The sequence below is a fragment of the Dendrobates tinctorius genome, unplaced genomic scaffold (genome assembly GCF_039654945.1).
Source record: "Dendrobates tinctorius isolate UK_male_01 unplaced genomic scaffold, ASM3965494v1 ptg000099l, whole genome shotgun sequence".
Taxonomy (NCBI): Eukaryota; Metazoa; Chordata; class Amphibia; order Anura; family Dendrobatidae; genus Dendrobates; species Dendrobates tinctorius.
The window spans coordinates 9,557,505-9,692,023 of record NW_027361767.1 but is presented as its reverse complement, the minus strand read 5'-3'; the positions used below and the strand labels follow the sequence as shown (position 1 = coordinate 9,692,023).

Below are 134,519 nucleotides of genomic sequence, written 5' to 3'. Positions count from 1 at the left end.
CATAATTTCTTTAGACCTTTTAGGTGATGACCTCACCTATTTTACATAACATTACCATTTATTAAAAGCTTACGCCCGAACAGGGACTTGAACCCTGGACCCTCAGATTAAAAGTCTGATGCTCTACCGACATCCGGGCTCTCTACATTGATAATCTCGCTGGGTACCGTAATTCTTCCATCCCGTTACTAAATTTTGTTGCCCCTTTTTGGACTTGCTCTAGTTCCACAAAAATCATAATTTCCAGGCTTGAATTGGGCAGGTTAATCTTTGCGAAGGACATGTGAATCAAGCCACATACAAGGTTATCCTGGAAAAATAGTTGATTCCTTCTGCTCAGGAAACGTTCCCCAACTCTGAGGACTGGCTTTTCCAGCAGAACAATGCACCATGCCACACGGCTAGGTAAACCAACGTGTGGATGAAGGAACACTAGCTCAAATCGCTGTCATGGCCAGCCCAATCTCCAAACCTGAACCCCATTGAAAACCTCTTGAATGTGAGGAAGATGGATAGTCACAAGCCATCAAACAAAGAAGAACTGCTTAAATTTTTGTACCAGGAGTGGCATAATGTCACCCAAAAGCAGTGTGAAAGACTGGTGGAAAGCATGCCAAGACACATGAAAGCTGTGATTAAAAATCATGGTTATTCCACAAAATATTGATTTCTGAACTCTTCCTGAGATAAAACATTAGTATTGTTGTTTCTTAATAATTATGAACTTGTTTTCGTAGCATTATTTGAGGTCTGCAAGCACTGCATTTTTTTTGCTATTTTGACCATTTTTCATTTTCTGAAAATAAGTACAAAATTTAGTGCTTGGAAATTCGAAGACATGTTGTCAGTAGTTTATAGAATATAAGAGCAATTTACATTTTACTCAAAAATATACCTATAAAGAGAAAATTAAGACAAACTGAAGATTTTGCAGTGGTCTCTTAATTTTTGCCAGAGCTGTAGTTAGCAAGGCCGAAAAAAGACATTTGTCCGTCCAGTTCAGCCTATATTCCGTCTAAAGTGACCGTCACCTTCCTTGGTATAAACAGATCCTCGGAGAGATATTTGTATTGTCCCCTTATATACTTATACATGGTTATGAGATCACCCCTCAGTTTCTAGACTAAATAACACACACAGATCATAATTTCTTTAGACCTTTTAGGTGATGACCTCACCTATTTTACATAACATTACCATTTATTAAAAGCTTACGCCCGAACAGGGACTTGAACCCTGGACCCTCAGATTAAAAGTCTGATGCTCTACCGACATCCGGGCTCTCTACATTGATAATCTCGCTGGGTACCGTAATTCTTCCATCCCGTTACTAAATTTTGTTGCCCCTTTTTGGACTTGCTCTAGTTCCACAAAAATCATAATTTCCAGGCTTGAATTGGGCAGGTTAATCTTTGCGAAGGACATGTGAATCAAGCCACATACAAGGTTATCCTGGAAAAATAGTTGATTCCTTCTGCTCAGGAAACGTTCCCCAACTCTGAGGACTGGCTTTTCCAGCAGAACAATGCACCATGCCACACGGCTAGGTAAACCAACGTGTGGATGAAGGAACACTAGCTCAAATCGCTGTCATGGCCAGCCCAATCTCCAAACCTGAACCCCATTGAAAACCTCTTGAATGTGAGGAAGATGGATAGTCACAAGCCATCAAACAAAGAAGAACTGCTTAAATTTTTGTACCAGGAGTGGCATAATGTCACCCAAAAGCAGTGTGAAAGACTGGTGGAAAGCATGCCAAGACACATGAAAGCTGTGATTAAAAATCATGGTTATTCCACAAAATATTGATTTCTGAACTCTTCCTGAGATAAAACATTAGTATTGTTGTTTCTTAATAATTATGAACTTGTTTTCGTAGCATTATTTGAGGTCTGCAAGCACTGCATTTTTTTTGCTATTTTGACCATTTTTCATTTTCTGAAAATAAGTACAAAATTTAGTGCTTGGAAATTCGAAGACATGTTGTCAGTAGTTTATAGAATATAAGAGCAATTTACATTTTACTCAAAAATATACCTATAAAGAGAAAATTAAGACAAACTGAAGATTTTGCAGTGGTCTCTTAATTTTTGCCAGAGCTGTAGTTAGCAAGGCCGAAAAAAGACATTTGTCCGTCCAGTTCAGCCTATATTCCGTCTAAAGTGACCGTCACCTTCCTTGGTATAAACAGATCCTCGGAGAGATATTTGTATTGTCCCCTTATATACTTATACATGGTTATGAGATCACCCCTCAGTTTCTAGACTAAATAACACACACAGATCATAATTTCTTTAGACCTTTTAGGTGATGACCTCACCTATTTTACATAACATTACCATTTATTAAAAGCTTACGCCCGAACAGGGACTTGAACCCTGGACCCTCAGATTAAAAGTCTGATGCTCTACCGACTGAGCTATCCGGACTCTCTACATTGATAATCTCGCTGGGTACCATAATTCTTTCATCCCGTTACTAAATTTTGTTGCCCCTTTTTGGACTTGCTCTAGTTCCACAAAAATCATAATTTCCAGGCTTGAATTGGGCAGGTTAATCTTTGCGAAGGACATGTGAATCAAGCCACATACAAGGTTATCCTGGAAAAATAGTTGATTCCTTCTGCTCAGGCAACGTTCCCCAACTCTGAGGACTGGCTTTTCCAGCAGAACAATGCACCATGCCACACGGCTAGGTAAACCAACGTGTGGATGAAGGAACACTAGCTCAAATCGCTGTCATGGCCAGCCCAATCTCCAAACCTGAACCCCATTGAAAACCTCTTGAATGTGAGGAAGATGGATAGTCACAAGCCATCAAACAAAGAAGAACTGCTTAAATTTTTGTACCAGGAGTGGCATAATGTCACCCAAAAGCAGTGTGAAAGACTGGTGGAAAGCATGCCAAGACACATGAAAGCTGTGATTAAAAATCATGGTTATTCCACAAAATATTGATTTCTGAACTCTTCCTGAGATAAAACATTAGTATTGTTGTTTCTAAATAATTATGAACTTGTTTTCGTAGCATTATTTGAGGTCTGCAAGCACTGCATTTTTTTTGCTATTTTGACCATTTTTCATTTTCTGAAAATAAGTACAAAATTTAGTGCTTGGAAATTCGAAGACATGTTGTCAGTAGTTTATAGAATATAAGAGCAATTTACATTTTACTCAAAAATATACCTATAAAGAGAAAATTAAGACAAACTGAAGATTTTGCAGTGGTCTCTTAATTTTTGCCAGAGCTGTAGTTAGCAAGGCCGAAAAAAGACATTTGTCCGTCCAGTTCAGCCTATATTCCGTCAGAAGAAATCCCCAGATCTACGTCCTTCTAAAGTGACCGTCACCTTCCTTGGTATAAACAGATCCTCGGAGAGATATTTGTATTGTCCCCTTATATACTTATACATGGTTATGAGATCACCCCTCAGTTTCTAGACTAAATAATACTTTTTTGCTAAACTCTCTGGGTATTGTAGTTGTTGCCCTTCTTTGTACTCGCTCTAGTTCCACACAGATCATAATTTCTTTAGACCTTTTGATGCTCTACCGACTGAGCTATCCGGGCTCTCTACATTGATAATCTCGCTGGGTACCGTAATTCTTCCATCCCGTTACTAAATTTTGTTGCCCCTTTTTGGACTTGCTCTAGTTCCACAAAAATCATAATTTCCAGGCTTGAATTGGGCAGGTTAATCTTTGCGAAGGACATGTGAATCAAGCCACATACAAGGTTATCCTGGAAAAATAGTTGATTCCTTCTGCTCAGGAAACGTTCCCCAACTCTGAGGACTGGCTTTTCCAGCAGAACAATGCACCATGCCACACGGCTAGGTAAACCAACGTGTGGATGAAGGAACACTAGCTCAAATCGCTGTCATGGCCAGCCCAATCTCCAAACCTGAACCCCATTGAAAACCTCTTGAATGTGAGGAAGATGGATAGTCACAAGCCATCAAACAAAGAAGAACTGCTTAAATTTTTGTACCAGGAGTGGCATAATGTCACCCAAAAGCAGTGTGAAAGACTGGTGGAAAGCATGCCAAGACACATGAAAGCTGTGATTAAAAATCATGGTTATTCCACAAAATATTGATTTCTGAACTCTTCCTGAGATAAAACATTAGTATTGTTGTTTCTAAATAATTATGAACTTGTTTTCGTAGCATTATTTGAGGTCTGCAAGCACTGCATTTTTTTTGCTATTTTGACCATTTTTCATTTTCTGAAAATAAGTACAAAATTTAGTGCTTGGAAATTCGAAGACATGTTGTCAGTAGTTTATAGAATATAAGAGCAATTTACATTTTACTCAAAAATATACCTATAAAGAGAAAATTAAGACAAACTGAAGATTTTGCAGTGGTCTCTTAATTTTTGCCAGAGCTGTAGTTAGCAAGGCCGAAAAAAGACATTTGTCCGTCCAGTTCAGCCTATATTCCGTCAGAAGAAATCCCCAGATCTACGTCCTTCTAAAGTGACCGTCACCTTCCTTGGTATAAACAGATCCTCGGAGAGATATTTGTATTGTCCCCTTATATACTTATACATGGTTATGAGATCACCCCTCAGTTTCTAGACTAAATAATACTTTTTTGCTAAACTCTCTGGGTATTGTAGTTGTTGCCCTTCATTGTACTCGCTCTAGTTCCACACAGATCATAATTTCTTTAGACCTTTTGATGCTCTACCGACTGAGCTATCCGGGCTCTCTACATTGATAATCTCGCTGGGTACCGTAATTCTTCCATCCCGTTACTAAATTTTGTTGCCCCTTTTTGGACTTGCTCTAGTTCCACAAAAATCATAATTTCCAGGCTTGAATTGGGCAGGTTAATCTTTGCGAAGGACATGTGAATCAAGCCACATACAAGGTTATCCTGGAAAAATAGTTGATTCCTTCTGCTCAGGAAACGTTCCCCAACTCTGAGGACTGGCTTTTCCAGCAGAACAATGCACCATGCCACACGGCTAGGTAAACCAACGTGTGGATGAAGGAACACTAGCTCAAATCGCTGTCATGGCCAGCCCAATCTCCAAACCTGAACCCCATTGAAAACCTCTTGAATGTGAGGAAGATGGATAGTCACAAGCCATCAAACAAAGAAGAACTGCTTAAATTTTTGTACCAGGAGTGGCATAATGTCACCCAAAAGCAGTGTGAAAGACTGGTGGAAAGCATGCCAAGACACATGAAAGCTGTGATTAAAAATCATGGTTATTCCACAAAATATTGATTTCTGAACTCTTCCTGAGATAAAACATTAGTATTGTTGTTTCTTAATAATTATGAACTTGTTTTCGTAGCATTATTTGAGGTCTGCAAGCACTGCATTTTTTTTGCTATTTTGACCATTTTTCATTTTCTGAAAATAAGTACAAAATTTAGTGCTTGGAAATTCGAAGACATGTTGTCAGTAGTTTATAGAATATAAGAGCAATTTACATTTTACTCAAAAATATACCTATAAAGAGAAAATTAAGACAAACTGAAGATTTTGCAGTGGTCTCTTAATTTTTGCCAGAGCTGTAGTTAGCAAGGCCGAAAAAAGACATTTGTCCGTCCAGTTCAGCCTATATTCCGTCAGAAGAAATCCCCAGATCTACGTCCTTCTAAAGTGACCGTCACCTTCCTTGGTATAAACAGATCCTCGGAGAGATATTTGTATTGTCCCCTTATATACTTATACATGGTTATGAGATCACCCCTCAGTTTCTAGACTAAATAATACACACAGATCATAATTTCTTTAGACCTTTTAGGTGATGACCTCACCTATTTTACATAACATTACCATTTACCCTGGACCCTGGACCCTCAGATTAAAAGTCTGATGCTCTACCGACTGAGCTATCCGGACTCTCTACATTGATAATCTCGCTGGGTACCGTAATTCTTCCATCCCGTTACTAAATTTTGTTGCCCCTTTTTGGACTTGCTCTAGTTCCACAAAAATCATAATTTCCAGGCTTGAATTGGGCAGGTTAATCTTTGCGAAGGACATGTGAATCAAGCCACATACAAGGTTATCCTGGAAAAATAGTTGATTCCTTCTGCTCAGGAAACGTTCCCCAACTCTGAGGACTGGCTTTTCCAGCAGAACAATGCACCATGCCACACGGCTAGGTAAACCAACGTGTGGATGAAGGAACACTAGCTCAAATCGCTGTCATGGCCAGCCCAATCTCCAAACCTGAACCCCATTGAAAACCTCTTGAATGTGAGGAAGATGGATAGTCACAAGCCATCAAACAAAGAAGAACTGCTTAAATTTTTGTACCAGGAGTGGCATAATGTCACCCAAAAGCAGTGTGAAAGACTGGTGGAAAGCATGCCAAGACACATGAAAGCTGTGATTAAAAATCATGGTTATTCCACAAAATATTGATTTCTGAACTCTTCCTGAGATAAAACATTAGTATTGTTGTTTCTTAATAATTATGAACTTGTTTTCGTAGCATTATTTGAGGTCTGCAAGCACTGCATTTTTTTTGCTATTTTGACCATTTTTCATTTTCTGAAAATAAGTACAAAATTTAGTGCTTGGAAATTCGAAGACATGTTGTCAGTAGTTTATAGAATATAAGAGCAATTTACATTTTACTCAAAAATATACCTATAAAGAGAAAATTAAGACAAACTGAAGATTTTGCAGTGGTCTCTTAATTTTTGCCAGAGCTGTAGTTAGCAAGGCCGAAAAAAGACATTTGTCCGTCCAGTTCAGCCTATATTCCGTCAGAAGAAATCCCCAGATCTACGTCCTTCTAAAGTGACCGTCACCTTCCTTGGTATAAACAGATCCTCGGAGAGATATTTGTATTGTCCCCTTATATACTTATACATGGTTATGAGATCACCCCTCAGTTTCTAGACTAAATAATACTTTTTTGCTAAACTCTCTGGGTATTGTAGTTGTTGCCCTTCTTTGTACTCGCTCTAGTTCCACACAGATCATAATTTCTTTAGACCTTTTGATGCTCTACCGACTGAGCTATCCGGGCTCTCTACATTGATAATCTCGCTGGGTACCGTAATTCTTCCATCCCGTTACTAAATTTTGTTGCCCCTTTTTGGACTTGCTCTAGTTCCACAAAAATCATAATTTCCAGGCTTGAATTGGGCAGGTTAATCTTTGCGAAGGACATGTGAATCAAGCCACATACAAGGTTATCCTGGAAAAATAGTTGATTCCTTCTGCTCAGGCAACGTTCCCCAACTCTGAGGACTGGCTTTTCCAGCAGAACAATGCACCATGCCACACGGCTAGGTAAACCAACGTGTGGATGAAGGAACACTAGCTCAAATCGCTGTCATGGCCAGCCCAATCTCCAAACCTGAACCCCATTGAAAACCTCTTGAATGTGAGGAAGATGGATAGTCACAAGCCATCAAACAAAGAAGAACTGCTTAAATTTTTGTACCAGGAGTGGCATAATGTCACCCAAAAGCAGTGTGAAAGACTGGTGGAAAGCATGCCAAGACACATGAAAGCTGTGATTAAAAATCATGGTTATTCCACAAAATATTGATTTCTGAACTCTTCCTGAGATAAAACATTAGTATTGTTGTTTCTTAATTATTATGAACTTGTTTTCGTAGCATTATTTGAGGTCTGCAAGCACTGCATTTTTTTTGCTATTTTGACCATTTTTCATTTTCTGAAAATAAGTACAAAATTTAGTGCTTGGAAATTCGAAGACATGTTGTCAGTAGTTTATAGAATATAAGAGAAATTTACATTTTACTCAAAAATATACCTATAAAGAGAAAATTAAGACAAACTGAAGATTTTGCAGTGGTCTCTTAATTTTTGCCAGAGCTGTAGTTAGCAAGGCCGAAAAAAGACATTTGTCCGTCCAGTTCAGCCTATATTCCGTCAGAAGAAATCCCCAGATCTACGTCCTTCTAAAGTGACCGTCACCTTCCTTGGTATAAACAGATCCTCGAAGAGATATTTGTATTGTCCCCTTATATACTTATACATGGTTATGAGATCACCCCTCAGTTTCTAGACTAAATAATACTTTTTTGCTAAACTCTCTGGGTATTGTAGTTGTTGCCCTTCTTTGTACTCGCTCTAGTTCCACACAGATCATAATTTCTTTAGACCTTTTGATGCTCTACCGACTGAGCTATCCGGGCTCTCTACATTGATAATCTCGCTGGGTACCGTAATTCTTCCATCCCGTTACTAAATTTTGTTGCCCCTTTTTGGACTTGCTCTAGTTCCACAAAAATCATAATTTCCAGGCTTGAATTGGGCAGGTTAATCTTTGTGAAGGACATGTGAATCAAGCCACATACAAGGTTATCCTGGAAAAATAGTTGATTCCTTCTGCTCAGGCAACGTTCCCCAACTCTGAGGACTGGCTTTTCCAGCAGAACAATGCACCATGCCACACGGCTAGGTAAACCAACGTGTGGATGAAGGAACACTAGCTCAAATCGCTGTCATGGCCAGCCCAATCTCCAAACCTGAACCCCATTGAAAACCTCTTGAATGTGAGGAAGATGGATAGTCACAAGCCATCAAACAAAGAAGAACTGCTTAAATTTTTGTACCAGGAGTGGCATAATGTCACCCAAAAGCAGTGTGAAAGACTGGTGGAAAGCATGCCAAGACACATGAAAGCTGTGATTAAAAATCATGGTTATTCCACAAAATATTGATTTCTGAACTCTTCCTGAGATAAAACATTAGTATTGTTGTTTCTAAATAATTATGAACTTGTTTTCGTAGCATTATTTGAGGTCTGCAAGCACTGCATTTTTTTTGCTATTTTGACCATTTTTCATTTTCTGAAAATAAGTACAAAATTTAGTGCTTGGAAATTCGAAGACATGTTGTCAGTAGTTTATAGAATATAAGAGCAATTTACATTTTACTCAAAAATATACCTATAAAGAGAAAATTAAGACAAACTGAAGATTTTGCAGTGGTCTCTTAATTTTTGCCAGAGCTGTAGTTAACAAGGCCGAAAAAAGACATTTGTCCGTCCAGTTTAGCCTATATTCCGTCAGAAGAAATCCCCAGATCTACGGCCTTCTAAAGTGACCGTCACCTTCCTTGGTATAAACAGATCCTCGGAGAGATATTTGTATTGTCCCCTTATATACTTATACATGGTTATGAGATCACCCCTCAGTTTCTAGACTAAATAATACTTTTTTGCTAAACTCTCTGGGTATTGTAGTTGTTGCCCTTCTTTGTACTCGCTCTAGTTCCACACAGATCATAATTTCTTTAGACCTTTTGATGCTCTACCGACTGAGCTATCCGGGCTCTCTACATTGATAATCTCGCTGGGTACCGTAATTCTTCCATCCCGTTACTAAATTTTGTTGCCCCTTTTTGGACTTGCTCTAGTTCCACAAAAATCATAATTTCCAGGCTTGAATTGGGCAGGTTAATCTTTGCGAAGGACATGTGAATCAAGCCACATACAAGGTTATCCTGGAAAAATAGTTGATTCCTTCTGCTCAGGCAACGTTCCCCAACTCTGAGGACTGGCTTTTCCAGCAGAACAATGCACCATGCCACACGGCTAGGTAAACCAACGTGTGGATGAAGGAACACTAGCTCAAATCGCTGTCATGGCCAGCCCAATCTCCAAACCTGAACCCCATTGAAAACCTCTTGAATGTGAGGAAGATGGATAGTCACAAGCCATCAAACAAAGAAGAACTGCTTAAATTTTTGTACCAGGAGTGGCATAATGTCACCCAAAAGCAGTGTGAAAGACTGGTGGAAAGCATGCCAAGACACATGAAAGCTGTGATTAAAAATCATGGTTATTCCACAAAATATTGATTTCTGAACTCTTCCTGAGATAAAACATTAGTATTGTTGTTTCTTAATTATTATGAACTTGTTTTCGTAGCATTATTTGAGGTCTGCAAGCACTGCATTTTTTTTGCTATTTTGACCATTTTTCATTTTCTGAAAATAAGTACAAAATTTAGTGCTTGGAAATTCGAAGACATGTTGTCAGTAGTTTATAGAATATAAGAGAAATTTACATTTTACTCAAAAATATACCTATAAAGAGAAAATTAAGACAAACTGAAGATTTTGCAGTGGTCTCTTAATTTTTGCCAGAGCTGTAGTTAGCAAGGCCGAAAAAAGACATTTGTCCGTCCAGTTCAGCCTATATTCCGTCAGAAGAAATCCCCAGATCTACGTCCTTCTAAAGTGACCGTCACCTTCCTTGGTATAAACAGATCCTCGGAGAGATATTTGTATTGTCCCCTTATATACTTATACATGGTTATGAGATCACCCCTCAGTTTCTAGACTAAATACTACTTTTTTGCTAAACTCTCTCGGTATTGTAGTTGTTGCCCTTCTTTGTACTCGCTCTAGTTCCACACAGATCATAATTTCTTTAGACCTTTTGATGCTCTACCGACTGAGCTATCCGGGCTCTCTACATTGATAATCTCGCTGGGTACCGTAATTCTTCCATCCCGTTACTAAATTTTGTTGCCCCTTTTTGGACTTGCTCTAGTTCCACAAAAATCATAATTTCCAGGCTTGAATTGGGCAGGTTAATCTTTGCGAAGGACATGTGAATCAAGCCACATACAAGGTTATCCTGGAAAAATAGTTGATTCCTTCTGCTCAGGCAACGTTCCCCAACTCTGAGGACTGGCTTTTCCAGCAGAACAATGCACCATGCCACACGGCTAGGTAAACCAACGTGTGGATGAAGGAACACTAGCTCAAATCGCTGTCATGGCCAGCCCAATCTCCAAACCTGAACCCCATTGAAAACCTCTTGAATGTGAGGAAGATGGATAGTCACAAGCCATCAAACAAAGAAGAACTGCTTAAATTTTTGTACCAGGAGTGGCATAATGTCACCCAAAAGCAGTGTGAAAGACTGGTGGAAAGCATGCCAAGACACATGAAAGCTGTGATTAAAAATCATGGTTATTCCACAAAATATTGATTTCTGAACTCTTCCTGAGATAAAACATTAGTATTGTTGTTTCTAAATAATTATGAACTTGTTTTCGTAGCATTATTTGAGGTCTGCAAGCACTGCATTTTTTTTGCTATTTTGACCATTTTTCATTTTCTGAAAATAAGTACAAAATTTAGTGCTTGGAAATTCGAAGACATGTTGTCAGTAGTTTATAGAATATAAGAGCAATTTACATTTTACTCAAAAATATACCTATAAAGAGAAAATTAAGACAAACTGAAGATTTTGCAGTGGTCTCTTAATTTTTGCCAGAGCTGTAGTTAGCAAGGCCGAAAAAAGACATTTGTCCGTCCAGTTCAGCCTATATTCCGTCAGAAGAAATCCCCAGATCTACGTCCTTCTAAAGTGACCGTCACCTTCCTTGGTATAAACAGATCCTCGGAGAGATATTTGTATTGTCCCCTTATATACTTATACATGGTTATGAGATCACCACTCAGTTTCTAGACTAAATAATACTTTTTTGCTAAACTCTCTGGGTATTGTAGTTGTTGCCCTTCTTTGTACTCGCTCTAGTTCCACACAGATCATAATTTCTTTAGACCTTTTGATGCTCTACCGACTGAGCTATCCGGGCTCTCTACATTGATAATCTCGCTGGGTACCGTAATTGTTCCATCCCGTTACTAAATTTTGTTGCCCCTTTTTGGACTTGCTCTAGTTCCACAAAAATCATAATTTCCAGGCTTGAATTGGGCAGGTTAATCTTTGCGAAGGACATGTGAATCAAGCCACATACAAGGTTATCCTGGAAAAATAGTTGATTCCTTCTGCTCAGGCAACGTTCCCCAACTCTGAGGACTGGCTTTTCCAGCAGAACAATGCACCATGCCACACGGCTAGGTAAACCAACGTGTGGATGAAGGAACACTAGCTCAAATCGCTGTCATGGCCAGCCCAATCTCCAAACCTGAACCCCATTGAAAACCTCTTGAATGTGAGGAAGATGGATAGTCACAAGCCATCAAACAAAGAAGAACTGCTTAAATTTTTGTACCAGGAGTGGCATAATGTCACCCAAAAGCAGTGTGAAAGACTGGTGGAAAGCATGCCAAGACACATGAAAGCTGTGATTAAAAATCATGGTTATTCCACAAAATATTGATTTCTGAACTCTTCCTGAGATAAAACATTAGTATTGTTGTTTCTTAATAATTATGAACTTGTTTTCGTAGCATTATTTGAGGTCTGCAAGCACTGCATTTTTTTTGCTATTTTGACCATTTTTCATTTTCTGAAAATAAGTACAAAATTTAGTGCTTGGAAATTCGAAGACATGTTGTCAGTAGTTTATAGAATATAAGAGCAATTTACATTTTACTCAAAAATATACCTATAAAGAGAAAATTAAGACAAACTGAAGATTTTGCAGTGGTCTCTTAATTTTTGCCAGAGCTGTAGTTAGCAAGGCCGAAAAAAAACATTTGTCCGTCCAGTTCAGCCTATATTCCGTCAGAAGAAATCCCCAGATCTACGTCCTTCTAAAGTGACCGTCACCTTCCTTGGTATAAACAGATCCTCGGAGAGATATTTGTATTGTCCCCTTATATACTTATACATGGTTATGAGATCACCCCTCAGTTTCTAGACTAAATAATACTTTTTTGCTAAACTCTCTGGGTATTGTAGTTGTTGCCCTTCTTTGTACTCGCTCTAGTTCCACACAGATCATAATTTCTTTAGACCTTTTAGGTGATGACCTCACCTATTTTACATAACATTACCATTTATTAAAAGCTTACGCCCGAACAGGGACTTGAACCCTGGACCCTCAGATTAAAAGTCTGATGCTCTACCGACATCCGGGCTCTCTACATTGATAATCTCGCTGGGTACCGTAATTCTTCCATCCCGTTACTAAATTTTGTTGCCCCTTTTTGGACTTGCTCTAGTTCCACAAAAATCATAATTTCCAGGCTTGAATTGGGCAGGTTAATCTTTGCGAAGGACATGTGAATCAAGCCACATACAAGGTTATCCTGGAAAAATAGTTGATTCCTTCTGCTCAGGAAACGTTCCCCAACTCTGAGGACTGGCTTTTCCAGCAGAACAATGCACCATGCCACACGGCTAGGTAAACCAACGTGTGGATGAAGGAACACTAGCTCAAATCGCTGTCATGGCCAGCCCAATCTCCAAACCTGAACCCCATTGAAAACCTCTTGAATGTGAGGAAGATGGATAGTCACAAGCCATCAAACAAAGAAGAACTGCTTAAATTTTTGTACCAGGAGTGGCATAATGTCACCCAAAAGCAGTGTGAAAGACTGGTGGAAAGCATGCCAAGACACATGAAAGCTGTGATTAAAAATCATGGTTATTCCACAAAATATTGATTTCTGAACTCTTCCTGAGATAAAACATTAGTATTGTTGTTTCTTAATAATTATGAACTTGTTTTCGTAGCATTATTTGAGGTCTGCAAGCACTGCATTTTTTTTGCTATTTTGACCATTTTTCATTTTCTGAAAATAAGTACAAAATTTAGTGCTTGGAAATTCGAAGACATGTTGTCAGTAGTTTATAGAATATAAGAGCAATTTACATTTTACTCAAAAATATACCTATAAAGAGAAAATTAAGACAAACTGAAGATTTTGCAGTGGTCTCTTAATTTTTGCCAGAGCTGTAGTTAGCAAGGCCGAAAAAAGACATTTGTCCGTCCAGTTCAGCCTATATTCCGTCAGAAGAAATCCCCAGATCTACGTCCTTCTAAAGTGACCGTCACCTTCCTTGGTATAAACAGATCCTCGGAGAGATATTTGTATTGTCCCCTTATATACTTATACATGGTTATGAGATCACCCCTCAGTTTCTAGACTAAATAATACTTTTTTGCTAAACTCTCTGGGTATTGTAGTTGTTGCCCTTCTTTGTACTCGCTCTAGTTCCACACAGATCATAATTTATTTAGACCTTTTAGGTGATGACCTCACCTATTTTACATAACATTACCATTTATTAAAAGCTTACGCCCGAACAGGGACTTGAACCCTGGACCCTCAGATTAAAAGTCTGATGCTCTACCGACATCCGGGCTCTCTACATTGATAATCTCGCTGGGTACCGTAATTCTTCCATCCCATTACTAAATTTTGTTGCCCCTTTTTGGACTTGCTCTAGTTCCACAAAAATCATAATTTCCAGGCTTGAATTGGGCAGGTTAATCTTTGCGAAGGACATGTGAATCAAGCCACATACAAGGTTATCCTGGAAAAATAGTTGATTCCTTCTGCTCAGGAAACGTTCCCCAACTCTGAGGACTGGCTTTTCCAGCAGAACAATGCACCATGCCACACGGCTAGGTAAACCAACGTGTGGATGAAGGAACACTAGCTCAAATCGCTGTCATGGCCAGCCCAATCTCCAAACCTGAACCCCATTGCAAACCTCTTGAATGTGAGGAAGATGGATAGTCACAAGCCATCAAACAAAGAAGAACTGCTTAAATTTTTGTACCAGGAGTGGCATAATGTCACCCAAAAGCAGTGTGAAAGACTGGTGGAAAGCATGCCAAGACACATGAAAGCTGTGATTAAAAATCATGGTTATTCCACAAAATATTGATTTCTGAACTCTTCCTGAGATAAAACATTAGTATTGTTGTTTCTTAATAATTATGAACTTGTTTTTGTAGCATTATTTGAGGTCTGCAAGCACTGCATTTTTTTTGCTATTTTGACCATTTTTCATTTTCTGAAAATAAGTACAAAATTTAGTGCTTGGAAATTCGAAGACATGTTGTCAGTAGTTTATAGAATATAAGAGCAATTTACATTTTACTCAAAAATATACCTATAAAGAGAAAATTAAGACAAACTGAAGATTTTGCAGTGGTCTCTTAATTTTTGCCAGAGCTGTAGTTAGCAAGGCCGAAAAAAGACATTTGTCCGTCCAGTTCAGCCTATATTCTGTCAGAAGAAATCCCCAGATCTACGTCCTTCTAAAGTGACCGTCACCTTCCTTGGTATAAACAGATCCTCGGAGAGATATTTGTATTGTCCCCTTATATACTTATACATGGTTATGAGATCACCCCTCAGTTTCTAGACTAAATAATACTTCTTTGCTAAACTCTCTGGGTACTCGCTCTAGTTCCACACAGATCATAATTTCTTTAGACCTTTTAGGTGATGACCTCACCTATTTTACATAACATTACCATTTATTAAAAGCTTACGCCCGAACAGGGACTTGAACCCTGGACCCTCAGATTAAAAGTCTGATGCTCTACCGACATCCGGGCTCTCTACATTGATAATCTCGCTGGGTACCGTAATTCTTCCATCCCGTTACTAAATTTTGTTGCCCCTTTTTGGACTTGCTCTAGTTCCACAAAAATCATAATTTCCAGGCTTGAATTGGGCAGGTTAATCTTTGCGAAGGACATGTGAATCAAGCCACATACAAGGTTATCCTGGAAAAATAGTTGATTCCTTCTGCTCAGGAAACGTTCCCCAACTCTGAGGACTGGCTTTTCCAGCAGAACAATGCACCATGCCACACGGCTAGGTAAACCAACGTGTGGATGAAGGAACACTAGCTCAAATCGCTGTCATGGCCAGCCCAATCTCCAAACCTGAACCCCATTGAAAACCTCTTGAATGTGAGGAAGATGGATAGTCACAAGCCATCAAACAAAGAAGAACTGCTTAAATTTTTGTACCAGGAGTGGCATAATCTCACCCAAAAGCAGTGTGAAAGACTGGTGGAAAGCATGCCAAGACACATGAAAGCTGTGATTAAAAATCATGGTTATTCCACAAAATATTGATTTCTGAACTCTTCCTGAGATAAAACATTAGTATTGTTGTTTCTTAATAATTATGAACTTGTTTTCGTAGCATTATTTGAGGTCTGCAAGCACTGCATTTTTTTTGCTATTTTGACCATTTTTCATTTTCTGAAAATAAGTACAAAATTTAGTGCTTGGAAATTCGAAGACATGTTGTCAGTAGTTTATAGAATATAAGAGCAATTTACATTTTACTCAAAAATATACCTATAAAGAGAAAATTAAGACAAACTGAAGATTTTGCAGTGGTCTCTTAATTTTTGCCAGAGCTGTAGTTAGCAAGGCCGAAAAAAGACATTTGTCCGTCCAGTTCAGCCTATATTCCGTCAGAAGAAATCCCCAGATCTACGTCCTTCTAAAGTGACCGTCACCTTCCTTGGTATAAACAGATCCTCGGAGAGATATTTGTATTGTCCCCTTATATACTTATACATGGTTATGAGATCACCCCTCAGTTTCTAGACTAAATAATACTTTTTTGCTAAACTCTCTGGGTATTGTAGTTGTTGCCCTTCTTTGTACTCGCTCTAGTTCCACACAGATCATAATTTCTTTAGACCTTTTGATGCTCTACCGACTGAGCTATCCGGGCTCTCTACATTGATAATCTCGCTGGGTACCGTAATTCTTCCATCCCGTTACTAAATTTTGTTGCCCCTTTTTGGACTTGCTCTAGTTCCACAAAAATCATAATTTCCAGGCTTGAATTGGGCAGGTTAATCTTTGCGAAGGACATGTGAATCAAGCCACATACAAGGTTATCCTGGAAAAATAGTTGATTCCTTCTGCTCAGGCAACGTTCCCCAACTCTGAGGACTGGCTTTTCCAGCAGAACAATGCACCATGCCACACGGCTAGGTAAACCAACGTGTGGATGAAGGAACACTAGCTCAAATCGCTGTCATGGCCAGCCCAATCTCCAAACCTGAACCCCATTGAAAACCTCTTGAATGTGAGGAAGATGGATAGTCACAAGCCATCAAACAAAGAAGAACTGCTTAAATTTTTGTACCAGGAGTGGCATAATGTCACCCAAAAGCAGTGTGAAAGACTGGTGGAAAGCATGCCAAGACACATGAAAGCTGTGATTAAAAATCATGGTTATTCCACAAAATATTGATTTCTGAACTCTTCCTGAGATAAAACATTAGTATTGTTGTTTCTTAATTATTATGAACTTGTTTTCGTAGCATTATTTGAGGTCTGCAAGCACTGCATTTTTTTTGCTATTTTGACCATTTTTCATTTTCTGAAAATAAGTACAAAATTTAGTGCTTGGAAATTCGAAGACATGTTGTCAGTAGTTTACAGAATATAAGAGAAATTTACATTTTACTCAAAAATATACCTATAAAGAGAAAATTAAGACAAACTGAAGATTTTGCAGTGGTCTCTTAATTTTTGCCAGAGCTGTAGTTAGCAAGGCCGAAAAAAGACATTTGTCCGTCCAGTTCAGCCTATATTCCGTCAGAAGAAATCCCCAGATCTACGTCCTTCTAAAGTGACCGTCACCTTCCTTGGTATAAACAGATCCTCGAAGAGATATTTGTATTGTCCCCTTATATACTTATACATGGTTATGAGATCACCCCTCAGTTTCTAGACTAAATAATACTTTTTTGCTAAACTCTCTGGGTATTGTAGTTGTTGCCCTTCTTTGTACTCGCTCTAGTTCCACACAGATCATAATTTCTTTAGACCTTTTGATGCTCTACCGACTGAGCTATCCGGGCTCTCTACATTGATAATCTCGCTGGGTACCGTAATTCTTCCATCCCGTTACTAAATTTTGTTGCCCCTTTTTGGACTTGCTCTAGTTCCACAAAAATCATAATTTCCAGGCTTGAATTGGGCAGGTTAATCTTTGTGAAGGACATGTGAATCAAGCCACATACAAGGTTATCCTGGAAAAATAGTTGATTCCTTCTGCTCAGGCAACGTTCCCCAACTCTGAGGACTGGCTTTTCCAGCAGAACAATGCACCATGCCACACGGCTAGGTAAACCAACGTGTGGATGAAGGAACACTAGCTCAAATCGCTGTCATGGCCAGCCCAATCTCCAAACCTGAACCCCATTGAAAACCTCTTGAATGTGAGGAAGATGGATAGTCACAAGCCATCAAACAAAGAAGAACTGCTTAAATTTTTGTACCAGGAGTGGCATAATGTCACCCAAAAGCAGTGTGAAAGACTGGTGGAAAGCATGCCAAGACACATGAAAGCTGTGATTAAAAATCATGGTTATTCCACAAAATATTGATTTCTGAACTCTTCCTGAGATAAAACATTAGTATTGTTGTTTCTAAATAATTATGAACTTGTTTTCGTAGCATTATTTGAGGTCTGCAAGCACTGCATTTTTTTTGCTATTTTGACCATTTTTCATTTTCTGAAAATAAGTACAAAATTTAGTGCTTGGAAATTCGAAGACATGTTGTCAGTAGTTTATAGAATATAAGAGCAATTTACATTTTACTCAAAAATATACCTATAAAGAGAAAATTAAGACAAACTGAAGATTTTGCAGTGGTCTCTTAATTTTTGCCAGAGCTGTAGTTAACAAGGCCGAAAAAAGACATTTGTCCGTCCAGTTTAGCCTATATTCCGTCAGAAGAAATCCCCAGATCTACGGCCTTCTAAAGTGACCGTCACCTTCCTTGGTATAAACAGATCCTCGGAGAGATATTTGTATTGTCCCCTTATATACTTATACATGGTTATGAGATCACCCCTCAGTTTCTAGACTAAATAATACTTTTTTGCTAAACTCTCTGGGTATTGTAGTTGTTGCCCTTCTTTGTACTCGCTCTAGTTCCACACAGATCATAATTTCTTTAGACCTTTTGATGCTCTACCGACTGAGCTATCCGGGCTCTCTACATTGATAATCTCGCTGGGTACCGTAATTCTTCCATCCCGTTACTAAATTTTGTTGCCCCTTTTTGGACTTGCTCTAGTTCCACAAAAATCATAATTTCCAGGCTTGAATTGGGCAGGTTAATCTTTGCGAAGGACATGTGAATCAAGCCACATACAAGGTTATCCTGGAAAAATAGTTGATTCCTTCTGCTCAGGCAACGTTCCCCAACTCTGAGGACTGGCTTTTCCAGCAGAACAATGCACCATGCCACACGGCTAGGTAAACCAACGTGTGGATGAAGGAACACTAGCTCAAATCGCTGTCATGGCCAGCCCAATCTCCAAACCTGAACCCCATTGAAAACCTCTTGAATGTGAGGAAGATGGATAGTCACAAGCCATCAAACAAAGAAGAACTGCTTAAATTTTTGTACCAGGAGTGGCATAATGTCACCCAAAAGCAGTGTGAAAGACTGGTGGAAAGCATGCCAAGACACATGAAAGCTGTGATTAAAAATCATGGTTATTCCACAAAATATTGATTTCTGAACTCTTCCTGAGATAAAACATTAGTATTGTTGTTTCTTAATTATTATGAACTTGTTTTCGTAGCATTATTTGAGGTCTGCAAGCACTGCATTTTTTTTGCTATTTTGACCATTTTTCATTTTCTGAAAATAAGTACAAAATTTAGTGCTTGGAAATTCGAAGACATGTTGTCAGTAGTTTATAGAATATAAGAGAAATTTACATTTTACTCAAAAATATACCTATAAAGAGAAAATTAAGACAAACTGAAGATTTTGCAGTGGTCTCTTAATTTTTGCCAGAGCTGTAGTTAGCAAGGCCGAAAAAAGACATTTGTCCGTCCAGTTCAGCCTATATTCCGTCAGAAGAAATCCCCAGATCTACGTCCTTCTAAAGTGACCGTCACCTTCCTTGGTATAAACAGATCCTCGGAGAGATATTTGTATTGTCCCCTTATATACTTATACATGGTTATGAGATCACCCCTCAGTTTCTAGACTAAATAATACTTTTTTGCTAAACTCTCTCGGTATTGTAGTTGTTGCCCTTCTTTGTACTCGCTCTAGTTCCACACAGATCATAATTTCTTTAGACCTTTTGATGCTCTACCGACTGAGCTATCCGGGCTCTCTACATTGATAATCTCGCTGGGTACCGTAATTCTTCCATCCCGTTACTAAATTTTGTTGCCCCTTTTTGGACTTGCTCTAGTTCCACAAAAATCATAATTTCCAGGCTTGAATTGGGCAGGTTAATCTTTGCGAAGGACATGTGAATCAAGCCACATACAAGGTTATCCTGGAAAAATAGTTGATTCCTTCTGCTCAGGCAACGTTCCCCAACTCTGAGGACTGGCTTTTCCAGCAGAACAATGCACCATGCCACACGGCTAGGTAAACCAACGTGTGGATGAAGGAACACTAGCTCAAATCGCTGTCATGGCCAGCCCAATCTCCAAACCTGAACCCCATTGAAAACCTCTTGAATGTGAGGAAGATGGATAGTCACAAGCCATCAAACAAAGAAGAACTGCTTAAATTTTTGTACCAGGAGTGGCATAATGTCACCCAAAAGCAGTGTGAAAGACTGGTGGAAAGCATGCCAAGACACATGAAAGCTGTGATTAAAAATCATGGTTATTCCACAAAATATTGATTTCTGAACTCTTCCTGAGATAAAACATTAGTATTGTTGTTTCTAAATAATTATGAACTTGTTTTCGTAGCATTATTTGAGGTCTGCAAGCACTGCATTTTTTTTGCTATTTTGACCATTTTTCATTTTCTGAAAATAAGTACAAAATTTAGTGCTTGGAAATTCGAAGACATGTTGTCAGTAGTTTATAGAATATAAGAGCAATTTACATTTTACTCAAAAATATACCTATAAAGAGAAAATTAAGACAAACTGAAGATTTTGCAGTGGTCTCTTAATTTTTGCCAGAGCTGTAGTTAGCAAGGCCGAAAAAAGACATTTGTCCGTCCAGTTCAGCCTATATTCCGTCAGAAGAAATCCCCAGATCTACGTCCTTCTAAAGTGACCGTCACCTTCCTTGGTATAAACAGATCCTCGGAGAGATATTTGTATTGTCCCCTTATATACTTATACATGGTTATGAGATCACCACTCAGTTTCTAGACTAAATAATACTTTTTTGCTAAACTCTCTGGGTATTGTAGTTGTTGCCCTTCTTTGTACTCGCTCTAGTTCCACACAGATCATAATTTCTTTAGACCTTTTGATGCTCTACCGACTGAGCTATCCGGGCTCTCTACATTGATAATCTCGCTGGGTACCGTAATTGTTCCATCCCGTTACTAAATTTTGTTGCCCCTTTTTGGACTTGCTCTAGTTCCACAAAAATCATAATTTCCAGGCTTGAATTGGGCAGGTTAATCTTTGCGAAGGACATGTGAATCAAGCCACATACAAGGTTATCCTGGAAAAATAGTTGATTCCTTCTGCTCAGGCAACGTTCCCCAACTCTGAGGACTGGCTTTTCCAGCAGAACAATGCACCATGCCACACGGCTAGGTAAACCAACGTGTGGATGAAGGAACACTAGCTCAAATCGCTGTCATGGCCAGCCCAATCTCCAAACCTGAACCCCATTGAAAACCTCTTGAATGTGAGGAAGATGGATAGTCACAAGCCATCAAACAAAGAAGAACTGCTTAAATTTTTGTACCAGGAGTGGCATAATGTCACCCAAAAGCAGTGTGAAAGACTGGTGGAAAGCATGCCAAGACACATGAAAGCTGTGATTAAAAATCATGGTTATTCCACAAAATATTGATTTCTGAACTCTTCCTGAGATAAAACATTAGTATTGTTGTTTCTTAATAATTATGAACTTGTTTTCGTAGCATTATTTGAGGTCTGCAAGCACTGCATTTTTTTTGCTATTTTGACCATTTTTCATTTTCTGAAAATAAGTACAAAATTTAGTGCTTGGAAATTCGAAGACATGTTGTCAGTAGTTTATAGAATATAAGAGCAATTTACATTTTACTCAAAAATATACCTATAAAGAGAAAATTAAGACAAACTGAAGATTTTGCAGTGGTCTCTTAATTTTTGCCAGAGCTGTAGTTAGCAAGGCCGAAAAAAGACATTTGTCCGTCCAGTTCAGCCTATATTCCGTCAGAAGAAATCCCCAGATCTACGTCCTTCTAAAGTGACCGTCACCTTCCTCACCAGGGGAAGAGTCTTGAGGAGATCATTTGCATATTCCCAGTGCCTTCTGGGATAAGTGAAGAGTCTCCGCGAGCTCTACGATCACTGGGTTTTGGCCGTTGCAGCTGAAAAGAGGAAATCGGAAAACCAGGGGAAGAGTCTTGAGGAGATCATTTGCATATTCCCAGTGCCTTCTGGGATAAGTGAAGAGTCTCCGCGAGCTCTACGATCACTGGGTTTTGGCCGTTGCAGCTGAAAAGAGGAAATCGGAAAACCAGGGGAAGAGTCTTGAGGAGATCATTTGCATATTCCCAGTGCCTTCTGGGATAAGTGAAGAGTCTCCGCGAGCTCTACGATCACTGGGTTTTGGCCGTTGCAGCTGAAAAGAGGAAATCGGAAAACCAGGGGAAGAGTCTTGAGGAGATCATTTGCATATTCCCAGTGCCTTCTGGGATAAGTGAAGAGTCTCCGCGAGCTCTACGATCACTGGGTTTTGGCCGTTGCAGCTGAAAAGAGGAAATCGGAAAACCAGGGGAAGAGTCTTGAGGAGATCATTTGCATATTCCCAGTGCCTTCTGGGATAAGTGAAGAGTCTCCGCGAGCTCTACGATCACTGGGTTTTGGCCGTTGCAGCTGAAAAGAGGAAATCGGAAAACCAGGGGAAGAGTCTTGAGGAGATCATTTGCATATTCCCAGTGCCTTCTGGGATAAGTGAAGAGTCTCCGCGAGCTCTACGATCACTGGGTTTTGGCCGTTGCAGCTGAAAAGAGGAAATCGGAAAACCAGGGGAAGAGTCTTGAGGAGATCATTTGCATATTCCCAGTGCCTTCTGGGATAAGTGAAGAGTCTCCGCGAGCTCTACGATCACTGGGTTTTGGCCGTTGCAGCTGAAAAGAGGAAATCGGAAAACCAGGGGAAGAGTCTTGAGGAGATCATTTGCATATTCCCAGTGCCTTCTGGGATAAGTGAAGAGTCTCCGCGAGCTCTACGATCACTGGGTTTTGGCCGTTGCAGCTGAAAAGAGGAAATCGGAAAACCAGGGGAAGAGTCTTGAGGAGATCATTTGCATATTCCCAGTGCCTTCTGGGATAAGTGAAGAGTCTCCGCGAGCTCTACGATCACTGGGTTTTGGCCGTTGCAGCTGAAAAGAGGAAATCGGAAAAACCGCGCGCCTATCGGCGCGCGAATTTTGGCTCATCTTTTTAAGAAATCTCAAGATGGAAGAGGCCAGGAGCCATTTGGTGAGCTGCATTTCTTGCTACATGTTCACAGACTTACCAGTGGAAAAGCCAAATTTCACATGCCACAAATGCAAGCTTGTGTCCCTGTTGGAGGAAAAGTTGCAAAATCTCGAAGAGAGGTTGGCTACGTTGAAGATCATTAAGGAAGGTGAAGAGTTCTTGGACAGAGCAGAATTATCTCTTCATGTTACAGAAAGAGAAGAAATTCGAAGTGCACCTGAAGAAACAGAGGAATGGAGACATGTGACCCAGAGAAGCAGGAGGATCAGGAGGCAGTCAGCACCCATACTGCTCAGAAACCAGTACCAGGCTCTCACGCAGGAAAACGATGAAGAAATACATCAGGATAAGACTTTGCCAACAAACAGCAACCTTGTACGCCTTCAGAGTCCTCCTGGATGGAGAAAGAAAAATGTTGTGAAGAAGAAACGGAGAGTGGTGGTCATGGGGGATTCCCTGTTGAGAGGAACAGAGGCCGCTATCTGCAGACCGGATATAACTTCAAGAGAAATGTGCTGTCTTCCAGGTGCAAAAATTAAAGATGTGTCTGACAGGATATCAGGACTCTTCAGACCTACAGATGACTACCCATTCCTGCTACTACATGTGGGGACAAATGACACCGCAAGAAACGACCTGGAAACCATCTGCAGAGACTTTGAAGACTTAGGCAAGAAAGTGAAAGAACTGGGAGCGCAGGTGGTCTTCTCTTCCATCCTCCCAGTGGATGGCCATGGAACAAGGAGGTGGAATAAGATTCTGCAGGTGAACAACTGGCTACGTCGATGGTGCCGTCAGCAACAATTTGGATTTCTGGATCACGGAGTGAACTACTTATACGATGGACTACTTGCTAGAGATGGGGTGCACCTTACGAAGACTGGAAAGCATGTATTTGGAAGTCGCCTTGCTACACTTGTAAGGAGAGCTTTAAACTAGAACAACATGGGAAGGGAAGCAAAAGACCAGAAAAAGCCATACACCTGACAAATGCTATTGAGAACTCTGCTAATAGAAGTGGAAAGGAAGAACAAAGACGAAAGAATCTAATTAATAAAAATATTGGAGAAAGAGAAACCAATCACAAACTAAAATGTTTCTATACTAATGCACAAAGCATGGGCAACAAACAAGGAGAATTGGAACTACTAACACAGGAAAAGAAATATGATGTCATTGGAATCACTGAAACTTGGTGGGACGATACACATGATTGGAATACAAGACTAGAAGGATACAACTTATTTGCAAGAAACAGACTTGATAAACGAGGAGGAGGTGTTGCATTGTATGTTAGAAACGCGTATGTCTGCACAGAGATTGAAGCTTCAGAGACTGGGAGTTCTGTGGAAACTGTTTGGGTAAGAATACAAGGACAGAACAATGGAAAGGACACCATTGTAGGCATTTACTACAGGCCGCCTGTGCAAGCTGAAGATATGGATGAACTCTTTATGCATCAAATGGCCAAGTTCTCCAAAAAATATGACATAGTTGTCATGGGAGATTTCAACTATCCAGACATTTGTTGGGAATCTCTCTCAGGCAAAACTAACAGGTCAAGGAAATTCTTATACTCTCTTGCTGACAACTTTATCTTCCAAAAGGTAGGGGAGAAAACAAGGGGAACTGCTACCTTGGATCTAATCCTTATAAACAGGGAGGAAATGGTTGAGGAGGTAAAAGTGGCTGGAACCCTAGGAGGTAGCGACCATGCTATTTTAGAATTTTGGATAACTAGAGGCGGAAGACCTGTGAAGACTCAGACGTCAAGGTTAGATTTCAGAAAGGCAGATTTAAAGGGATTCAGAAAGATAATTGGAGGGATCCAATGGCTGGATATCCTTAAAGACAAAAATGTCCAGGAAGGATGGGAAATCTTGAAAAATGAAATTCTCAAAGCACAGTTGTTAACAATTCCGAAAAGAGGGAAGAATAGGAAGCATTTAAGGAAACCAGGATGGGTGAACACAGAACTTAAGCACATGCTAAAAAGGAAGAAAAAAATGTTTATAAAATGGAAAGAGGGAGGCATATCTAAAGAAGAATATAATGCTGTCTGCAGAATCTGCAGGGCACAAATCAGATTAGCTAAAGCTGAAAATGAATTGAGGCTTGCAAGAGATGTCAAAAGCAATAATAAAGGATTTTGGGGATATGTCAAAAGTAAAAGAAAAGTCAAAGATGCTATAGGATTTTTACAGGATGAAAATGATGAAATGGTAATACAGGATGTTGAGAAGGCTGAACTTTTAAATTCCTATTTTGCATCTGTTTTCTCTCAGAAAGGAAATGTAACACCAACTGTTATTCACTGTCCTATTAAGGGAATAGAAGAATCCAGGATATCTATAAACAGAAAGATAGTGAGGAAACACTTAGCTAACCTAAATGAATTCAAGTCTCCAGGTCCAGATGAATTACACCCCAGAGTACTGAAGGAGATAGCAGAAGAAATTTCTGAACCACTCTCCATAATCTTTGAAAATTCTTGGAGAACAGGAGAAGTGCCAGAAGACTGGAGAAGAGCAAATGTTGTTCCTATCTTCAAAAAGGGGAAGAAGGTGGACCCAGGCAACTATAGGCCGGTGAGTCTGACTTCTATACCAGGAAAGATCTTTGAACAAATTATTAAACAACATGTAAGTCAATACCTGGATAAGAATGAAGTGATCAAACAGAGTCAGCATGGGTTTGTAACTAATAAGTCATGTCAGACTAACTTAATTTCCTTCTATGACGGTATCACTGATTGGGTGGATCAAGGAAATGCTGTAGATATAGTATATCTTGACTTCAGCAAAGCATTTGACAAAGTCTCTCATACAATCCTTATTGAAAAAATGACTAAGTATGGAATGGACAAGGCAACTGTTAGGTGGATTCATAGCTGGCTTAGTGATCGGACCCAAAGAGTGGTCGTAAATGGCTGCACATCCAGTTGGAAGAATGTCTCAAGTGGGGTACCACAGGGCTCTGTCCTGGGCCCTGTATTGTTCAACATCTTTATCAACGATTTAGATGAAGGAATTGAGGGTAAACTGATTAAATTTGCTGATGACACAAAGCTAGGAGGGATAGCTAATACTAGAGAAGAGAGAGAGAGGATTCAAAAAGATTTAAATAAACTGGAGAAGTGGGCAGTAACTAACAGAATGGTTTTTAACAGGGAGAAATGCAAAGTACTACATCTGGGCAATAAAAATGAAAAAAGCATATATAGAATGGGAGGAATAGGGCTAAGTGACAGCACATGTGAAAAAGACTTGGGTATACTAATAGATCACAGACTGAATATGAGTCAACAGTGTGATGCAGCAGCAAAAAAGGCAAATGCAGTTCTAGGATGTATTAACAGAAGCATACAGTCTAGATCACGTGAAGTCATTATTTCCCTCTACTCCTCTTTGGTCAGACCTCATCTGGAATATTGTGTCCAGTTTTGGGCACCACATTTTAAAAAAGACATCAACAAACTGGAGCAAGTTCAGAAAAGAGCGACCAGAATGGTGACCGGTCTGCAAACCCTGTCTTATGAGGAAAGGTTGCAGGATTTGGGAATGTTTAGTTTGCAAAAGAGAAGACTGAGAGGAGACTTAATTGCTGTCTACAAATATCTAAAGGGCTGTCACATTGTAGAAGGATCAACTTTATTCTCATTTGCACAAGGAAAGACTAGAAGCAATGGGATGAAACTGAATGGGAGGAGACACAGATTAGATATTAGAAAAAACTTTTTGACAGTTAGAGTGATCAATGAGTGGAACAGGCTGCCACGAGAAGTGGTGAGTTCTCCTTCAATGGAAGTCTTCAAACAGAGGCTGGACAGACATCTGACTGGGATGATTTAGCAAATCCTGCTTTGAGCAGGGGGTTGGACCAGATGGCCCAGGAGGTCCCTTCCAACTCTACGATTCTATGATTCTATGATTCCTTGGTATAAACAGATCCTCGGAGAGATATTTGTATTGTCCCCTTATATACTTATACATGGTTATGAGATCACCCCTCAGTTTCTAGACTAAATAATACTTTTTTGCTAAACTCTCTGGGTATTGTAGTTGTTGCCCTTCTTTGTACTCGCTCTAGTTCCACACAGATCATAATTTCTTTAGACCTTTTAGGTGATGACCTCACCTATTTTACATAACATTACCATTTATTAAAAGCTTACGCCCGAACAGGGACTTGAACCCTGGACCCTCAGATTAAAAGTCTGATGCTCTACCGACATCCGGGCTCTCTACATTGATAATCTCGCTGGGTACCGTAATTCTTCCATCCCGTTACTAAATTTTGTTGCCCCTTTTTGGACTTGCTCTAGTTCCACAAAAATCATAATTTCCAGGCTTGAATTGGGCAGGTTAATCTTTGCGAAGGACATGTGAATCAAGCCACATACAAGGTTATCCTGGAAAAATAGTTGATTCCTTCTGCTCAGGAAACGTTCCCCAACTCTGAGGACTGGCTTTTCCAGCAGAACAATGCACCATGCCACACGGCTAGGTAAACCAACGTGTGGATGAAGGAACACTAGCTCAAATCGCTGTCATGGCCAGCCCAATCTCCAAACCTGAACCCCATTGAAAACCTCTTGAATGTGAGGAAGATGGATAGTCACAAGCCATCAAACAAAGAAGAACTGCTTAAATTTTTGTACCAGGAGTGGCATAATGTCACCCAAAAGCAGTGTGAAAGACTGGTGGAAAGCATGCCAAGACACATGAAAGCTGTGATTAAAAATCATGGTTATTCCACAAAATATTGATTTCTGAACTCTTCCTGAGATAAAACATTAGTATTGTTGTTTCTTAATAATTATGAACTTGTTTTCGTAGCATTATTTGAGGTCTGCAAGCACTGCATTTTTTTTGCTATTTTGACCATTTTTCATTTTCTGAAAATAAGTACAAAATTTAGTGCTTGGAAATTCGAAGACATGTTGTCAGTAGTTTATAGAATATAAGAGCAATTTACATTTTACTCAAAAATATACCTATAAAGAGAAAATTAAGACAAACTGAAGATTTTGCAGTGGTCTCTTAATTTTTGCCAGAGCTGTAGTTAGCAAGGCCGAAAAAAGACATTTGTCCGTCCAGTTCAGCCTATATTCCGTCAGAAGAAATCCCCAGATCTACGTCCTTCTAAAGTGACCGTCACCTTCCTTGGTATAAACAGATCCTCGGAGAGATATTTGTATTGTCCCCTTATATACTTATACATGGTTATGAGATCACCCCTCAGTTTCTAGACTAAATAATACTTTTTTGCTAAACTCTCTGGGTATTGTAGTTGTTGCCCTTCTTTGTACTCGCTCTAGTTCCACACAGATCATAATTTATTTAGACCTTTTAGGTGATGACCTCACCTATTTTACATAACATTACCATTTATTAAAAGCTTACGCCCGAACAGGGACTTGAACCCTGGACCCTCAGATTAAAAGTCTGATGCTCTACCGACATCCGGGCTCTCTACATTGATAATCTCGCTGGGTACCGTAATTCTTCCATCCCATTACTAAATTTTGTTGCCCCTTTTTGGACTTGCTCTAGTTCCACAAAAATCATAATTTCCAGGCTTGAATTGGGCAGGTTAATCTTTGCGAAGGACATGTGAATCAAGCCACATACAAGGTTATCCTGGAAAAATAGTTGATTCCTTCTGCTCAGGAAACGTTCCCCAACTCTGAGGACTGGCTTTTCCAGCAGAACAATGCACCATGCCACACGGCTAGGTAAACCAACGTGTGGATGAAGGAACACTAGCTCAAATCGCTGTCATGGCCAGCCCAATCTCCAAACCTGAACCCCATTGCAAACCTCTTGAATGTGAGGAAGATGGATAGTCACAAGCCATCAAACAAAGAAGAACTGCTTAAATTTTTGTACCAGGAGTGGCATAATGTCACCCAAAAGCAGTGTGAAAGACTGGTGGAAAGCATGCCAAGACACATGAAAGCTGTGATTAAAAATCATGGTTATTCCACAAAATATTGATTTCTGAACTCTTCCTGAGATAAAACATTAGTATTGTTGTTTCTTAATAATTATGAACTTGTTTTTGTAGCATTATTTGAGGTCTGCAAGCACTGCATTTTTTTTGCTATTTTGACCATTTTTCATTTTCTGAAAATAAGTACAAAATTTAGTGCTTGGAAATTCGAAGACATGTTGTCAGTAGTTTATAGAATATAAGAGCAATTTACATTTTACTCAAAAATATACCTATAAAGAGAAAATTAAGACAAACTGAAGATTTTGCAGTGGTCTCTTAATTTTTGCCAGAGCTGTAGTTAGCAAGGCCGAAAAAAGACATTTGTCCGTCCAGTTCAGCCTATATTCCGTCAGAAGAAATCCCCAGATCTACGTCCTTCTAAAGTGACCGTCACCTTCCTTGGTATAAACAGATCCTCGGAGAGATATTTGTATTGTCCCCTTATATACTTATACATGGTTATGAGATCACCCCTCAGATTCTAGACTAAATAACACACACAGATCATAATTTCTTTAGACCTTTTAGGTGATGACCTCACCTATTTTACATAACATTACCATTTTTTTAGACCTTTTATCAAGTTACACCCACATTGCACCCCCATGATGACCTCACCTATTACCTATAACATTACCATTTATTAAAAGCTTACGCCCGAACAGAGACTTGAACCCTGGACCCTCAGATTAAAAGTCTGATGCTCTACCGACTGAGCTATCCGGGCTCTCTACATTGATAATCTCGCTGGGTACCGTAATTCTTCCATCCCGTTACTAAATTTTGTTGCCCCTTTTTGGACTTGCTCTAGTTCCACAAAAATCATAATTTCCAGGCTTGAATTTTGCAGGTTAATCTTTGCGAAGGACATGTGAATCAAGCCACATACAAGGTTATCCTGGAAAAATAGTTGATTCCTTCTGCTCAGGAAACGTTCCCCAACTCTGAGGACTGGCTTTTCCAGTAGAACAATGCACCATGCCACACGGCTAGGTAAACCAACGTGTGGATGAAGGAACACTAGCTCAAATCGCTGTCATGGCCAGCCCAATCTCCAAACCTGAACCCCATTGAAAACCTCTTGAATGTGAGGAAGATGGATAGTCACAAGCCATCAAACAAAGAAGAACTGCTTAAATTTTTGTACCAGGAGTGGCATAATGTCACCCAAAAGCAGTGTGAAAGACTGGTGGAAAGCATGCCAAGACACATGAAAGCTGTGATTAAAAATCATGGTTATTCCACAAAATATTGATTTCTGAACTCTTCCTGAGATAAAACATTAGTATTGTTGTTTCTTAATAATTATGAACTTGTTTTCGTAGCATTATTTGAGGTCTGCAAGCACTGCATTTTTTTTGCTATTTTGACCATTTTTCATTTTCTGAAAATAAGTACAAAATTTAGTGCTTGGAAATTCGAAGACATGTTGTCAGTAGTTTATAGAATATAAGAGCAATTTACATTTTACTCAAAAATATACCTATAAAGAGAAAATTAAGACAAACTGAAGATTTTGCAGTGGTCTCTTAATTTTTGCCAGAGCTGTAGTTAGCAAGGCCGAAAAAAGACATTTGTCCGTCCAGTTCAGCCTATATTCCGTCAGAAGAAATCCCCAGATCTACGTCCTTCTAAAGTGACCGTCACCTTCCTTGGTATAAACAGATCCTCGGAGAGATATTTGTATTGTCCCCTTATATACTTATACATGGTTATGAGATCACCCCTCAGTTTCTAGACTAAATAATACTTTTTTGCTAAACTCTCTGGGTATTGTAGTTGTTGCCCTTCTTTGTACTCACTCTAGTTCCACACAGATCATAATTTCTTTAGACCTTTTAGGTGATGACCTCACCTATTTTACATAACATTACCATTTATTAAAAGCTTACGCCCGAACAGGGACTTGAACCCTGGACCCTCAGATTAAAAGTCTGATGCTCTACCGACATCCGGGCTCTCTACATTGATAATCTCGCTGGGTACCGTAATTCTTCCATCCCGTTACTAAATTTTGTTGCCCCTTTTTGGACTTGCTCTAGTTCCACAAAAATCATAATTTCCAGGCTTGAATTGGGCAGGTTAATCTTTGCGAAGGACATGTGAATCAAGCCACATACAAGGTTATCCTGGAAAAATAGTTGATTCCTTCTGCTCAGGAAACGTTCCCCAACTCTGAGGACTGGCTTTTCCAGCAGAACAATGCACCATGCCACACGGCTAGGTAAACCAACGTGTGGATGAAGGAACACTAGCTCAAATCGCTGTCATGGCCAGCCCAATCTCCAAACCTGAACCCCATTGAAAACCTCTTGAATGTGAGGAAGATGGATAGTCACAAGCCATCAAACAAAGAAGAACTGCTTAAATTTTTGTACCAGGAGTGGCATAATGTCACCCAAAAGCAGTGTGAAAGACTGGTGGAAAGCATGCCAAGACACATGAAAGCTGTGATTAAAAATCATGGTTATTCCACAAAATATTGATTTCTGAACTCTTCCTGAGATAAAACATTAGTATTGTTGTTTCTAAATAATTATGAACTTGTTTTCGTAGCATTATTTGAGGTCTGCAAGCACTGCATTTTTTTTGCTATTTTGACCATTTTTCATTTTCTGAAAATAAGTACAAAATTTAGTGCTTGGAAATTCGAAGACATGTTGTCAGTAGTTTATAGAATATAAGAGCAATTTACATTTTACTCAAAAATATACCTATAAAGAGAAAATTAAGACAAACTGAAGATTTTGCAGTGGTCTCTTAATTTTTGCCAGAGCTGTAGTTAGCAAGGCCGAAAAAAGACATTTGTCCGTCCAGTTCAGCCTATATTCCGTCAGAAGAAATCCCCAGATCTACGTCCTTCTAAAGTGACCGTCACCTTCCTTGGTATAAACAGATCCTCGGAGAGATATTTGTATTGTCCCCTTATATACTTATACATGGTTATGAGATCACCCCTCAGTTTCTAGACTAAATAATACTTCTTTGCTAAACTCTCTGGGTACTCGCTCTAGTTCCACACAGATCATAATTTCTTTAGACCTTTTAGGTGATGACCTCACCTATTTTACATAACATTACCATTTATTAAAAGCTTACGCCCGAACAGGGACTTGAACCCTGGACCCTCAGATTAAAAGTCTGATGCTCTACCGACATCCGGGCTCTCTACATTGATAATCTCGCTGGGTACCGTAATTCTTCCATCCCGTTACTAAATTTTGTTGCCCCTTTTTGGACTTGCTCTAGTTCCACAAAAATCATAATTTCCAGGCTTGAATTGGGCAGGTTAATCTTTGCGAAGGACATGTGAATCAAGCCACATACAAGGTTATCCTGGAAAAATAGTTGATTCCTTCTGCTCAGGAAACGTTCCCCAACTCTGAGGACTGGCTTTTCCAGCAGAACAATGCACCATGCCACACGGCTAGGTAAACCAACGTGTGGATGAAGGAACACTAGCTCAAATCGCTGTCATGGCCAGCCCAATCTCCAAACCTGAACCCCATTGAAAACCTCTTGAATGTGAGGAAGATGGATAGTCACAAGCCATCAAACAAAGAAGAACTGCTTAAATTTTTGTACCAGGAGTGGCATAATCTCACCCAAAAGCAGTGTGAAAGACTGGTGGAAAGCATGCCAAGACACATGAAAGCTGTGATTAAAAATCATGGTTATTCCACAAAATATTGATTTCTGAACTCTTCCTGAGATAAAACATTAGTATTGTTGTTTCTTAATAATTATGAACTTGTTTTCGTAGCATTATTTGAGGTCTGCAAGCACTGCATTTTTTTTGCTATTTTGACCATTTTTCATTTTCTGAAAATAAGTACAAAATTTAGTGCTTGGAAATTCGAAGACATGTTGTCAGTAGTTTATAGAATATAAGAGCAATTTACATTTTACTCAAAAATATACCTATAAAGAGAAAATTAAGACAAACTGAAGATTTTGCAGTGGTCTCTTAATTTTTGCCAGAGCTGTAGTTAGCAAGGCCGAAAAAAGACATTTGTCCGTCCAGTTCAGCCTATATTCCGTCAGAAGAAATCCCCAGATCTACGTCCTTCTTCACCTTCCTTGGTATAAACAGATCCTCGGAGAGATATTTGTATTGTCCCCTTATATACTTATACATGGTTATGAGATCACCCCTCAGTTTCTAGACTAAATAATACACACAGATCATAATTTCTTTAGACCTTTTAGGTGATGACCTCACCTATTTTACATAACATTACCATTTCTTTAGACCTTTTATCAGCATACAAGTTACACCCACATTGCACCCCCATGATGACCTCACCTATTTTACATAACATTACCATTTATTAAAAGCTTACGCCCGAACAGGGACTTGAACCCTGGACCTTCAGATTAAAAGTCTGATGCTCTACCGACATCCGGGCTCTCTACATTGATAATCTCGCTGGGTACCGTAATTCTTCCATCCCGTTACTAAATTTTGTTGCCCCTTTTTGGACTTGCTCTAGTTCCACAAAAATCATAATTTCCAGGCTTGAATTGGGCAGGTTAATCTTTGCGAAGGACATGTGAATCAAGCCACATACAAGGTTATCCTGGAAAAATAGTTGATTCCTTCTGCTCAGGAAACGTTCCCCAACTCTGAGGACTGGCTTTTCCAGCAGAACAATGCACCATGCCACACGGCTAGGTAAACCAACGTGTGGATGAAGGAACACTAGCTCAAATCGCTGTCATGGCCAGCCCAATCTCCAAACCTGAACCCCATTGAAAACCTCTTGAATGTGAGGAAGATGGATAGTCACAAGCCATCAAACAAAGAAGAACTGCTTAAATTTTTGTACCAGGAGTGGCATAATGTCACCCAAAAGCAGTGTGAAAGACTGGTGGAAAGCATGCCAAGACACATGAAAGCTGTGATTAAAAATCATGGTTATTCCACAAAATATTGATTTCTGAACTCTTCCTGAGATAAAACATTAGTATTGTTGTTTCTTAATAATTATGAACTTGTTTTCGTAGCATTATTTGAGGTCTGCAAGCACTGCATTTTTTTTGCTATTTTGACCATTTTTCATTTTCTGAAAATAAGTACAAAATTTAGTGCTTGGAAATTCGAAGACATGTTGTCAGTAGTTTATAGAATATAAGAGCAATTTACATTTTACTCAAAAATATACCTATAAAGAGAAAATTAAGACAAACTGAAGATTTTGCAGTGGTCTCTTAATTTTTGCCAGAGCTGTAGTTAGCAAGGCCGAAAAAAGACATTTGTCCGTCCAGTTCAGCCTATATTCCGTCAGAAGAAATCCCCAGATCTACGTCCTTCTAAAGTGACCGTCACCTTCCTTGGTATAAACAGATCCTCGGAGAGATATTTGTATTGTCCCCTTATATACTTATACATGGTTATGAGATCACCCCTCAGTTTCTAGACTAAATAATACTTTTTTGCTAAACTCTCTGGGTATTGTAGTTGTTGCCCTTCTTTGTACTCGCTCTAGTTCCACACAGATCATAATTTCTTTAGACCTTTTAGGTGATGACCTCACCTATTTTACATAACATTACCATTTATTAAAAGCTTACGCCCGAACAGGGACTTGAACCCTGGACCCTCAGATTAAAAGTCTGATGCTCTACCGACATCCGGGCTCTCTACATTGATAATCTCGCTGGGTACCGTAATTCTTCCATCCCGTTACTAAATTTTGTTGCCCCTTTTTGGACTTGCTCTAGTTCCACAAAAATCATAATTTCCAGGCTTGAATTGGGCAGGTTAATCTTTGCGAAGGACATGTGAATCAAGCCACATACAAGGTTATCCTGGAAAAATAGTTGATTCCTTCTGCTCAGGAAACGTTCCCCAACTCTGAGGACTGGCTTTTCCAGCAGAACAATGCACCATGCCACACGGCTAGGTAAACCAACGTGTGGATGAAGGAACACTAGCTCAAATCGCTGTCATGGCCAGCCCAATCTCCAAACCTGAACCCCATTGAAAACCTCTTGAATGTGAGGAAGATGGATAGTCACAAGCCATCAAACAAAGAAGAACTGCTTAAATTTTTGTACCAGGAGTGGCATAATGTCACCCAAAAGCAGTGTGAAAGACTGGTGGAAAGCATGCCAAGACACATGAAAGCTGTGATTAAAAATCATGGTTATTCCACAAAATATTGATTTCTGAACTCTTCCTGAGATAAAACATTAGTATTGTTGTTTCTTAATAATTATGAACTTGTTTTCGTAGCATTATTTGAGGTCTGCAAGCACTGCATTTTTTTTGCTATTTTGACCATTTTTCATTTTCTGAAAATAAGTACAAAATTTAGTGCTTGGAAATTCGAAGACATGTTGTCAGTAGTTTATAGAATATAAGAGCAATTTACATTTTACTCAAAAATATACCTATAAAGAGAAAATTAAGACAAACTGAAGATTTTGCAGTGGTCTCTTAATTTTTGCCAGAGCTGTAGTTAGCAAGGCCGAAAAAAGACATTTGTCCGTCCAGTTCAGCCTATATTCCGTCAGAAGAAATCCCCAGATCTACGTCCTTCTAAAGTGACCGTCACCTTCCTTGGTATAAACAGATCCTCGGAGAGATATTTGTATTGTCCCCTTATATACTTATACATGGTTATGAGATCACCCCTCAGTTTCTAGACTAAATAATACACACAGATCATAATTTCTTTAGACCTTTTAGGTGATGACCTCACCTATTTTACATAACATTACCATTTATTAAAAGCTATCCGGGCTCTCTACATTGATAATCTCGCTGGGTACCGTAATTCTTCCATCCCGTTACTAAATTTTGTTGCCCCTTTTTGGACTTGCTCTAGTTCCACAAAAATCATAATTTCCAGGCTTGAATTGGGCAGGTTAATCTTTGCGAAGGACATGTGAATCAAGCCACATACAAGGTTATCCTGGAAAAATAGTTGATTCCTTCTGCTCAGGCAACGTTCCCCAACTCTGAGGACTGGCTTTTCCAGCAGAACAATGCACCATGCCACACGGCTAGGTAAACCAACGTGTGGATGAAGGAACACTACTCAAATCGCTGTCATGGCCAGCCCAATCTCCAAACCTGAACCCCATTGAAAACCTCTTGAATGTGAGGAAGATGGATAGTCACAAGCCATCAAACAAAGAAGAACTGCTTAAATTTTTGTACCAGGAGTGGCATAATGTCACCCAAAAGCAGTGTGAAAGACTGGTGGAAAGCATGCCAAGACACATGAAAGCTGTGATTAAAAATCATGGTTATTCCACAAAATATTGATTTCTGAACTCTTCCTGAGATAAAACATTAGTATTGTTGTTTCTTAATAATTATGAACTTGTTTTCGTAGCATTATTTGAGGTCTGCAAGCACTGCATTTTTTTTGCTATTTTGACCATTTTTCATTTTCTGAAAATAAGTACAAAATTTAGTGCTTGGAAATTCGAAGACATGTTGTCAGTAGTTTATAGAATATAAGAGCAATTTACATTTTACTCAAAAATATACCTATAAAGAGAAAATTAAGACAAACTGAAGATTTTGCAGTGGTCTCTTAATTTTTGCCAGAGCTGTAGTTAGCAAGGCCGAAAAAAGACATTTGTCCGTCCAGTTCAGCCTATATTCCGTCAGAAGAAATCCCCAGATCTACGTCCTTCTAAAGTGACCGTCACCTTCCTTGGTATAAACAGATCCTCGGAGAGATATTTGTATTGTCCCCTTATATACTTATACATGGTTATGAGATCACCCCTCAGTTTCTAGACTAAATAATACTTTTTTGCTAAACTCTCTGGGCATTGTAGTTGTTGCCCTTCTTTGTACTCGCTCTAGTTCCACACAGATCATAATTTCTTTAGACCTTTTGATGCTCTACCGACTGAGCTATCCGGGCTCTCTACATTGATAATCTCGCTGGGTACCGTAATTCTTCCATCCCGTTACTAAATTTTGTTGCCCCTTTTTGGACTTGCTCTAGTTCCACAAAAATCATAATTTCCAGGCTTGAATTGGGCAGGTTAATCTTTGCGAAGGACATGTGAATCAAGCCACATACAAGGTTATCCTGGAAAAATAGTTGATTCCTTCTGCTCAGGAAACGTTCCCCAACTCTGAGGACTGGCTTTTCCAGCAGAACAATGCACCATGCCACACGGCTAGGTAAACCAACGTGTGGATGAAGGAACACTAGCTCAAATCGCTGTCATGGCCAGCCCAATCTCCAAACCTGAACCCCATTGAAAACCTCTTGAATGTGAGGAAGATGGATAGTCACAAGCCATCAAACAAAGAAGAACTGCTTAAATTTTTGTACCAGGAGTGGCATAATGTCACCCAAAAGCAGTGTGAAAGACTGGTGGAAAGCATGCCAAGACACATGAAAGCTGTGATTAAAAATCATGGTTATTCCACAAAATATTGATTTCTGAACTCTTCCTGAGATAAAACATTAGTATTGTTGTTTCTTAATAATTATGAACTTGTTTTCGTAGCATTATTTGAGGTCTGCAAGCACTGCATTTTTTTTGCTATTTTGACCATTTTTCATTTTCTGAAAATAAGTACAAAATTTAGTGCTTGGAAATTCGAAGACATGTTGTCAGTAGTTTATAGAATATAAGAGCAATTTACATTTTACTCAAAAATATACCTATAAAGAGAAAATTAAGACAAACTGAAGATTTTGCAGTGGTCTCTTAATTTTTGCCAGAGCTGTAGTTAGCAAGGCCGAAAAAAGACATTTGTCCGTCCAGTTCAGCCTATATTCCGTCAGAAGAAATCCCCAGATCTACGTCCTTCTAAAGTGACCGTCACCTTCCTTGGTATAAACAGATCCTCGGAGAGATATTTGTATTGTCCCCTTATATACTTATACATGGTTATGAGATCACCCCTCAGTTTCTAGACTAAATAATACTTTTTTGCTAAACTCTCTGGGTATTGTAGTTGTTGCCCTTCTTTGTACTCGCTCTAGTTCCACACAGATCATAATTTCTTTAGACCTTTTAGGTGATGACCTCACCTATTTTACATAACATTACCATTTATTAAAAGCTTACGCCCGAACAGGGACTTGAACCCTGGACCCTCAGATTAAAAGTCTGATGCTCTACCGACATCCGGGCTCTCTACATTGATAATCTCGCTGGGTACCGTAATTCTTCCATCCCGTTACTAAATTTTGTTGCCCCTTTTTGGACTTGCTCTAGTTCCACAAAAATCATAATTTCCAGGCTTGAATTGGGCAGGTTAATCTTTGCGAAGGACATGTGAATCAAGCCACATACAAGGTTATCCTGGAAAAATAGTTGATTCCTTCTGCTCAGGAAACGTTCCCCAACTCTGAGGACTGGCTTTTCCAGCAGAACAATGCACCATGCCACACGGCTAGGTAAACCAACGTGTGGATGAAGGAACACTAGCTCAAATCGCTGTCATGGCCAGCCCAATCTCCAAACCTGAACCCCATTGAAAACCTCTTGAATGTGAGGAAGATGGATAGTCACAAGCCATCAAACAAAGAAGAACTGCTTAAATTTTTGTACCAGGAGTGGCATAATCTCACCCAAAAGCAGTGTGAAAGACTGGTGGAAAGCATGCCAAGACACATGAAAGCTGTGATTAAAAATCATGGTTATTCCACAAAATATTGATTTCTGAACTCTTCCTGAGATAAAACATTAGTATTGTTGTTTCTTAATAATTATGAACTTGTTTTCGTAGCATTATTTGAGGTCTGCAAGCACTGCATTTTTTTTGCTATTTTGACCATTTTTCATTTTCTGAAAATAAGTACAAAATTTAGTGCTTGGAAATTCGAAGACATGTTGTCAGTAGTTTATAGAATATAAGAGCAATTTACATTTTACTCAAAAATATACCTATAAAGAGAAAATTAAGACAAACTGAAGATTTTGCAGTGGTCTCTTAATTTTTGCCAGAGCTGTAGTTAGCAAGGCCGAAAAAAGACATTTGTCCGTCCAGTTCAGCCTATATTCCGTCAGAAGAAATCCCCAGATCTACGTCCTTCTAAAGTGACCGTCACCTTCCTTGGTATAAACAGATCCTCGGAGAGATATTTGTATTGTCCCCTTATATACTTATACATGGTTATGAGATCACCCCTCAGTTTCTAGACTAAATAATACACACAGATCATAATTTCTTTAGACCTTTTAGGTGATGACCTCACCTATTTTACATAACATTACCATTTATTAAAAGCTATCCGGGCTCTCTACATTGATAATCTCGCTGGGTACCGTAATTCTTCCATCCCGTTACTAAATTTTGTTGCCCCTTTTTGGACTTGCTCTAGTTCCACAAAAATCATAATTTCCAGGCTTGAATTGGGCAGGTTAATCTTTGCGAAGGACATGTGAATCAAGCCACATACAAGGTTATCCTGGAAAAATAGTTGATTCCTTCTGCTCAGGCAACGTTCCCCAACTCTGAGGACTGGCTTTTCCAGCAGAACAATGCACCATGCCACACGGCTAGGTAAACCAACGTGTGGATGAAGGAACACTACTCAAATCGCTGTCATGGCCAGCCCAATCTCCAAACCTGAACCCCATTGAAAACCTCTTGAATGTGAGGAAGATGGATAGTCACAAGCCATCAAACAAAGAAGAACTGCTTAAATTTTTGTACCAGGAGTGGCATAATGTCACCCAAAAGCAGTGTGAAAGACTGGTGGAAAGCATGCCAAGACACATGAAAGCTGTGATTAAAAATCATGGTTATTCCACAAAATATTGATTTCTGAACTCTTCCTGAGATAAAACATTAGTATTGTTGTTTCTTAATAATTATGAACTTGTTTTCGTAGCATTATTTGAGGTCTGCAAGCACTGCATTTTTTTTGCTATTTTGACCATTTTTCATTTTCTGAAAATAAGTACAAAATTTAGTGCTTGGAAATTCGAAGACATGTTGTCAGTAGTTTATAGAATATAAGAGCAATTTACATTTTACTCAAAAATATACCTATAAAGAGAAAATTAAGACAAACTGAAGATTTTGCAGTGGTCTCTTAATTTTTGCCAGAGCTGTAGTTAGCAAGGCCGAAAAAAGACATTTGTCCGTCCAGTTCAGCCTATATTCCGTCAGAAGAAATCCCCAGATCTACGTCCTTCTAAAGTGACCGTCACCTTCCTTGGTATAAACAGATCCTCGGAGAGATATTTGTATTGTCCCCTTATATACTTATACATGGTTATGAGATCACCCCTCAGTTTCTAGACTAAATAATACTTTTTTGCTAAACTCTCTGGGTATTGTAGTTGTTGCCCTTCTTTGTACTCGCTCTAGTTCCACACAGATCATAATTTCTTTAGACCTTTTAGGTGATGACCTCACCTATTTTACATAACATTACCATTTATTAAAAGCTTACGCCCGAACAGGGACTTGAACCCTGGACCCTCAGATTAAAAGTCTGATGCTCTACCGACATCCGGGCTCTCTACATTGATAATCTCGCTGGGTACCGTAATTCTTCCATCCCGTTACTAAATTTTGTTGCCCCTTTTTGGACTTGCTCTAGTTCCACAAAAATCATAATTTCCAGGCTTGAATTGGGCAGGTTAATCTTTGCGAAGGACATGTGAATCAAGCCACATACAAGGTTATCCTGGAAAAATAGTTGATTCCTTCTGCTCAGGAAACGTTCCCCAACTCTGAGGACTGGCTTTTCCAGCAGAACAATGCACCATGCCACACGGCTAGGTAAACCAACGTGTGGATGAAGGAACACTAGCTCAAATCGCTGTCATGGCCAGCCCAATCTCCAAACCTGAACCCCATTGAAAACCTCTTGAATGTGAGGAAGATGGATAGTCACAAGCCATCAAACAAAGAAGAACTGCTTAAATTTTTGTACCAGGAGTGGCATAATGTCACCCAAAAGCAGTGTGAAAGACTGGTGGAAAGCATGCCAAGACACATGAAAGCTGTGATTAAAAATCATGGTTATTCCACAAAATATTGATTTCTGAACTCTTCCTGAGATAAAACATTAGTATTGTTGTTTCTTAATAATTATGAACTTGTTTTCGTAGCATTATTTGAGGTCTGCAAGCACTGCATTTTTTTTGCTATTTTGACCATTTTTCATTTTCTGAAAATAAGTACAAAATTTAGTGCTTGGAAATTCGAAGACATGTTGTCAGTAGTTTATAGAATATAAGAGCAATTTACATTTTACTCAAAAATATACCTATAAAGAGAAAATTAAGACAAACTGAAGATTTTGCAGTGGTCTCTTAATTTTTGCCAGAGCTGTAGTTAGCAAGGCCGAAAAAAGACATTTGTCCGTCCAGTTCAGCCTATATTCCGTCAGAAGAAATCCCCAGATCTACGTCCTTCTAAAGTGACCGTCACCTTCCTTGGTATAAACAGATCCTCGGAGAGATATTTGTATTGTCCCCTTATATACTTATACATGGTTATGAGATCACCCCTCAGTTTCTAGACTAAATAATACACACAGATCATAATTTCTTTAGACCTTTTAGGTGATGACCTCACCTATTTTACATAACATTACCATTTATTAAAAGCTATCCGGGCTCTCTACATTGATAATCTCGCTGGGTACCGTAATTCTTCCATCCCGTTACTAAATTTTGTTGCCCCTTTTTGGACTTGCTCTAGTTCCACAAAAATCATAATTTCCAGGCTTGAATTGGGCAGGTTAATCTTTGCGAAGGACATGTGAATCAAGCCACATACAAGGTTATCCTGGAAAAATAGTTGATTCCTTCTGCTCAGGCAACGTTCCCCAACTCTGAGGACTGGCTTTTCCAGCAGAACAATGCACCATGCCACACGGCTAGGTAAACCAACGTGTGGATGAAGGAACACTAGCTCAAATCGCTGTCATGGCCAGCCCAATCTCCAAACCTGAACCCCATTGAAAACCTCTTGAATGTGAGGAAGATGGATAGTCACAAGCCATCAAACAAAGAAGAACTGCTTAAATTTTTGTACCAGGAGTGGCATAATGTCACCCAAAAGCAGTGTGAAAGACTGGTGGAAAGCATGCCAAGACACATGAAAGCTGTGATTAAAAATCATGGTTATTCCACAAAATATTGATTTCTGAACTCTTCCTGAGATAAAACATTAGTATTGTTGTTTCTAAATATTTATGAACTTGTTTTCGTAGCATTATTTGAGGTCTGCAAGCACTGCATTTTTTTTGCTATTTTGACCATTTTTCATTTTCTGAAAATAAGTACAAAATTTAGTGCTTGGAAATTCGAAGACATGTTGTCAGTAGTATATAGAATATAAGAGCAATTTACATTTTACTCAAAAATATACCTATAAAGAGAAAATTAAGACAAACTGAAGATTTTGCAGTGGTCTCTTAATTTTTGCCAGAGCTGTAGTTAGCAAGGCCGAAAAAAGACATTTGTCCGTCCAGTTCAGCCTATATTCCGTCAGAAGAAATCCCCAGATCTACGTCCTTCTAAAGTGACCGTCACCTTCCTTGGTATAAACAGATCCTCGGAGAGATATTTGTATTGTCCCCTTATATACTTATACATGGTTATGAGATCACCCCTCAGTTTCTAGACTAAATAATACTTTTTTGCTAAACTCTCTGGGTATTGTAGTTGTTGCCCTTCTTTGTACTCGCTCTAGTTCCACACAGATCATAATTTCTTTAGACCTTTTGATGCTCTACCGACTGAGCTATCCGGGCTCTCTACATTGATAATCTCGCTGGGTACCGTAATTCTTCCATCCCGTTACTAAATTTTGTTGCCCCTTTTTGGACTTGCTCTAGTTCCACAAAAATCATAATTTCCAGGCTTGAATTGGGCAGGTTAATCTTTGCGAAGGACATGTGAATCAAGCCACATACAAGGTTATCCTGGAAAAATAGTTGATTCCTTCTGCTCAGGAAACGTTCCCCAACTCTGAGGACTGGCTTTTCCAGCAGAACAATGCACCATGCCACACGGCTAGGTAAACCAACGTGTGGATGAAGGAACACTAGCTCAAATCGCTGTCATGGCCAGCCCAATCTCCAAACCTGAACCCCATTGAAAACCTCTTGAATGTGAGGAAGATGGATAGTCACAAGCCATCAAACAAAGAAGAACTGCTTAAATTTTTGTACCAGGAGTGGCATAATGTCACCCAAAAGCAGTGTGAAAGACTGGTGGAAAGCATGCCAAGACACATGAAAGCTGTGATTAAAAATCATGGTTATTCCACAAAATATTGATTTCTGAACTCTTCCTGAGATAAAACATTAGTATTGTTGTTTCTTAATAATTATGAACTTGTTTTCGTAGCATTATTTGAGGTCTGCAAGCACTGCATTTTTTTTGCTATTTTGACCATTTTTCATTTTCTGAAAATAAGTACAAAATTTAGTGCTTGGAAATTCGAAGACATGTTGTCAGTAGTTTATAGAATATAAGAGCAATTTACATTTTACTCAAAAATATACCTATAAAGAGAAAATTAAGACAAACTGAAGATTTTGCAGTGGTCTCTTAATTTTTGCCAGAGCTGTAGTTAGCAAGGCCGAAAAAAGACATTTGTCCGTCCAGTTCAGCCTATATTCCGTCAGAAGAAATCCCCAGATCTACGTCCTTCTAAAGTGACCGTCACCTTCCTTGGTATAAACAGATCCTCGGAGAGATATTTGTATTGTCCCCTTATATACTTATACATGGTTATGAGATCACCCCTCAGTTTCTAGACTAAATAATACTTTTTTGCTAAACTCTCTGGGTATTGTAGTTGTTGCCCTTCTTTGTACTCGCTCTAGTTCCACACAGATCATAATTTCTTTAGACCTTTTAGGTGATGACCTCACCTATTTTACATAACATTACCATTTATTAAAAGCTTACGCCCGAACAGGGACTTGAACCCTGGACCCTCAGATTAAAAGTCTGATGCTCTACCGACATCCGGGCTCTCTACATTGATAATCTCGCTGGGTACCGTAATTCTTCCATCCCGTTACTAAATTTTGTTGCCCCTTTTTGGACTTGCTCTAGTTCCACAAAAATCATAATTTCCAGGCTTGAATTGGGCAGGTTAATCTTTGCGAAGGACATGTGAATCAAGCCACATACAAGGTTATCCTGGAAAAATAGTTGATTCCTTCTGCTCAGGAAACGTTCCCCAACTCTGAGGACTGGCTTTTCCAGCAGAACAATGCACCATGCCACACGGCTAGGTAAACCAACGTGTGGATGAAGGAACACTAGCTCAAATCGCTGTCATGGCCAGCCCAATCTCCAAACCTGAACCCCATTGAAAACCTCTTGAATGTGAGGAAGATGGATAGTCACAAGCCATCAAACAAAGAAGAACTGCTTAAATTTTTGTACCAGGAGTGGCATAATCTCACCCAAAAGCAGTGTGAAAGACTGGTGGAAAGCATGCCAAGACACATGAAAGCTGTGATTAAAAATCATGGTTATTCCACAAAATATTGATTTCTGAACTCTTCCTGAGATAAAACATTAGTATTGTTGTTTCTTAATAATTATGAACTTGTTTTCGTAGCATTATTTGAGGTCTGCAAGCACTGCATTTTTTTTGCTATTTTGACCATTTTTCATTTTCTGAAAATAAGTACAAAATTTAGTGCTTGGAAATTCGAAGACATGTTGTCAGTAGTTTATAGAATATAAGAGCAATTTACATTTTACTCAAAAATATACCTATAAAGAGAAAATTAAGACAAACTGAAGATTTTGCAGTGGTCTCTTAATTTTTGCCAGAGCTGTAGTTAGCAAGGCCGAAAAAAGACATTTGTCCGTCCAGTTCAGCCTATATTCCGTCAGAAGAAATCGCCGGATCTACGTCCTTCTAAAGTGACCGTCACCTTCCTTGGTATAAACAGATCCTCGGAGAGATATTTGTATTGTCCCCTTATATACTTATACATGGTTATGAGATCACCCCTCAGTTTCTAGACTAAATAATACACACAGATCATAATTTCTTTAGACCTTTTAGGTGATGACCTCACCTATTTTACATAACATTACCATTTATTTAGACCTTTTAACAGCATACAAGTTACACCCACATTGCACCCCCATGATGACCTCACCTATTTTACATAACATTACCATTTATTAAAAGCTTACGCCCGAACAGGGACTTGAACCCTGGACCCTCAGATTAAAAGTCTGATGCTCTACCGACATCCGGGCTCTCTACATTGATAATCTCGCTGGGTACAGTAATTCTTCCATCCCGTTACTAAATTTTGTTGCCCCTTTTTGGACTTGCTCTAGTTCCACAAAAATCATAATTTCCAGGCTTGAATTGGGCAGGTTAATCTTTGCGAAGGACATGTGAATCAAGCCACATACAAGGTTATCCTGGAAAAATAGTTGATTCCTTCTGCTCAGGAAACGTTCCCCAACTCTGAGGACTGGCTTTTCCAGCAGAACAATGCACCATGCCACACGGCTAGGTAAACCAACGTGTGGATGAAGGAACACTAGCTCAAATCGCTGTCATGGCCAGCCCAATCTCCAAACCTGAACCCCATTGAAAACCTCTTGAATGTGAGGAAGATGGATAGTCACAAGCCATCAAACAAAGAAGAACTGCTTAAATTTTTGTACCAGGAGTGGCATAATGTCACCCAAAAGCAGTGTGAAAGACTGGTGGAAAGCATGCCAAGACACATGAAAGCTGTGATTAAAAATCATGGTTATTCCACAAAATATTGATTTCTGAACTCTTCCTGAGATAAAACATTAGTATTGTTGTTTCTTAATAATTATGAACTTGTTTTCGTAGCATTATTTGAGGTCTGCAAGCACTGCATTTTTTTTGCTATTTTGACCATTTTTCATTTTCTGAAAATAAGTACAAAATTTAGTGCTTGGAAATTCGAAGACATGTTGTCAGTAGTTTATAGAATATAAGAGCAATTTACATTTTACTCAAAAATATACCTATAAAGAGAAAATTAAGACAAACTGAAGATTTTGCAGTGGTCTCTTAATTTTTGCCAGAGCTGTAGTTAGCAAGGCCGAAAAAAGACATTTGTCCGTCCAGTTCAGCCTATATTCCGTCAGAAGAAATCGCCGGATCTACGTCCTTCTAAAGTGACCGTCACCTTCCTTGGTATAAACAGATCCTCGGAGAGATATTTGTATTGTCCCCTTATATACTTATACATGGTTATGAGATCACCCCTCAGTTTCTAGACTAAATAATACACACAGATCATAATTTCTTTAGACCTTTTAGGTGATGACCTCACCTATTTTACATAACATTACCATTTATTTAGACCTTTTAACAGCATACAAGTTACACCCACATTGCACCCCCATGATGACCTCACCTATTTTACATAACATTACCATTTATTAAAAGCTTACGCCCGAACAGGGACTTGAACCCTGGACCCTCAGATTAAAAGTCTGATGCTCTACCGACATCCGGGCTCTCTACATTGATAATCTCGCTGGGTACCGTAATTCTTCCATCCCGTTACTAAATTTTGTTGCCCCTTTTTGGACTTGCTCTAGTTCCACAAAAATCATAATTTCCAGGCTTGAATTGGGCAGGTTAATCTTTGCGAAGGACATGTGAATCAAGCCACATACAAGGTTATCCTGGAAAAATAGTTGATTCCTTCTGCTCAGGAAACGTTCCCCAACTCTGAGGACTGGCTTTTCTAGCAGAACAATGCACCATGCCACACGGCTAGGTAAACAAACGTGTGGATGAAGGAACACTAGCTCAAATCGCTGTCATGGCCAGCCCAATCTCCAAACCTGAACCCCATTGAAAACCTCTTGAATGTGAGGAAGATGGATAGTCACAAGCCATCAAACAAAGAAGAACTGCTTAAATTTTTGTACCAGGAGTGGCATAATGTCACCCAAAAGCAGTGTGAAAGACTGGTGGAAAGCATGCCAAGACACATGAAAGCTGTGATTAAAAATCATGGTTATTCCACAAAATATTGATTTCTGAACTCTTCCTGAGATAAAACATTAGTATTGTTGTTTCTTAATAATTATGAACTTGTTTTCGTAGCATTATTTGAGGTCTGCAAGCACTGCATTTTTTTTGCTATTTTGACCATTTTTCATTTTCTGAAAATAACTACAAAATTTAGTGCTTGGAAATTCGAACACATGTTGTCAGTAGTTTATAGAATATAAGAGCAATTTACATTTTACTCAAAAATATACCTATAAAGAGAAAATTAAGACAAACTGAAGATTTTGCAGTGGTCTCTTAATTTTTGCCAGAGCTGTAGTTAGCAAGGCCGAAAAAAGACATTTGTCCGTCCAGTTCAGCCTATATTCCGTCAGAAGAAATCGCCGGATCTACGTCCTTCTAAAGTGACCGTCACCTTCCTTGGTATAAACAGATCCTCGGAGAGATATTTGTATACTTATACATGGTTATGAGATCACCCCTCAGTTTCTAGACTAAATAATACACACAGATCATAATTTCTTTAGACCTTTTAGGTGATGACCTCACCTATTTTACATAACATTACCATTTATTTAGACCTTTTATCAGCATACAAGTTACACCCACATTGCACCCCCATGATGACCTCACCTATTTTACATAACATTACCATTTATTAAAAGCTTACGCCCGAACAGGGACTTGAACCCTGGACCCTCAGATTAAAAGTCTGATGCTCTACCGACTGAGCTATCCGGGATCTCTACATTGATAATCTCGCTGGGTACCATAATTCTTCCATCCCGTTACTAAATTTTGTTGCCCCTTTTTGGACTTGCTCTAGTTCCACAAAAATCATAATTTCCAGGCTTGAATTGGGCAGGTTAATCTTTGCGAAGGACATGTGAATCAAGCCACATACAAGGTTATCCTGGAAAAATAGTTGATTCCTTCTGCTCAGGAAACGTTCCCCAACTCTGAGGACTGGCTTTTCCAGCAGAACAATGCACCATGCCACACGGCTAGGTAAACCAACGTGTGGATGAAGGAACACTAGCTCAAATCGCTGTCATGGCCAGCCCAATCTCCAAACCTGAACCCCATTGAAAACCTCTTGAATGTGAGGAAGATGGATAGTCACAAGCCATCAAACAAAGAAGAACTGCTTAAATTTTTGTACCAGGAGTGGCATAATGTCACCCAAAAGCAGTGTGAAAGACTGGTGGAAAGCATGCCAAGACACATGAAAGCTGTGATTAAAAATCATGGTTATTCCACAAAATATTGATTTCTGAACTCTTCCTGAGATAAAACATTAGTATTGTTGTTTCTTAATAATTATGAACTTGTTTTCGTAGCATTATTTGAGGTCTGCAAGCACTGCATTTTTTTTGCTATTTTGACCATTTTTCATTTTCTGAAAATAAGTACAAAATTTAGTGCTTGGAAATTCGAAGACATGTTGTCAGTAGTTTATAGAATATAAGAGCAATTTACATTTTACTCAAAAATATACCTATAAAGAGAAAATTAAGACAAACTGAAGATTTTGCAGTGGTCTCTTAATTTTTGCCAGAGCTGTAGTTAGCAAGGCCGAAAAAAGACATTTGTCCGTCCAGTTCAGCCTATATTCCGTCAGAAGAAATCCCCAGATCTACGTCCTTCTAAAGTGACCGTCACCTTCCTTGGTATAAACAGATCCTCGGAGAGATATTTGTATTGTCCCCTTATATACTTATACATGGTTATGAGATCACCCCTCAGTTTCTAGACTAAATAATACTTTTTTGCTAAACTCTCTGGGTATTGTAGTTGTTGCCCTTCTTTGTACTCGCTCTAGTTCCACACAGATCATAATTTCTTTAGACCTTTTAGGTGATGACCTCACCTATTTTACATAACATTACCATTTATTAAAAGCTTACGCCCGAACAGGGACTTGAACCCTGGACCCTCAGATTAAAAGTCTGATGCTCTACCGACATCCGGGCTCTCTACATTGATAATCTCGCTGGGTACCGTAATTCTTCCATCCCGTTACTAAATTTTGTTGCCCCTTTTTGGACTTGCTCTAGTTCCACAAAAATCATAATTTCCAGGCTTGAATTGGGCAGGTTAATCTTTGCGAAGGACATGTGAATCAAGCCACATACAAGGTTATCCTGGAAAAATAGTTGATTCCTTCTGCTCAGGAAACGTTCCCCAACTCTGAGGACTGGCTTTTCCAGCAGAACAATGCACCATGCCACACGGCTAGGTAAACCAACGTGTGGATGAAGGAACACTAGCTCAAATCGCTGTCATGGCCAGCCCAATCTCCAAACCTGAACCCCATTGAAAACCTCTTGAATGTGAGGAAGATGGATAGTCACAAGCCATCAAACAAAGAAGAACTGCTTAAATTTTTGTACCAGGAGTGGCATAATGTCACCCAAAAGCAGTGTGAAAGACTGGTGGAAAGCATGCCAAGACACATGAAAGCTGTGATTAAAAATCATGGTTATTCCACAAAATATTGATTTCTGAACTCTTCCTGAGATAAAACATTAGTATTGTTGTTTCTTAATAATTATGAACTTGTTTTCGTAGCATTATTTGAGGTCTGCAAGCACTGCATTTTTTTTGCTATTTTGACCATTTTTCATTTTCTGAAAATAAGTACAAAATTTAGTGCTTGGAAATTCGAAGACATGTTGTCAGTAGTTTATAGAATATAAGAGCAATTTACATTTTACTCAAAAATATACCTATAAAGAGAAAATTAAGACAAACTGAAGATTTTGCAGTGGTCTCTTAATTTTTGCCAGAGCTGTAGTTAGCAAGGCCGAAAAAAGACATTTGTCCGTCCAGTTCAGCCTATATTCCGTCAGAAGAAATCCCCAGATCTACGTCCTTCTAAAGTGACCGTCACCTTCCTTGGTATAAACAGATCCTCGGAGAGATATTTGTATTGTCCCCTTATATACTTATACATGGTTATGAGATCACCCCTCAGTTTCTAGACTAAATAATACTTTTTTGCTAAACTCTCTGGGTATTGTAGTTGTTGCCCTTCTTTGTACTCGCTCTAGTTCCACACAGATCATAATTTCTTTAGACCTTTTAGGTGATGACCTCACCTATTTTACATAACATTACCATTTATTAAAAGCTTACGCCCGAACAGGGACTTGAACCCTGGACCCTCAGATTAAAAGTCTGATGCTCTACCGACATCCGGGCTCTCTACATTGATAATCTCGCTGGGTACCGTAATTCTTCCATCCCGTTACTAAATTTTGTTGCCCCTTTTTGGACTTGCTCTAGTTCCACAAAAATCATAATTTCCAGGCTTGAATTGGGCAGGTTAATCTTTGCGAAGGACATGTGAATCAAGCCACATACAAGGTTATCCTGGAAAAATAGTTGATTCCTTCTGCTCAGGAAACGTTCCCCAACTCTGAGGACTGGCTTTTCCAGCAGAACAATGCACCATGCCACACGGCTAGGTAAACCAACGTGTGGATGAAGGAACACTAGCTCAAATCGCTGTCATGGCCAGCCCAATCTCCAAACCTGAACCCCATTGAAAACCTCTTGAATGTGAGGAAGATGGATAGTCACAAGCCATCAAACAAAGAAGAACTGCTTAAATTTTTGTACCAGGAGTGGCATAATGTCACCCAAAAGCAGTGTGAAAGACTGGTGGAAAGCATGCCAAGACACATGAAAGCTGTGATTAAAAATCATGGTTATTCCACAAAATATTGATTTCTGAACTCTTCCTGAGATAAAACATTAGTATTGTTGTTTCTTAATAATTATGAACTTGTTTTCGTAGCATTATTTGAGGTCTGCAAGCACTGCATTTTTTTTGCTATTTTGACCATTTTTCATTTTCTGAAAATAAGTACAAAATTTAGTGCTTGGAAATTCGAAGACATGTTGTCAGTAGTTTATAGAATATAAGAGCAATTTACATTTTACTCAAAAATATACCTATAAAGAGAAAATTAAGACAAACTGAAGATTTTGCAGTGGTCTCTTAATTTTTGCCAGAGCTGTAGTTAGCAAGGCCGAAAAAAGACATTTGTCCGTCCAGTTCAGCCTATATTCCGTCAGAAGAAATCCCCAGATCTACGTCCTTCTAAAGTGACCGTCACCTTCCTTGGTATAAACAGATCCTCGGAGAGATATTTGTATTGTCCCCTTATATACTTATACATGGTTATGAGATCACCCCTCAGTTTCTAGACTAAATAATACACACAGATCATAATTTCTTTAGACCTTTTAGGTGATGACCTCACCTATTTTACATAACATTACCATTTATTAAAAGCTATCCGGGCTCTCTACATTGATAATCTCGCTGGGTACCGTAATTCTTCCATCCCGTTACTAAATTTTGTTGCCCCTTTTTGGACTTGCTCTAGTTCCACAAAAATCATAATTTCCAGGCTTGAATTGGGCAGGTTAATCTTTGCGAAGGACATGTGAATCAAGCCACATACAAGGTTATCCTGGAAAAATAGTTGATTCCTTCTGCTCAGGCAACGTTCCCCAACTCTGAGGACTGGCTTTTCCAGCAGAACAATGCACCATGCCACACGGCTAGGTAAACCAACGTGTGGATGAAGGAACACTAGCTCAAATCGCTGTCATGGCCAGCCCAATCTCCAAACCTGAACCCCATTGAAAACCTCTTGAATGTGAGGAAGATGGATAGTCACAAGCCATCAAACAAAGAAGAACTGCTTAAATTTTTGTACCAGGAGTGGCATAATGTCACCCAAAAGCAGTGTGAAAGACTGGTGGAAAGCATGCCAAGACACATGAAAGCTGTGATTAAAAATCATGGTTATTCCACAAAATATTGATTTCTGAACTATTCCTGAGATAAAACATTAGTATTGTTGTTTCTAAATAATTATGAACTTGTTTTCGTAGCATTATTTGAGGTCTGCAAGCACTGCATTTTTTTTGCTATTTTGACCATTTTTCATTTTCTGAAAATAAGTACAAAATTTAGTGCTTGGAAATTCGAAGACATGTTGTCAGTAGTTTATAGAATATAAGAGCAATTTACATTTTACTCAAAAATATACCTATAAAGAGAAAATTAAGACAAACTGAAGATTTTGCAGTGGTCTCTTAATTTTTGCCAGAGCTGTAGTTAGCAAGGCCGAAAAAAGACATTTGTCCGTCCAGTTCAGCCTATATTCCGTCAGAAGAAATCCACAGATCTACGTCCTTCTAAAGTGACCGTCACCTTCCTTGGTATAAACAGATCCTCGGAGAGATATTTGTATTGTCCCCTTATATACTTATACATGGTTATGAGATCACCCATCAGTTTCTAGACTAAATAATACTTTTTTGCTAAACTCTCTGGGTATTGTAGTTGTTGCCCTTCTTTGTACTCGCTCTAGTTCCACACAGATCATAATTTCTTTAGACCTTTTGATGCTCTACCGACTGAGCTATCCGGGCTCTCTACATTGATAATCTCGCTGGGTACCGTAATTCTTCCATCCCGTTACTAAATTTTGTTGCCCCTTTTTGGACTTGCTCTAGTTCCACAAAAATCATAATTTCCAGGCTTGAATTGGGCAGGTTAATCTTTGCGAAGGACATGTGAATCAAGCCACATACAAGGTTATCCTGGAAAAATAGTTGATTCCTTCTGCTCAGGAAACGTTCCCCAACTCTGAGGACTGGCTTTTCTAGCAGAACAATGCACCATGCCACACGGCTAGGTAAACCAACGTGTGGATGAAGGAACACTAGCTCAAATCGCTGTCATGGCCAGCCCAATCTCCAAACCTGAACCCCATTGAAAACCTCTTGAATGTGAGGAAGATGGATAGTCACAAGCCATCAAACAAAGAAGAACTGCTTAAATTTTTGTACCAGGAGTGGCATAATGTCACCCAAAAGCAGTGTGAAAGACTGGTGGAAAGCATGCCAAGACACATGAAAGCTGTGATTAAAAATCATGGTTATTCCACAAAATATTGATTTCTGAACTCTTCCTGAGATAAAACATTAGTATTGTTGTTTCTTAATAATTATGAACTTGTTTTCGTAGCATTATTTGAGGTCTGCAAGCACTGCATTTTTTTTGCTATTTTGACCATTTTTCATTTTCTGAAAATAAGTACAAAATTTAGTGCTTGGAAATTCGAAGACATGTTGTCAGTAGTTTATAGAATATAAGAGCAATTTACATTTTACTCAAAAATATACCTATAAAGAGAAAATTAAGACAAACTGAAGATTTTGCAGTGGTCTCTTAATTTTTGCCAGAGCTGTAGTTAGCAAGGCCGAAAAAAGACATTTGTCCGTCCAGTTCAGCCTATATTCCGTCAGAAGAAATCCCCAGATCTACGTCCTTCTAAAGTGACCGTCACCTTCCTTGGTATAAACAGATCCTCGGAGAGATATTTGTATTGTCCCCTTATATACTTATACATGGTTATGAGATCACCCCTCAGTTTCTAGACTAAATAATACTTTTTTGCTAAACTCTCTGGGTATTGTAGTTGTTGCCCTTCTTTGTACTCGCTCTAGTTCCACACAGATCATAATTTCTTTAGACCTTTTAGGTGATGACCTCACCTATTTTACATAACATTACCATTTATTAAAAGCTTACGCCCGAACAGGGACTTGAACCCTGGACCCTCAGATTAAAAGTCTGATGCTCTACCGACATCCGGGCTCTCTACATTGATAATCTCGCTGGGTACTGTAATTCTTCCATCCCGTTACTAAATTTTGTTGCCCCTTTTTGGACTTGCTCTAGTTCCACAAAAATCATAATTTCCAGGCTTGAATTGGGCAGGTTAATCTTTGCGAAGGACATGTGAATCAAGCCACATACAAGGTTATCCTGGAAAAATAGTTGATTCCTTCTGCTCAGGAAACGTTCCCCAACTCTGAGGACTGGCTTTTCCAGCAGAACAATGCACCATGCCACACGGCTAGGTAAACCAACGTGTGGATGAAGGAACACTAGCTCAAATCGCTGTCATGGCCAGCCCAATCTCCAAACCTGAACCCCATTGAAAACCTCTTGAATGTGAGGAAGATGGATAGTCACAAGCCATCAAACAAAGAAGAACTGCTTAAATTTTTGTACCAGGAGTGGCATAATGTCACCCAAAAGCAGTGTGAAAGACTGGTGGAAAGCATGCCAAGACACATGAAAGCTGTGATTAAAAATCATGGTTATTCCACAAAATATTGATTTCTGAACTCTTCCTGAGATAAAACATTAGTATTGTTGTTTCTTAATAATTATGAACTTGTTTTCGTAGCATTATTTGAGGTCTGCAAGCACTGCATTTTTTTTTGCTATTTTGACCATTTTTCATTTTCTGAAAATAAGTACAAAATTTAGTGCTTGGAAATTCGAAGACATGTTGTCAGTAGTTTATAGAATATAAGAGCAATTTACATTTTACTCAAAAATATACCTATAAAGAGAAAATTAAGACAAACTGAAGATTTTGCAGTGGTCTCTTAATTTTTGCCAGAGCTGTAGTTAGCAAGGCCGAAAAAAGACATTTGTCCGTCCAGTTCAGCCTATATTCCGTCAGAAGAAATCCCCAGATCTACGTCCTTCTAAAGTGACCGTCACCTTCCTTGGTATAAACAGATCCTCGGAGAGATATTTGTATTGTCCCCTTATATACTTATACATGGTTATGAGATCACCCCTCAGTTTCTAGACTAAATAATACTTTTTTGCTAAACTCTCTGGGTATTGTAGTTGTTGCCCTTCTTTGTACTCGCTCTAGTTCCACACAGATCATAATTTCTTTAGACCTTTTAGGTGATGACCTCACCTATTTTACATAACATTACCATTTATTAAAAGCTTACGCCCGAACAGGGACTTGAACCCTGGACCCTCAGATTAAAAGTCTGATGCTCTACCGACATCCGGGCTCTCTACATTGATAATCTCGCTGGGTACCGTAATTCTTCCATCCCGTTACTAAATTTTGTTGCCCCTTTTTGGACTTGCTCTAGTTCCACAAAAATCATAATTTCCAGGCTTGAATTGGGCAGGTTAATCTTTGCGAAGGACATGTGAATCAAGCCACATACAAGGTTATCCTGGAAAAATAGTTGATTCCTTCTGCTCAGGAAACGTTCCCCAACTCTGAGGACTGGCTTTTCCAGCAGAACAATGCACCATGCCACACGGCTAGGTAAACCAACGTGTGGATGAAGGAACACTAGCTCAAATCGCTGTCATGGCCAGCCCAATCTCCAAACCTGAACCCCATTGAAAACCTCTTGAATGTGAGGAAGATGGATAGTCACAAGCCATCAAACAAAGAAGAACTGCTTAAATTTTTGTACCAGGAGTGGCATAATGTCACCCAAAAGCAGTGTGAAAGACTGGTGGAAAGCATGCCAAGACACATGAAAGCTGTGATTAAAAATCATGGTTATTCCACAAAATATTGATTTCTGAACTCTTCCTGAGATAAAACATTAGTATTGTTGTTTCTTAATAATTATGAACTTGTTTTCGTAGCATTATTTGAGGTCTGCAAGCACTGCATTTTTTTTGCTATTTTGACCATTTTTCATTTTCTGAAAATAAGTACAAAATTTAGTGCTTGGAAATTCGAAGACATGTTGTCAGTAGTTTATAGAATATAAGAGCAATTTACATTTTACTCAAAAATATACCTATAAAGAGAAAATTAAGACAAACTGAAGATTTTGCAGTGGTCTCTTAATTTTTGCCAGAGCTGTAGTTAGCAAGGCCGAAAAAAGACATTTGTCCGTCCAGTTCAGCCTATATTCCGTCAGAAGAAATCCCCAGATCTACGTCCTTCTAAAGTGACCGTCACCTTCCTTGGTATAAACAGATCCTCGGAGAGATATTTGTATTGTCCCCTTATATACTTATACATGGTTATGAGATCACCCCTCAGTTTCTAGACTAAATAATACTTTTTTGCTAAACTCTCTGGGTATTGTAGTTGTTGCCCTTCTTTGTACTCGCTCTAGTTCCACACAGATCATAATTTCTTTAGACCTTTTAGGTGATGACCTCACCTATTTTACATAACATTACCATTTATTAAAAGCTTACGCCCGAACAGGGACTTGAACCCTGGACCCTCAGATTAAAAGTCTGATGCTCTACCGACATCCGGGCTCTCTACATTGATAATCTCGCTGGGTACCGTAATTCTTCCATCCCGTTACTAAATTTTGTTGCCCCTTTTTGGACTTGCTCTAGTTCCACAAAAATCATAATTTCCAGGCTTGAATTGGGCAGGTTAATCTTTGCGAAGGACATGTGAATCAAGCCACATACAAGGTTATCCTGGAAAAATAGTTGATTCCTTCTGCTCAGGAAACGTTCCCCAACTCTGAGGACTGGCTTTTCCAGCAGAACAATGCACCATGCCACACGGCTAGGTAAACCAACGTGTGGATGAAGGAACACTAGCTCAAATCGCTGTCATGGCCAGCCCAATCTCCAAACCTGAACCCCATTGAAAACCTCTTGAATGTGAGGAAGATGGATAGTCACAAGCCATCAAACAAAGAAGAACTGCTTAAATTTTTGTACCAGGAGTGGCATAATGTCACCCAAAAGCAGTGTGAAAGACTGGTGGAAAGCATGCCAAGACACATGAAAGCTGTGATTAAAAATCATGGTTATTCCACAAAATATTGATTTCTGAACTCTTCCTGAGATAAAACATTAGTATTGTTGTTTCTTAATAATTATGAACTTGTTTTCGTAGCATTATTTGAGGTCTGCAAGCACTGCATTTTTTTTGCTATTTTGACCATTTTTCATTTTCTGAAAATAAGTACAAAATTTAGTGCTTGGAAATTCGAAGACATGTTGTCAGTAGTTTATAGAATATAAGAGCAATTTACATTTTACTCAAAAATATACCTATAAAGAGAAAATTAAGACAAACTGAAGATTTTGCAGTGGTCTCTTAATTTTTGCCAGAGCTGTAGTTAGCAAGGCCGAAAAAAGACATTTGTCCGTCCAGTTCAGCCTATATTCCGTCAGAAGAAATCCCCAGATCTACGTCTTTCTAAAGTGACCGTCACCTTCCTTGGTATAAACAGATCCTCGGAGAGATATTTGTATTGTCCCCTTATATACTTATACATGGTTATGAGATCACCCCTCAGTTTCTAGACTAAATAATACTTTTTTGCTAAACTCTCTGGGTATTGTAGTTGTTGCCCTTCTTTGTACTCGCTCTAGTTCCACACAGATCATAATTTCTTTAGACCTTTTAGGTGATGACCTCACCTATTTTACATAACATTACCATTTATTAAAAGCTTACGCCCGAACAGGGACTTGAACCCTGGACCCTCAGATTAAAAGTCTGATGCTCTACCGACATCCGGGCTCTCTACATTGATAATCTCGCTGGGTACCGTAATTCTTCCATCCCGTTACTAAATTTTGTTGCCCCTTTTTGGACTTGCTCTAGTTCCACAAAAATCATAATTTCCAGGCTTGAATTGGGCAGGTTAATCTTTGCGAAGGACATGTGAATCAAGCCACATACAAGGTTATCCTGGAAAAATAGTTGATTCCTTCTGCTCAGGAAACGTTCCCCAACTCTGAGGACTGGCTTTTCCAGCAGAACAATGCACCATGCCACACGGCTAGGTAAACCAACGTGTGGATGAAGGAACACTAGCTCAAATCGCTGTCATGGCCAGCCCAATCTCCAAACCTGAACCCCATTGAAAACCTCTTGAATGTGAGGAAGATGGATAGTCACAAGCCATCAAACAAAGAAGAACTGCTTAAATTTTTGTACCAGGAGTGGCATAATGTCACCCAAAAGCAGTGTGAAAGACTGGTGGAAAGCATGCCAAGACACATGAAAGCTGTGATTAAAAATCATGGTTATTCCACAAAATATTGATTTCTGAACTCTTCCTGAGATAAAACATTAGTATTGTTGTTTCTTAATAATTATGAACTTGTTTTCGTAGCATTATTTGAGGTCTGCAAGCACTGCATTTTTTTTGCTATTTTGACCATTTTTCATTTTCTGAAAATAAGTACAAAATTTAGTGCTTGGAAATTCGAAGACATGTTGTCAGTAGTTTATAGAATATAAGAGCAATTTACATTTTACTCAAAAATATACCTATAAAGAGAAAATTAAGACAAACTGAAGATTTTGCAGTGGTCTCTTAATTTTTGCCAGAGCTGTAGTTAGCAAGGCCGAAAAAAGACATTTGTCCGTCCAGTTCAGCCTATATTCCGTCAGAAGAAATCCCCAGATCTACGTCCTTCTAAAGTGACCGTCACCTTCCTTGGTATAAACAGATCCTCGGAGAGATATTTGTATTGTCCCCTTATATACTTATACATGGTTATGAGATCACCCCTCAGTTTCTAGACTAAATAATACTTTTTTGCTAAACTCTCTGGGTATTGTAGTTGTTGCCCTTCTTTGTACTCGCTCTAGTTCCACACAGATCATAATTTCTTTAGACCTTTTATCAGCATACAAGTTACACCCACATTGCACCCCCATGATGACATCACCTATTTTACATAACATTACCATTTATTAAAAGCTTACGCCCGAACACCCTGGACCCTCAGATTAAAAGTCTGATGCTCTACCGACTGAGCTATCCGGGCTCTCTACATTGATAATCTCGCTGGGTACCGTAATTCTTCCATCCCGTTACTAAATTTTGTTGCCCCTTTTTGGACTTGCTCTAGTTCCACAAAAATCATAATTTCCAGGCTTGAATTGGGCAGGTTAATCTTTGCGAAGGACATGTGAATCAAGCCACATACAAGGTTATCCTGGAAAAATAGTTGATTCCTTCTGCTCAGGAAACGTTCCCCAACTCTGAGGACTGGCTTTTCCAGCAGAACAATGCACCATGCCACACGGCTAGGTAAACCAACGTGTGGATGAAGGAACACTAGCTCAAATCGCTGTCATGGCCAGCCCAATCTCCAAACCTGAACCCCATTGAAAACCTCTTGAATGTGAGGAAGATGGATAGTCACAAGCCATCAAACAAAGAAGAACTGCTTAAATTTTTGTACCAGGAGTGGCATAATGTCACCCAAAAGCAGTGTGAAAGACTGGTGGAAAGCATGCCAAGACACATGAAAGCTGTGATTAAAAATCATGGTTATTCCACAAAATATTGATTTCTGAACTCTTCCTGAGATAAAACATTAGTATTGTTGTTTCTTAATAATTATGAACTTGTTTTCGTAGCATTATTTGAGGTCTGCAAGCACTGCATTTTTTTTGCTATTTTGACCATTTTTCATTTTCTGAAAATAAGTACAAAATTTAGTGCTTGGAAATTCGAAGACATGTTGTCAGTAGTTTATAGAATATAAGAGCAATTTACATTTTACTCAAAAATATACCTATAAAGAGAAAATTAAGACAAACTGAAGATTTTGCAGTGGTCTCTTAATTTTTGCCAGAGCTGTAGTTAGCAAGGCCGAAAAAAGACATTTGTCCGTCCAGTTCAGCCTATATTCCGTCAGAAGAAATCCCCAGATCTACGTCCTTCTAAAGAACCTAATAACTGCAAGATACAATATTGTTACGCTCCAGGAAGACATCCGGGCCTCTCTTGCACCCCTTGACTGAGTTCGCCATCCCCACCTCCTCAGACAAGGAATTCCAGATTCTCCCTGCCCTACCAGTAAAGAATCCTTTTCTATGTTGGTGGAAAAACCTTCTCTCCTCGGTATAAACAGATCCTCGGAGAGATATTTGTATTGTCCCCTTATATACTTATACATGGTTATGAGATCACCCCTCAGTTTCTAGACAAAATAATACTTTTTTGCTAATCTCTCTGGGTATTGTAGTTGTTGCCCTTGTACTCGCTCTAGTTCCACACAGATCATAATTTCTTTAGACCTTTTATCAGCATACAAGTTACACCCACATTGCACCTATTTTACATAACATTACCATTTATTAAAAGCTTACGCCCGAACAGGGACTTGAACCTTGGACCCTCAGATTAAAAGTCTGATGCTCTACCGACATCCGGGCTCTCTACATTGATAATCTCGCTGGGTACTGTAATTCTTCCATCCCGTTACTAAATTTTGTTGCCCCTTTTTGGACTTGCTCTAGTTCCACAAAAATCATAATTTCCAGGCTTGAATTGGGCAGGTTAATCTTTGCGAAGGACATGTGAATCAAGCCACATACAAGGTTATCCTGGAAAAATAGTTGATTCCTTCTGCTCAGGAAACGTTCCCCAACTCTGAGGACTGGCTTTTCCAGCAGAACAATGCACCATGCCACACGGCTAGGTAAACCAACGTGTGGATGAAGGAACACTAGCTCAAATCGCTGTCATGGCCAGCCCAATCTCCAAACCTGAACCCCATTGAAAACCTCTTGAATGTGAGGAAGATGGATAGTCACAAGCCATCAAACAAAGAAGAACTGCTTAAATTTTTGTACCAGGAGTGGCATAATGTCACCCAAAAGCAGTGTGAAAGACTGGTGGAAAGCATGCCAAGACACATGAAAGCTGTGATTAAAAATCATGGTTATTCCACAAAATATTGATTTCTGAACTCTTCCTGAGATAAAACATTAGTATTGTTGTTTCTTAATAATTATGAACTTGTTTTCGTAGCATTATTTGAGGTCTGCAAGCACTGCATTTTTTTTTGCTATTTTGACCATTTTTCATTTTCTGAAAATAAGTACAAAATTTAGTGCTTGGAAATTCGAAGACATGTTGTCAGTAGTTTATAGAATATAAGAGCAATTTACATTTTACTCAAAAATATACCTATAAAGAGAAAATTAAGACAAACTGAAGATTTTGCAGTGGTCTCTTAATTTTTGCCAGAGCTGTAGTTAGCAAGGCCGAAAAAAGACATTTGTCCGTCCAGTTCAGCCTATATTCCGTCAGAAGAAATCCCCAGATCTACGTCCTTCTAAAGTGACCGTCACCTTCCTTGGTATAAACAGATCCTCGGAGAGATATTTGTATTGTCCCCTTATATACTTATACATGGTTATGAGATCACCCCTCAGTTTCTAGACTAAATAATACTTTTTTGCTAAACTCTCTGGGTATTGTAGTTGTTTAACCCTCAGATTAAAAGTCTGATGCTCTACCGACTGAGCTATCCGGGCTCTCTACATTGATAATCTCGCTGGGTACCGTAATTCTTCCATCCCGTTACTAAATTTTGTTGCCCCTTTTTGGACTTGCTCTAGTTCCACAAAAATCATAATTTCCAGGCTTGAATTGGGCAGGTTAATCTTTGCGAAGGACATGTGAATCAAGCCACATACAAGGTTATCCTGGAAAAATAGTTGATTCCTTCTGCTCAGGAAACGTTCCCCAACTCTGAGGACTGGCTTTTCCAGCAGAACAATGCACCATGCCACACGGCTAGGTAAACCAACGTGTGGATGAAGGAACACTAGCTCAAATCGCTGTCATGGCCAGCCCAATCTCCAAACCTGAACCCCATTGAAAACCTCTTGAATGTGAGGAAGATGGATAGTCACAAGCCATCAAACAAAGAAGAACTGCTTAAATTTTTGTACCAGGAGTGGCATAATGTCACCCAAAAGCAGTGTGAAAGACTGGTGGAAAGCATGCCAAGACACATGAAAGCTGTGATTAAAAATCATGGTTATTCCACAAAATATTGATTTCTGAACTCTTCCTGAGATAAAACATTAGTATTGTTGTTTCTAAATAATTATGAACTTGTTTTCGTAGCATTATTTGAGGTCTGCAAGCACTGCATTTTTTTTGCTATTTTGACCATTTTTCATTTTCTGAAAATAAGTACAAAATTTAGTGCTTGGAAATTCGAAGACATGTTGTCAGTAGTTTATAGAATATAAGAGCAATTTACATTTTACTCAAAAATATACCTATAAAGAGAAAATTAAGACAAACTGAAGATTTTGCAGTGGTCTCTTAATTTTTGCCAGAGCTGTAGTTATCAAGGCCGAAAAAAGACATTTGTCCGTCCAGTTCAGCCTATATTCCGTCAGAAGAAATCCCCAGATCTACGTCCTTCTAAAGAACCTAATAACTGCAAGATACAATATTGTTACGCTCCAGGAAGACATCCGGGCCTCTCTTGAACCCCTTGACTGAGTTCGCCATCCCCACCTCCTCAGACAAGGAATTCCAGATTCTCCCTGCCCTACCAGTAAAGAATCCTTTTCTATGTTGGTGGAAAAACCTTCTCTCCTCCAGATGCAGAGAATGCCCCCTTGTGACCGTCACCTTCCTTGGTATAAACAGATCCTCGGAGAGATATTTGTATTGTCCCCTTATATACTTATACATGGTTATGAGATCACCCCTCAGTTTCTAGACAAAATAATACTTTTTTGCTAATCTCTCTGGGTATTGTAGTTGTTGCACCCACATGATGACCTCACCTATTACCTATAACATTACCATTTATTAAAACCTTACGCCCGAACAGGGACTTGAACCCTGGACCCTCAGATTAAAAGTCTGATGCTCTACCGACTGAGCTATCCGGGCTCTCTACATTGATAATCTCGCTGGGTACCGTAATTCTTCCATCCCGTTACTAAATTTTGTTGCCCCTTTTTGGACTTGCTCTAGTTCCACAAAAATCATAATTTCCAGGCTTGAATTGGGCAGGTTAATCTTTGCGAAGGACATGTGAATCAAGCCACATACAAGGTTATCCTGGAAAAATAGTTGATTCCTTCTGCTCAGGAAACGTTCCCCAACTCTGAGGACTGGCTTTTCCAGCAGAACAATGCACCATGCCACACGGCTAGGTAAACCAACGTGTGGATGAAGGAACACTAGCTCAAATCGCTGTCATGGCCAGCCCAATCTCCAAACCTGAACCCCATTGAAAACCTCTTGAATGTGAGGAAGATGGATAGTCACAAGCCATCAAACAAAGAAGAACTGCTTAAATTTTTGTACCAGGAGTGGCATAATGTCACCCAAAAGCAGTGTGAAAGACTGGTGGAAAGCATGCCAAGACACATGAAAGCTGTGATTAAAAATCATGGTTATTCCACAAAATATTGATTTCTGAACTCTTCCTGAGATAAAACATTAGTATTGTTGTTTCTAAATAATTATGAACTTGTTTTCGTAGCATTATTTGAGGTCTGCAAGCACTGCATTTTTTTTGCTATTTTGACCATTTTTCATTTTCTGAAAATAAGTACAAAATTTAGTGCTTGGAAATTCGAAGACATGTTGTCAGTAGTTTATAGAATATAAGAGCAATTTACATTTTACTCAAAAATATACCTATAAAGAGAAAATTAAGACAAACTGAAGATTTTGCAGTGGTCTCTTAATTTTTGCCAGAGCTGTAGTTAGCAAGGCCGAAAAAAGACATTTGTCCGTCCAGTTCAGCCTATATTCCGTCAGAAGAAATCCCCAGATCTACGTCCTTCTAAAGAACCTAATAACTGCAAGATACAATATTGTTACGCTCCAGGAAGACATCCGGGCCTCTCTTGAACCCCTTGACTGAGTTCGCCATCCCCACCTCCTCAGACAAGGAATTCCAGATTCTCCCTGCCCTACCAGTAAAGAATCCTTTTCTATGTTGGTGGAAAAACCTTCTCTCCTCCAGATGCAGAGAATGCCCCCTTGTGACCGTCACCTTCCTTGGTATAAACAGATCCTCGGAGAGATATTTGTATTGTCCCCTTATATACTTATACATGGTTATGAGATCACCCCTCAGTTTCTAGACAAAATAATACTTTTTTGCTAATCTCTCTGGGTATTGTAGTTGTTGCACCCACATTGCACCCACATTGTACCCACATGATGACCTCACCTATTACCTATAACATTACCATTTATTAAAACCTTACGCCCGAACAGGGACTTGAACCCTGGACCCTCAGATTAAAAGTCTGATGCTCTACCGACATCCGGGCTCTCTACATTGATAATCTCGCTGGGTACCGTAATTCCTCCATCCCGTTACTAAATTTTGTTGCCCCTTTTTGGACTTGCTCTAGTTCCACAAAAATCATAATTTCCAGGCTTGAATTGGGCAGGTTAATCTTTGCGAAGGACATGTGAATCAAGCCACATACAAGGTTATCCTGGAAAAATAGTTGATTCCTTCTGCTCAGGAAACGTTCCCCAACTCTGAGGACTGGCTTTTCCAGCAGAACAATGCACCATGCCACACGGCTAGGTAAACCAACGTGTGGATGAAGGAACACTAGCTCAAATCGCTGTCATGGCCAGCCCAATCTCCAAACCTGAACCCCATTGAAAACCTCTTGAATGTGAGGAAGATGGATAGTCACAAGCCATCAAACAAAGAAGAACTGCTTAAATTTTTGTACCAGGAGTGGCATAATGTCACCCAAAAGCAGTGTGAAAGACTGGTGGAAAGCATGCCAAGACACATGAAAGCTGTGATTAAAAATCATGGTTATTCCACAAAATATTGATTTCTGAACTCTTCCTGAGATAAAACATTAGTATTGTTGTTTCTTAATAATTATGAACTTGTTTTCGTAGCATTATTTGAGGTCTGCAAGCACTGCATTTTTTTTTGCTATTTTGACCATTTTTCATTTTCTGAAAATAAGTACAAAATTTAGTGCTTGGAAATTCGAAGACATGTTGTCAGTAGTTTATAGAATATAAGAGCAATTTACATTTTACTCAAAAATATACCTATAAAGAGAAAATTAAGACAAACTGAAGATTTTGCAGTGGTCTCTTAATTTTTGCCAGAGCTGTAGTTAGCAAGGCCGAAAAAAGACATTTGTCCGTCCAGTTCAGCCTATATTCCGTCAGAAGAAATCCCCAGATCTACGTCCTTCTAAAGTGACCGTCACCTTCCTTGGTATAAACAGATCCTCGGAGAGATATTTGTATTGTCCCCTTATATACTTATACATGGTTATGAGATCACCCCTCAGTTTCTAGACTAAATAATACTTTTTTGCTAAACTCTCTGGGTATTGTAGTTGTTGCCCTTCTTTGTACTCGCTCTAGTTCCACACAGATCATAATTTCTTTAGACCTTTTAGGTGATGACCTCACCTATTTTACATAACATTACCATTTATTAAAAGCTTACGCCCGAACAGGGACTTGAACCCTGGACCCTCAGTTTAAAAGTCTGATGCTCTACCGACATCCGGGCTCTCTACATTGATAATCTCGCTGGGTACCGTAATTCTTCCATCCCGTTACTAAATTTTGTTGCCCCTTTTTGGACTTGCTCTAGTTCCACAAAAATCATAATTTCCAGGCTTGAATTGGGCAGGTTAATCTTTGCGAAGGACATGTGAATCAAGCCACATACAAGGTTATCCTGGAAAAATAGTTGATTCCTTCTGCTCAGGAAACGTTCCCCAACTCTGAGGACTGGCTTTTCCAGCAGAACAATGCACCATGCCACACGGCTAGGTAAACCAACGTGTGGATGAAGGAACACTAGCTCAAATCGCTGTCATGGCCAGCCCAATCTCCAAACCTGAACCCCATTGAAAACCTCTTGAATGTGAGGAAGATGGATAGTCACAAGCCATCAAACAAAGAAGAACTGCTTAAATTTTTGTACCAGGAGTGGCATAATGTCACCCAAAAGCAGTGTGAAAGACTGGTGGAAAGCATGCCAAGACACATGAAAGCTGTGATTAAAAATCATGGTTATTCCACAAAATATTGATTTCTGAACTCTTCCTGAGATAAAACATTAGTATTGTTGTTTCTTAATAATTATGAACTTGTTTTCGTAGCATTATTTGAGGTCTGCAAGCACTGCATTTTTTTTGCTATTTTGACCATTTTTCATTTTCTGAAAATAAGTACAAAATTTAGTGCTTGGAAATTCGAAGACATGTTGTCAGTAGTTTATAGAATATAAGAGCAATTTACATTTTACTCAAAAATATACCTATAAAGAGAAAATTAAGACAAACTGAAGATTTTGCAGTGGTCTCTTAATTTTTGCCAGAGCTGTAGTTAGCAAGGCCGAAAAAAGACATTTGTCCGTCCAGTTCAGCCTATATTCCGTCAGAAGAAATCCCCAGATCTACGTCCTTCTAAAGTGACCGTCACCTTCCTTGGTATAAACAGATCCTCGGAGAGATATTTGTATTGTCCCCTTATATACTTATACATGGTTATGAGATCACCCCTCAGTTTCTAGACTAAATAATACTTTTTTGCTAAACTCTCTGGGTATTGTAGTTGTTGCCCTTCTTTGTACTCGCTCTAGTTCCACACAGATCATAATTTCTTTAGACCTTTTAGGTGATGACCTCACCTATTTTACATAACATTACCATTTATTAAAAGCTTACGCCCGAACAGGGACTTGAACCCTGGACCCTCAGATTAAAAGTCTGATGCTCTACCGACATCCGGGCTCTCTACATTGATAATCTCGCTGGGTACCGTAATTCTTCCATCCCGTTACTAAATTTTGTTGCCCCTTTTTGGACTTGCTCTAGTTCCACAAAAATCATAATTTCCAGGCTTGAATTGGGCAGGTTAATCTTTGCGAAGGACATGTGAATCAAGCCACATACAAGGTTATCCTGGAAAAATAGTTGATTCCTTCTGCTCAGGAAACGTTCCCCAACTCTGAGGACTGGCTTTTCCAGCAGAACAATGCACCATGCCACACGGCTAGGTAAACCAACGTGTGGATGAAGGAACACTAGCTCAAATCGCTGTCATGGCCAGCCCAATCTCCAAACCTGAACCCCATTGAAAACCTCTTGAATGTGAGGAAGATGGATAGTCACAAGCCATCAAACAAAGAAGAACTGCTTAAATTTTTGTACCAGGAGTGGCATAATGTCACCCAAAAGCAGTGTGAAAGACTGGTGGAAAGCATGCCAAGACACATGAAAGCTGTGATTAAAAATCATGGTTATTCCACAAAATATTGATTTCTGAACTCTTCCTGAGATAAAACATTAGTATTGTTGTTTCTTAATAATTATGAACTTGTTTTCGTAGCATTATTTGAGGTCTGCAAGCACTGCATTTTTTTTGCTATTTTGACCATTTTTCATTTTCTGAAAATAAGTACAAAATTTAGTGCTTGGAAATTCGAAGACATGTTGTCAGTAGTTTATAGAATATAAGAGCAATTTACATTTTACTCAAAAATATACCTATAAAGAGAAAATTAAGACAAACTGAAGATTTTGCAGTGGTCTCTTAATTTTTGCCAGAGCTGTAGTTAGCAAGGCCGAAAAAAGACATTTGTCCGTCCAGTTCAGCCTATATTCCGTCAGAAGAAATCCCCAGATCTACGTCTTTCTAAAGTGACCGTCACCTTCCTTGGTATAAACAGATCCTCGGAGAGATATTTGTATTGTCCCCTTATATACTTATACATGGTTATGAGATCACCCCTCAGTTTCTAGACTAAATAATACTTTTTTGCTAAACTCTCTGGGTATTGTAGTTGTTGCCCTTCTTTGTACTCGCTCTAGTTCCACACAGATCATAATTTCTTTAGACCTTTTAGGTGATGACCTCACCTATTTTACATAACATTACCATTTATTAAAAGCTTACGCCCGAACAGGGACTTGAACCCTGGACCCTCAGATTAAAAGTCTGATGCTCTACCGACATCCGGGCTCTCTACATTGATAATCTCGCTGGGTACCGTAATTCTTCCATCCCGTTACTAAATTTTGTTGCCCCTTTTTGGACTTGCTCTAGTTCCACAAAAATCATAATTTCCAGGCTTGAATTGGGCAGGTTAATCTTTGCGAAGGACATGTGAATCAAGCCACATACAAGGTTATCCTGGAAAAATAGTTGATTCCTTCTGCTCAGGAAACGTTCCCCAACTCTGAGGACTGGCTTTTCCAGCAGAACAATGCACCATGCCACACGGCTAGGTAAACCAACGTGTGGATGAAGGAACACTAGCTCAAATCGCTGTCATGGCCAGCCCAATCTCCAAACCTGAACCCCATTGAAAACCTCTTGAATGTGAGGAAGATGGATAGTCACAAGCCATCAAACAAAGAAGAACTGCTTAAATTTTTGTACCAGGAGTGGCATAATGTCACCCAAAAGCAGTGTGAAAGACTGGTGGAAAGCATGCCAAGACACATGAAAGCTGTGATTAAAAATCATGGTTATTCCACAAAATATTGATTTCTGAACTCTTCCTGAGATAAAACATTAGTATTGTTGTTTCTTAATAATTATGAACTTGTTTTCGTAGCATTATTTGAGGTCTGCAAGCACTGCATTTTTTTTGCTATTTTGACCATTTTTCATTTTCTGAAAATAAGTACAAAATTTAGTGCTTGGAAATTCGAAGACATGTTGTCAGTAGTTTATAGAATATAAGAGCAATTTACATTTTACTCAAAAATATACCTATAAAGAGAAAATTAAGACAAACTGAAGATTTTGCAGTGGTCTCTTAATTTTTGCCAGAGCTGTAGTTAGCAAGGCCGAAAAAAGACATTTGTCCGTCCAGTTCAGCCTATATTCCGTCAGAAGAAATCCCCAGATCTACGTCCTTCTAAAGTGACCGTCACCTTCCTTGGTATAAACAGATCCTCGGAGAGATATTTGTATTGTCCCCTTATATACTTATACATGGTTATGAGATCACCCCTCAGTTTCTAGACTAAATAATACTTTTTTGCTAAACTCTCTGGGTATTGTAGTTGTTGCCCTTCTTTGTACTCGCTCTAGTTCCACACAGATCATAATTTCTTTAGACCTTTTATCAGCATACAAGTTACACCCACATTGCACCCCCATGATGACATCACCTATTTTACATAACATTACCATTTATTAAAAGCTTACGCCCGAACACCCTGGACCCTCAGATTAAAAGTCTGATGCTCTACCGACTGAGCTATCCGGGCTCTCTACATTGATAATCTCGCTGGGTACCGTAATTCTTCCATCCCGTTACTAAATTTTGTTGCCCCTTTTTGGACTTGCTCTAGTTCCACAAAAATCATAATTTCCAGGCTTGAATTGGGCAGGTTAATCTTTGCGAAGGACATGTGAATCAAGCCACATACAAGGTTATCCTGGAAAAATAGTTGATTCCTTCTGCTCAGGAAACGTTCCCCAACTCTGAGGACTGGCTTTTCCAGCAGAACAATGCACCATGCCACACGGCTAGGTAAACCAACGTGTGGATGAAGGAACACTAGCTCAAATCGCTGTCATGGCCAGCCCAATCTCCAAACCTGAACCCCATTGAAAACCTCTTGAATGTGAGGAAGATGGATAGTCACAAGCCATCAAACAAAGAAGAACTGCTTAAATTTTTGTACCAGGAGTGGCATAATGTCACCCAAAAGCAGTGTGAAAGACTGGTGGAAAGCATGCCAAGACACATGAAAGCTGTGATTAAAAATCATGGTTATTCCACAAAATATTGATTTCTGAACTCTTCCTGAGATAAAACATTAGTATTGTTGTTTCTTAATAATTATGAACTTGTTTTCGTAGCATTATTTGAGGTCTGCAAGCACTGCATTTTTTTTGCTATTTTGACCATTTTTCATTTTCTGAAAATAAGTACAAAATTTAGTGCTTGGAAATTCGAAGACATGTTGTCAGTAGTTTATAGAATATAAGAGCAATTTACATTTTACTCAAAAATATACCTATAAAGAGAAAATTAAGACAAACTGAAGATTTTGCAGTGGTCTCTTAATTTTTGCCAGAGCTGTAGTTAGCAAGGCCGAAAAAAGACATTTGTCCGTCCAGTTCAGCCTATATTCCGTCAGAAGAAATCCCCAGATCTACGTCCTTCTAAAGAACCTAATAACTGCAAGATACAATATTGTTACGCTCCAGGAAGACATCCGGGCCTCTCTTGCACCCCTTGACTGAGTTCGCCATCCCCACCTCCTCAGACAAGGAATTCCAGATTCTCCCTGCCCTACCAGTAAAGAATCCTTTTCTATGTTGGTGGAAAAACCTTCTCTCCTCGGTATAAACAGATCCTCGGAGAGATATTTGTATTGTCCCCTTATATACTTATACATGGTTATGAGATCACCCCTCAGTTTCTAGACAAAATAATACTTTTTTGCTAATCTCTCTGGGTATTGTAGTTGTTGCCCTTGTACTCGCTCTAGTTCCACACAGATCATAATTTCTTTAGACCTTTTATCAGCATACAAGTTACACCCACATTGCACCTATTTTACATAACATTACCATTTATTAAAAGCTTACGCCCGAACAGGGACTTGAACCTTGGACCCTCAGATTAAAAGTCTGATGCTCTACCGACATCCGGGCTCTCTACATTGATAATCTCGCTGGGTACTGTAATTCTTCCATCCCGTTACTAAATTTTGTTGCCCCTTTTTGGACTTGCTCTAGTTCCACAAAAATCATAATTTCCAGGCTTGAATTGGGCAGGTTAATCTTTGCGAAGGACATGTGAATCAAGCCACATACAAGGTTATCCTGGAAAAATAGTTGATTCCTTCTGCTCAGGAAACGTTCCCCAACTCTGAGGACTGGCTTTTCCAGCAGAACAATGCACCATGCCACACGGCTAGGTAAACCAACGTGTGGATGAAGGAACACTAGCTCAAATCGCTGTCATGGCCAGCCCAATCTCCAAACCTGAACCCCATTGAAAACCTCTTGAATGTGAGGAAGATGGATAGTCACAAGCCATCAAACAAAGAAGAACTGCTTAAATTTTTGTACCAGGAGTGGCATAATGTCACCCAAAAGCAGTGTGAAAGACTGGTGGAAAGCATGCCAAGACACATGAAAGCTGTGATTAAAAATCATGGTTATTCCACAAAATATTGATTTCTGAACTCTTCCTGAGATAAAACATTAGTATTGTTGTTTCTTAATAATTATGAACTTGTTTTCGTAGCATTATTTGAGGTCTGCAAGCACTGCATTTTTTTTTGCTATTTTGACCATTTTTCATTTTCTGAAAATAAGTACAAAATTTAGTGCTTGGAAATTCGAAGACATGTTGTCAGTAGTTTATAGAATATAAGAGCAATTTACATTTTACTCAAAAATATACCTATAAAGAGAAAATTAAGACAAACTGAAGATTTTGCAGTGGTCTCTTAATTTTTGCCAGAGCTGTAGTTAGCAAGGCCGAAAAAAGACATTTGTCCGTCCAGTTCAGCCTATATTCCGTCAGAAGAAATCCCCAGATCTACGTCCTTCTAAAGTGACCGTCACCTTCCTTGGTATAAACAGATCCTCGGAGAGATATTTGTATTGTCCCCTTATATACTTATACATGGTTATGAGATCACCCCTCAGTTTCTAGACTAAATAATACTTTTTTGCTAAACTCTCTGGGTATTGTAGTTGTTTAACCCTCAGATTAAAAGTCTGATGCTCTACCGACTGAGCTATCCGGGCTCTCTACATTGATAATCTCGCTGGGTACCGTAATTCTTCCATCCCGTTACTAAATTTTGTTGCCCCTTTTTGGACTTGCTCTAGTTCCACAAAAATCATAATTTCCAGGCTTGAATTGGGCAGGTTAATCTTTGCGAAGGACATGTGAATCAAGCCACATACAAGGTTATCCTGGAAAAATAGTTGATTCCTTCTGCTCAGGAAACGTTCCCCAACTCTGAGGACTGGCTTTTCCAGCAGAACAATGCACCATGCCACACGGCTAGGTAAACCAACGTGTGGATGAAGGAACACTAGCTCAAATCGCTGTCATGGCCAGCCCAATCTCCAAACCTGAACCCCATTGAAAACCTCTTGAATGTGAGGAAGATGGATAGTCACAAGCCATCAAACAAAGAAGAACTGCTTAAATTTTTGTACCAGGAGTGGCATAATGTCACCCAAAAGCAGTGTGAAAGACTGGTGGAAAGCATGCCAAGACACATGAAAGCTGTGATTAAAAATCATGGTTATTCCACAAAATATTGATTTCTGAACTCTTCCTGAGATAAAACATTAGTATTGTTGTTTCTAAATAATTATGAACTTGTTTTCGTAGCATTATTTGAGGTCTGCAAGCACTGCATTTTTTTTGCTATTTTGACCATTTTTCATTTTCTGAAAATAAGTACAAAATTTAGTGCTTGGAAATTCGAAGACATGTTGTCAGTAGTTTATAGAATATAAGAGCAATTTACATTTTACTCAAAAATATACCTATAAAGAGAAAATTAAGACAAACTGAAGATTTTGCAGTGGTCTCTTAATTTTTGCCAGAGCTGTAGTTATCAAGGCCGAAAAAAGACATTTGTCCGTCCAGTTCAGCCTATATTCCGTCAGAAGAAATCCCCAGATCTACGTCCTTCTAAAGAACCTAATAACTGCAAGATACAATATTGTTACGCTCCAGGAAGACATCCGGGCCTCTCTTGAACCCCTTGACTGAGTTCGCCATCCCCACCTCCTCAGACAAGGAATTCCAGATTCTCCCTGCCCTACCAGTAAAGAATCCTTTTCTATGTTGGTGGAAAAACCTTCTCTCCTCCAGATGCAGAGAATGCCCCCTTGTGACCGTCACCTTCCTTGGTATAAACAGATCCTCGGAGAGATATTTGTATTGTCCCCTTATATACTTATACATGGTTATGAGATCACCCCTCAGTTTCTAGACAAAATAATACTTTTTTGCTAATCTCTCTGGGTATTGTAGTTGTTGCACCCACATGATGACCTCACCTATTACCTATAACATTACCATTTATTAAAACCTTACGCCCGAACAGGGACTTGAACCCTGGACCCTCAGATTAAAAGTCTGATGCTCTACCGACTGAGCTATCCGGGCTCTCTACATTGATAATCTCGCTGGGTACCGTAATTCTTCCATCCCGTTACTAAATTTTGTTGCCCCTTTTTGGACTTGCTCTAGTTCCACAAAAATCATAATTTCCAGGCTTGAATTGGGCAGGTTAATCTTTGCGAAGGACATGTGAATCAAGCCACATACAAGGTTATCCTGGAAAAATAGTTGATTCCTTCTGCTCAGGAAACGTTCCCCAACTCTGAGGACTGGCTTTTCCAGCAGAACAATGCACCATGCCACACGGCTAGGTAAACCAACGTGTGGATGAAGGAACACTAGCTCAAATCGCTGTCATGGCCAGCCCAATCTCCAAACCTGAACCCCATTGAAAACCTCTTGAATGTGAGGAAGATGGATAGTCACAAGCCATCAAACAAAGAAGAACTGCTTAAATTTTTGTACCAGGAGTGGCATAATGTCACCCAAAAGCAGTGTGAAAGACTGGTGGAAAGCATGCCAAGACACATGAAAGCTGTGATTAAAAATCATGGTTATTCCACAAAATATTGATTTCTGAACTCTTCCTGAGATAAAACATTAGTATTGTTGTTTCTAAATAATTATGAACTTGTTTTCGTAGCATTATTTGAGGTCTGCAAGCACTGCATTTTTTTTGCTATTTTGACCATTTTTCATTTTCTGAAAATAAGTACAAAATTTAGTGCTTGGAAATTCGAAGACATGTTGTCAGTAGTTTATAGAATATAAGAGCAATTTACATTTTACTCAAAAATATACCTATAAAGAGAAAATTAAGACAAACTGAAGATTTTGCAGTGGTCTCTTAATTTTTGCCAGAGCTGTAGTTAGCAAGGCCGAAAAAAGACATTTGTCCGTCCAGTTCAGCCTATATTCCGTCAGAAGAAATCCCCAGATCTACGTCCTTCTAAAGAACCTAATAACTGCAAGATACAATATTGTTACGCTCCAGGAAGACATCCGGGCCTCTCTTGAACCCCTTGACTGAGTTCGCCATCCCCACCTCCTCAGACAAGGAATTCCAGATTCTCCCTGCCCTACCAGTAAAGAATCCTTTTCTATGTTGGTGGAAAAACCTTCTCTCCTCCAGATGCAGAGAATGCCCCCTTGTGACCGTCACCTTCCTTGGTATAAACAGATCCTCGGAGAGATATTTGTATTGTCCCCTTATATACTTATACATGGTTATGAGATCACCCCTCAGTTTCTAGACAAAATAATACTTTTTTGCTAATCTCTCTGGGTATTGTAGTTGTTGCACCCACATGATGACCTCACCTATTACCTATAACATTACCATTTATTAAAACCTTACGCCCGAACAGGGACTTGAACCCTGGACCCTCAGATTAAAAGTCTGATGCTCTACCGACTGAGCTATCCGGGCTCTCTACATTGATAATCTCGCTGGGTACCGTAATTCTTCCATCCCGTTACTAAATTTTGTTGCCCCTTTTTGGACTTGCTCTAGTTCCACAAAAATCATAATTTCCAGGCTTGAATTGGGCAGGTTAATCTTTGCGAAGGACATGTGAATCAAGCCACATACAAGGTTATCCTGGAAAAATAGTTGATTCCTTCTGCTCAGGAAACGTTCCCCAACTCTGAGGACTGGCTTTTCCAGCAGAACAATGCACCATGCCACACGGCTAGGTAAACCAACGTGTGGATGAAGGAACACTAGCTCAAATCGCTGTCATGGCCAGCCCAATCTCCAAACCTGAACCCCATTGAAAACCTCTTGAATGTGAGGAAGATGGATAGTCACAAGCCATCAAACAAAGAAGAACTGCTTAAATTTTTGTACCAGGAGTGGCATAATGTCACCCAAAAGCAGTGTGAAAGACTGGTGGAAAGCATGCCAAGACACATGAAAGCTGTGATTAAAAATCATGGTTATTCCACAAAATATTGATTTCTGAACTCTTCCTGAGATAAAACATTAGTATTGTTGTTTCTAAATAATTATGAACTTGTTTTCGTAGCATTATTTGAGGTCTGCAAGCACTGCATTTTTTTTGCTATTTTGACCATTTTTCATTTTCTGAAAATAAGTACAAAATTTAGTGCTTGGAAATTCGAAGACATGTTGTCAGTAGTTTATAGAATATAAGAGCAATTTACATTTTACTCAAAAATATACCTATAAAGAGAAAATTAAGACAAACTGAAGATTTTGCAGTGGTCTCTTAATTTTTGCCAGAGCTGTAGTTAGCAAGGCCGAAAAAAGACATTTGTCCGTCCAGTTCAGCCTATATTCCGTCAGAAGAAATCCCCAGATCTACGTCCTTCTAAAGAACCTAATAACTGCAAGATACAATATTGTTACGCTCCAGGAAGACATCCGGGCCTCTCTTGAACCCCTTGACTGAGTTCGCCATCCCCACCTCCTCAGACAAGGAATTCCAGATTCTCCCTGCCCTACCAGTAAAGAATCCTTTTCTATGTTGGTGGAAAAACCTTCTCTCCTCCAGATGCAGAGAATGCCCCCTTGTGACCGTCACCTTCCTTGGTATAAACAGATCCTCGGAGAGATATTTGTATTGTCCCCTTATATACTTATACATGGTTATGAGATCACCCCTCAGTTTCTAGACAAAATAATACTTTTTTGCTAATCTCTCTGGGTATTGTAGTTGTTGCACCCACATTGCACCCACATTGTACCCACATGATGACCTCACCTATTACCTATAACATTACCATTTATTAAAACCTTACGCCCGAACAGGGACTTGAACCCTGGACCCTCAGATTAAAAGTCTGATGCTCTACCGACTGAGCTATCCGGGCTCTCTACATTGATAATCTCGCTGGGTACCGTAATTCTTCCATCCCGTTACTAAATTTTGTTGCCCCTTTTTGGACTTGCTCTAGTTCCACAAAAATCATAATTTCCAGGCTTGAATTGGGCAGGTTAATCTTTGCGAAGGACATGTGAATCAAGCCACATACAAGGTTATCCTGGAAAAATAGTTGATTCCTTCTGCTCAGGAAACGTTCCCCAACTCTGAGGACTGGCTTTTCCAGCAGAACAATGCACCATGCCACACGGCTAGGTAAACCAACGTGTGGATGAAGGAACACTAGCTCAAATCGCTGTCATGGCCAGCCCAATCTCCAAACCTGAACCCCATTGAAAACCTCTTGAATGTGAGGAAGATGGATAGTCACAAGCCATCAAACAAAGAAGAACTGCTTAAATTTTTGTACCAGGAGTGGCATAATGTCACCCAAAAGCAGTGTGAAAGACTGGTGGAAAGCATGCCAAGACACATGAAAGCTGTGATTAAAAATCATGGTTATTCCACAAAATATTGATTTCTGAACTCTTCCTGAGATAAAACATTAGTATTGTTGTTTCTAAATAATTATGAACTTGTTTTCGTAGCATTATTTGAGGTCTGCAAGCACTGCATTTTTTTTGCTATTTTGACCATTTTTCATTTTCTGAAAATAAGTACAAAATTTAGTGCTTGGAAATTCGAAGACATGTTGTCAGTAGTTTATAGAATATAAGAGCAATTTACATTTTACTCAAAAATATACCTATAAAGAGAAAATTAAGACAAACTGAAGATTTTGCAGTGGTCTCTTAATTTTTGCCAGAGCTGTAGTTAGCAAGGCCGAAAAAAGACATTTGTCCGTCCAGTTCAGCCTATATTCCGTCAGAAGAAATCCCCAGATCTACGTCCTTCTAAAGAACCTAATAACTGCAAGATACAATATTGTTACGCTCCAGGAAGACATCCGGGCCTCTCTTGAACCCCTTGACTGAGTTCGCCATCCCCACCTCCTCAGACAAGGAATTCCAGATTCTCCCTGCCCTACCAGTAAAGAATCCTTTTCTATGTTGGTGGAAAAACCTTCTCTCCTCCAGATGCAGAGAATGCCCCCTTGTGACCGTCACCTTCCTTGGTATAAACAGATCCTCGGAGAGATATTTGTATTGTCCCCTTATATACTTATACATGGTTATGAGATCACCCCTCAGTTTCTAGACTAAATAATACTTTTTTGCTAAACTCTCTGGGTATTGTAGTTGTTTAACCCTCAGATTAAAAGTCTGATGCTCTACCGACTGAGCTATCCGGGCTCTCTACATTGATAATCTCGCTGGGTACCGTAATTCTTCCATCCCGTTACTAAATTTTGTTGCCCCTTTTTGGACTTGCTCTAGTTCCACAAAAATCATAATTTCCAGGCTTGAATTGGGCAGGTTAATCTTTGCGAAGGACATGTGAATCAAGCCACATACAAGGTTATCCTGGAAAAATAGTTGATTCCTTCTGCTCAGGAAACGTTCCCCAACTCTGAGGACTGGCTTTTCCAGCAGAACAATGCACCATGCCACACGGCTAGGTAAACCAACGTGTGGATGAAGGAACACTAGCTCAAATCGCTGTCATGGCCAGCCCAATCTCCAAACCTGAACCCCATTGAAAACCTCTTGAATGTGAGGAAGATGGATAGTCACAAGCCATCAAACAAAGAAGAACTGCTTAAATTTTTGTACCAGGAGTGGCATAATGTCACCCAAAAGCAGTGTGAAAGACTGGTGGAAAGCATGCCAAGACACATGAAAGCTGTGATTAAAAATCATGGTTATTCCACAAAATATTGATTTCTGAACTCTTCCTGAGATAAAACATTAGTATTGTTGTTTCTAAATAATTATGAACTTGTTTTCGTAGCATTATTTGAGGTCTGCAAGCACTGCATTTTTTTTGCTATTTTGACCATTTTTCATTTTCTGAAAATAAGTACAAAATTTAGTGCTTGGAAATTCGAAGACATGTTGTCAGTAGTTTATAGAATATAAGAGCAATTTACATTTTACTCAAAAATATACCTATAAAGAGAAAATTAAGACAAACTGAAGATTTTGCAGTGGTCTCTTAATTTTTGCCAGAGCTGTAGTTATCAAGGCCGAAAAAAGACATTTGTCCGTCCAGTTCAGCCTATATTCCGTCAGAAGAAATCCCCAGATCTACGTCCTTCTAAAGAACCTAATAACTGCAAGATACAATATTGTTACGCTCCAGGAAGACATCCGGGCCTCTCTTGAACCCCTTGACTGAGTTCGCCATCCCCACCTCCTCAGACAAGGAATTCCAGATTCTCCCTGCCCTACCAGTAAAGAATCCTTTTCTATGTTGGTGGAAAAACCTTCTCTCCTCCAGATGCAGAGAATGCCCCCTTGTGACCGTCACCTTCCTTGGTATAAACAGATCCTCGGAGAGATATTTGTATTGTCCCCTTATATACTTATACATGGTTATGAGATCACCCCTCAGTTTCTAGACAAAATAATACTTTTTTGCTAATCTCTCTGGGTATTGTAGTTGTTGCACCCACATGATGACCTCACCTATTACCTATAACATTACCATTTATTACCTATAACATTACCATTTAATAAAACCTTACGCCCGAACAGGGACTTGAACCCTGGACCCTCAGATTAAAAGTCTGATGCTCTACCGACTGAGCTATCCGGGATCTCTACATTGATAATCTCGCTGGGTACCGTAATTCTTGCATCCCGTTACTAAATTTTGTTGCCCCTTTTTGGACTTGCTCTAGTTCCACAAAAATCATAATTTCCAGGCTTGAATTGGGCAGGTTAATCTTTGCGAAGGACATGTGAATCAAGCCACATACAAGGTTATCCTGGAAAAATAGTTGATTCCTTCTGCTCAGGAAACGTTCCCCAACTCTGAGGACTGGCTTTTCCAGCAGAACAATGCACCATGCCACACGGCTAGGTAAACCAACGTGTGGATGAAGGAACACTAGCTCAAATCGCTGTCATGGCCAGCCCAATCTCCAAACCTGAACCCCATTGAAAACCTCTTGAATGTGAGGAAGATGGATAGTCACAAGCCATCAAACAAAGAAGAACTGCTTAAATTTTTGTACCAGGAGTGGCATAATGTCACCCAAAAGCAGTGTGAAAGACTGGTGGAAAGCATGCCAAGACACATGAAAGCTGTGATTAAAAATCATGGTTATTCCACAAAATATTGATTTCTGAACTCTTCCTGAGATAAAACATTAGTATTGTTGTTTCTAAATAATTATGAACTTGTTTTCGTAGCATTATTTGAGGTCTGCAAGCACTGCATTTTTTTTGCTATTTTGACCATTTTTCATTTTCTGAAAATAAGTACAAAATTTAGTGCTTGGAAATTCGAAGACATGTTGTCAGTAGTTTATAGAATATAAGAGCAATTTACATTTTACTCAAAAATATACCTATAAAGAGAAAATTAAGACAAACTGAAGATTTTGCAGTGGTCTCTTAATTTTTGCCAGAGCTGTAGTTAGCAAGGCCGAAAAAAGACATTTGTCCGTCCAGTTCAGCCTATATTCCGTCAGAAGAAATCCCCAGATCTACGTCCTTCTAAAGAACCTAATAACTGCAAGATACAATATTGTTACGCTCCAGGAAGACATCCGGGCCTCTCTTGAACCCCTTGACTGAGTTCGCCATCCCCACCTCCTCAGACAAGGAATTCCAGATTCTCCCTGCCCTACCAGTAAAGAATCCTTTTCTATGTTGGTGGAAAAACCTTCTCTCCTCCAGATGCAGAGAATGCCCCCTTGTGACCGTCACCTTCCTTGGTATAAACAGATCCTCGGAGAGATATTTGTATTGTCCCCTTATATACTTATACATGGTTATGAGATCACCCCTCAGTTTCTAGACAAAATAATACTTTTTTGCTAATCTCTCTGGGTATTGTAGTTGTTGCACCCACATTGTACCCCCATGATGACCTCACCTATTACCTATAACATTACCATTTATTAAAACCTTACGCCCGAACAGGGACTTGAACCCTGGACCCTCAGATTAAAAGTCTGATGCTCTACCGACTGAGCTATCCGGGCTCTCTACATTGATAATCTCGCTGGGTACCGTAATTCTTCCATCCCGTTACTAAATTTTGTTGCCCCTTTTTGGACTTGCTCTAGTTCCACAAAAATCATAATTTCCAGGCTTGAATTGGGCAGGTTAATCTTTGCGAAGGACATGTGAATCAAGCCACATACAAGGTTATCCTGGAAAAATAGTTGATTCCTTCTGCTCAGGAAACGTTCCCCAACTCTGAGGACTGGCTTTTCCAGCAGAACAATGCACCATGCCACACGGCTAGGTAAACCAACGTGTGGATGAAGGAACACTAGCTCAAATCGCTGTCATGGCCAGCCCAATCTCCAAACCTGAACCCCATTGAAAACCTCTTGAATGTGAGGAAGATGGATAGTCACAAGCCATCAAACAAAGAAGAACTGCTTAAATTTTTGTACCAGGAGTGGCATAATGTCACCCAAAAGCAGTGTGAAAGACTGGTGGAAAGCATGCCAAGACACATGAAAGCTGTGATTAAAAATCATGGTTATTCCACAAAATATTGATTTCTGAACTCTTCCTGAGATAAAACATTAGTATTGTTGTTTCTAAATAATTATGAACTTGTTTTCGTAGCATTATTTGAGGTCTGCAAGCACTGCATTTTTTTTGCTATTTTGACCATTTTTCATTTTCTGAAAATAAGTACAAAATTTAGTGCTTGGAAATTCGAAGACATGTTGTCAGTAGTTTATAGAATATAAGAGCAATTTACATTTTACTCAAAAATATACCTATAAAGAGAAAATTAAGACAAACTGAAGATTTTGCAGTGGTCTCTTAATTTTTGCCAGAGCTGTAGTTAGCAAGGCCGAAAAAAGACATTTGTCCGTCCAGTTCAGCCTATATTCCGTCAGAAGAAATCCCCAGATCTACGTCCTTCTAAAGAACCTAATAACTGCAAGATACAATATTGTTACGCTCCAGGAAGACATCCGGGCCTCTCTTGAACCCCTTGACTGAGTTCGCCATCCCACCTCCTCAGACAAGGAATTCCAGATTCTCCCTGCCCTACCAGTAAAGAATCCTTTTCTATGTTGGTGGAAAAACCTTCTCTCCTCCAGATGCAGAGAATCTAAATAATAATAATAGACTAAATAATACTTTTTTGCTAATCTCTCTGGGAATTGTAGTTGTTCTTTGTACTCGCTCTAGTTCCACACAGATCATAATTTCTTTAGACCTTTTATCAGCATACAAGTTACACCCACATTGCACCCCCATGATGACCTCACCTATTTTACATAACATTACCATTTATTAAAAGCTTACGCCCGAACAGGGACTTGAACCCTGGACCCTCAGATTAAAAGTCTGATGCTCTACCGACTGAGCTATCCGGGCTCTCTACATTGATAATCTCGCTGGGTACCGTAATTCTTCCATCCCGTTACTAAATTTTGTTGCCCCTTTTTGGACTTGCTCTAGTTCCACAAAAATCATAATTTCCAGGCTTGAATTGGGCAGGTTAATCTTTGCGAAGGACATGTGAATCAAGCCACATACAAGGTTATCCTGGAAAAATAGTTGATTCCTTCTGCTCAGGAAACGTTCCCCAACTCTGAGGACTGGCTTTTCCAGCAGAACAATGCACCATGCCACACGGCTAGGTAAACCAACGTGTGGATGAAGGAACACTAGCTCAAATCGCTGTCATGGCCAGCCCAATCTCCAAACCTGAACCCCATTGAAAACCTCTTGAATGTGAGGAAGATGGATAGTCACAAGCCATCAAACAAAGAAGAACTGCTTAAATTTTTGTACCAGGAGTGGCATAATGTCACCCAAAAGCAGTGTGAAAGACTGGTGGAAAGCATGCCAAGACACATGAAAGCTGTGATTAAAAATCATGGTTATTCCACAAAATATTGATTTCTGAACTCTTCCTGAGATAAAACATTAGTATTGTTGTTTCTAAATAATTATGAACTTGTTTTCGTAGCATTATTTGAGGTCTGCAAGCACTGCATTTTTTTTGCTATTTTGACCATTTTTCATTTTCTGAAAATAAGTACAAAATTTAGTGCTTGGAAATTCGAAGACATGTTGTCAGTAGTTTATAGAATATAAGAGCAATTTACATTTTACTCAAAAATATACCTATAAAGAGAAAATTAAGACAAACTGAAGATTTTGCAGTGGTCTCTTAATTTTTGCCAGAGCTGTAGTTAGCAAGGCCGAAAAAAGACATTTGTCCGTCCAGTTCAGCCTATATTCCGTCAGAAGAAATCCCCAGATCTACGTCCTTCTAAAGAACCTAATAACTGCAAGATACAATATTGTTACGCTCCAGGAAGACATCCGGGCCTCTCTTGAACCCCTTGACTGAGTTCGCCATCCCCACCTCCTCAGACAAGGAATTCCAGATTCTCCCTGCCCTACCAGTAAAGAATCCTTTTCTATGTTGGTGGAAAAACCTTCTCTCCTCCAGATGCAGAGAATGCCCCCTTGTGACCGTCACCTTCCTTGGTATAAACAGATCCTCGGAGAGATATTTGTATTGTCCCCTTATATACTTATACATGGTTATGAGATCACCCCTCAGTTTCTAGACAAAATAATACTTTTTTGCTAATCTCTCTGGGTATTGTAGTTGTTGCACCCACATTGCACCCACATTGTACCCCCATGATGACCTCACCTATTACCTATAACATTACCATTTATTACCTATAACATTACCATTTAATAAAACCTTACGCCCGAACAGGGACTTGAACCTGATTAAAAGTCTGATGCTCTACCGACTGAGCTATCCGGGCTCTCTACATTGATAATCTCGCTGGGTACCGTAATTCTTCCATCCCGTTACTAAATTTTGTTGCCCCTTTTTGGACTTGCTCTAGTTCCACAAAAATCATAATTTCCAGGCTTGAATTGGGCAGGTTAATCTTTGCGAAGGACATGTGAATCAAGCCACATACAAGGTTATCCTGGAAAAATAGTTGATTCCTTCTGCTCAGGAAACGTTCCCCAACTCTGAGGACTGGCTTTTCCAGCAGAACAATGCACCATGCCACACGGCTAGGTAAACCAACGTGTGGATGAAGGAACACTAGCTCAAATCGCTGTCATGGCCAGCCCAATCTCCAAACCTGAACCCCATTGAAAACCTCTTGAATGTGAGGAAGATGGATAGTCACAAGCCATCAAACAAAGAAGAACTGCTTAAATTTTTGTACCAGGAGTGGCATAATGTCACCCAAAAGCAGTGTGAAAGACTGGTGGAAAGCATGCCAAGACACATGAAAGCTGTGATTAAAAATCATGGTTATTCCACAAAATATTGATTTCTGAACTCTTCCTGAGATAAAACATTAGTATTGTTGTTTCTAAATAATTATGAACTTGTTTTCGTAGCATTATTTGAGGTCTGCAAGCACTGCATTTTTTTTGCTATTTTGACCATTTTTCATTTTCTGAAAATAAGTACAAAATTTAGTGCTTGGAAATTCGAAGACATGTTGTCAGTAGTTTATAGAATATAAGAGCAATTTACATTTTACTCAAAAATATACCTATAAAGAGAAAATTAAGACAAACTGAAGATTTTGCAGTGGTCTCTTAATTTTTGCCAGAGCTGTAGTTAGCAAGGCCGAAAAAAGACATTTGTCCGTCCAGTTCAGCCTATATTCCGTCAGAAGAAATCCCCAGATCTACGTCCTTCTAAAGAACCTAATAACTGCAAGATACAATATTGTTACGCTCCAGGAAGACATCCGGGCCTCTCTTGAACCCCTTGACTGAGTTCGCCATCCCCACCTCCTCAGACAAGGAATTCCAGATTCTCCCTGCCCTACCAGTAAAGAATCCTTTTCTATGTTGGTGGAAAAACCTTCTCTCCTCCAGATGCAGAGAATGCCCCCTTGTGACCGTCACCTTCCTTGGTATAAACAGATCCTCGGAGAGATATTTGTATTGTCCCCTTATATACTTATACATGGTTATGAGATCACCCCTCAGTTTCTAGACAAAATAATACTTTTTTGCTAATCTCTCTGGGTATTGTAGTTGTTGCACCCACATTGCACCCACATTGTACCCCCATGATGACCTCACCTATTACCTATAACATTACCATTTATTACCTATAACATTACCATTTAATAAAACCTTACGCCCGAACAGGGACTTGAACCTGATTAAAAGTCTGATGCTCTACCGACTGAGCTATCCGGGCTCTCTACATTGATAATCTCGCTGGGTACCGTAATTCTTCCATCCCGTTACTAAATTTTGTTGCCCCTTTTTGGACTTGCTCTAGTTCCACAAAAATCATAATTTCCAGGCTTGAATTGGGCAGGTTAATCTTTGCGAAGGACATGTGAATCAAGCCACATACAAGGTTATCCTGGAAAAATAGTTGATTCCTTCTGCTCAGGAAACGTTCCCCAACTCTGAGGACTGGCTTTTCCAGCAGAACAATGCACCATGCCACACGGCTAGGTAAACCAACGTGTGGATGAAGGAACACTAGCTCAAATCGCTGTCATGGCCAGCCCAATCTCCAAACCTGAACCCCATTGAAAACCTCTTGAATGTGAGGAAGATGGATAGTCACAAGCCATCAAACAAAGAAGAACTGCTTAAATTTTTGTACCAGGAGTGGCATAATGTCACCCAAAAGCAGTGTGAAAGACTGGTGGAAAGCATGCCAAGACACATGAAAGCTGTGATTAAAAATCATGGTTATTCCACAAAATATTGATTTCTGAACTCTTCCTGAGATAAAACATTAGTATTGTTGTTTCTAAATAATTATGAACTTGTTTTCGTAGCATTATTTGAGGTCTGCAAGCACTGCATTTTTTTTGCTATTTTGACCATTTTTCATTTTCTGAAAATAAGTACAAAATTTAGTGCTTGGAAATTCGAAGACATGTTGTCAGTAGTTTATAGAATATAAGAGCAATTTACATTTTACTCAAAAATATACCTATAAAGAGAAAATTAAGACAAACTGAAGATTTTGCAGTGGTCTCTTAATTTTTGCCAGAGCTGTAGTTAGCAAGGCCGAAAAAAGACATTTGTCCGTCCAGTTCAGCCTATATTCCGTCAGAAGAAATCCCCAGATCTACGTCCTTCTAAAGAACCTAATAACTGCAAGATACAATATTGTTACGCTCCAGGAAGACATCCGGGCCTCTCTTGAACCCCTTGACTGAGTTCGCCATCCCCACCTCCTCAGACAAGGAATTCCAGATTCTCCCTGCCCTACCAGTAAAGAATCCTTTTCTATGTTGGTGGAAAAACCTTCTCTCCTCCAGATGCAGAGAATGCCCCCTTGTGACCGTCACCTTCCTTGGTATAAACAGATCCTCGGAGAGATATTTGTATTGTCCCCTTATATACTTATACATGGTTATGAGATCACCCCTCAGTTTCTAGACAAAATAATACTTTTTTGCTAATCTCTCTGGGTATTGTAGTTGTTGCACCCACATGATGACCTCACCTATTACCTATAACATTACCATTTATTAAAACCTTACGCCCGAACAGGGACTTGAACCCTGGACCCTCAGATTAAAAGTCTGATGCTCTACCGACTGAGCTATCCAGGCTCTCTACATTGATAATCTCGCTGGGTACCGTAATTCTTCCATCCCGTTACTAAATTTTGTTGCCCCTTTTTGGACTTGCTCTAGTTCCACAAAAATCATAATTTCCAGGCTTGAATTGGGCAGGTTAATCTTTGCGAAGGACATGTGAATCAAGCCACATACAAGGTTATCCTGGAAAAATAGTTGATTCCTTCTGCTCAGGAAACGTTCCCCAACTCTGAGGACTGGCTTTTCCAGCAGAACAATGCACCATGCCACACGGCTAGGTAAACCAACGTGTGGATGAAGGAACACTAGCTCAAATCGCTGTCATGGCCAGCCCAATCTCCAAACCTGAACCCCATTGAAAACCTCTTGAATGTGAGGAAGATGGATAGTCACAAGCCATCAAACAAAGAAGAACTGCTTAAATTTTTGTACCAGGAGTGGCATAATGTCACCCAAAAGCAGTGTGAAAGACTGGTGGAAAGCATGCCAAGACACATGAAAGCTGTGATTAAAAATCATGGTTATTCCACAAAATATTGATTTCTGAACTCTTCCTGAGATAAAACATTAGTATTGTTGTTTCTAAATAATTATGAACTTGTTTTCGTAGCATTATTTGAGGTCTGCAAGCACTGCATTTTTTTTGCTATTTTGACCATTTTTCATTTTCTGAAAATAAGTACAAAATTTAGTGCTTGGAAATTCGAAGACATGTTGTCAGTAGTTTATAGAATATAAGAGCAATTTACATTTTACTCAAAAATATACCTATAAAGAGAAAATTAAGACAAACTGAAGATTTTGCAGTGGTCTCTTAATTTTTGCCAGAGCTGTAGTTAGCAAGGCCGAAAAAAGACATTTGTCCGTCCAGTTCAGCCTATATTCCGTCAGAAGAAATCCCCAGATCTACGTCCTTCTAAAGAACCTAATAACTGCAAGATACAATATTGTTACGCTCCAGGAAGACATCAGGGCCTCTCTTGAACCCCTTGACTGAGTTCGCCATCCCCACCTCCTCAGACAAGGAATTCCAGATTCTCCCTGCCCTACCAGTAAAGAATCCTTTTCTATGTTGGTGGAAAAACCTTCTCTCCTCCAGATGCAGAGAATGCCCCCTTGTGACCGTCACCTTCCTTGGTATAAACAGATCCTCGGAGAGATATTTGTATTGTCCCCTTATATACTTATACATGGTTATGAGATCACCCCTCAGTTTCTAGACAAAATAATACTTTTTTGCTAATCTCTCTGGGTATTGTAGTTGTTGCACCCACATTGCACCCACATTGTACCCCCATGATGACCTCACCTATTACCTATAACATTACCATTTATTACCTATAACATTACCATTTAATAAAACCTTACGCCCGAACAGGGACTTGAACCTGATTAAAAGTCTGATGCTCTACCGACTGAGCTATCCGGGCTCTCTACATTGATAATCTCGCTGGGTACCGTAATTCTTCCATCCCGTTACTAAATTTTGTTGCCCCTTTTTGGACTTGCTCTAGTTCCACAAAAATCATAATTTCCAGGCTTGAATTGGGCAGGTTAATCTTTGCGAAGGACATGTGAATCAAGCCACATACAAGGTTATCCTGGAAAAATAGTTGATTCCTTCTGCTCAGGAAACGTTCCCCAACTCTGAGGACTGGCTTTTCCAGCAGAACAATGCACCATGCCACACGGCTAGGTAAACCAACGTGTGGATGAAGGAACACTAGCTCAAATCGCTGTCATGGCCAGCCCAATCTCCAAACCTGAACCCCATTGAAAACCTCTTGAATGTGAGGAAGATGGATAGTCACAAGCCATCAAACAAAGAAGAACTGCTTAAATTTTTGTACCAGGAGTGGCATAATGTCACCCAAAAGCAGTGTGAAAGACTGGTGGAAAGCATGCCAAGACACATGAAAGCTGTGATTAAAAATCATGGTTATTCCACAAAATATTGATTTCTGAACTCTTCCTGAGATAAAACATTAGTATTGTTGTTTCTAAATAATTATGAACTTGTTTTCGTAGCATTATTTGAGGTCTGCAAGCACTGCATTTTTTTTGCTATTTTGACCATTTTTCATTTTCTGAAAATAAGTACAAAATTTAGTGCTTGGAAATTCGAAGACATGTTGTCAGTAGTTTATAGAATATAAGAGCAATTTACATTTTACTCAAAAATATACCTATAAAGAGAAAATTAAGACAAACTGAAGATTTTGCAGTGGTCTCTTAATTTTTGCCAGAGCTGTAGTTAGCAAGGCCGAAAAAAGACATTTGTCCGTCCAGTTCAGCCTATATTCCGTCAGAAGAAATCCCCAGATCTACGTCCTTCTAAAGAACCTAATAACTGCAAGATACAATATTGTTACGCTCCAGGAAGACATCCGGGCCTCTCTTGAACCCCTTGACTGAGTTCGCCATCCCCACCTCCTCAGACAAGGAATTCCAGATTCTCCCTGCCCTACCAGTAAAGAATCCTTTTCTATGTTGGTGGAAAAACCTTCTCTCCTCCAGATGCAGAGAATGCCCCCTTGTGACCGTCACCTTCCTTGGTATAAACAGATCCTCGGAGAGATATTTGTATTGTCCCCTTATATACTTATACATGGTTATGAGATCACCCCTCAGTTTCTAGACAAAATAATACTTTTTTGCTAATCTCTCTGGGTATTGTAGTTGTTGCACCCACATTGCACCCACATTGTACCCCCATGATGACCTCACCTATTACCTATAACATTACCATTTATTACCTATAACATTACCATTTAATAAAACCTTACGCCCGAACAGGGACTTGAACCCTGGACCCTCAGATTAAAAGTCTGATGCTCTACCGACTGAGCTATCCGGGATCTCTACATTGATAATCTCGCTGGGTACCGTAATTCTTCTATCCCGTTACTAAATTTTGTTGCCCCTTTTTGGACTTGCTCTAGTTCCACAAAAATCATAATTTCCAGGCTTGAATTGGGCAGGTTAATCTTTGCGAAGGACATGTGAATCAAGCCACATACAAGGTTATCCTGGAAAAATAGTTGATTCCTTCTGCTCAGGAAACGTTCCCCAACTCTGAGGACTGGCTTTTCCAGCAGAACAATGCACCATGCCACACGGCTAGGTAAACCAACGTGTGGATGAAGGAACACTAGCTCAAATCGCTGTCATGGCCAGCCCAATCTCCAAACCTGAACCCCATTGAAAACCTCTTGAATGTGAGGAAGATGGATAGTCACAAGCCATCAAACAAAGAAGAACTGCTTAAATTTTTGTACCAGGAGTGGCATAATGTCACCCAAAAGCAGTGTGAAAGACTGGTGGAAAGCATGCCAAGACACATGAAAGCTGTGATTAAAAATCATGGTTATTCCACAAAATATTGATTTCTGAACTCTTCCTGAGATAAAACATTAGTATTGTTGTTTCTAAATAATTATGAACTTGTTTTCGTAGCATTATTTGAGGTCTGCAAGCACTGCATTTTTTTTGCTATTTTGACCATTTTTCATTTTCTGAAAATAAGTACAAAATTTAGTGCTTGGAAATTCGAAGACATGTTGTCAGTAGTTTATAGAATATAAGAGCAATTTACATTTTACTCAAAAATATACCTATAAAGAGAAAATTAAGACAAACTGAAGATTTTGCAGTGGTCTCTTAATTTTTGCCAGAGCTGTAGTTAGCAAGGCCGAAAAAAGACATTTGTCCGTCCAGTTCAGCCTATATTCCGTCAGAAGAAATCCCCAGATCTACGTCCTTCTAAAGAACCTAATAACTGCAAGATACAATATTGTTACGCTCCAGGAAGACATCCGGGCCTCTCTTGAACCCCTTGACTGAGTTCGCCATCCCCACCTCCTCAGACAAGGAATTCCAGATTCTCCCTGCCCTACCAGTAAAGAATCCTTTTCTATGTTGGTGGAAAAACCTTCTCTCCTCCAGATGCAGAGAATGCCCCCTTGTGACCGTCACCTTCCTTGGTATAAACAGATCCTCGGAGAGATATTTGTATTGTCCCCTTATATACTTATACATGGTTATGAGATCACCCCTCAGTTTCTAGACAAAATAATACTTTTTTGCTAATCTCTCTGGGTATTGTAGTTGTTGCACCCACATTGCACCCACATTGTACCCCCATGATGACCTCACCTATTACCTATAACATTACCATTCATTAAAACCTTACGCCCGAACAGGGACTTGAACCCTGGACCCTCAGATTAAAAGTCTGATGCTCTACCGACTGAGCTATCCGGGCTCTCTACATTGATAATCTCGCTGGGTACCGTAATTCTTTCATCCCGTTACTAAATTTTGTTGCCCCTTTTTGGACTTGCTCTAGTTCCACAAAAATCATAATTTCCAGGCTTGAATTGGGCAGGTTAATCTTTGCGAAGGACATGTGAATCAAGCCACATACAAGGTTATCCTGGAAAAATAGTTGATTCCTTCTGCTCAGGAAACGTTCCCCAACTCTGAGGACTGGCTTTTCCAGCAGAACAATGCACCATGCCACACGGCTAGGTAAACCAACGTGTGGATGAAGGAACACTAGCTCAAATCGCTGTCATGGCCAGCCCAATCTCCAAACCTGAACCCCATTGAAAACCTCTTGAATGTGAGGAAGATGGATAGTCACAAGCCATCAAACAAAGAAGAACTGCTTAAATTTTTGTACCAGGAGTGGCATAATGTCACCCAAAAGCAGTGTGAAAGACTGGTGGAAAGCATGCCAAGACACATGAAAGCTGTGATTAAAAATCATGGTTATTCCACAAAATATTGATTTCTGAACTCTTCCTGAGATAAAACATTAGTATTGTTGTTTCTAAATAATTATGAACTTGTTTTCGTAGCATTATTTGAGGTCTGCAAGCACTGCATTTTTTTTGCTATTTTGACCATTTTTCATTTTCTGAAAATAAGTACAAAATTTAGTGCTTGGAAATTCGAAGACATGTTGTCAGTAGTTTATAGAATATAAGAGCAATTTACATTTTACTCAAAAATATACCTATAAAGAGAAAATTAAGACAAACTGAAGATTTTGCAGTGGTCTCTTAATTTTTGCCAGAGCTGTAGTTAGCAAGGCCGAAAAAAGACATTTGTCCGTCCAGTTCAGCCTATATTCCGTCAGAAGAAATCCCCAGATCTACGTCCTTCTAAAGAACCTAATAACTGCAAGATACAATATTGTTACGCTCCAGGAAGACATCCGGGCCTCTCTTGAACCCCTTGACTGAGTTCGCCATCCCCACCTCCTCAGACAAGGAATTCCAGATTCTCCCTGCCCTACCAGTAAAGAATCCTTTTCTATGTTGGTGGAAAAACCTTCTCTCCTCCAGATGCAGAGAATGCCCCCTTGTGACCGTCACCTTCCTTGGTATAAACAGATCCTCGGAGAGATATTTGTATTGTCCCCTTATATACTTATACATGGTTATGAGATCACCCCTCAGTTTCTAGACAAAATAATACTTTTTTGCTAATCTCTCTGGGTATTGTAGTTGTTGCACCCACATGATGACCTCACCTATTACCTATAACATTACCATTTATTAAAACCTTACGCCCGAACAGGGACTTGAACCCTGGACCCTCAGATTAAAAGTCTGATGCTCTACCGACTGAGCTATCCGGGCTCTCTACATTGATAATCTCGCTGGGTACCGTAATTCTTCCATCCCGTTACTAAATTTTGTTGCCCCTTTTTGGACTTGCTCTAGTTCCACAAAAATCATAATTTCCAGGCTTGAATTGGGCAGGTTAATCTTTGCGAAGGACATGTGAATCAAGCCACATACAAGGTTATCCTGGAAAAATAGTTGATTCCTTCTGCTCAGGAAACGTTCCCCAACTCTGAGGACTGGCTTTTCCAGCAGAACAATGCACCATGCCACACGGCTAGGTAAACCAACGTGTGGATGAAGGAACACTAGCTCAAATCGCTGTCATGGCCAGCCCAATCTCCAAACCTGAACCCCATTGAAAACCTCTTGAATGTGAGGAAGATGGATAGTCACAAGCCATCAAACAAAGAAGAACTGCTTAAATTTTTGTACCAGGAGTGGCATAATGTCACCCAAAAGCAGTGTGAAAGACTGGTGGAAAGCATGCCAAGACACATGAAAGCTGTGATTAAAAATCATGGTTATTCCACAAAATATTGATTTCTGAACTCTTCCTGAGATAAAACATTAGTATTGTTGTTTCTAAATAATTATGAACTTGTTTTCGTAGCATTATTTGAGGTCGGCAAGCACTGCATTTTTTTTGCTATTTTGACCATTTTTCATTTTCTGAAAATAAGTACAAAATTTAGTGCTTGGAAATTCGAAGACATGGTCTCTTAATTTTTGCCAGAGCTGTAGTTAGCAAGGCCGAAAAAAGACATTTGTCCGTCCAGTTCAGCCTATATTCCGTCAGAAGAAATCCCCAGATCTACGTCCTTCTAAAGAACCTAATAACTGCAAGATACAATATTGTTACGCTCCAGGAAGACATCCGGGCCTCTCTTGAACCCCTTGACTGAGTTCGCCATCCCCACCTCCTCAGACAAGGAATTCCAGATTCTCCCTGCCCTACCAGTAAAGAATCCTTTTCTATGTTGGTGGAAAAACCTTCTCTCCTCCAGATGCAGAGAATGCCCCCTTGTGACCGTCACCTTCCTTGGTATAAACAGATCCTCGGAGAGATATTTGTATTGTCCCCTTATATACTTATACATGGTTATGAGATCACCCCTCAGTTTCTAGACAAAATAATACTTTTTTGCTAATCTCTCTGGGTATTGTAGTTGTTGCACCCACATGATGACCTCACCTATTACCTATAACATTACCATTTATTAAAACCTTACGCCCGAACAGGGACTTGAACCCTGGACCCTCAGATTAAAAGTCTGATGCTCTACCGACTGAGCTATCCGGGCTCTCTACATTGATAATCTCGCTGGGTACCGTAATTCTTCCATCCCGTTACTAAATTTTGTTGCCCCTTTTTGGACTTGCTCTAGTTCCACAAAAATCATAATTTCCAGGCTTGAATTGGGCAGGTTAATCTTTGCGAAGGACATGTGAATCAAGCCACATACAAGGTTATCCTGGAAAAATAGTTGATTCCTTCTGCTCAGGAAACGTTCCCCAACTCTGAGGACTGGCTTTTCCAGCAGAACAATGCACCATGCCACACGGCTAGGTAAACCAACGTGTGGATGAAGGAACACTAGCTCAAATCGCTGTCATGGCCAGCCCAATCTCCAAACCTGAACCCCATTGAAAACCTCTTGAATGTGAGGAAGATGGATAGTCACAAGCCATCAAACAAAGAAGAACTGCTTAAATTTTTGTACCAGGAGTGGCATAATGTCACCCAAAAGCAGTGTGAAAGACTGGTGGAAAGCATGCCAAGACACATGAAAGCTGTGATTAAAAATCATGGTTATTCCACAAAATATTGATTTCTGAACTCTTCCTGAGATAAAACATTAGTATTGTTGTTTCTAAATAATTATGAACTTGTTTTCGTAGCATTATTTGAGGTCTGCAAGCACTGCATTTTTTTTGCTATTTTGACCATTTTTCATTTTCTGAAAATAAGTACAAAATTTAGTGCTTGGAAATTCGAAGACATGTTGTCAGTAGTTTATAGAATATAAGAGCAATTTACATTTTACTCAAAAATATACCTATAAAGAGAAAATTAAGACAAACTGAAGATTTTGCAGTGGTCTCTTAATTTTTGCCAGAGCTGTAGTTAGCAAGGCCGAAAAAAGACATTTGTCCGTCCAGTTCAGCCTATATTCCGTCAGAAGAAATCCCCAGATCTACGTCCTTCTAAAGAACCTAATAACTGCAAGATACAATATTGTTACGCTCCAGGAAGACATCAGGGCCTCTCTTGAACCCCTTGACTGAGTTCGCCATCCCCACCTCCTCAGACAAGGAATTCCAGATTCTCCCTGCCCTACCAGTAAAGAATCCTTTTCTATGTTGGTGGAAAAACCTTCTCTCCTCCAGATGCAGAGAATGCCCCCTTGTGACCGTCACCTTCCTTGGTATAAACAGATCCTCGGAGAGATATTTGTATTGTCCCCTTATATACTTATACATGGTTATGAGATCACCCCTCAGTTTCTAGACAAAATAATACTTTTTTGCTAATCTCTCTGGGTATTGTAGTTGTTGCACCCACATTGCACCCACATTGTACCCCCATGATGACCTCACCTATTACCTATAACATTACCATTTATTACCTATAACATTACCATTTAATAAAACCTTACGCCCGAACAGGGACTTGAACCTGATTAAAAGTCTGATGCTCTACCGACTGAGCTATCCGGGCTCTCTACATTGATAATCTCGCTGGGTACCGTAATTCTTCCATCCCGTTACTAAATTTTGTTGCCCCTTTTTGGACTTGCTCTAGTTCCACAAAAATCATAATTTCCAGGCTTGAATTGGGCAGGTTAATCTTTGCGAAGGACATGTGAATCAAGCCACATACAAGGTTATCCTGGAAAAATAGTTGATTCCTTCTGCTCAGGAAACGTTCCCCAACTCTGAGGACTGGCTTTTCCAGCAGAACAATGCACCATGCCACACGGCTAGGTAAACCAACGTGTGGATGAAGGAACACTAGCTCAAATCGCTGTCATGGCCAGCCCAATCTCCAAACCTGAACCCCATTGAAAACCTCTTGAATGTGAGGAAGATGGATAGTCACAAGCCATCAAACAAAGAAGAACTGCTTAAATTTTTGTACCAGGAGTGGCATAATGTCACCCAAAAGCAGTGTGAAAGACTGGTGGAAAGCATGCCAAGACACATGAAAGCTGTGATTAAAAATCATGGTTATTCCACAAAATATTGATTTCTGAACTCTTCCTGAGATAAAACATTAGTATTGTTGTTTCTAAATAATTATGAACTTGTTTTCGTAGCATTATTTGAGGTCTGCAAGCACTGCATTTTTTTTGCTATTTTGACCATTTTTCATTTTCTGAAAATAAGTACAAAATTTAGTGCTTGGAAATTCGAAGACATGTTGTCAGTAGTTTATAGAATATAAGAGCAATTTACATTTTACTCAAAAATATACCTATAAAGAGAAAATTAAGACAAACTGAAGATTTTGCAGTGGTCTCTTAATTTTTGCCAGAGCTGTAGTTAGCAAGGCCGAAAAAAGACATTTGTCCGTCCAGTTCAGCCTATATTCCGTCAGAAGAAATCCCCAGATCTACGTCCTTCTAAAGAACCTAATAACTGCAAGATACAATATTGTTACGCTCCAGGAAGACATCCGGGCCTCTCTTGAACCCCTTGACTGAGTTCGCCATCCCCACCTCCTCAGACAAGGAATTCCAGATTCTCCCTGCCCTACCAGTAAAGAATCCTTTTCTATGTTGGTGGAAAAACCTTCTCTCCTCCAGATGCAGAGAATGCCCCCTTGTGACCGTCACCTTCCTTGGTATAAACAGATCCTCGGAGAGATATTTGTATTGTCCCCTTATATACTTATACATGGTTATGAGATCACCCCTCAGTTTCTAGACAAAATAATACTTTTTTGCTAATCTCTCTGGGTATTGTAGTTGTTGCACCCACATTGCACCCACATTGTACCCCCATGATGACCTCACCTATTACCTATAACATTACCATTTATTACCTATAACATTACCATTTAATAAAACCTTACGCCCGAACAGGGACTTGAACCCTGGACCCTCAGATTAAAAGTCTGATGCTCTACCGACTGAGCTATCCGGGATCTCTACATTGATAATCTCGCTGGGTACCGTAATTCTTCTATCCCGTTACTAAATTTTGTTGCCCCTTTTTGGACTTGCTCTAGTTCCACAAAAATCATAATTTCCAGGCTTGAATTGGGCAGGTTAATCTTTGCGAAGGACATGTGAATCAAGCCACATACAAGGTTATCCTGGAAAAATAGTTGATTCCTTCTGCTCAGGAAACGTTCCCCAACTCTGAGGACTGGCTTTTCCAGCAGAACAATGCACCATGCCACACGGCTAGGTAAACCAACGTGTGGATGAAGGAACACTAGCTCAAATCGCTGTCATGGCCAGCCCAATCTCCAAACCTGAACCCCATTGAAAACCTCTTGAATGTGAGGAAGATGGATAGTCACAAGCCATCAAACAAAGAAGAACTGCTTAAATTTTTGTACCAGGAGTGGCATAATGTCACCCAAAAGCAGTGTGAAAGACTGGTGGAAAGCATGCCAAGACACATGAAAGCTGTGATTAAAAATCATGGTTATTCCACAAAATATTGATTTCTGAACTCTTCCTGAGATAAAACATTAGTATTGTTGTTTCTAAATAATTATGAACTTGTTTTCGTAGCATTATTTGAGGTCTGCAAGCACTGCATTTTTTTTGCTATTTTGACCATTTTTCATTTTCTGAAAATAAGTACAAAATTTAGTGCTTGGAAATTCGAAGACATGTTGTCAGTAGTTTATAGAATATAAGAGCAATTTACATTTTACTCAAAAATATACCTATAAAGAGAAAATTAAGACAAACTGAAGATTTTGCAGTGGTCTCTTAATTTTTGCCAGAGCTGTAGTTAGCAAGGCCGAAAAAAGACATTTGTCCGTCCAGTTCAGCCTATATTCCGTCAGAAGAAATCCCCAGATCTACGTCCTTCTAAAGAACCTAATAACTGCAAGATACAATATTGTTACGCTCCAGGAAGACATCCGGGCCTCTCTTGAACCCCTTGACTGAGTTCGCCATCCCCACCTCCTCAGACAAGGAATTCCAGATTCTCCCTGCCCTACCAGTAAAGAATCCTTTTCTATGTTGGTGGAAAAACCTTCTCTCCTCCAGATGCAGAGAATGCCCCCTTGTGACCGTCACCTTCCTTGGTATAAACAGATCCTCGGAGAGATATTTGTATTGTCCCCTTATATACTTATACATGGTTATGAGATCACCCCTCAGTTTCTAGACAAAATAATACTTTTTTGCTAATCTCTCTGGGTATTGTAGTTGTTGCACCCACATTGTACCCCCATGATGACCTCACCTATTACCTATAACATTACCATTTATTAAAACCTTACGCCCGAACAGGGACTTGAACCCTGGACCCTCAGATTAAAAGTCTGATGCTCTACCGACTGAGCTATCCGGGCTCTCTACATTGATAATCTCGCTGGGTACCGTAATTCTTCCATCCCGTTACTAAATTTTGTTGCCCCTTTTTGGACTTGCTCTAGTTCCACAAAAATCATAATTTCCAGGCTTGAATTGGGCAGGTTAATCTTTGCGAAGGACATGTGAATCAAGCCACATACAAGGTTATCCTGGAAAAATAGTTGATTCCTTCTGCTCAGGAAACGTTCCCCAACTCTGAGGACTGGCTTTTCCAGCAGAACAATGCACCATGCCACACGGCTAGGTAAACCAACGTGTGGATGAAGGAACACTAGCTCAAATCGCTGTCATGGCCAGCCCAATCTCCAAACCTGAACCCCATTGAAAACCTCTTGAATGTGAGGAAGATGGATAGTCACAAGCCATCAAACAAAGAAGAACTGCTTAAATTTTTGTACCAGGAGTGGCATAATGTCACCCAAAAGCAGTGTGAAAGACTGGTGGAAAGCATGCCAAGACACATGAAAGCTGTGATTAAAAATCATGGTTATTCCACAAAATATTGATTTCTGAACTCTTCCTGAGATAAAACATTAGTATTGTTGTTTCTAAATAATTATGAACTTGTTTTCGTAGCATTATTTGAGGTCTGCAAGCACTGCATTTTTTTTGCTATTTTGACCATTTTTCATTTTCTGAAAATAAGTACAAAATTTAGTGCTTGGAAATTCGAAGACATGTTGTCAGTAGTTTATAGAATATAAGAGCAATTTACATTTTACTCAAAAATATACCTATAAAGAGAAAATTAAGACAAACTGAAGATTTTGCAGTGGTCTCTTAATTTTTGCCAGAGCTGTAGTTAGCAAGGCCGAAAAAAGACATTTGTCCGTCCAGTTCAGCCTATATTCCGTCAGAAGAAATCCCCAGATCTACGTCCTTCTAAAGAACCTAATAACTGCAAGATACAATATTGTTACGCTCCAGGAAGACATCCGGGCCTCTCTTGAACCCCTTGACTGAGTTCGCCATCCCCACCTCCTCAGACAAGGAATTCCAGATTCTCCCTGCCCTACCAGTAAAGAATCCTTTTCTATGTTGGTGGAAAAACCTTCTCTCCTCCAGATGCAGAGAATGCCCCCTTGTGACCGTCACCTTCCTTGGTATAAACAGATCCTCGGAGAGATATTTGTATTGTCCCCTTATATACTTATACATGGTTATGAGATCACCCCTCAGTTTCTAGACAAAATAATACTTTTTTGCTAATCTCTCTGGGTATTGTAGTTGTTGCACCCACATTGCACCCACATTGTACCCCCATGATGACCTCACCTATTACCTATAACATTACCATTTATTACCTATAACATTACCATTTAATAAAACCTTACGCCCGAACAGGGACTTGAACCTGATTAAAAGTCTGATGCTCTACCGACTGAGCTATCCGGGCTCTCTACATTGATAATCTCGCTGGGTACCGTAATTCTTCCATCCCGTTACTAAATTTTGTTGCCCCTTTTTGGACTTGCTCTAGTTCCACAAAAATCATAATTTCCAGGCTTGAATTGGGCAGGTTAATCTTTGCGAAGGACATGTGAATCAAGCCACATACAAGGTTATCCTGGAAAAATAGTTGATTCCTTCTGCTCAGGAAACGTTCCCCAACTCTGAGGACTGGCTTTTCCAGCAGAACAATGCACCATGCCACACGGCTAGGTAAACCAACGTGTGGATGAAGGAACACTAGCTCAAATCGCTGTCATGGCCAGCCCAATCTCCAAACCTGAACCCCATTGAAAACCTCTTGAATGTGAGGAAGATGGATAGTCACAAGCCATCAAACAAAGAAGAACTGCTTAAATTTTTGTACCAGGAGTGGCATAATGTCACCCAAAAGCAGTGTGAAAGACTGGTGGAAAGCATGCCAAGACACATGAAAGCTGTGATTAAAAATCATGGTTATTCCACAAAATATTGATTTCTGAACTCTTCCTGAGATAAAACATTAGTATTGTTGTTTCTAAATAATTATGAACTTGTTTTCGTAGCATTATTTGAGGTCTGCAAGCACTGCATTTTTTTTGCTATTTTGACCATTTTTCATTTTCTGAAAATAAGTACAAAATTTAGTGCTTGGAAATTCGAAGACATGTTGTCAGTAGTTTATAGAATATAAGAGCAATTTACATTTTACTCAAAAATATACCTATAAAGAGAAAATTAAGACAAACTGAAGATTTTGCAGTGGTCTCTTAATTTTTGCCAGAGCTGTAGTTAGCAAGGCCGAAAAAAGACATTTGTCCGTCCAGTTCAGCCTATATTCCGTCAGAAGAAATCCCCAGATCTACGTCCTTCTAAAGAACCTAATAACTGCAAGATACAATATTGTTACGCTCCAGGAAGACATCCGGGCCTCTCTTGAACCCCTTGACTGAGTTCGCCATCCCCACCTCCTCAGACAAGGAATTCCAGATTCTCCCTGCCCTACCAGTAAAGAATCCTTTTCTATGTTGGTGGAAAAACCTTCTCTCCTCCAGATGCAGAGAATGCCCCCTTGTGACCGTCACCTTCCTTGGTATAAACAGATCCTCGGAGAGATATTTGTATTGTCCCCTTATATACTTATACATGGTTATGAGATCACCCCTCAGTTTCTAGACAAAATAATACTTTTTTGCTAATCTCTCTGGGTATTGTAGTTGTTGCACCCACATTGTACCCCCATGATGACCTCACCTATTACCTATAACATTACCATTTATTAAAACCTTACGCCCGAACAGGGACTTGAACCCTGGACCCTCAGATTAAAAGTCTGATGCTCTACCGACTGAGCTATCCGGGCTCTCTACATTGATAATCTCGCTGGGTACCGTAATTCTTCCATCCCGTTACTAAATTTTGTTGCCCCTTTTTGGACTTGCTCTAGTTCCACAAAAATCATAATTTCCAGGCTTGAATTGGGCAGGTTAATCTTTGCGAAGGACATGTGAATCAAGCCACATACAAGGTTATCCTGGAAAAATAGTTGATTCCTTCTGCTCAGGAAACGTTCCCCAACTCTGAGGACTGGCTTTTCCAGCAGAACAATGCACCATGCCACACGGCTAGGTAAACCAACGTGTGGATGAAGGAACACTAGCTCAAATCGCTGTCATGGCCAGCCCAATCTCCAAACCTGAACCCCATTGAAAACCTCTTGAATGTGAGGAAGATGGATAGTCACAAGCCATCAAACAAAGAAGAACTGCTTAAATTTTTGTACCAGGAGTGGCATAATGTCACCCAAAAGCAGTGTGAAAGACTGGTGGAAAGCATGCCAAGACACATGAAAGCTGTGATTAAAAATCATGGTTATTCCACAAAATATTGATTTCTGAACTCTTCCTGAGATAAAACATTAGTATTGTTGTTTCTAAATAATTATGAACTTGTTTTCGTAGCATTATTTGAGGTCTGCAAGCACTGCATTTTTTTTGCTATTTTGACCATTTTTCATTTTCTGAAAATAAGTACAAAATTTAGTGCTTGGAAATTCGAAGACATGTTGTCAGTAGTTTATAGAATATAAGAGCAATTTACATTTTACTCAAAAATATACCTATAAAGAGAAAATTAAGACAAACTGAAGATTTTGCAGTGGTCTCTTAATTTTTGCCAGAGCTGTAGTTAGCAAGGCCGAAAAAAGACATTTGTCCGTCCAGTTCAGCCTATATTCCGTCAGAAGAAATCCCCAGATCTACGTCCTTCTAAAGAACCTAATAACTGCAAGATACAATATTGTTACGCTCCAGGAAGACATCCGGGCCTCTCTTGAACCCCTTGACTGAGTTCGCCATCCCCACCTCCTCAGACAAGGAATTCCAGATTCTCCCTGCCCTACCAGTAAAGAATCCTTTTCTATGTTGGTGGAAAAACCTTCTCTCCTCCAGATGCAGAGAATGCCCCCTTGTGACCGTCACCTTCCTTGGTATAAACAGATCCTCGGAGAGATATTTGTATTGTCCCCTTATATACTTATACATGGTTATGAGATCACCCCTCAGTTTCTAGACAAAATAATACTTTTTTGCTAATCTCTCTGGGTATTGTAGTTGTTGCACCCACATTGCACCCACATTGTACCCCCATGATGACCTCACCTATTACCTATAACATTACCATTTATTAAAACCTTACGCCCGAACAGGGACTTGAACCCTGGACCCTCAGATTAAAAGTCTGATGCTCTACCGACTGAGCTATCCGCGCTCTCTACATTGATAATCTCGCTGGGTACCGTAATTCTTCCATCCCGTTACTAAATTTTGTTGCCCCTTTTTGGACTTGCTCTAGTTCCACAAAAATCATAATTTCCAGGCTTGAATTGGGCAGGTTAATCTTTGCGAAGGACATGTGAATCAAGCCACATACAAGGTTATCCTGGAAAAATAGTTGATTCCTTCTGCTCAGGAAACGTTCCCCAACTCTGAGGACTGGCTTTTCCAGCAGAACAATGCACCATGCCACACGGCTAGGTAAACCAACGTGTGGATGAAGGAACACTAGCTCAAATCGCTGTCATGGCCAGCCCAATCTCCAAACCTGAACCCCATTGAAAACCTCTTGAATGTGAGGAAGATGGATAGTCACAAGCCATCAAACAAAGAAGAACTGCTTAAATTTTTGTACCAGGAGTGGCATAATGTCACCCAAAAGCAGTGTGAAAGACTGGTGGAAAGCATGCCAAGACACATGAAAGCTGTGATTAAAAATCATGGTTATTCCACAAAATATTGATTTCTGAACTCTTCCTGAGATAAAACATTAGTATTGTTGTTTCTAAATAATTATGAACTTGTTTTCGTAGCATTATTTGAGGTCTGCAAGCACTGCATTTTTTTTGCTATTTTGACCATTTTTCATTTTCTGAAAATAAGTACAAAATTTAGTGCTTGGAAATTCGAAGACATGTTGTCAGTAGTTTATAGAATATAAGAGCAATTTACATTTTACTCAAAAATATACCTATAAAGAGAAAATTAAGACAAACTGAAGATTTTGCAGTGGTCTCTTAATTTTTGCCAGAGCTGTAGTTAGCAAGGCCGAAAAAAGACATTTGTCCGTCCAGTTCAGCCTATATTCCGTCAGAAGAAATCCCCAGATCTACGTCCTTCTAAAGAACCTAATAACTGCAAGATACAATATTGTTACGCTCCAGGAAGACATCCGGGCCTCTCTTGAACCCCTTGACTGAGTTCGCCATCCCCACCTCCTCAGACAAGGAATTCCAGATTCTCCCTGCCCTACCAGTAAAGAATCCTTTTCTATGTTGGTGGAAAAACCTTCTCTCCTCCAGATGCAGAGAATGCCCCCTTGTGACCGTCACCTTCCTTGGTATAAACAGATCCTCGGAGAGATATTTGTATTGTCCCCTTATATACTTATACATGGTTATGAGATCACCCCTCAGTTTCTAGACAAAATAATACTTTTTTGCTAATCTCTCTGGGTATTGTAGTTGTTGCACCCACATTGCACCCACATTGTACCCCCATGATGACCTCACCTATTACCTATAACATTACCATTTATTAAAACCTTACGCCCGAACAGGGACTTGAACCCTGGACCCTCAGATTAAAAGTCTGATGCTCTACCGACTGAGCTATCCGGGCTCTCTACATTGATAATCTCGCTGGGTACCGTAATTCTTCCATCCCGTTACTAAATTTTGTTGCCCCTTTTTGGACTTGCTCTAGTTCCACAAAAATCATAATTTCCAGGCTTGAATTGGGCAGGTTAATCTTTGCGAAGGACATGTGAATCAAGCCACATACAAGGTTATCCTGGAAAAATAGTTGATTCCTTCTGCTCAGGAAACGTTCCCCAACTCTGAGGACTGGCTTTTCCAGCAGAACAATGCACCATGCCACACGGCTAGGTAAACCAACGTGTGGATGAAGGAACACTAGCTCAAATCGCTGTCATGGCCAGCCCAATCTCCAAACCTGAACCCCATTGAAAACCTCTTGAATGTGAGGAAGATGGATAGTCACAAGCCATCAAACAAAGAAGAACTGCTTAAATTTTTGTACCAGGAGTGGCATAATGTCACCCAAAAGCAGTGTGAAAGACTGGTGGAAAGCATGCCAAGACACATGAAAGCTGTGATTAAAAATCATGGTTATTCCACAAAATATTGATTTCTGAACTCTTCCTGAGATAAAACATTAGTATTGTTGTTTCTAAATAATTATGAACTTGTTTTCGTAGCATTATTTGAGGTCTGCAAGCACTGCATTTTTTTTGCTATTTTGACCATTTTTCATTTTCTGAAAATAAGTACAAAATTTAGTGCTTGGAAATTCGAAGACATGTTGTCAGTAGTTTATAGAATATAAGAGCAATTTACATTTTACTCAAAAATATACCTATAAAGAGAAAATTAAGACAAACTGAAGATTTTGCAGTGGTCTCTTAATTTTTGCCAGAGCTGTAGTTAGCAAGGCCGAAAAAAGACATTTGTCCGTCCAGTTCAGCCTATATTCCGTCAGAAGAAATCCCCAGATCTACGTCCTTCTAAAGAACCTAATAACTGCAAGATACAATATTGTTACGCTCCAGGAAGACATCCGGGCCTCTCTTGAACCCCTTGACTGAGTTCGCCATCCCCACCTCCTCAGACAAGGAATTCCAGATTCTCCCTGCCCTACCAGTAAAGAATCCTTTTCTATGTTGGTGGAAAAACCTTCTCTCCTCCAGATGCAGAGAATGCCCCCTTGTGACCGTCACCTTCCTTGGTATAAACAGATCCTCGGAGAGATATTTGTATTGTCCCCTTATATACTTATACATGGTTATGAGATCACCCCTCAGTTTCTAGACAAAATAATACTTTTTTGCTAATCTCTCTGGGTATTGTAGTTGTTGCACCCACATTGCACCCACATTGTACCCCCATGATGACCTCACCTATTACCTATAACATTACCATTCATTAAAACCTTACGCCCGAACAGGGACTTGAACCCTGGACCCTCAGATTAAAAGTCTGATGCTCTACCGACTGAGCTATCCGGGCTCTCTACATTGATAATCTCGCTGGGTACCGTAATTCTTTCATCCCGTTACTAAATTTTGTTGCCCCTTTTTGGACTTGCTCTAGTTCCACAAAAATCATAATTTCCAGGCTTGAATTGGGCAGGTTAATCTTTGCGAAGGACATGTGAATCAAGCCACATACAAGGTTATCCTGGAAAAATAGTTGATTCCTTCTGCTCAGGAAACGTTCCCCAACTCTGAGGACTGGCTTTTCCAGCAGAACAATGCACCATGCCACACGGCTAGGTAAACCAACGTGTGGATGAAGGAACACTAGCTCAAATCGCTGTCATGGCCAGCCCAATCTCCAAACCTGAACCCCATTGAAAACCTCTTGAATGTGAGGAAGATGGATAGTCACAAGCCATCAAACAAAGAAGAACTGCTTAAATTTTTGTACCAGGAGTGGCATAATGTCACCCAAAAGCAGTGTGAAAGACTGGTGGAAAGCATGCCAAGACACATGAAAGCTGTGATTAAAAATCATGGTTATTCCACAAAATATTGATTTCTGAACTCTTCCTGAGATAAAACATTAGTATTGTTGTTTCTAAATAATTATGAACTTGTTTTCGTAGCATTATTTGAGGTCTGCAAGCACTGCATTTTTTTTGCTATTTTGACCATTTTTCATTTTCTGAAAATAAGTACAAAATTTAGTGCTTGGAAATTCGAAGACATGTTGTCAGTAGTTTATAGAATATAAGAGCAATTTACATTTTACTCAAAAATATACCTATAAAGAGAAAATTAAGACAAACTGAAGATTTTGCAGTGGTCTCTTAATTTTTGCCAGAGCTGTAGTTAGCAAGGCCGAAAAAAGACATTTGTCCGTCCAGTTCAGCCTATATTCCGTCAGAAGAAATCCCCAGATCTACGTCCTTCTAAAGAACCTAATAACTGCAAGATACAATATTGTTACGCTCCAGGAAGACATCCGGGCCTCTCTTGAACCCCTTGACTGAGTTCGCCATCCCCACCTCCTCAGACAAGGAATTCCAGATTCTCCCTGCCCTACCAGTAAAGAATCCTTTTCTATGTTGGTGGAAAAACCTTCTCTCCTCCAGATGCAGAGAATGCCCCCTTGTGACCGTCACCTTCCTTGGTATAAACAGATCCTCGGAGAGATATTTGTATTGTCCCCTTATATACTTATACATGGTTATGAGATCACCCCTCAGTTTCTAGACAAAATAATACTTTTTTGCTAATCTCTCTGGGTATTGTAGTTGTTGCACCCACATGATGACCTCACCTATTACCTATAACATTACCATTTATTAAAACCTTACGCCCGAACAGGGACTTGAACCCTGGACCCTCAGATTAAAAGTCTGATGCTCTACCGACTGAGCTATCCGGGCTCTCTACATTGATAATCTCGCTGGGTACCGTAATTCTTCCATCCCGTTACTAAATTTTGTTGCCCCTTTTTGGACTTGCTCTAGTTCCACAAAAATCATAATTTCCAGGCTTGAATTGGGCAGGTTAATCTTTGCGAAGGACATGTGAATCAAGCCACATACAAGGTTATCCTGGAAAAATAGTTGATTCCTTCTGCTCAGGAAACGTTCCCCAACTCTGAGGACTGGCTTTTCCAGCAGAACAATGCACCATGCCACACGGCTAGGTAAACCAACGTGTGGATGAAGGAACACTAGCTCAAATCGCTGTCATGGCCAGCCCAATCTCCAAACCTGAACCCCATTGAAAACCTCTTGAATGTGAGGAAGATGGATAGTCACAAGCCATCAAACAAAGAAGAACTGCTTAAATTTTTGTACCAGGAGTGGCATAATGTCACCCAAAAGCAGTGTGAAAGACTGGTGGAAAGCATGCCAAGACACATGAAAGCTGTGATTAAAAATCATGGTTATTCCACAAAATATTGATTTCTGAACTCTTCCTGAGATAAAACATTAGTATTGTTGTTTCTAAATAATTATGAACTTGTTTTCGTAGCATTATTTGAGGTCGGCAAGCACTGCATTTTTTTTGCTATTTTGACCATTTTTCATTTTCTGAAAATAAGTACAAAATTTAGTGCTTGGAAATTCGAAGACATGGTCTCTTAATTTTTGCCAGAGCTGTAGTTAGCAAGGCCGAAAAAAGACATTTGTCCGTCCAGTTCAGCCTATATTCCGTCAGAAGAAATCCCCAGATCTACGTCCTTCTAAAGAACCTAATAACTGCAAGATACAATATTGTTACGCTCCAGGAAGACATCCGGGCCTCTCTTGAACCCCTTGACTGAGTTCGCCATCCCCACCTCCTCAGACAAGGAATTCCAGATTCTCCCTGCCCTACCAGTAAAGAATCCTTTTCTATGTTGGTGGAAAAACCTTCTCTCCTCCAGATGCAGAGAATGCCCCCTTGTGACCGTCACCTTCCTTGGTATAAACAGATCCTCGGAGAGATATTTGTATTGTCCCCTTATATACTTATACATGGTTATGAGATCACCCCTCAGTTTCTAGACAAAATAATACTTTTTTGCTAATCTCTCTGGGTATTGTAGTTGTTGCACCCACATGATGACCTCACCTATTACCTATAACATTACCATTTATTAAAACCTTACGCCCGAACAGGGACTTGAACCCTGGACCCTCAGATTAAAAGTCTGATGCTCTACCGACTGAGCTATCCGGGCTCTCTACATTGATAATCTCGCTGGGTACCGTAATTCTTTCATCCCGTTACTAAATTTTGTTGCCCCTTTTTGGACTTGCTCTAGTTCCACAAAAATCATAATTTCCAGGCTTGAATTGGGCAGGTTAATCTTTGCGAAGGACATGTGAATCAAGCCACATACAAGGTTATCCTGGAAAAATAGTTGATTCCTTCTGCTCAGGAAACGTTCCCCAACTCTGAGGACTGGCTTTTCCAGCAGAACAATGCACCATGCCACACGGCTAGGTAAACCAACGTGTGGATGAAGGAACACTAGCTCAAATCGCTGTCATGGCCAGCCCAATCTCCAAACCTGAACCCCATTGAAAACCTCTTGAATGTGAGGAAGATGGATAGTCACAAGCCATCAAACAAAGAAGAACTGCTTAAATTTTTGTACCAGGAGTGGCATAATGTCACCCAAAAGCAGTGTGAAAGACTGGTGGAAAGCATGCCAAGACACATGAAAGCTGTGATTAAAAATCATGGTTATTCCACAAAATATTGATTTCTGAACTCTTCCTGAGATAAAACATTAGTATTGTTGTTTCTAAATAATTATGAACTTGTTTTCGTAGCATTATTTGAGGTCTGCAAGCACTGCATTTTTTTTGCTATTTTGACCATTTTTCATTTTCTGAAAATAAGTACAAAATTTAGTGCTTGGAAATTCGAAGACATGTTGTCAGTAGTTTATAGAATATAAGAGCAATTTACATTTTACTCAAAAATATACCTATAAAGAGAAAATTAAGACAAACTGAAGATTTTGCAGTGGTCTCTTAATTTTTGCCAGAGCTGTAGTTAGCAAGGCCGAAAAAAGACATTTGTCCGTCCAGTTCAGCCTATATTCCGTCAGAAGAAATCCCCAGATCTACGTCCTTCTAAAGAACCTAATAACTGCAAGATACAATATTGTTACGCTCCAGGAAGACATCCGGGCCTCTCTTGAACCCCTTGACTGAGTTCGCCATCCCCACCTCCTCAGACAAGGAATTCCAGATTCTCCCTGCCCTACCAGTAAAGAATCCTTTTCTATGTTGGTGGAAAAACCTTCTCTCCTCCAGATGCAGAGAATGCCCCCTTGTGACCGTCACCTTCCTTGGTATAAACAGATCCTCGGAGAGATATTTGTATTGTCCCCTTATATACTTATACATGGTTATGAGATCACCCCTCAGTTTCTAGACAAAATAATACTTTTTTGCTAATCTCTCTGGGTATTGTAGTTGTTGCACCCACATTGCACCCACATTGTACCCCCATGATGACCTCACCTATTACCTATAACATTACCATTCATTAAAACCTTACGCCCGAACAGGGACTTGAACCCTGGACCCTCAGATTAAAAGTCTGATGCTCTACCGACTGAGCTATCCGGGCTCTCTACATTGATAATCTCGCTGGGTACCGTAATTCTTCCATCCCGTTACTAAATTTTGTTGCCCCTTTTTGGACTTGCTCTAGTTCCACAAAAATCATAATTTCCAGGCTTGAATTGGGCAGGTTAATCTTTGCGAAGGACATGTGAATCAAGCCACATACAAGGTTATCCTGGAAAAATAGTTGATTCCTTCTGCTCAGGAAACGTTCCCCAACTCTGAGGACTGGCTTTTCCAGCAGAACAATGCACCATGCCACACGGCTAGGTAAACCAACGTGTGGATGAAGGAACACTAGCTCAAATCGCTGTCATGGCCAGCCCAATCTCCAAACCTGAACCCCATTGAAAACCTCTTGAATGTGAGGAAGATGGATAGTCACAAGCCATCAAACAAAGAAGAACTGCTTAAATTTTTGTACCAGGAGTGGCATAATGTCACCCAAAAGCAGTGTGAAAGACTGGTGGAAAGCATGCCAAGACACATGAAAGCTGTGATTAAAAATCATGGTTATTCCACAAAATATTGATTTCTGAACTCTTCCTGAGATAAAACATTAGTATTGTTGTTTCTAAATAATTATGAACTTGTTTTCGTAGCATTATTTGAGGTCTGCAAGCACTGCATTTTTTTTGCTATTTTGACCATTTTTCATTTTCTGAAAATAAGTACAAAATTTAGTGCTTGGAAATTCGAAGACATGTTGTCAGTAGTTTATAGAATATAAGAGCAATTTACATTTTACTCAAAAATATACCTATAAAGAGAAAATTAAGACAAACTGAAGATTTTGCAGTGGTCTCTTAATTTTTGCCAGAGCTGTAGTTAGCAAGGCCGAAAAAAGACATTTGTCCGTCCAGTTCAGCCTATATTCCGTCAGAAGAAATCCCCAGATCTACGTCCTTCTAAAGAACCTAATAACTGCAAGATACAATATTGTTACGCTCCAGGAAGACATCCGGGCCTCTCTTGAACCCCTTGACTGAGTTCGCCATCCCCACCTCCTCAGACAAGGAATTCCAGATTCTCCCTGCCCTACCAGTAAAGAATCCTTTTCTATGTTGGTGGAAAAACCTTCTCTCCTCCAGATGCAGAGAATGCCCCCTTGTGACCGTCACCTTCCTTGGTATAAACAGATCCTCGGAGAGATATTTGTATTGTCCCCTTATATACTTATACATGGTTATGAGATCACCCCTCAGTTTCTAGACAAAATAATACTTTTTTGCTAATCTCTCTGGGTATTGTAGTTGTTGCACCCACATGATGACCTCACCTATTACCTATAACATTACCATTTATTAAAACCTTACGCCCGAACAGGGACTTGAACCCTGGACCCTCAGATTAAAAGTCTGATGCTCTACCGACTGAGCTATCCGGGCTCTCTACATTGATAATCTCGCTGGGTACCGTAATTCTTCCATCCCGTTACTAAATTTTGTTGCCCCTTTTTGGACTTGCTCTAGTTCCACAAAAATCATAATTTCCAGGCTTGAATTGGGCAGGTTAATCTTTGCGAAGGACATGTGAATCAAGCCACATACAAGGTTATCCTGGAAAAATAGTTGATTCCTTCTGCTCAGGAAACGTTCCCCAACTCTGAGGACTGGCTTTTCCAGCAGAACAATGCACCATGCCACACGGCTAGGTAAACCAACGTGTGGATGAAGGAACACTAGCTCAAATCGCTGTCATGGCCAGCCCAATCTCCAAACCTGAACCCCATTGAAAACCTCTTGAATGTGAGGAAGATGGATAGTCACAAGCCATCAAACAAAGAAGAACTGCTTAAATTTTTGTACCAGGAGTGGCATAATGTCACCCAAAAGCAGTGTGAAAGACTGGTGGAAAGCATGCCAAGACACATGAAAGCTGTGATTAAAAATCATGGTTATTCCACAAAATATTGATTTCTGAACTCTTCCTGAGATAAAACATTAGTATTGTTGTTTCTAAATAATTATGAACTTGTTTTCGTAGCATTATTTGAGGTCTGCAAGCACTGCATTTTTTTTGCTATTTTGACCATTTTTCATTTTCTGAAAATAAGTACAAAATTTAGTGCTTGGAAATTCGAAGACATGGTCTCTTAATTTTTGCCAGAGCTGTAGTTAGCAAGGCCGAAAAAAGACATTTGTCCGTCCAGTTCAGCCTATATTCCGTCAGAAGAAATCCCCAGATCTACGTCCTTCTAAAGAACCTAATAACTGCAAGATACAATATTGTTACGCTCCAGGAAGACATCCGGGCCTCTCTTGAACCCCTTGACTGAGTTCGCCATCCCCACCTCCTCAGACAAGGAATTCCAGATTCTCCCTGCCCTACCAGTAAAGAATCCTTTTCTATGTTGGTGGAAAAACCTTCTCTCCTCCAGATGCAGAGAATGCCCCCTTGTGACCGTCACCTTCCTTGGTATAAACAGATCCTCGGAGAGATATTTGTATTGTCCCCTTATATACTTATACATGGTTATGAGATCACCCCTCAGTTTCTAGACAAAATAATACTTTTTTGCTAATCTCTCTGGGTATTGTAGTTGTTGCACCCACATGATGACCTCACCTATTACCTATAACATTACCATTTATTAAAACCTTACGCCCGAACAGGGACTTGAACCCTGGACCCTCAGATTAAAAGTCTGATGCTCTACCGACTGAGCTATCCGGGCTCTCTACATTGATAATCTCGCTGGGTACTGTAATTCTTCCATCCCGTTACTAAATTTTGTTGCCCCTTTTTGGACTTGCTCTAGTTCCACAAAAATCATAATTTCCAGGCTTGAATTGGGCAGGTTAATCTTTGCGAAGGACATGTGAATCAAGCCACATACAAGGTTATCCTGGAAAAATAGTTGATTCCTTCTGCTCAGGAAACGTTCCCCAACTCTGAGGACTGGCTTTTCCAGCAGAACAATGCACCATGCCACACGGCTAGGTAAACCAACGTGTGGATGAAGGAACACTAGCTCAAATCGCTGTCATGGCCAGCCCAATCTCCAAACCTGAACCCCATTGAAAACCTCTTGAATGTGAGGAAGATGGATAGTCACAAGCCATCAAACAAAGAAGAACTGCTTAAATTTTTGTACCAGGAGTGGCATAATGTCACCCAAAAGCAGTGTGAAAGACTGGTGGAAAGCATGCCAAGACACATGAAAGCTGTGATTAAAAATCATGGTTATTCCACAAAATATTGATTTCTGAACTCTTCCTGAGATAAAACATTAGTATTGTTGTTTCTAAATAATTATGAACTTGTTTTCGTAGCATTATTTGAGGTCTGCAAGCACTGCATTTTTTTTGCTATTTTGACCATTTTTCATTTTCTGAAAATAAGTACAAAATTTAGTGCTTGGAAATTCGAAGACATGTTGTCAGTAGTTTATAGAATATAAGAGCAATTTACATTTTACTCAAAAATATACCTATAAAGAGAAAATTAAGACAAACTGAAGATTTTGCAGTGGTCTCTTAATTTTTGCCAGAGCTGTAGTTAGCAAGGCCGAAAAAAGACATTTGTCCGTCCAGTTCAGCCTATATTCCGTCAGAAGAAATCCCCAGATCTACGTCCTTCTAAAGAACCTAATAACTGCAAGATACAATATTGTTACGCTCCAGGAAGACATCAGGGCCTCTCTTGAACCCCTTGACTGAGTTCGCCATCCCCACCTCCTCAGACAAGGAATTCCAGATTCTCCCTGCCCTACCAGTAAAGAATCCTTTTCTATGTTGGTGGAAAAACCTTCTCTCCTCCAGATGCAGAGAATGCCCCCTTGTGACCGTCACCTTCCTTGGTATAAACAGATCCTCGGAGAGATATTTGTATTGTCCCCTTATATACTTATACATGGTTATGAGATCACCCCTCAGTTTCTAGACAAAATAATACTTTTTTGCTAATCTCTCTGGGTATTGTAGTTGTTGCACCCACATTGCACCCACATTGTACCCCCATGATGACCTCACCTATTACCTATAACATTACCATTTATTAAAACCTTACGCCCGAACAGGGACTTGAACCCTGGACCCTCAGATTAAAAGTCTGATGCTCTACCGACTGAGCTATCCGGGCTCTCTACATTGATAATCTCGCTGGGTACCGTAATTCTTCCATCCCGTTACTAAATTTTGTTGCCCCTTTTTGGACTTGCTCTAGTTCCACAAAAATCATAATTTCCAGGCTTGAATTGGGCAGGTTAATCTTTGCGAAGGACATGTGAATCAAGCCACATACAAGGTTATCCTGGAAAAATAGTTGATTCCTTCTGCTCAGGAAACGTTCCCCAACTCTGAGGACTGGCTTTTCCAGCAGAACAATGCACCATGCCACACGGCTAGGTAAACCAACGTGTGGATGAAGGAACACTAGCTCAAATCGCTGTCATGGCCAGCCCAATCTCCAAACCTGAACCCCATTGAAAACCTCTTGAATGTGAGGAAGATGGATAGTCACAAGCCATCAAACAAAGAAGAACTGCTTAAATTTTTGTACCAGGAGTGGCATAATGTCACCCAAAAGCAGTGTGAAAGACTGGTGGAAAGCATGCCAAGACACATGAAAGCTGTGATTAAAAATCATGGTTATTCCACAAAATATTGATTTCTGAACTCTTCCTGAGATAAAACATTAGTATTGTTGTTTCTAAATAATTATGAACTTGTTTTCGTAGCATTATTTGAGGTCTGCAAGCACTGCATTTTTTTTGCTATTTTGACCATTTTTCATTTTCTGAAAATAAGTACAAAATTTAGTGCTTGGAAATTCGAAGACATGTTGTCAGTAGTTTATAGAATATAAGAGCAATTTACATTTTACTCAAAAATATACCTATAAAGAGAAAATTAAGACAAACTGAAGATTTTGCAGTGGTCTCTTAATTTTTGCCAGAGCTGTAGTTAGCAAGGCCGAAAAAAGACATTTGTCCGTCCAGTTCAGCCTATATTCCGTCAGAAGAAATCCCCAGATCTACGTCCTTCTAAAGAACCTAATAACTGCAAGATACAATATTGTTACGCTCCAGGAAGACATCCGGGCCTCTCTTGAACCCCTTGACTGAGTTCGCCATCCCCACCTCCTCAGACAAGGAATTCCAGATTCTCCCTGCCCTACCAGTAAAGAATCCTTTTCTATGTTGGTGGAAAAACCTTCTCTCCTCCAGATGCAGAGAATGCCCCCTTGTGACCGTCACCTTCCTTGGTATAAACAGATCCTCGGAGAGATATTTGTATTGTCCCCTTATATACTTATACATGGTTATGAGATCACCCCTCAGTTTCTAGACAAAATAATACTTTTTTGCTAATCTCTCTGGGTATTGTAGTTGTTGCACCCACATGATGACCTCACCTATTACCTATAACATTACCATTTATTAAAACCTTACGCCCGAACAGGGACTTGAACCCTGGACCCTCAGATTAAAAGTCTGATGCTCTACCGACTGAGCTATCCAGGCTCTCTACATTGATAATCTCGCTGGGTACCGTAATTCTTCCATCCCGTTACTAAATTTTGTTGCCCCTTTTTGGACTTGCTCTAGTTCCACAAAAATCATAATTTCCAGGCTTGAATTGGGCAGGTTAATCTTTGCGAAGGACATGTGAATCAAGCCACATACAAGGTTATCCTGGAAAAATAGTTGATTCCTTCTGCTCAGGAAACGTTCCCCAACTCTGAGGACTGGCTTTTCCAGCAGAACAATGCACCATGCCACACGGCTAGGTAAACCAACGTGTGGATGAAGGAACACTAGCTCAAATCGCTGTCATGGCCAGCCCAATCTCCAAACCTGAACCCCATTGAAAACCTCTTGAATGTGAGGAAGATGGATAGTCACAAGCCATCAAACAAAGAAGAACTGCTTAAATTTTTGTACCAGGAGTGGCATAATGTCACCCAAAAGCAGTGTGAAAGACTGGTGGAAAGCATGCCAAGACACATGAAAGCTGTGATTAAAAATCATGGTTATTCCACAAAATATTGATTTCTGAACTCTTCCTGAGATAAAACATTAGTATTGTTGTTTCTAAATAATTATGAACTTGTTTTCGTAGCATTATTTGAGGTCTGCAAGCACTGCATTTTTTTTGCTATTTTGACCATTTTTCATTTTCTGAAAATAAGTACAAAATTTAGTGCTTGGAAATTCGAAGACATGTTGTCAGTAGTTTATAGAATATAAGAGCAATTTACATTTTACTCAAAAATATACCTATAAAGAGAAAATTAAGACAAACTGAAGATTTTGCAGTGGTCTCTTAATTTTTGCCAGAGCTGTAGTTAGCAAGGCCGAAAAAAGACATTTGTCCGTCCAGTTCAGCCTATATTCCGTCAGAAGAAATCCCCAGATCTACGTCCTTCTAAAGAACCTAATAACTGCAAGATACAATATTGTTACGCTCCAGGAAGACATCAGGGCCTCTCTTGAACCCCTTGACTGAGTTCGCCATCCCCACCTCCTCAGACAAGGAATTCCAGATTCTCCCTGCCCTACCAGTAAAGAATCCTTTTCTATGTTGGTGGAAAAACCTTCTCTCCTCCAGATGCAGAGAATGCCCCCTTGTGACCGTCACCTTCCTTGGTATAAACAGATCCTCGGAGAGATATTTGTATTGTCCCCTTATATACTTATACATGGTTATGAGATCACCCCTCAGTTTCTAGACAAAATAATACTTTTTTGCTAATCTCTCTGGGTATTGTAGTTGTTGCACCCACATTGCACCCACATTGTACCCCCATGATGACCTCACCTATTACCTATAACATTACCATTTATTAAAACCTTACGCCCGAACAGGGACTTGAACCCTGGACCCTCAGATTAAAAGTCTGATGCTCTACCGACTGAGCTATCCGGGCTCTCTACATTGATAATCTCGCTGGGTACCGTAATTCTTCCATCCCGTTACTAAATTTTGTTGCCCCTTTTTGGACTTGCTCTAGTTCCACAAAAATCATAATTTCCAGGCTTGAATTGGGCAGGTTAATCTTTGCGAAGGACATGTGAATCAAGCCACATACAAGGTTATCCTGGAAAAATAGTTGATTCCTTCTGCTCAGGAAACGTTCCCCAACTCTGAGGACTGGCTTTTCCAGCAGAACAATGCACCATGCCACACGGCTAGGTAAACCAACGTGTGGATGAAGGAACACTAGCTCAAATCGCTGTCATGGCCAGCCCAATCTCCAAACCTGAACCCCATTGAAAACCTCTTGAATGTGAGGAAGATGGATAGTCACAAGCCATCAAACAAAGAAGAACTGCTTAAATTTTTGTACCAGGAGTGGCATAATGTCACCCAAAAGCAGTGTGAAAGACTGGTGGAAAGCATGCCAAGACACATGAAAGCTGTGATTAAAAATCATGGTTATTCCACAAAATATTGATTTCTGAACTCTTCCTGAGATAAAACATTAGTATTGTTGTTTCTAAATAATTATGAACTTGTTTTCGTAGCATTATTTGAGGTCTGCAAGCACTGCATTTTTTTTGCTATTTTGACCATTTTTCATTTTCTGAAAATAAGTACAAAATTTAGTGCTTGGAAATTCGAAGACATGTTGTCAGTAGTTTATAGAATATAAGAGCAATTTACATTTTACTCAAAAATATACCTATAAAGAGAAAATTAAGACAAACTGAAGATTTTGCAGTGGTCTCTTAATTTTTGCCAGAGCTGTAGTTAGCAAGGCCGAAAAAAGACATTTGTCCGTCCAGTTCAGCCTATATTCCGTCAGAAGAAATCCCCAGATCTACGTCCTTCTAAAGAACCTAATAACTGCAAGATACAATATTGTTACGCTCCAGGAAGACATCCGGGCCTCTCTTGAACCCCTTGACTGAGTTCGCCATCCCCACCTCCTCAGACAAGGAATTCCAGATTCTCCCTGCCCTACCAGTAAAGAATCCTTTTCTATGTTGGTGGAAAAACCTTCTCTCCTCCAGATGCAGAGAATGCCCCCTTGTGACCGTCACCTTCCTTGGTATAAACAGATCCTCGGAGAGATATTTGTATTGTCCCCTTATATACTTATACATGGTTATGAGATCACCCCTCAGTTTCTAGACAAAATAATACTTTTTTGCTAATCTCTCTGGGTATTGTAGTTGTTGCACCCACATTGCACCCACATTGTACCCCCATGATGACCTCACCTATTACCTATAACATTACCATTTATTAAAACCTTACGCCCGAACAGGGACTTGAACCCTGGACCCTCAGATTAAAAGTCTGATGCTCTACCGACTGAGATATCCGGGCTCTCTACATTGATAATCTCGCTGGGTACCGTAATTCTTCCATCCCGTTACTAAATTTTGTTGCCCCTTTTTGGACTTGCTCTAGTTCCACAAAAATCATAATTTCCAGGCTTGAATTGGGCAGGTTAATCTTTGCGAAGGACATGTGAATCAAGCCACATACAAGGTTATCCTGGAAAAATAGTTGATTCCTTCTGCTCAGGAAACGTTCCCCAACTCTGAGGACTGGCTTTTCCAGCAGAACAATGCACCATGCCACACGGCTAGGTAAACCAACGTGTGGATGAAGGAACACTAGCTCAAATCGCTGTCATGGCCAGCCCAATCTCCAAACCTGAACCCCATTGAAAACCTCTTGAATGTGAGGAAGATGGATAGTCACAAGCCATCAAACAAAGAAGAACTGCTTAAATTTTTGTACCAGGAGTGGCATAATGTCACCCAAAAGCAGTGTGAAAGACTGGTGGAAAGCATGCCAAGACACATGAAAGCTGTGATTAAAAATCATGGTTATTCCACAAAATATTGATTTCTGAACTCTTCCTGAGATAAAACATTAGTATTGTTGTTTCTAAATAATTATGAACTTGTTTTCGTAGCATTATTTGAGGTCTGCAAGCACTGCATTTTTTTTGCTATTTTGACCATTTTTCATTTTCTGAAAATAAGTACAAAATTTAGTGCTTGGAAATTCGAAGACATGTTGTCAGTAGTTTATAGAATATAAGAGCAATTTACATTTTACTCAAAAATATACCTATAAAGAGAAAATTAAGACAAACTGAAGATTTTGCAGTGGTCTCTTAATTTTTGCCAGAGCTGTAGTTAGCAAGGCCGAAAAAAGACATTTGTCCGTCCAGTTCAGCCTATATTCCGTCAGAAGAAATCCCCAGATCTACGTCCTTCTAAAGAACCTAATAACTGCAAGATACAATATTGTTACGCTCCAGGAAGACATCCGGGCCTCTCTTGAACCCCTTGACTGAGTTCGCCATCCCCACCTCCTCAGACAAGGAATTCCAGATTCTCCCTGCCCTACCAGTAAAGAATCCTTTTCTATGTTGGTGGAAAAACCTTCTCTCCTCCAGATGCAGAGAATGCCCCCTTGTGACCGTCACCTTCCTTGGTATAAACAGATCCTCGGAGAGATATTTGTATTGTCCCCTTATATACTTATACATGGTTATGAGATCACCCCTCAGTTTCTAGACAAAATAATACTTTTTTGCTAATCTCTCTGGGTATTGTAGTTGTTGCACCCACATGATGACCTCACCTATTACCTATAACATTACCATTTATTAAAACCTTACGCCCGAACAGGGACTTGAACCCTGGACCCTCAGATTAAAAGTCTGATGCTCTACCGACTGAGCTATCCGGGCTCTCTACATTGATAATCTCGCTGGGTACCGTAATTCTTCCATCCCGTTACTAAATTTTGTTGCCCCTTTTTGGACTTGCTCTAGTTCCACAAAAATCATAATTTCCAGGCTTGAATTGGGCAGGTTAATCTTTGCGAAGGACATGTGAATCAAGCCACATACAAGGTTATCCTGGAAAAATAGTTGATTCCTTCTGCTCAGGAAACGTTCCCCAACTCTGAGGACTGGCTTTTCCAGCAGAACAATGCACCATGCCACACGGCTAGGTAAACCAACGTGTGGATGAAGGAACACTAGCTCAAATCGCTGTCATGGCCAGCCCAATCTCCAAACCTGAACCCCATTGAAAACCTCTTGAATGTGAGGAAGATGGATAGTCACAAGCCATCAAACAAAGAAGAACTGCTTAAATTTTTGTACCAGGAGTGGCATAATGTCACCCAAAAGCAGTGTGAAAGACTGGTGGAAAGCATGCCAAGACACATGAAAGCTGTGATTAAAAATCATGGTTATTCCACAAAATATTGATTTCTGAACTCTTCCTGAGATAAAACATTAGTATTGTTGTTTCTAAATAATTATGAACTTGTTTTCGTAGCATTATTTGAGGTCTGCAAGCACTGCATTTTTTTTGCTATTTTGACCATTTTTCATTTTCTGAAAATAAGTACAAAATTTAGTGCTTGGAAATTCGAAGACATGTTGTCAGTAGTTTATAGAATATAAGAGCAATTTACATTTTACTCAAAAATATACCTATAAAGAGAAAATTAAGACAAACTGAAGATTTTGCAGTGGTCTCTTAATTTTTGCCAGAGCTGTAGTTAGCAAGGCCGAAAAAAGACATTTGTCCGTCCAGTTCAGCCTATATTCCGTCAGAAGAAATCCCCAGATCTACGTCCTTCTAAAGAACCTAATAACTGCAAGATACAATATTGTTACGCTCCAGGAAGACATCAGGGCCTCTCTTGAACCCCTTGACTGAGTTCGCCATCCCCACCTCCTCAGACAAGGAATTCCAGATTCTCCCTGCCCTACCAGTAAAGAATCCTTTTCTATGTTGGTGGAAAAACCTTCTCTCCTCCAGATGCAGAGAATGCCCCCTTGTGACCGTCACCTTCCTTGGTATAAACAGATCCTCGGAGAGATATTTGTATTGTCCCCTTATATACTTATACATGGTTATGAGATCACCCCTCAGTTTCTAGACAAAATAATACTTTTTTGCTAATCTCTCTGGGTATTGTAGTTGTTGCACCCACATTGCACCCACATTGTACCCCCATGATGACCTCACCTATTACCTATAACATTACCATTTATTAAAACCTTACGCCCGAACAGGGACTTGAACCCTGGACCCTCAGATTAAAAGTCTGATGCTCTACCGACTGAGCTATCCGGGCTCTCTACATTGATAATCTCGCTGGGTACCGTAATTCTTCCATCCCGTTACTAAATTTTGTTGCCCCTTTTTGGACTTGCTCTAGTTCCACAAAAATCATAATTTCCAGGCTTGAATTGGGCAGGTTAATCTTTGCGAAGGACATGTGAATCAAGCCACATACAAGGTTATCCTGGAAAAATAGTTGATTCCTTCTGCTCAGGAAACGTTCCCCAACTCTGAGGACTGGCTTTTCCAGCAGAACAATGCACCATGCCACACGGCTAGGTAAACCAACGTGTGGATGAAGGAACACTAGCTCAAATCGCTGTCATGGCCAGCCCAATCTCCAAACCTGAACCCCATTGAAAACCTCTTGAATGTGAGGAAGATGGATAGTCACAAGCCATCAAACAAAGAAGAACTGCTTAAATTTTTGTACCAGGAGTGGCATAATGTCACCCAAAAGCAGTGTGAAAGACTGGTGGAAAGCATGCCAAGACACATGAAAGCTGTGATTAAAAATCATGGTTATTCCACAAAATATTGATTTCTGAACTCTTCCTGAGATAAAACATTAGTATTGTTGTTTCTAAATAATTATGAACTTGTTTTCGTAGCATTATTTGAGGTCTGCAAGCACTGCATTTTTTTTGCTATTTTGACCATTTTTCATTTTCTGAAAATAAGTACAAAATTTAGTGCTTGGAAATTCGAAGACATGTTGTCAGTAGTTTATAGAATATAAGAGCAATTTACATTTTACTCAAAAATATACCTATAAAGAGAAAATTAAGACAAACTGAAGATTTTGCAGTGGTCTCTTAATTTTTGCCAGAGCTGTAGTTAGCAAGGCCGAAAAAAGACATTTGTCCGTCCAGTTCAGCCTATATTCCGTCAGAAGAAATCCCCAGATCTACGTCCTTCTAAAGAACCTAATAACTGCAAGATACAATATTGTTACGCTCCAGGAAGACATCCGGGCCTCTCTTGAACCCCTTGACTGAGTTCGCCATCCCCACCTCCTCAGACAAGGAATTCCAGATTCTCCCTGCCCTACCAGTAAAGAATCCTTTTCTATGTTGGTGGAAAAACCTTCTCTCCTCCAGATGCAGAGAATGCCCCCTTGTGACCGTCACCTTCCTTGGTATAAACAGATCCTCGGAGAGATATTTGTATTGTCCCCTTATATACTTATACATGGTTATGAGATCACCCCTCAGTTTCTAGACAAAATAATACTTTTTTGCTAATCTCTCTGGGTATTGTAGTTGTTGCACCCACATTGCACCCACATTGTACCCCCATGATGACCTCACCTATTACCTATAACATTACCATTTATTAAAACCTTACGCCCGAACAGGGACTTGAACCCTGGACCCTCAGATTAAAAGTCTGATGCTCTACCGACTGAGATATCCGGGCTCTCTACATTGATAATCTCGCTGGGTACCGTAATTCTTCCATCCCGTTACTAAATTTTGTTGCCCCTTTTTGGACTTGCTCTAGTTCCACAAAAATCATAATTTCCAGGCTTGAATTGGGCAGGTTAATCTTTGCGAAGGACATGTGAATCAAGCCACATACAAGGTTATCCTGGAAAAATAGTTGATTCCTTCTGCTCAGGAAACGTTCCCCAACTCTGAGGACTGGCTTTTCCAGCAGAACAATGCACCATGCCACACGGCTAGGTAAACCAACGTGTGGATGAAGGAACACTAGCTCAAATCGCTGTCATGGCCAGCCCAATCTCCAAACCTGAACCCCATTGAAAACCTCTTGAATGTGAGGAAGATGGATAGTCACAAGCCATCAAACAAAGAAGAACTGCTTAAATTTTTGTACCAGGAGTGGCATAATGTCACCCAAAAGCAGTGTGAAAGACTGGTGGAAAGCATGCCAAGACACATGAAAGCTGTGATTAAAAATCATGGTTATTCCACAAAATATTGATTTCTGAACTCTTCCTGAGATAAAACATTAGTATTGTTGTTTCTAAATAATTATGAACTTGTTTTCGTAGCATTATTTGAGGTCTGCAAGCACTGCATTTTTTTTGCTATTTTGACCATTTTTCATTTTCTGAAAATAAGTACAAAATTTAGTGCTTGGAAATTCGAAGACATGTTGTCAGTAGTTTATAGAATATAAGAGCAATTTACATTTTACTCAAAAATATACCTATAAAGAGAAAATTAAGACAAACTGAAGATTTTGCAGTGGTCTCTTAATTTTTGCCAGAGCTGTAGTTAGCAAGGCCGAAAAAAGACATTTGTCCGTCCAGTTCAGCCTATATTCCGTCAGAAGAAATCCCCAGATCTACGTCCTTCTAAAGAACCTAATAACTGCAAGATACAATATTGTTACGCTCCAGGAAGACATCCGGGCCTCTCTTGAACCCCTTGACTGAGTTCGCCATCCCCACCTCCTCAGACAAGGAATTCCAGATTCTCCCTGCCCTACCAGTAAAGAATCCTTTTCTATGTTGGTGGAAAAACCTTCTCTCCTCCAGATGCAGAGAATGCCCCCTTGTGACCGTCACCTTCCTTGGTATAAACAGATCCTCGGAGAGATATTTGTATTGTCCCCTTATATACTTATACATGGTTATGAGATCACCCCTCAGTTTCTAGACAAAATAATACTTTTTTGCTAATCTCTCTGGGTATTGTAGTTGTTGCACCCACATTGCACCCACATTGTACCCCCATGATGACCTCACCTATTACCTATAACATTACCATTTATTAAAACCTTACGCCCGAACAGGGACTTGAACCCTGGACCCTCAGATTAAAAGTCTGATGCTCTACCGACTGAGCTATCCGGGCTCTCTACATTGATAATCTCGCTGGGTACCGTAATTCTTCCATCCCGTTACTAAATTTTGTTGCCCCTTTTTGGACTTGCTCTAGTTCCACAAAAATCATAATTTCCAGGCTTGAATTGGGCAGGTTAATCTTTGCGAAGGACATGTGAATCAAGCCACATACAAGGTTATCCTGGAAAAATAGTTGATTCCTTCTGCTCAGGAAACGTTCCCCAACTCTGAGGACTGGCTTTTCCAGCAGAACAATGCACCATGCCACACGGCTAGGTAAACCAACGTGTGGATGAAGGAACACTAGCTCAAATCGCTGTCATGGCCAGCCCAATCTCCAAACCTGAACCCCATTGAAAACCTCTTGAATGTGAGGAAGATGGATAGTCACAAGCCATCAAACAAAGAAGAACTGCTTAAATTTTTGTACCAGGAGTGGCATAATGTCACCCAAAAGCAGTGTGAAAGACTGGTGGAAAGCATGCCAAGACACATGAAAGCTGTGATTAAAAATCATGGTTATTCCACAAAATATTGATTTCTGAACTCTTCCTGAGATAAAACATTAGTATTGTTGTTTCTAAATAATTATGAACTTGTTTTCGTAGCATTATTTGAGGTCTGCAAGCACTGCATTTTTTTTGCTATTTTGACCATTTTTCATTTTCTGAAAATAAGTACAAAATTTAGTGCTTGGAAATTCGAAGACATGTTGTCAGTAGTTTATAGAATATAAGAGCAATTTACATTTTACTCAAAAATATACCTATAAAGAGAAAATTAAGACAAACTGAAGATTTTGCAGTGGTCTCTTAATTTTTGCCAGAGCTGTAGTTAGCAAGGCCGAAAAAAGACATTTGTCCGTCCAGTTCAGCCTATATTCCGTCAGAAGAAATCCCCAGATCTACGTCCTTCTAAAGAACCTAATAACTGCAAGATACAATATTGTTACGCTCCAGGAAGACATCCGGGCCTCTCTTGAACCCCTTGACTGAGTTCGCCATACCAGTAAAGAATCCTTTTCTATGTTGGTGGAAAAACCTTCTCTCCTCCAGATGCAGAGAATGCCCCCTTGTGACCGTCACCTTCCTTGGTATAAACAGATCCTCGGAGAGATATTTGTATTGTCCCCTTATATACTTATACATGGTTATGAGATCACCCCTCAGTTTCTAGACAAAATAATACTTTTTTGCTAATCTCTCTGGGTATTGTAGTTGTTGCACCCACATTGTACCCCCATGATGACCTCACCTATTACCTATAACATTACCATTTTTTAAAACCTTACGCCCGAACAGGGACTTGAACCCTGGACCCTCAGATTAAAAGTCTGATGCTCTACCGACTGAGCTATCCGGGCTCTCTACATTGATAATCTCGCTGGGTACCGTAATTCTTCCATCCCGTTACTAAATTTTGTTGCCCCTTTTTGGACTTGCTCTAGTTCCACAAAAATCATAATTTCCAGGCTTGAATTGGGCAGGTTAATCTTTGCGAAGGACATGTGAATCAAGCCACATACAAGGTTATCCTGGAAAAATAGTTGATTCCTTCTGCTCAGGAAACGTTCCCCAACTCTGAGGACTGGCTTTTCCAGCAGAACAATGCACCATGCCACACGGCTAGGTAAACCAACGTGTGGATGAAGGAACACTAGCTCAAATCGCTGTCATGGCCAGCCCAATCTCCAAACCTGAACCCCATTGAAAACCTCTTGAATGTGAGGAAGATGGATAGTCACAAGCCATCAAACAAAGAAGAACTGCTTAAATTTTTGTACCAGGAGTGGCATAATGTCACCCAAAAGCAGTGTGAAAGACTGGTGGAAAGCATGCCAAGACACATGAAAGCTGTGATTAAAAATCATGGTTATTCCACAAAATATTGATTTCTGAACTCTTCCTGAGATAAAACATTAGTATTGTTGTTTCTAAATAATTATGAACTTGTTTTCGTAGCATTATTTGAGGTCTGCAAGCACTGCATTTTTTTTGCTATTTTGACCATTTTTCATTTTCTGAAAATAAGTACAAAATTTAGTGCTTGGAAATTCGAAGACATGTTGTCAGTAGTTTATAGAATATAAGAGCAATTTACATTTTACTCAAAAATATACCTATAAAGAGAAAATTAAGACAAACTGAAGATTTTGCAGTGGTCTCTTAATTTTTGCCAGAGCTGTAGTTAGCAAGGCCGAAAAAAGACATTTGTCCGTCCAGTTCAGCCTATATTCCGTCAGAAGAAATCCCCAGATCTACGTCCTTCTAAAGAACCTAATAACTGCAAGATACAATATTGTTACGCTCCAGGAAGACATCCGGGCCTCTCTTGAACCCCTTGACTGAGTTCGCCATCCCCACCTCCTCAGACAAGGAATTCCAGATTCTCCCTGCCCTACCAGTAAAGAATCCTTTTCTATGTTGGTGGAAAAACCTTCTCTCCTCCAGATGCAGAGAATGCCCCCTTGTGACCGTCACCTTCCTTGGTATAAACAGATCCTCGGAGAGATATTTGTATTGTCCCCTTATATACTTATACATGGTTATGAGATCACCCCTCAGTTTCTAGACAAAATAATACTTTTTTGCTAATCTCTCTGGGTATTGTAGTTGTTGCACCCACATTGCACCCACATTGTACCCCCATGATGACCTCACCTATTACCTATAACATTACCATTTTTTAAAACCTTACGCCCGAACAGGGACTTGAACCCTGGACCCTCAGATTAAAAGTCTGATGCTCTACCGACTGAGCTATCCGGGCTCTCTACATTGATAATCTCGCTGGGTACCGTAATTCTTCCATCCCGTTACTAAATTTTGTTGCCCCTTTTTGGACTTGCTCTAGTTCCACAAAAATCATAATTTCCAGGCTTGAATTGGGCAGGTTAATCTTTGCGAAGGACATGTGAATCAAGCCACATACAAGGTTATCCTGGAAAAATAGTTGATTCCTTCTGCTCAGGAAACGTTCCCCAACTCTGAGGACTGGCTTTTCCAGCAGAACAATGCACCATGCCACACGGCTAGGTAAACCAACGTGTGGATGAAGGAACACTAGCTCAAATCGCTGTCATGGCCAGCCCAATCTCCAAACCTGAACCCCATTGAAAACCTCTTGAATGTGAGGAAGATGGATAGTCACAAGCCATCAAACAAAGAAGAACTGCTTAAATTTTTGTACCAGGAGTGGCATAATGTCACCCAAAAGCAGTGTGAAAGACTGGTGGAAAGCATGCCAAGACACATGAAAGCTGTGATTAAAAATCATGGTTATTCCACAAAATATTGATTTCTGAACTCTTCCTGAGATAAAACATTAGTATTGTTGTTTCTAAATAATTATGAACTTGTTTTCGTAGCATTATTTGAGGTCTGCAAGCACTGCATTTTTTTTGCTATTTTGACCATTTTTCATTTTCTGAAAATAAGTACAAAATTTAGTGCTTGGAAATTCGAAGACATGTTGTCAGTAGTTTATAGAATATAAGAGCAATTTACATTTTACTCAAAAATATACCTATAAAGAGAAAATTAAGACAAACTGAAGATTTTGCAGTGGTCTCTTAATTTTTGCCAGAGCTGTAGTTAGCAAGGCCGAAAAAAGACATTTGTCCGTCCAGTTCAGCCTATATTCCGTCAGAAGAAATCCCCAGATCTACGTCCTTCTAAAGAACCTAATAACTGCAAGATACAATATTGTTACGCTCCAGGAAGACATCCGGGCCTCTCTTGAACCCCTTGACTGAGTTCGCCATCCCCACCTCCTCAGACAAGGAATTCCAGATTCTCCCTGCCCTACCAGTAAAGAATCCTTTTCTATGTTGGTGGAAAAACCTTCTCTCCTCCAGATGCAGAGAATCTAAATAATAATAATAGACTAAATAATACTTTTTTGCTAATCTCTCTGGGAATTGTAGTTGTTCTTTGTACTCGCTCTAGTTCCACACAGATCATAATTTCTTTAGACCTTTTATCAGCATACAAGTTACACCCACATTGCACCCCCATGATGACCTCACCTATTTTACATAACATTACCATTTATTAAAAGCTTACGCCCGAACAGGGACTTGAACCCTGGACCCTCAGATTAAAAGTCTGATGCTCTACCGACTGAGCTATCCGGGCTCTCTACATTGATAATCTCGCTGGGTACCGTAATTCTTCCATCCCGTTACTAAATTTTGTTGCCCCTTTTTGGACTTGCTCTAGTTCCACAAAAATCATAATTTCCAGGCTTGAATTGGGCAGGTTAATCTTTGCGAAGGACATGTGAATCAAGCCACATACAAGGTTATCCTGGAAAAATAGTTGATTCCTTCTGCTCAGGAAACGTTCCCCAACTCTGAGGACTGGCTTTTCCAGCAGAACAATGCACCATGCCACACGGCTAGGTAAACCAACGTGTGGATGAAGGAACACTAGCTCAAATCGCTGTCATGGCCAGCCCAATCTCCAAACCTGAACCCCATTGAAAACCTCTTGAATGTGAGGAAGATGGATAGTCACAAGCCATCAAACAAAGAAGAACTGCTTAAATTTTTGTACCAGGAGTGGCATAATGTCACCCAAAAGCAGTGTGAAAGACTGGTGGAAAGCATGCCAAGACACATGAAAGCTGTGATTAAAAATCATGGTTATTCCACAAAATATTGATTTCTGAACTCTTCCTGAGATAAAACATTAGTATTGTTGTTTCTAAATAATTATGAACTTGTTTTCGTAGCATTATTTGAGGTCTGCAAGCACTGCATTTTTTTTGCTATTTTGACCATTTTTCATTTTCTGAAAATAAGTACAAAATTTAGTGCTTGGAAATTCGAAGACATGTTGTCAGTAGTTTATAGAATATAAGAGCAATTTACATTTTACTCAAAAATATACCTATAAAGAGAAAATTAAGACAAACTGAAGATTTTGCAGTGGTCTCTTAATTTTTGCCAGAGCTGTAGTTAGCAAGGCCGAAAAAAGACATTTGTCCGTCCAGTTCAGCCTATATTCCGTCAGAAGAAATCCCCAGATCTACGTCCTTCTAAAGAACCTAATAACTGCAAGATACAATATTGTTACGCTCCAGGAAGACATCCGGGCCTCTCTTGAACCCCTTGACTGAGTTCGCCATCCCCACCTCCTCAGACAAGGAATTCCAGATTCTCCCTGCCCTACCAGTAAAGAATCCTTTTCTATGTTGGTGGAAAAACCTTCTCTCCTCCAGATGCAGAGAATCTAAATAATAATAATAGACTAAATAATACTTTTTTGCTAATCTCTCTGGGAATTGTAGTTGTTCTTTGTACTCGCTCTAGTTCCACACAGATCATAATTTCTTTAGACCTTTTATCAGCATACAAGTTACACCCACATTGCACCCCCATGATGACCTCACCTATTTTACATAACATTACCATTTATTAAAAGCTTACGCCCGAACAGGGACTTGAACCCTGGACCCTCAGATTAAAAGTCTGATGCTCTACCGACTGAGCTATCCGGGCTCTCTACATTGATAATCTCGCTGGGTACCGTAATTCTTCCATCCCGTTACTAAATTTTGTTGCCCCTTTTTGGACTTGCTCTAGTTCCACAAAAATCATAATTTCCAGGCTTGAATTGGGCAGGTTAATCTTTGCGAAGGACATGTGAATCAAGCCACATACAAGGTTATCCTGGAAAAATAGTTGATTCCTTCTGCTCAGGAAACGTTCCCCAACTCTGAGGACTGGCTTTTCCAGCAGAACAATGCACCATGCCACACGGCTAGGTAAACCAACGTGTGGATGAAGGAACACTAGCTCAAATCGCTGTCATGGCCAGCCCAATCTCCAAACCTGAACCCCATTGAAAACCTCTTGAATGTGAGGAAGATGGATAGTCACAAGCCATCAAACAAAGAAGAACTGCTTAAATTTTTGTACCAGGAGTGGCATAATGTCACCCAAAAGCAGTGTGAAAGACTGGTGGAAAGCATGCCAAGACACATGAAAGCTGTGATTAAAAATCATGGTTATTCCACAAAATATTGATTTCTGAACTCTTCCTGAGATAAAACATTAGTATTGTTGTTTCTAAATAATTATGAACTTGTTTTCGTAGCATTATTTGAGGTCTGCAAGCACTGCATTTTTTTTGCTATTTTGACCATTTTTCATTTTCTGAAAATAAGTACAAAATTTAGTGCTTGGAAATTCGAAGACATGTTGTCAGTAGTTTATAGAATATAAGAGCAATTTACATTTTACTCAAAAATATACCTATAAAGAGAAAATTAAGACAAACTGAAGATTTTGCAGTGGTCTCTTAATTTTTGCCAGAGCTGTAGTTAGCAAGGCCGAAAAAAGACATTTGTCCGTCCAGTTCAGCCTATATTCCGTCAGAAGAAATCCCCAGATCTACGTCCTTCTAAAGAACCTAATAACTGCAAGATACAATATTGTTACGCTCCAGGAAGACATCCGGGCCTCTCTTGAACCCCTTGACTGAGTTCGCCATCCCCACCTCCTCAGACAAGGAATTCCAGATTCTCCCTGCCCTACCAGTAAAGAATCCTTTTCTATGTTGGTGGAAAAACCTTCTCTCCTCCAGATGCAGAGAATGCCCCCTTGTGACCGTCACCTTCCTTGGTATAAACAGATCCTCGGAGAGATATTTGTATTGTCCCCTTATATACTTATACATGGTTATGAGATCACCCCTCAGTTTCTAGACAAAATAATACTTTTTTGCTAATCTCTCTGGGTATTGTAGTTGTTGCACCCACATTGCACCCACATTGTACCCCCATGATGACCTCACCTATTACCTATAACATTACCATTTATTAAAACCTTACGCCCGAACAGGGACTTGAACCCTGGACCCTCAGATTAAAAGTCTGATGCTCTACCGACTAAGCTATCCGGGCTCTCTACATTGATAATCTCGCTGGGTACCGTAATTCTTTCATCCCGTTACTAAATTTTGTTGCCCCTTTTTGGACTTGCTCTAGTTCCACAAAAATCATAATTTCCAGGCTTGAATTGGGCAGGTTAATCTTTGCGAAGGACATGTGAATCAAGCCACATACAAGGTTATCCTGGAAAAATAGTTGATTCCTTCTGCTCAGGAAACGTTCCCCAACTCTGAGGACTGGCTTTTCCAGCAGAACAATGCACCATGCCACACGGCTAGGTAAACCAACGTGTGGATGAAGGAACACTAGCTCAAATCGCTGTCATGGCCAGCCCAATCTCCAAACCTGAACCCCATTGAAAACCTCTTGAATGTGAGGAAGATGTATAGTCACAAGCCATCAAACAAAGAAGAACTGCTTAAATTTTTGTACCAGGAGTGGCATAATGTCACCCAAAAGCAGTGTGAAAGACTGGTGGAAAGCATGCCAAGACACATGAAAGCTGTGATTAAAAATCATGGTTATTCCACAAAATATTGATTTCTGAACTCTTCCTGAGATAAAACATTAGTATTGTTGTTTCTAAATAATTATGAACTTGTTTTCGTAGCATTATTTGAGGTCTGCAAGCACTGCATTTTTTTTGCTATTTTGACCATTTTTCATTTTCTGAAAATAAGTACAAAATTTAGTGCTTGGAAATTCGAAGACATGTTGTCAGTAGTTTATAGAATATAAGAGCAATTTACATTTTACTCAAAAATATACCTATAAAGAGAAAATTAAGACAAACTGAAGATTTTGCAGTGGTCTCTTAATTTTTGCCAGAGCTGTAGTTAGCAAGGCCGAAAAAAGACATTTGTCCGTCCAGTTCAGCCTATATTCCGTCAGAAGAAATCCCCAGATCTACGTCCTTCTAAAGAACCTAATAACTGCAAGATACAATATTGTTACGCTCCAGGAAGACATCCGGGCCTCTCTTGAACCCCTTGACTGAGTTCGCCATCCCCACCTCCTCAGACAAGGAATTCCAGATTCTCCCTGCCCTACCAGTAAAGAATCCTTTTCTATGTTGGTGGAAAAACCTTCTCTCCTCCAGATGCAGAGAATGCCCCCTTGTGACCGTCACCTTCCTTGGTATAAACAGATCCTCGGAGAGATATTTGTATTGTCCCCTTATATACTTATACATGGTTATGAGATCACCCCTCAGTTTCTAGACAAAATAATACTTTTTTGGGTATTGTAGTTGTACCCACATTGTACCCCCATGATGACCTCACCTATTACCTATAACATTACCATTTATTAAAACCTTACGCCCGAACAGGGACTTGAACCCTGGACCCTCAGATTAAAAGTCTGATGCTCTACCGACTGAGCTATCCGGGCTCTCTACATTGATAATCTCGCTGGGTACCGTAATTCTTCCATCCCGTTACTAAATTTTGTTGCCCCTTTTTGGACTTGCTCTAGTTCCACAAAAATCATAATTTCCAGGCTTGAATTGGGCAGGTTAATCTTTGCGAAGGACATGTGAATCAAGCCACATACAAGGTTATCCTGGAAAAATAGTTGATTCCTTCTGCTCAGGAAACGTTCCCCAACTCTGAGGACTGGCTTTTCCAGCAGAACAATGCACCATGCCACACGGCTAGGTAAACCAACGTGTGGATGAAGGAACACTAGCTCAAATCGCTGTCATGGCCAGCCCAATCTCCAAACCTGAACCCCATTGAAAACCTCTTGAATGTGAGGAAGATGGATAGTCACAAGCCATCAAACAAAGAAGAACTGCTTAAATTTTTGTACCAGGAGTGGCATAATGTCACCCAAAAGCAGTGTGAAAGACTGGTGGAAAGCATGCCAAGACACATGAAAGCTGTGATTAAAAATCATGGTTATTCCACAAAATATTGATTTCTGAACTCTTCCTGAGATAAAACATTAGTATTGTTGTTTCTAAATAATTATGAACTTGTTTTCGTAGCATTATTTGAGGTCTGCAAGCACTGCATTTTTTTTGCTATTTTGACCATTTTTCATTTTCTGAAAATAAGTACAAAATTTAGTGCTTGGAAATTCGAAGACATGTTGTCAGTAGTTTATAGAATATAAGAGCAATTTACATTTTACTCAAAAATATACCTATAAAGAGAAAATTAAGACAAACTGAAGATTTTGCAGTGGTCTCTTAATTTTTGCCAGAGCTGTAGTTAGCAAGGCCGAAAAAAGACATTTGTCCGTCCAGTTCAGCCTATATTCCGTCAGAAGAAATCCCCAGATCTACGTCCTTCTAAAGAACCTAATAACTGCAAGATACAATATTGTTACGCTCCAGGAAGACATCCGGGCCTCTCTTGAACCCCTTGACTGAGTTCGCCATCCCCACCTCCTCAGACAAGGAATTCCAGATTCTCCCTGCCCTACCAGTAAAGAATCCTTTTCTATGTTGGTGGAAAAACCTTCTCTCCTCCAGATGCAGAGAATCTAAATAATAATAATAGACTAAATAATACTTTTTTGCTAATCTCTCTGGGAATTGTAGTTGTTCTTTGTACTCGCTCTAGTTCCACACAGATCATAATTTCTTTAGACCTTTTATCAGCATACAAGTTACACCCACATTGCACCCCCATGATGACCTCACCTATTTTACATAACATTACCATTTATTAAAAGCTTACGCCCGAACAGGGACTTGAACCCTGGACCCTCAGATTAAAAGTCTGATGCTCTACCGACTGATAATATCGCTGGGTACCGTGATTGTTCCATCCCGTTACTAAATTTTGTTGCCCCTTTTTGGACTTGCTCTAGTTCCACAAAAATCATAATTTCCAGGCTTGAATTGGGCAGGTTAATCTTTGCGAAGAACATGTGAATCAAGCCACATACAAGGTTATCCTGGAAAAATAGTTGATTCCTTCTGCTCAGGCAACGTTCCCCAACTCTGAGGACTGGCTTTTCCAGCAGAACAATGCACCATGCCACACGGCTAGGTAAACCAACGTGTGGATGAAGGAACACTAGCTCAAATCGCTGTCATGGCCAGCCCAATCTCCAAACCTGAACCCCATTGAAAACCTCTTGAATGTGAGGAAGATGGATAGTCACAAGCCATCAAACAAAGAAGAACTGCTTAAATTTTTGTACCAGGAGTGGCATAATGTCACCCAAAAGCAGTGTGAAAGACTGGTGGAAAGCATGCCAAGACACATGAAAGCTGTGATTAAAAATCATGGTTATTCCACAAAATATTGATTTCTGAACTCTTCCTGAGATAAAACATTAGTATTGTTGTTTCTAAATAATTATGAACTTGTTTTCGTAGCATTATTTGAGGTCTGCAAGCACTGCATTTTTTTTGCTATTTTGACCATTTTTCATTTTCTGAAAATAAGTACAAAATTTAGTGCTTGGAAATTCGAAGACATGTTGTCAGTAGTTTATAGAATATAAGAGCAATTTACATTTTACTCAAAAATATACCTATAAAGAGAAAATTAAGACAAACTGAAGATTTTGCAGTGGTCTCTTAATTTTTGCCAGAGCTGTAGTTAGCAAGGCCGAAAAAAGACATTTGTCCGTCCAGTTCAGCCTATATTCCGTCAGAAGAAATCCCCAGATCTACGTCCTTCTAAAGAACCTAATAACTGCAAGATACAATATTGTTACGCTCCAGGAAGACATCCGGGCCTCTCTTGAACCCCTTGACTGAGTTCGCCATCCCCACCTCCTCAGACAAGGAATTCCAGATTCTCCCTGCCCTACCAGTAAAGAATCCTTTTCTATGTTGGTGGAAAAACCTTCTCTCCTCCAGATGCAGAGAATGCCCCCTTGTGACCGTCACCTTCCTTGGTATAAACAGATCCTCGGAGAGATATTTGTATTGTCCCCTTATATACTTATACATGGTTATGAGATCACCCCTCAGTTTCTAGACAAAATAATACTTTTTTGCTAATCTCTCTGGGTATTGTAGTTGTTGCACCCACATTGCACCCACATTGTACCCCCATGATGACCTCACCTATTACCTATAACATTACCATTTATTAAAACCTTACGCCCGAACAGGGACTGAGCTATCCGGGCTCTCTACATTGATAATCTCGCTGGGTACCGTAATTCTTCCATCCCGTTACTAAATTTTGTTGCCCCTTTTTGGACTTGCTCTAGTTCCACAAAAATCATAATTTCCAGGCTTGAATTGGGCAGGTTAATCTTTGCGAAGGACATGTGAATCAAGCCACATACAAGGTTATCCTGGAAAAATAGTTGATTCCTTCTGCTCAGGAAACGTTCCCCAACTCTGAGGACTGGCTTTTCCAGCAGAACAATGCACCATGCCACACGGCTAGGTAAACCAACGTGTGGATGAAGGAACACTAGCTCAAATCGCTGTCATGGCCAGCCCAATCTCCAAACCTGAACCCCATTGAAAACCTCTTGAATGTGAGGAAGATGGATAGTCACAAGCCATCAAACAAAGAAGAACTGCTTAAATTTTTGTACCAGGAGTGGCATAATGTCACCCAAAAGCAGTGTGAAAGACTGGTGGAAAGCATGCCAAGACACATGAAAGCTGTGATTAAAAATCATGGTTATTCCACAAAATATTGATTTCTGAACTCTTCCTGAGATAAAACATTAGTATTGTTGTTTCTAAATAATTATGAACTTGTTTTCGTAGCATTATTTGAGGTCTGCAAGCACTGCATTTTTTTTGCTATTTTGACCATTTTTCATTTTCTGAAAATAAGTACAAAATTTAGTGCTTGGAAATTCGAAGACATGTTGTCAGTAGTTTATAGAATATAAGAGCAATTTACATTTTACTCAAAAATATACCTATAAAGAGAAAATTAAGACAAACTGAAGATTTTGCAGTGGTCTCTTAATTTTTGCCAGAGCTGTAGTTAGCAAGGCCGAAAAAAGACATTTGTCCGTCCAGTTCAGCCTATATTCCGTCAGAAGAAATCCCCAGATCTACGTCCTTCTAAAGAACCTAATAACTGCAAGATACAATATTGTTACGCTCCAGGAAGACATCCGGGCCTCTCTTGAACCCCTTGACTGAGTTCGCCATCCCCACCTCCTCAGACAAGGAATTCCAGATTCTCCCTGCCCTACCAGTAAAGAATCCTTTTCTATGTTGGTGGAAAAACCTTCTCTCCTCCAGATGCAGAGAATGCCCCCTTGTGACCGTCACCTTCCTTGGTATAAACAGATCCTCGGAGAGATATATACTTATACATGGTTATGAGATCACCCCTCAGTTTCTAGACTAAATAATACTTTTTACATTGATAATACATTGATAATCTCGCTGGGTACCGTAATTCTTCCATCCCGTTACTAAATTTTGTTGCCCCTTTTTGGACTTGCTCTAGTTCCACAAAAATCATAATTTCCAGGCTTGAATTGGGCAGGTTAATCTTTGCGAAGGACATGTGAATCAAGCCACATACAAGGTTATCCTGGAAAAATAGTTGATTCCTTCTGCTCAGGAAACGTTCCCCAACTCTGAGGACTGGCTTTTCCAGCAGAACAATGCACCATGCCACACGGCTAGGTAAACCAACGTGTGGATGAAGGAACACTAGCTCAAATCGCTGTCATGGCCAGCCCAATCTCCAAACCTGAACCCCATTGAAAACCTCTTGAATGTGAGGAAGATGGATAGTCACAAGCCATCAAACAAAGAAGAACTGCTTAAATTTTTGTACCAGGAGTGGCATAATGTCACCCAAAAGCAGTGTGAAAGACTGGTGGAAAGCATGCCAAGACACATGAAAGCTGTGATTAAAAATCATGGTTATTCCACAAAATATTGATTTCTGAACTCTTCCTGAGATAAAACATTAGTATTGTTGTTTCTAAATAATTATGAACTTGTTTTCGTAGCATTATTTGAGGTCTGCAAGCACTGCATTTTTTTTGCTATTTTGACCATTTTTCATTTTCTGAAAATAAGTACAAAATTTAGTGCTTGGAAATTCGAAGACATGTTGTCAGTAGTTTATAGAATATAAGAGCAATTTACATTTTACTCAAAAATATACCTATAAAGAGAAAATTAAGACAAACTGAAGATTTTGCAGTGGTCTCTTAATTTTTGCCAGAGCTGTAGTTAGCAAGGCCGAAAAAAGACATTTGTCCGTCCAGTTCAGCCTATATTCCG

At 39.7% G+C, this 134,519-nt stretch overlaps 40 non-coding genes across 40 annotated transcripts; all 40 read right to left on the bottom strand.

The window, feature by feature from the left end:
* Positions 1–2,356: 2,356 nt before the first annotated feature.
* Positions 2,357–2,429, bottom strand: TRNAK-UUU (transfer RNA lysine (anticodon UUU)). The gene has a single exon. It is a non-coding gene; the product is annotated as a tRNA-Lys (tRNA).
* A 27,313-nt stretch (positions 2,430–29,742) lies between these two features.
* Positions 29,743–29,815, bottom strand: TRNAK-UUU (transfer RNA lysine (anticodon UUU)). The gene has a single exon. It is a non-coding gene; the product is annotated as a tRNA-Lys (tRNA).
* A 17,895-nt stretch (positions 29,816–47,710) lies between these two features.
* Positions 47,711–47,783, bottom strand: TRNAK-UUU (transfer RNA lysine (anticodon UUU)). Its single transcript has one exon. It is a non-coding gene; the product is annotated as a tRNA-Lys (tRNA).
* Positions 47,784–62,496: 14,713 nt separating this feature from the next.
* On the bottom strand, positions 62,497–62,569 carry TRNAK-UUU (transfer RNA lysine (anticodon UUU)). Its single transcript has one exon. It is a non-coding gene; the product is annotated as a tRNA-Lys (tRNA).
* A 10,170-nt stretch (positions 62,570–72,739) lies between these two features.
* Positions 72,740–72,812, bottom strand: TRNAK-UUU (transfer RNA lysine (anticodon UUU)). The gene has a single exon. It is a non-coding gene; the product is annotated as a tRNA-Lys (tRNA).
* A 1,311-nt stretch (positions 72,813–74,123) lies between these two features.
* Positions 74,124–74,196, bottom strand: TRNAK-UUU (transfer RNA lysine (anticodon UUU)). Its single transcript has one exon. It is a non-coding gene; the product is annotated as a tRNA-Lys (tRNA).
* A 1,333-nt stretch (positions 74,197–75,529) lies between these two features.
* TRNAK-UUU (transfer RNA lysine (anticodon UUU)) lies at positions 75,530–75,602 on the bottom strand. Its single transcript has one exon. It is a non-coding gene; the product is annotated as a tRNA-Lys (tRNA).
* Positions 75,603–78,238: 2,636 nt separating this feature from the next.
* On the bottom strand, positions 78,239–78,311 carry TRNAK-UUU (transfer RNA lysine (anticodon UUU)). The gene has a single exon. It is a non-coding gene; the product is annotated as a tRNA-Lys (tRNA).
* A 1,322-nt stretch (positions 78,312–79,633) lies between these two features.
* On the bottom strand, positions 79,634–79,706 carry TRNAK-UUU (transfer RNA lysine (anticodon UUU)). Its single transcript has one exon. It is a non-coding gene; the product is annotated as a tRNA-Lys (tRNA).
* A 1,293-nt stretch (positions 79,707–80,999) lies between these two features.
* On the bottom strand, positions 81,000–81,072 carry TRNAK-UUU (transfer RNA lysine (anticodon UUU)). Its single transcript has one exon. It is a non-coding gene; the product is annotated as a tRNA-Lys (tRNA).
* Positions 81,073–85,219: 4,147 nt separating this feature from the next.
* On the bottom strand, positions 85,220–85,292 carry TRNAK-UUU (transfer RNA lysine (anticodon UUU)). Its single transcript has one exon. It is a non-coding gene; the product is annotated as a tRNA-Lys (tRNA).
* Positions 85,293–88,065: 2,773 nt separating this feature from the next.
* Positions 88,066–88,138, bottom strand: TRNAK-UUU (transfer RNA lysine (anticodon UUU)). Its single transcript has one exon. It is a non-coding gene; the product is annotated as a tRNA-Lys (tRNA).
* Positions 88,139–89,471: 1,333 nt separating this feature from the next.
* TRNAK-UUU (transfer RNA lysine (anticodon UUU)) lies at positions 89,472–89,544 on the bottom strand. The gene has a single exon. It is a non-coding gene; the product is annotated as a tRNA-Lys (tRNA).
* Positions 89,545–90,855: 1,311 nt separating this feature from the next.
* Positions 90,856–90,928, bottom strand: TRNAK-UUU (transfer RNA lysine (anticodon UUU)). Its single transcript has one exon. It is a non-coding gene; the product is annotated as a tRNA-Lys (tRNA).
* Positions 90,929–92,144: 1,216 nt separating this feature from the next.
* On the bottom strand, positions 92,145–92,217 carry TRNAK-UUU (transfer RNA lysine (anticodon UUU)). Its single transcript has one exon. It is a non-coding gene; the product is annotated as a tRNA-Lys (tRNA).
* Positions 92,218–94,990: 2,773 nt separating this feature from the next.
* On the bottom strand, positions 94,991–95,063 carry TRNAK-UUU (transfer RNA lysine (anticodon UUU)). Its single transcript has one exon. It is a non-coding gene; the product is annotated as a tRNA-Lys (tRNA).
* Positions 95,064–96,385: 1,322 nt separating this feature from the next.
* On the bottom strand, positions 96,386–96,458 carry TRNAK-UUU (transfer RNA lysine (anticodon UUU)). The gene has a single exon. It is a non-coding gene; the product is annotated as a tRNA-Lys (tRNA).
* Positions 96,459–99,198: 2,740 nt separating this feature from the next.
* TRNAK-UUU (transfer RNA lysine (anticodon UUU)) lies at positions 99,199–99,271 on the bottom strand. Its single transcript has one exon. It is a non-coding gene; the product is annotated as a tRNA-Lys (tRNA).
* Positions 99,272–100,604: 1,333 nt separating this feature from the next.
* On the bottom strand, positions 100,605–100,677 carry TRNAK-UUU (transfer RNA lysine (anticodon UUU)). Its single transcript has one exon. It is a non-coding gene; the product is annotated as a tRNA-Lys (tRNA).
* Positions 100,678–102,010: 1,333 nt separating this feature from the next.
* TRNAK-UUU (transfer RNA lysine (anticodon UUU)) lies at positions 102,011–102,083 on the bottom strand. Its single transcript has one exon. It is a non-coding gene; the product is annotated as a tRNA-Lys (tRNA).
* A 1,333-nt stretch (positions 102,084–103,416) lies between these two features.
* On the bottom strand, positions 103,417–103,489 carry TRNAK-UUU (transfer RNA lysine (anticodon UUU)). Its single transcript has one exon. It is a non-coding gene; the product is annotated as a tRNA-Lys (tRNA).
* A 1,311-nt stretch (positions 103,490–104,800) lies between these two features.
* Positions 104,801–104,873, bottom strand: TRNAK-UUU (transfer RNA lysine (anticodon UUU)). The gene has a single exon. It is a non-coding gene; the product is annotated as a tRNA-Lys (tRNA).
* A 1,216-nt stretch (positions 104,874–106,089) lies between these two features.
* Positions 106,090–106,162, bottom strand: TRNAK-UUU (transfer RNA lysine (anticodon UUU)). The gene has a single exon. It is a non-coding gene; the product is annotated as a tRNA-Lys (tRNA).
* A 1,333-nt stretch (positions 106,163–107,495) lies between these two features.
* On the bottom strand, positions 107,496–107,568 carry TRNAK-UUU (transfer RNA lysine (anticodon UUU)). Its single transcript has one exon. It is a non-coding gene; the product is annotated as a tRNA-Lys (tRNA).
* A 1,311-nt stretch (positions 107,569–108,879) lies between these two features.
* Positions 108,880–108,952, bottom strand: TRNAK-UUU (transfer RNA lysine (anticodon UUU)). Its single transcript has one exon. It is a non-coding gene; the product is annotated as a tRNA-Lys (tRNA).
* Positions 108,953–110,168: 1,216 nt separating this feature from the next.
* On the bottom strand, positions 110,169–110,241 carry TRNAK-UUU (transfer RNA lysine (anticodon UUU)). The gene has a single exon. It is a non-coding gene; the product is annotated as a tRNA-Lys (tRNA).
* Positions 110,242–111,574: 1,333 nt separating this feature from the next.
* TRNAK-UUU (transfer RNA lysine (anticodon UUU)) lies at positions 111,575–111,647 on the bottom strand. The gene has a single exon. It is a non-coding gene; the product is annotated as a tRNA-Lys (tRNA).
* A 1,311-nt stretch (positions 111,648–112,958) lies between these two features.
* Positions 112,959–113,031, bottom strand: TRNAK-UUU (transfer RNA lysine (anticodon UUU)). The gene has a single exon. It is a non-coding gene; the product is annotated as a tRNA-Lys (tRNA).
* A 1,333-nt stretch (positions 113,032–114,364) lies between these two features.
* On the bottom strand, positions 114,365–114,437 carry TRNAK-UUU (transfer RNA lysine (anticodon UUU)). The gene has a single exon. It is a non-coding gene; the product is annotated as a tRNA-Lys (tRNA).
* A 1,333-nt stretch (positions 114,438–115,770) lies between these two features.
* TRNAK-UUU (transfer RNA lysine (anticodon UUU)) lies at positions 115,771–115,843 on the bottom strand. Its single transcript has one exon. It is a non-coding gene; the product is annotated as a tRNA-Lys (tRNA).
* A 1,311-nt stretch (positions 115,844–117,154) lies between these two features.
* On the bottom strand, positions 117,155–117,227 carry TRNAK-UUU (transfer RNA lysine (anticodon UUU)). The gene has a single exon. It is a non-coding gene; the product is annotated as a tRNA-Lys (tRNA).
* Positions 117,228–118,560: 1,333 nt separating this feature from the next.
* TRNAK-UUU (transfer RNA lysine (anticodon UUU)) lies at positions 118,561–118,633 on the bottom strand. The gene has a single exon. It is a non-coding gene; the product is annotated as a tRNA-Lys (tRNA).
* Positions 118,634–119,966: 1,333 nt separating this feature from the next.
* Positions 119,967–120,039, bottom strand: TRNAK-UUU (transfer RNA lysine (anticodon UUU)). The gene has a single exon. It is a non-coding gene; the product is annotated as a tRNA-Lys (tRNA).
* Positions 120,040–121,372: 1,333 nt separating this feature from the next.
* TRNAK-UUU (transfer RNA lysine (anticodon UUU)) lies at positions 121,373–121,445 on the bottom strand. The gene has a single exon. It is a non-coding gene; the product is annotated as a tRNA-Lys (tRNA).
* Positions 121,446–122,725: 1,280 nt separating this feature from the next.
* TRNAK-UUU (transfer RNA lysine (anticodon UUU)) lies at positions 122,726–122,798 on the bottom strand. Its single transcript has one exon. It is a non-coding gene; the product is annotated as a tRNA-Lys (tRNA).
* Positions 122,799–124,131: 1,333 nt separating this feature from the next.
* TRNAK-UUU (transfer RNA lysine (anticodon UUU)) lies at positions 124,132–124,204 on the bottom strand. Its single transcript has one exon. It is a non-coding gene; the product is annotated as a tRNA-Lys (tRNA).
* Positions 124,205–125,498: 1,294 nt separating this feature from the next.
* Positions 125,499–125,571, bottom strand: TRNAK-UUU (transfer RNA lysine (anticodon UUU)). Its single transcript has one exon. It is a non-coding gene; the product is annotated as a tRNA-Lys (tRNA).
* A 1,294-nt stretch (positions 125,572–126,865) lies between these two features.
* On the bottom strand, positions 126,866–126,938 carry TRNAK-UUU (transfer RNA lysine (anticodon UUU)). Its single transcript has one exon. It is a non-coding gene; the product is annotated as a tRNA-Lys (tRNA).
* A 1,333-nt stretch (positions 126,939–128,271) lies between these two features.
* TRNAK-UUU (transfer RNA lysine (anticodon UUU)) lies at positions 128,272–128,344 on the bottom strand. The gene has a single exon. It is a non-coding gene; the product is annotated as a tRNA-Lys (tRNA).
* Positions 128,345–129,651: 1,307 nt separating this feature from the next.
* On the bottom strand, positions 129,652–129,724 carry TRNAK-UUU (transfer RNA lysine (anticodon UUU)). The gene has a single exon. It is a non-coding gene; the product is annotated as a tRNA-Lys (tRNA).
* Positions 129,725–134,519: the final 4,795 nt, after the last annotated feature.